Source organism: Vanessa cardui, chromosome 6, assembly GCF_905220365.1.
Source record: "Vanessa cardui chromosome 6, ilVanCard2.1, whole genome shotgun sequence".
Classification (NCBI taxonomy): domain Eukaryota; kingdom Metazoa; phylum Arthropoda; class Insecta; order Lepidoptera; family Nymphalidae; genus Vanessa; species Vanessa cardui.
In genome coordinates this window covers 10,052,231-10,174,126 of record NC_061128.1, presented here as the reverse complement: position 1 = coordinate 10,174,126, position 121,896 = coordinate 10,052,231, and the positions used below count along the sequence as shown (strand labels likewise).

Sequence of the window (121,896 nt, the reverse complement as noted above, 5' to 3'; positions counted from 1 at the left end):
GCGTATTATATTTTTTTGTAGTTATTAATAATTAAATTCAATTTTTTTATGTTAATAATTATAATAAAAAAGAATATTCCGACACGTTTACATTGGATACATAAAATATGATAATTCGGATATTACGAAACATTTTCGAGTTACAACATTAATATAATATAAGTTACGAAAAACTTTATCAAATATATCACTTCGATACTAATTAATCAGATATAAAGCCTTACATGTATAATTATGTGATTGAATGATTATAGTGATGTCCTCCAGACCGATTTCGCCCAAAGCGGCCATTCTCAAGGGCGTCTGACCTACTGCGCAAGACATAACGCACAAGTGTGTGCAAACCAGTGCACTATCAGCTCAATACTCTGCGATAAATCGGAAAATCCATCACCAAGAAGGTAATAAGCGTTATACCAATAGCTTACTGAAGGGCAAAATGTCTCTTCCTTAAAAAAAAAAAAACAATCATTTTTAATGTATCGACTATGAAATCACCGTCCTGTAAAGCTAGCCTCTAGTCTAACATAGCCGAAAACGAATTGCGAATACTCACCCAAGGTCTACCAGTTTAAATTCACAAGGAAACAAAAATGTTTGCCCAATATTTAAAGGTTTCAATCTCAGAATCTAGCATTGATAACATTGTCGTATCGGCAATGATTACGAAACTATAATTACATTTACGATCACTGTACGTGAGAATCACTCGCAATCGAGATCTTTAAGCCTTTATCGCGTGTAGGTTGTTTATTATAGCAGCGCGCGCGCATTGCGGCTCATTTCGTATTGGAGAACGCCGTGCGCGCCTGGCTCGCAGCCACCAACCAGGAACCCCTTTGAATGAGGTTCCAAATTTAAATTTTCGTACGAAAACATTGTACATCAGTGGCTTGATATATTTTCGTTGTGCTAATTTTTTTTAAATTTAATAATTGTGTTTAGTGTAAGAACTTTTTGTGGAATTATTTGAAAATGAATGGTAAGTATTTGCCTTATGAATTATAATGGATTATTATTAGCAATTAAAGATGAAAAGCATTTGAATTTAAAAAAGGCAAAAAGTAAGATAATATTTCTCTAAGCCTTGACTTAATTGTCAAAGGACTAGAAATAGTAATTATTATTTATTTAGAATTTTAAAAGAAATCATCGGTAACTTTTGGTAAAAAAATGACTACCTCTTCCTTATTATTATTAAATTTATCAAATTTCCAAGTTGCCAAAATAAACCCCCAATAAAATAAAATAAATAATTACATTTTTCCCTGAAAATAGAAATATAATGATTATAGTAATAATAACTATTATAAAAAATTGAAAAAATACAAATTGTAAGTGAAGGTAGTTCACGTAGGTACCATTAATTAATATTTGTAAACACGTAACCCATGTGACGCTATCACAAATGGTCAATGAATAGGCAATTGTAGCTGTCACAATATAATATTAAATAAATATGCACCCAATAAGTAATAGATAAACAAAGTGTGACTTCAAAATTGTAAGCATTGCATCTATAAATATAGTTAATTAAAAAAAAGCATTTTAAGGTATTCATTTAAATTGCACTCCAAATTTGACACACTATTAATAATGTATGTTATAATCTTTGATTTTGCGTAATAATAAACAATTATTTTTACAAAGTATCATATGAGAATTATATAAAGTTAATTGATCATTCCAAGAGTTACGGTATTTATAGTAATGATGCATCGTTTATACACATAAAAAATACACTTACAAATAAATATGTTTAAATTTGTATAAATAGCATTTTTTTTAATATTAATAGTATTTAAATTTCGAACCCAATTGTAGCTTTGTTCTCGTAAAAGGACATTTGAAACCGGACTTGACATTTGAGAAATTGCGTACAATATATCTCCTATGAATCGTATATTTATTTATGTTTATTTTCTTATACGAAATCTTGTTATTTTCCTATAACGATCTTAGTGCGGTTGAAAGGATGTAAAGGGCCTTTATTTTCCATAATGCGTCATTATAATTGTGCATGTTATTATGACGCAACATGTAATTATGCTAGAATATCTATTTAATTGTATGTATCGTTAACACATTTATGAAAATGTAAACAAATACGAAAATAATAAAACTTTAATGAGATCGAAGATTAACAACGGAAAAATTATTTAATTGATTTATTTATCTTTTAAATATGAGAGTATATTTTTAATAACATGTGTTTAATATCTCTAAATGTTTGTTTCATTATTTCTATAGATATTTGTATAAACACGCATAAAGTCATCAGTGAGCTAGTAGGGATGACAATGTATTCCAAATTGCATTATGTTCGGAATAAAATCCTTTTTTTTCTATGTGCCTTTATTTTTAATGAATGTTTCATGTTCAAGTATCAAGTATTTCTGAAAGATGAATCATAAAGAAAAAATTTATTCAGGCCTTTTAAGAAAAGAATATCCACAAAACAATAATTACGTAAAATGTATGTATAGTTCATATTTTTTATAATAATATAATTTTATTGATTGTTTTACTATCCGTACATATTTCTTGTATTATGTCACTTTGTCTACCTACGGATGGCCAAATATTAAGTCGTTGTCAGTGACACAGACATTGGTACCGTTTTAAATTTTCACCATTTCTTTCATAAAGAAAACTCGACTAATGGAACTGAGAACTGGGAACTGAGCTCAGTTACGTCCCTTGTACTTACAGTAATTGTCTTGTATTATAACACGTTTTAGAATGGAATATTGGAAAAACACGTAGAACGAGCATTGCGATATTAATTTACGAAGATAATGCAAAAGGCTATAAGTCTGTAATTACTAAAACAAACAATGCAAACTGCGAACTATGAACATGTGTTATAGTAGCCGTGTATGATTGCGGGTTCAAACCCAGGCAAGCACCACCGAATACTCGTATGCTTAATTGGTGTTTATAATTCATCTCGTCCTCGGCGGTGAAGGAAAACATCATGAGAAACCTGCATGTGTCTAATTTCATAGAAATTCTGCCACACGTGTATACCACCAACCGGCAATGGAACAGCATGGTGGAATATGTTCCAAACCTTCTCTTCAAAGGGAGGGTAGGCCTTAGCCCAGCAGTCGGAAATTTACAGGCTGTTGGTGTTGTTCTGTAATGAATGGGGTTTCCGTACACCCATACTATCGGCCTTGTTAAATCAATTTAGTTGCATAAAGTTTCAAATACTATACATAAAAAATACATGTTCTATACAATTAGTACTCGTTAATCGCAGTGGAAGGTTGCGGGTTTAAACCTGACAAAGTACTATTGCATTTTAGCTTTAATTGGTTATAATCGTGATGATGAATATATCGTGATCCAAACCTTTTCCTCAATAAGATAATGAGGACTAATAGCAGCACCGCGTTACCTCAAAATATACTTTATTCAAGTAGGCTTTTACAAGCACATTTAAATTGTCATTTACAAGTATAACTTTATTATATTAAGTGACTATTATATTGCTAAAGCATTCATTCGGTTGTGAATAAAACGACGTAGAGTTGTTCTGCATACGCCTGCGAATATCTCTGGGTCAAAACATAAGACTTTTTCTTCGTATATTTCATTATTAAACATTTATGTACGCTACTATTCTACCCTTACAAAACCGTGTTGGGTAGCTAGTTATAAATAAAATTGTTAAAACATATATTCGCTTAACTTAAACAAAGAAAAAGATATAATTTCTTTAAGAAATTCTGTGTCCAATATAGACTAACCTTCGATTTTTGTTGAGTGGGGACAAAATCTCCGAATATCAATTTATCAACCGGTTTTGAACGGTCAGTGTTATTGGTTGCGGATTACCGAAACCTTTCATAACTTGTTAACGTACAACAATATATTTATAATAAGTCACAATACAACCTTGTGCTTATGCAAAATAAGTTTGTATCGTATCATCGATTAAGACTTAGAGAATCGCAGTCTAGGATATCAGTAACAATATTCCTACGTATCAAAAGATAAAGACCTCCATAATTTCTTTTTTTTTTAAAATGGTAAACATGTAATACCTATGTATTTTTACAAACTTTATTTGATATTTTTTTCATGTAGCATATAGGTAAATATACTGCAATAAATACAGAAGACCAATAACACAATAACCTACAGATATTTGTATAGTGAAAATATATATCAAAATAGGTTTAATTGAATCTATTAAAACACTTTTTAATCAGTCATTATGTATTTAAAATTAACCGTTATTCTGTAGTCTTAATGCGAGACACTATTTTAGTAACAGTAATAATTCTTTAAAACATTTATATACATTAAAAATAACCTAAAAATTTGACTTACCATAGAATTTGGACCCTTTATTATACAAAATGTTATATAATGATAACGTAGGTACTTGGTTCTTCGAACGCTACTTTAACACCTTAGCGCTTTCTTATATAAAATAAATATTTAATCTGCAAAAGTGTTACCTTTTAAAAAAATTGTAAGATTTGTTTCGTAGTATAATATAACAAGTTTATATGAAAATTTTATAGAAAAAGTTCAATAGCAAAATTACAAAAACCTCTCTTTGAAGTGAGTCATTAAACCGTCATCAATTTCTAAACAATTTCGTTTTATTTGTAAGTTTTGTTAACCACATGTGGTGACATTGACATTAATTTTAAGTATCTATCAAAATATTGGAATGCGACCTTGAGCAAAATGAGACCATCGGCCTATGGACTTTCTTAACGACCGAAACGATGATGACACGGAATATATTAACGTTTAATAACAGTAAGAACCCACTTCGAATCTCACTCGTCATATATTGACAACCGACTTACGCCATTTTGATAATTGTCACTACAAATTATCTGTCTGTATGTTCGCATTAAATTCCTGAACTACTAAACGGATTTTCATGCGGTTTTCATTAATAGACAGAGGGATTTATAAGGAAGGTTTAATTTCATAATTTATTAAAGTTGTTGTGTAAATTAGTAGAAATAGAACGACAATTGTTAAACATATCGGGAAAAAGCAACAAAAAATATATAAATAAAAGGTACAAATATTAATAAAAAGTTGGTACCTGGCCACTAGCATCCTATATAGTGCATGATTATTACAAACTCTTGTTCTGCGATGAGATTCGAGGTGAGTTTCTTGTTACAGAATAGCTTAGCATTGTAGTATTATTACGGATAACGACGGTCACTAACTTTTAACAGTAAAACATTGTCTTTAAATTTTATTACATATTTTTTAAATGCCCGTCTTTATTCGAATTTCAAAATTATCATTGTATTTATTTATTCTTTTACCGAGAGTGTTGTAAGACAGATGACGAAACTTATTGGTTTTTTTGAATGGTTGAGCTGGTTGGGTATTAGTCACTCCAAAATTCTTCTATGTGTGTGTAAGTGTAGTAACAGGCATAAGCCACACACAACTTAATACTCATGATTGCATTACATTAATCAACAATCACCATTGCGCTGCCTATGGGCTGCGTATTTACCACTTATTAGACGACCAGCGTTCTTATTTAAAAAAAATATATTTCAGTAGTTTTATAGCCATAAAATTCCTACTGATATGGCTGGCCCAAGTAACAAATTTTAATTTTAATATGACGCATAGATAGACATCGTCATATATAAATACAAAAATATACTAATATTTATTTTATTATTCAGTACCATAACAGCGTAACGATCAACGCAATTGCGTTTAAAATAATTGTTTATTGAAACATTCGACTCGACGGGTTACCTTTACGCAATTTTTATAAATACGTTTGACATTTCGCAAAGAGGTAGTCAAACTTTTTGAGTACCACTCATCCAAATATAGGACTGAATGATTTGGCATTGGACTGTTTTAAAAAAAAAAACCATGGTTACTTACCATTGTAATTTGAAAAGGCTTGAATGCTATTGTGTTATTTAGTTATATCCATATTAATTTCGATTTGTTATCACAAATATACTCGTACATCACAATATTATTAAACCAAATTTTACTGTTATAGCCTAAGTTACTCCTTATTAGATCAGCTATCCAGAAGTTCCATAGATTAGCCAAAACAATCAGGCAGACAGACTAAAATTGAAAAAAGTATAATTTGGTATATTTACCGTGTACACATGCATATGCATTTTGTATAAAGCGGTTATTTTAATATTATAAACAAATAGTCCGATTACATTATGTATAGAAAAACCCTGCAGCCGCTTCTGCCTGTATGTCTATCAATATCACTCAAAAACTGCTAGAAGGTTTTCGTAAATAAATAGAGTAATTTATGAAGTTGGTTTAGGTGTATATTTCATAGTTAATTAGTGTAAAATAGCTGAAATGTAACTGACTATGATCGTTGGGCGTTCATCATGCCGATTGGAAGCTTCCCTGTTGACTTGCAATTATTATATCAAAGTTATTTACCGATGTAAACGTTCTATATAGACCCGTATTATCCCCAAAACCTCGTAACCTCGGTAGAAAATCTAAAGCTTATAATATTGATTAACAAGGGCAATTCTTTTTTTAATAGCGGTATGCGTTATTCTAATCGATTGAGGGAGGTATTTACGGGAAAATTTCACCAAAATATTATGATCGATTTTATAAAATGTCTGAATCAAAGGTATGAAATCTTTCAATGAATCATATGACGCAATGAGGTTATATAATGTATGTGCATGCACTTTGCTGTTTTTGTCATACCATCCAAATCAAACACTTATCTTAAAAGCGTACAGAACAAATAGTATGTCTATTATCGTTAATTAATTATGTCTCTCAACTACGCTGTAATTTCTGCGTTTAATAATATATATAAAACATGCTTATTTAAATATTCATATCAAATTACAAGTCAGTGGATTTAAAAGTAAGAATCGTTAGTAATAGGCTCTTATAAATCGGCGTAAGCTTTTATAACAGGGCTCTTGAAATTTTTCATATCTTATATTTTAAACGCTTTGTTAGAATTTTGAATAATGACAATATTTAAATTTTATTCTCGGTTTGATAGCTTATGCGTATCTATAAGGACAGCGTTTTTGACTGGGAGCCGATTACACCAGCCTATTTATGGCACTTCTGGGAAACCATTAATTTGTGCAAATCATTACATAGTATAAAACAAAGTCGCTTTCTCTGTACCTATATCCCTATGTATCGTTAAATCTTTAAAACTACGCAACGGATTTTGATGCGGCCTTTTTAATAAATAGGGTAATTAGAGATGAAGATTTTTGTATATAATACATGGACCATATAGTAAAGTAACACTGATAATTTTAGAAGTTAATAATGTAATGTTGTGTCGTAAATAAACAAATTCTGTAGTATATTTAGTATAAGTTTTGCACCCGGGAGAAGCCGGGGCGGGTCGTTATCCAATAAATAAAACAAAATCGTTTCGCAAAATATTAAACAGATTTTATTAAAAAAATACAGATATATGACAGACGCGCTCGCAAAACTTAGCCTAAAAATAAACCAGAACTCGTTTATTAATTTTAAATGTTATTGGAATGTATGAGCAGCTTAAACTATGATACGATATGTTAATAAGTTCTTTGGAAGGATTTCGATTTTAATCACATAACATGATTTAACCCCGCGATAACAGCACTATTAATAATATAATAACAAAAATGGGGTCAACGTTCTCTGCGATTTAATATAAACGTTTTACATAACAATAAAACGATTATTATGTGCCGAAAGAAAACACAGCATCGCATTATGAAGAAGCAGTGCCTACTCACCTTTATATTTTACTTACGCTTGTGTGTTTTAAGCCGAATAATATTCGTCCTTTGCCTTATTTGTTTGCTCTGTCACCGCAAGGCGGGAACCGGTCTGTCAAAGTCATTGGAGTATTCACCAGGAAGAACCTTCCTGCGATGCTGTGTTTTCTTTCGGCACATAATAATCGTTTTATTGTTATGTAAAACGTTTATATTATGTGCCTTGTGGAAAACACAGCATCGCATTATGAAGACGACGTGTTTGATATCTGCTGGTGACAAACAAACACACGCAATGTTGAATTAGACCTAGAATAATAAATGCCTTAAAGGTTATATGTTTCGAACATAAGAGCAAAAAATAACTAATGAAACCTTAAATCAGTCTTAGTATTTTTATTACTTAAGAAAATTAACTCTTACAAATTAGCATTTGCTATCCTCATGCAAATAATTTAACTTATTCAACTTTAATACCTTCTGCATACATCATTAGGAACAAAAAACCAAATTCAGTCAATTTCTATTAACCTGCATCTGCAAGATTACTTAAAACAAACAAATAGAATTAGAATAGTCTAATATTAATAAATTATATAAATCAATTAAAAATAAGAAACAAACAATAAAATTTGACATACTGGCCCCTGGGGCAGAGTTCAACTATATATATTATAGCACAAGGCTTAATAAACCTACTTGAGATCATATTAATCACAATAGAGTCATCACACTAAATAGCTTTAAAATTATCAAATAAATTATAATCACGCTCGCGTCCCTGTGTATCAATCTCTCGGCAATAATGATTTCTTAGAGTATTCATAGATTTCCAGTTACCTCTTTCTAGAATTTCTTCTACAGGTCTATTCTCTAGCCAAGCCAAAGAGGCTACTGCTGATCGACATGAACCAGGTGCGGCATCAATTCCTGCATCCTTTAATACAGACCGCACCCATCCTCCTATTAAAGTCTTAGAAGCTGGCTTTGGTGTACCTCTGATTGTTATGAAAAGATGCTTTATATCTTCTGTCCGCCTACTTTCAGACACTTGGATCAAAAGACGAATCCATCGAACTGGACATACATTACTGTCTTCATTTGGTAGAAGCCTCCAACCAGATTGGCGCCTAGATCCGTTATCAGTCTTAGATCCAAATACTGGCCAAAAACAAATGTCTTGACCGTCATCAGCAAAATGTTCTTTTGATATTCTTAATAAGGTTAAATCGTGTAGCCTACGTCCTGATGTTAAAAGTAAAATTGTTGCAGTCCTTCTTGCTATTTCGAATAACGAGCTATCCTTGGGGTTTTCTCTTAGCCACTCTATTACTCGTCTAGCATCCCAAATCGGTGGTTTAAATGATGGTGGTTTAGAATTGTTGATAGCTCTTAAAACCTGCTTTACCATAAAATTAGAGGATATCTCACTATTTTGTCCACAGAATGTGGCCACTGCCGATTTATGAACCAACATCGTGCCATAAGATAAGCCTTCTTTTAGGAAAGTGTCAGCAAGAAATTGAGCTACCTCTTCTGGCCTGGGCGATTTCGGATCTGACCCTCTAACGCTACACCAAGTTATCCATCGCTTAATGGCTGGTTCATATGTCTCAAGAGTGGAACGTCGCCAACTCTTCTTGAGAAGGTCTTTTTCGGCCTGCGACCATGTGGCTATCTTGTCCGACCACCCCCAATTTTCCAAACCTTTAGAGTTAGCTGGTCTATCTGCGGAGGTGGACGTCCTGTTGTCAGGTCCACTAGCACTCTGTGCAAGTTGGGCACTATCATGGGCTCGTCCAGGGCTCGAAGCTGGAGATCTGCTTTCCAAAAGGGTTGACTCCAATCTGGAGCCACGAGTAGGTATGTGCCTCTCGCCCTGTTCAGATGACAAAGAACTTTTGGTATTAGATTTGGTGGAGGAAATATCCACCCCAACCGGTAATTCCAGTCTCTTGAAAACGCGTCTACGAATATTGCGGAACAGTCTCGTGAATCGAGGGTTACGTAGTCTGGTACAACTGCCGATCTTCTTGATGCAAAAATGTCTATGTCTGGCCTGCCCCAACGCCTGAAGATCTCCTGGGTAGCTAGAGGTAGTAGGTGCCACTCGGGTACTGGGCGTTTCCTTGACAGCCTGTCTGCTATGCTGTTGTACCTGCCTGGGAGATACTGTGCCGACAGAATAATGTTCCATTTGTCTAGAAGTGTCAAGAGCTGAAATGTCAGAGACAGTAGTCCTATCGAGTGAGTGCCTCCCTCTTTGCGAATGTACGCAATTATTGTTCTGTTGTCCGTCTGTAGCAACACGTGAGAGTTTCTGAGACTCCTCGTCTGAGCTCTTACTGCAGACAATACTGCGAACATCTCTTTTTTGTTGCAATGCCATAATTTCTGCTGAGGTGCCCAAGATCCTGACATTGTTATCTTGTCCAACACTGCACCCCAACCGATGTCTGAAGCGTCGGTGGTCAGAAAATGAGATACTCCTATCGGGTGGATAGGGGTTGTTAGGCTCACGGCTCCGTGCCACCAGCGTAGATCTAACAATACCCTCCGCGGGATGATCATCTTTACTTTTGGCAGATTGCGAGGAAACTGTCGTAAGAAAATCTGGAGGTACCGACAGTGGAGTCGGCCTCTTGGTATCACGAAACATGCAAAATTCAACTGCCCTAGGAGGCACTGTAGTTCTCGAAGATTGCAACATTGCTTGGTTAACATACTTGTTATGGCAGTAGAAATTGACATCTTTTTCTTGGCTGGAAGTGACATGATATTTTGTTCTGTATCCCAATTGATCCCTAGAAAGTCTAGCGACCTCACTGGAGTTAGAGCTGATTTTGAGTAATTGATTTTCCATCCTAGGGACTCCAAAAGCTCCACAGCCTCCGCGGCCTGTGATGCCAATTTGGAGGGATTCTGGTGTACCACGAGAAAATCGTCGAGGTAAACCAGAATCCGCATCCCTCTCTTGCGTAGAGTCTCCGCGACCCAGCAAGTGACTGCTGAAAAAAGCCTTGGAGCTGATGAGAGACCGAAAGGCAGCGAGGTCATCTGAAGGATTTCCTGCTTGTAAAATAGGCGCAGAAATGGTCTGTGGGAGGCAGTTATAGGTAGATGGAAGTAAGCCTGGGATATGTCTGCTTTTATCAACCAGTCGCCTGGTTGAAGAAATTCTGGTACGGTTGCGTGGCTGATAAGTTGAAAATGTTTTGTTTTCACAAACTTGTTCAGCTCGCGAAGGTCGAAAATGGGTCTGAAGCCACCATCGCTCTTCTTTACTAGAAATATCCGGGAGAAGAAACCGGGAGTCAAAGAAGCTGGTTTTTCTAATATTCCCAGGCTCTTCAACTCCTCGATTTGCAAGGTCATCTGCGCAGATGGTCTTGTAGCATAATTCCTTGCTACTGCTGGTGAGGGGAACAACAGTGGGGGTCTTTGAACAAAGGGTATCCGAGACCCTGATATAACTTTCAGGATAAAAGGTGTTGCTCCGAGCTCCTCCCACCTTTCCCTGAAATTTTTTAACTGGCCCCCTCTGAACCCCTGTTTGGCGTCACTGTCTTGACTGGTCAAAGGTACGAAAGGAAGATTTTTTACCTCTCCCTTTACCCTTGCCTCTGGCTTTAAAGTCACTACCTTGAAAATTTGAGTTCCTCCGAGGAGCCTCATATTTGGGTTTCTTTGGGGCTGAGCTAGGAAATGTGTTTGGGGCTGAGTTAGAAGGAAATTTCCTTTTATATGTGGTTACTGAATTTTTTTCTGTTAATGTAAGTGAACTTAACCAATGCTGTGGACCACCAAAATTTTGAATTAAAGTATTTAATTTAATTTGATCAAATAAATAGGATTCTGAAGGGGGAATATTTCTAAGTGCCAACTGTATGCACTTGTTAGGAATTTCCTTAATTAATCTCTCCCTTCTAGTCTCAATAGACTCAGCCCGCTTACCACAAACAACTTGTAAAATGTTTTCTGAATTCTTAAAAAATGAGGTGCCTTGACCTACTGCTGAGGTAATCTTTTCAAGGAGGGTTGACGCTTTTAACTCCTCCGGAGAGCTAAAAGCCCAGTCAACTACAGACTGTAAACCACTCCGAAGTAACTCATTACTTTCAAAAATCGCATTTGACAATGCAGCCATAACATTCTCCGTACCGGCTAGGTAGTCTTTTGATTTACTGAGGTGGCACAACTCGTCGTTTATTGCTAGGTCAGTGAAGCCCGGAGTGGCAGCAAATGATTGCAACGTTTTAGAGTACCTAACGTTACGCCAGGTAGGTAAACCAAAATGTTGGAGCGACTTTATTTTAACAACCCTCTCCGGAAGAGCTGGCTTTACTAATTTAGATGCATCTATATCAACTGCAATCTGGCCTAAATTAAGGAGTGTCTCCTTCTCTTGAGGAAGAACTAAAAAGGGATCGTTTACAATCTGATTATCTAAACTCTTTGAAATAACAGGTTGATTATTTTGCGAGCCGCCGAGACTTTGCATATAAATATTGGATAAGAATCCTACCTGGTTAATGAGAGCCTCTAAGCGAGGGTCTTCTTTTGCACTTCTCCTTTTAAATGACGGTCTTTCACTCTCCGTTACAGAAGATTCTGATGATGAATCAGAGTCAGAAGCGTCTTCGTTAGATATTAATACGTCCGGATTGTTTTCCTTATCGTTTGGAACGAAATTCTCGTTAGTATTCATTTTAATTCTTATTAAAACTATTATAATTAAAAAACACAAACAATTAGGCGGCGAGTAACACACGCAATGACTTTGACAGACCGGTTCCCGCCTTGCGGTGACAGAGCAAACAAATAAGGCAAAGGACGAATATTATTCGGCTTAAAACACACAAGCGTAAGTAAAATATAAAGGTGAGTAGGCACTGCTTCTTCATAATGCGATGCTGTGTTTTCCACAAGGCACATAATAAGTAATATTGTCTTCAAATAAATAAAAATAAAGCTCCCTCTTAATAGATGCTTTACCCAGCTTTAGTAAATTCATAGACTATTAATTACCCATTGACCATAAAATTATAAACCTTTTTTGTTCCGGATTTACAGAAATAATTTTATGTATTGTATATAAAAAATATATGAGTTAATGTAAGTTTTATTTTATATATTATTTGATAATGATTTAAAAATTATAATAATTATAAATGTACAATTTAAATAATGTGTAACAATCATCAATTATTTTATTAAGTTGAAAATATTATTTCCTGTTTTATTAGGTCAAGTTACGATGGATTGTTGAATTAAAGATTCTAAAAGGTCGGGAACAACAATCATTACAAAAAAAATAATTATCGTATAAGTATGTAAATCTCCATATATAAAATAACAAGTCCTGACTGACTAATTTATCATCGCCAAGCGTTACCTATTAAAGTTAGGGCCTTGAAATTGCACCCTCATCATCTCGGCTCTCAAAAAAAGTCCGTTAAGTTATTTATAACCATATTTCATGCGAGCAATATCGCGGGCAACAGCTAGTAATATCATCATTCATAAGTTATAAAACCTTTACAAACATTGTTGAATAATTAATCTAAGTATTAATTTTTTTACGAGCTACTCTCTACTAGTATATACTTAGTACTGTTGTATTAAGATTTGAAGGGTGATTGTCCAACGAAAAAAAGTGATTGGCAATGCTGACCGTCAATTAGTTAGTGTGTGTAAACACATTCATCGCACATTCAAAATACCCTAATTATGGAACCCATTAGGTTGTTATGAAAGGATAAATAAACCCAGATATGCATATTTATTTTATTTTACTTCAATTACCCAATTACACAGACTTGGTAAATCTTTTGTGGGACAATGTATATGCTTTTACAATAGGATCCCTAACGACGTTCAAAAATGTCCAATTATATAATTTAAACGAATCGTTAAAAAGTGATTGTGTGCTAAAAAATGTTACAAAACTAATGAGCTCCTAGTTGATTGCACTCTAGATTATATCTGCCGAGCAATCTTTAACAAGAGATTGTAAAGTATGACATTAAAAAAATACAGTTTCTTTCGGTAGTTCTTCTCAGATTCTATGTAATTTCCGAACTGATAGTAGACCTTTTTAACTATCAAGAAGCAAGCGCAAAGCTTCTATCTATAATATAATAAAATTGGAGTGTCTGTTTGTAATATTAAAATAGCCCTTATTATACAATGCAAATGTATGTATACACGGTACACAAACCAAAATAACATTTTTGTCTGTCTGTTTGTTCCCGCTCATCTCTGGAAAGGCTGGACCGATTTTGATGGGACTTTCACTGGCAGATAACTGATATAATAAGGAGTAACTTAGACTATAATGTTTTTTGTTAAATTCAACCGCTTACAAGGTCGGGTCACAACTAATATTGAATAAAGATTATTGATTTTGATTTCGATTCACATAAACTTCCGGGTGCGAACTTAGATTAAATGAGGTTACCGTATTTGATATATAACTAACTAAATATTATATTGCGATTTTTTTAAGCGATAATTTATGTTCTAAATTTGAATTCATGATTTCGGCAATCCAAGATTATCGGTTTCAAAAGACTACATTAAATATGTCGGCGACATTGCTCTTAATATTTTAAAGACAACTTTTTTATACCTAATGATCCTGATTTTTAAATGAGATTCGAAACGTATTCCACCGCTTCGCTGAATCGGAAGTCGGAACATATTTAGAATACCTTTATGAAGAATATTCGAAGGTGAATCGAAATAGAATCGTTAACATATCTTAATCTTAATATCGTAGAACTGGCTTTCTGATCTTTTCTGAAAGTAAAATTCTTTCAATTTTATATAAGTTAGGATATAAGTTTTTAAGTGCAATAGTTTTATATTATAAATAATGATATATTAATCGAGAACTGTTAGTAGAGCATAAAATAGCCAAGCTATTAGAAAATACAGTGGCTTACTTAAATCTAAGGCCTGTTTTACGTATTCATACTAAGTTTAACTACGTTATGCTATTCTAGAAATTGTTCTACTGGAGAGCTATACAGCGTCGAATAACATAGAATAATAAAGTGGATATTGGTTTCATCATAAACGGTCAAGGTTAAAATTGACTAATCTCAAACAAATAAAAATAGCGACGTTTATTTTCACATATAAGATATACAGACCGTTCACGATTAATTATACGCGTTGTTAAATAAAAGTCATTTTTAAAAACATAAATCTTCCCCCGTTGAAATCGTCCACGATAACCTTCCACTTATAAATTTAATATTTAAAATTATTCGCATATTTATTTTATTAATTAATAACTTTCGTAACCGACCTTAGTTTTTTTTTACACGCAATTTCGATGATAAAATACAGACCAGTCGACCCTGGACGATGAGGAACTTGGAGAAAGTTAAGAGTTAAATGTCAAACTGTATCAATTCTGTTTCCTGAACCTTTGAAGGGCGAGGCCACTTTTTAATTGTTCACCTAATATGGTATATATCGCACAACTTGAAGTTAAAATGTTCCCACTTCAAATACAAATCTTGCAATTCCATAAATTTACTCGGGCATCGTGCAAGCCCGTCTGGGTAGGTACCACCCACTCATCAGTTACTCTACCGCCAAATAACAGTACTCAGTATTGTTGTGTTCCGGTTTGAAGGGTAAGTGAGCCAGTGTAACTACAGGCACAAGGGATGTCCCTTGTGCTCTTAGTTCCCAATCATCATATACAATCATAGTACAAAATCATCTTAGTTCCCTAGGTTGGTGGCACATTGACGATGTAAGGAATAGTTAATATTTCTTTCAGCCTCATTGTCTATGGGTGATGGTGACCACTTACCATCATGTGGCCCATATGCTCGTCCGCCAACCTATACCATAAAAAATGCAAGTTATTCCCTTAAAGTTTCAAAATATCCTGACTTACCGAAAACATTTATAATGAATTCTTTATGTTTAGAATCTAGTGTTGACTGAACAGGATTACAGCAGCAAAGAATCTGACAGAGGATGAAGTTGTCGTAACAGATTAAAAATCTACTACAAGTAATTAATGTAACAGAGGTACTTTGAATAGGGATTCTTTATTTAAAACTTTAAAATTAGAATAAATTTTACTCCAACACAAGCCAACGCAACAATGAAAATTTAATTAAAGAAATATAATATATATATATATTTTTATTTACATGTTAACGCATACTATAATTGTTGAAGAGCAGCTAAAATTACTCCGTAAATGTATTAAATAAATATACTGTAGAATTTTATAACAATACGTTATTACAATATTTTTAAAACTGCGTATTAATTCTTAAAATAGAAAATAATTATAAAATAAAACTGTGTTTTTTTTTTTCAATATTATACATATTATACAGATAAACTAGTTACCCGTCCCGGTGTTACACGGGTACACAGTTAAAGACAACAATTAAATTTAAGAACAAACATGAATTATTTTTTCTTTTTTTTTCGTATTGTGTTAAAATATTTGAGTGCAACAACAACAACAACAGCCAATTCCCACTGCTGGGCTAAAGGCCTCCTCTCCCTTTGAGGAGAAGGTTTGGAACATATTCCACCACGCTGTTCAAATGCGGGTTGGTGGAATACACATGTGGCAGAATTTCTATAAAATTTGTCACACGCAGGTTTCCTCACGATGTTTTCCTTCACCACTGAGCACGAGATGAATTATAAATACAAATTAAGCCCATGAATCAGCGGTGCTTGCCTGGGTTTGAACCCGCAATCATCGGTTAACATCACTGGGCCATCTCGACTCTATTCGAGTGCATTTTATGTTTTATCAATCGGTGGAAACTTCGCTGGATAATGTGATATCTAAACTGTATTATGTAATTAGATTATATTTTATATATGTTTGTTTCCCAGATATTCAAGAAATAAATAAATATAAAAATTGTTGTTTTATTGGATAAAGAAAATTGAGTAAATCATATTTTGATTTGAATTCAATTAAAACTACGTAATCAACACAGTTTTATAATTTTTAATTTTTATTTCATAATTAATTCGAAAAACGCTTTAATACCCGTTACCGTTTAAAAGATCGTGTACAGACGTCGGAAGTGACTATATTTTATATTCCGCATAGATCTAATATATATTTTTTAATTATAACAATCAGAGAATGCTGTGGAGTTCCTTGAATACTCAACGTAGTTTTACCATTATCTCTGTAGCTTCAAACCTGATCCTATATTTTATTAAATTGTGTTATTTATTCATTTAATTTTTTTTTCATGAAAATTTAATATATCTTACTAGTCAAACGAGTTTAATCACGTCATTAATTCATAGTTTTAATATTTAAATATTAAAACTTTGAATTAATTAAAGTTTAAACTCTGTTTTATTGTAGTTTATTTCGGGAATATATTCCATTACAACCGGAATTATTTAATTTTCATTTGACTCGAAAAAGACAGTTAAAATTATCTTCAAACATCAATGAGATATTCCGTCAAAGAATTTGTTACTGTAAAAAAATATTCAGAAACCTGCTTTTTCAAAAAGCAAAATGGACGTTAAAACATTTATAATTCTTAAGGCACACATCTCTCAGGTGTCTATTGAATGTCAGTTTTCCAGCAATTTCTATTTTCCCCTCTAACTATACATGGCAAAACCTATCATCACCAAGCTTGTCATTTTCTAAAGCCCATAATATAAAAATCGGTGGTTTTTAAAATTCATAGTATTTTTAAATATGACTAATAAACGATATGCAAATAAGCGGTCAACAGACTTGTTGTCTGTATTTATTTATATACTACTCCTATATTTTATGACGCAGTTATTTTGTTAATAAAACTCTTTTGAAATTTAACCACAAATCCGATTCGAAATAATCGATTAATCGAATTAAGTTTTTTAAAATTCGTGCTTTTTTTAATTTTTATGTTTTTCGTAACATTATATTCTCAGCAGAAATAAAACAAACTTGACCTCATCAAAGCTGTCACCATACGATATCACCTCCGCTAGTGAGAGTTACGACAGCGGTAATGACATTGCTATTATTATGTCAGCTAGCTCCGTGCGATGAGTATAAACTTGACGTAAGACACATCGACATTTCATACTATCAACTGATTTATAAATTATGTGATTTGTAAGGAAATATTAGATTAAGGTCTTTGAATTTTCTTTAGTTATTTGGTTACCGAAATATATAAAACTAGTAGTCGCCCGCGGCGCTCTTGTTTTAGGATATTGGTTGTCATGTGTCAGGCAAAAAAAAGTAGCTTATGTCCTTTCCTGGAGTTGGAGTTTGCTTCATACCAAATTTCAACAAATTTGGTTCAGCAATTGGTCGTGAAAGAGCGACATACACACATAGTTACTTTCACATTTATAATTTTAATATATGTAGATTTGACCTAATATTGTAACTTCTATATTGATGTGATATTTTATATAAACAGGATTGCGGGTTCAAACCAAGCACCACAGAATTATCATGTTCGTCATTTATTTTCATAATCATCTCGTGTCATAATCATCGGCGGTGTAAAGAAACATCGCGAGGAAATCTGCATGGGTCTAATTTTAATAAATAATCTGCCACATGTGTATCAACCAAACCGTCAGGTGGAATAAGCTGGAAACCTCCACTGAGAGAGGCCTTAGCTCAACTGTGAGATATTTATAGCCCGTTCAATAGATAGATTAGTAGAAGTAATTTTATTGTAAACACAGAACAACAAGCTATTATATCTACATATATTTTGGTGACTTTTTACTGTTAAGAAGTTCGTATAGAGCTAATTCAGAGTGTAAAATCTAGGCATTCTTATTATAAAACTAATTTATCAAAAACTTAACCTACTTGTAGGGCTCAACTTCGTACGATAAGAAATAATTGGAATACAATTTCCAAGATTCGGGTAGAACAAATGAATGGTTCAAGTAAAATAAAAGCTTGAAAAAAATAAGTAGATCAGATTGGAAAATAATAAATTCAGTTGAAACACTGAACATTGTTTTGATATAATTTCATACCAAATCTTAAGAAAGAGATGCAAAAGTGCACACATAGAAATAAAAGAGATAGCAATATCTTAGCACCTTATGGATGTATTAGACAATGGCCCTTAGAAACATGTACAAATAATAGTCTAATTTTATTTTTCGTGTCAAGTTACGATATTGTAACTTTTTTATACGCACTAATAAAACAATAGAACAGTAAGAGGTCAATGACCTTAATGTTTATTGTGTTACAATTGTATTTAATTCAAACGCAACTTATGCTCAAAGAACCTAGCCAAGGTCGTTCGACTCGCACGGTACGATGATTGTTTTATTGACTAATCGTATATATATTTTTTAAGCAACCATCGATTAACTGTATTCTTAAAATTTATAACTAAAAAGGTCGAGGACCTTTATATAATTACATGTTTTCGTTTTCAAAAGTTCTTATTTCAAATTATGATTATGGTGCGTATATTTCACTTTATGTTTCTACGTCTACAATATTTTGAATATAAGTAAGCATTATAGATGTACAGTACGTCTAATTTTCCTTATATTATTGATACCTTCAGATAGTTTTGTAGTTATCTTTTATTCAAACATATTCGAATTTTTCATATTCACTACAGAGAAACAATGAACGTCGAAATCACCGACGTCTTTCTATTAGGCATTTTCATAATTTTATAATTTAGTTATAAATAGAAAATACATGTGACTATAATATAGTATGTTTAAATTATGAGCTGTTGACTCTATAAAGAGAAGAGAAGAGTAGACTTAGGAGATAGAACATAAGAAATTGAGAGCAATAATATATATAACAATAATTTATTGTATTTAATTCATACCATGCCCAGCAATAGATGATGGTGAAATTCTGTCATGTCATATATCTGACGAGTCACTAATAATCTCTACTTTAAAATAATTGTGAAATAAACTTCAAACTTCCTTAAAGAAGAATAGGTATTGGCCCAGCGTTAGGGATTTTCTTAGTGAGTTTCGTATCGATCCGTGACGGTCATGAAATGAAATAGAATAGATTAATCAACAGTGTTCGCTTCTTGTTTAAAAAACGAAATTGATGATGAAAAGCAAAAGTGTAAGAGACTCCTTGAATAATGTTTATTCCTATTCGATTTGAACATGATTAATATTAGAAAACCGACATTCAATCTTAGTCATACAAAGATTGAAAGTTCTACGATCCTCGCGTTTTCCACCTTGCAATTTCTCAACTATTTGACAAATAGCAATGTCATCTATATATATAATAAAATTGGAGTGTCTGTTTGTAATATTAAAATAGCCCTTTTTTTACTCAATGCATACGTATGTATACACGGTACATATACCACGGTACCTGCATATATGTACCAAAAAAACATTTTTTACAATTTTTGTCCGTCTGTCTGTTTGTCCCGGCTAATCTCTGGAACGGCTGAACCGATTTTGAAGGGACTTTCACTGGCAGATAACTGATATAATGAGAAGAAATTTAGGCTACAATAATATTTTTTTCCATATTCAAACGCGTACAAGGTCGCAGGCACAACTAGTTATAAATTAATGTACTGTTAGAAATGAGACCAACATCTATTTAAAATTATAGCTGGCTCACTTTGCACATTTTGACATATACAAAATCGATATGGTTGCATGTTCACTCATTTAATATACGAGCTGTTGAATGTTTAATTCGCGTGCAGCTTAACTACCCTTTAAAACTTTTTGTTTATAATTATATATCCCATGTTTAGCAATGAATAAAAACTTACAAAATATCTTGGATGACATATGCCCATTACATGTGTCCATTGAAACAATATGACGGAATGCGTCTCAAAAGTCAGAAGAGGCTTTAGTTAAGCACTCTTCTACTCAAACTTTGACAGCGACGTATCTAACTAAAAGTTATTGTTATAGCTAGCTAAGTGACTCATTACATCAGCTATTTGCCAGTAAAAATCCCGTTAAAATTGGTCCAGCAGTGCCAGAGATTAACCGGAACAAATAGATAAACGGACAGACAATAAGGTTTCTTTAAAGAAGAAGTTAAATGAGAAACGTAATTTCATAATCTATTAAAATGTTATTAAGGATAGACGTTTCAAAATATAAAATTTCCATTGGATTTTCGAGCAAACTATAACACATTTCAAGGAAGACATTTAAATCTCTTTCTTATAGAGGATGAACATTGTTGCGTTCAAAATTTATAGTTTTCGATCTATATCAGACGAGTGATATGTTCAATAAACATGCCCCGTTACTTTTATTTTACTTACATTTGTTATTATTATTACGTAATTTAAAAAATGTACATATGTTATCTACATATCAACGACCAAATCACATTCGTAATAAATAAAATGGAAATGATTGCAAATCCAGTGCTGATCCAAATAAATATATATTTTTTTAATATTACTTTAATAAATATTCATTTATTTGACTTACTTAACCTTTAATTAATTTCAAGTCACCCAAAATCGCGATAGAGTATTTATTTAAAAGGTATATACCTACACGTCTTCAATAATTTATTTTATTTAACTCAAAAGCTTCAATACGGGATTTGTTTAAATTGTATTAAATAAATGTGTGCGGGTCGAATGCATTTTACACAACGATGTTCTAGTAAACAGATATGTCATTAACGCGCAAAAAATGAAGACTAGAAAACGTCCTAATTGGGACGTTTGCCTCGGCGCGGCACACTTTTTCTGTTGTTTAGTATGGGTATAACATATCTGTTAATAAAATATTATTGATTTTATATATCAGATTATACATTTCGAAAGATCAACTATTGAAATATAAAATCATCTTTAAATATACGTAATAAAAAGAGATATATTATGATGCTAATACAAACAAAAACTTGTCTAGGAATTCTTAAGTAGCTTTAATACTAAAGGACAAGATTAAGAGTCATTCACTTAAGAGTCGTTGAAACCGAATAATTTGGTTATTAGAGGCAGTAATAAATCGACCGGACCATTTTTTCTACAATTATCATAACTTTTTACTTGGTGGTAGGGCTTTGTCCAACCCGTCTGGGTAGGTACCACCCACTCATCAGTTATTCTACCGCCAAACAACAGTACTCAGTATTGTTGTGTTCCGGTTTGAAGGATGAGTGAGGCAGTGTAACTACAGGCACGAGGGACATAATATCTTAGTTCTCAAGGTTAGTGGCGCATTGATGATTTAAGGAATAGTTAATATTTTTTACAGCCTCATTGTCTATGGGTAATGGTGACTACTTACCATCAGGTGGTTCATATGCTCGTCCGCCAAGCTTTACCATAAAAAAACTTGTCAAATTATGAAAAGATTCTTCGTAACAATTCGTAAATAGGAATGCATGTCCATTAATTACGTCTTATCAATGTGACAGATATTACATATGAAGTCTTGCGGTTTTATAACTCTTAAAAATAACGGAATGCTGTCTGCAGCCGGTCGACACTGGACTCCCTCGTAAAAGCACGTTGGATGTTTCGAAACACGAACGTCCTTGTGTTCGACTTTTAAAACATTCATGTATACGAAGCTGTGATACACGAAATCTTAGCAGATATATTAATTGGTTGTGCGATTAAAATAATGCATATGGGATTTCATAACGCGCATATTCATATAAATACATCTAGCCATTATTGAGGCTCAGCACATATGAAATATATGAACTGGTGGTTAAGTATTGGGAAAACGTATAATTAAATAAAACCAATCAATTCGTATTCGGTAAAAAAAGAGATTCCTTACAAAATATTTATTGGTTTGTAAATTAGAGTGTCTGTTTTTAATATTAAAATAACCGCTTTTTGATAAATGCATACACGATACATAACTAAAACATGTTTTTTTACAACTTTTGTCCGTCTGTCAGATTCTGGCTAATCTCTGGAACAGTTGGGTCGCTTTTGACGGGACTTTCACGGGCAGATAGCTGATGTAATAAGAAGTAACTTAGGCTACTTTAATTTTAGAATTGTATTTAAAATAATAACAATGTCACGCTGTAAAGTCCGGATACTGTCAAATACCGCGTGCAGCTCTCGCGCTCGCCCCCAACCGGTCACGTGCGTCCCACCACCTTTCTTAAAGGCCGGCAACGCACCTGCAAGCCCCCTGGTGTTGCAGATGTCCATGGGCGGTGGTAGTCACTTTCCACTAGGTGAGCCTCCTGATCATTCGCCACGTATGCCATAAAACAAAATAAAAAAAAAACCAACAATAAGTGATCTAAAATCTGTAAGTGAACTTAAAACGTTTTTGTTAAATTGAAACAATCACGAAGTCAGGGGCTAATCATTACATACATACATCCATATAACAAAGTCGCTAACCACTGTCTGTAGATTTTTCTTTTTTTTCTTTTGATGTAGATTTTTTAATAGATAGACTGATTCGAGAGGAAATATTTAATAAATACACAATATAGTAAAGAAACACTTTTGTATATTTTAAAAAGTTATTTCAAAAAGTCGCGGTGGTTTATATATATTTGTTACACATAACCCACAATAACAATTTTTATCCTTTATTTTTTACGATCAATAATGGCTTATTATATCATCGATTTTAAGCAAAACATTATTAATCCCTATCCAATTAGTTATGTAAAATAAATTGTGCATCTAATGTAGCTGAATAGCGAGTAAAAAGCGTGAAATTTAAATTAATATTTTCGAAGATATTACAGATTTAAAATGCAAGGACACATTTGACGGTTGTCAAAAATAGGTGTGAACGTTATAAGACAATCTACAGTATACTTAGTATCAACATTGACCTGCAAAGTCGGGGCAGGTCTATTAGTATTCTTCTGTTTGTTGTAGGTGTGGCTGTTTGACAAATGTCAGCTCTACCTATGTATGTAGTAGGTTCTAGCTTACTTTAGATAAAGTTTTAGCAAATGGTTTTGTGATTTGGCCGTGAAAGAGTTACTTTCGCATTTTTAATTTAATCATTTTTAATTTAATTAATATATATCGACGGGATATAGTTAACTCGCCATTCAAATACATACAAGGAGTACTAGTGCCGCTGTGGGCATGACGACATAAGGCTGTCATACTATATTACGGGATGCGATTCAGTGCCAAGGTTTATGTTTTTAATTACAAAATAATGAAGTATATTATATTTAAATATTAATATATATTTGTTACAAAATACAACAAAAGGCGCGGATTTAATATCCGTTGATTACCATACCGGACGTTAAAATTTAATTATATAGGTATGTAATTGGCATTATACATTTGTGAAAGAAGTGAATTGTGAATTCTAAATAATCGATTATTTTTTATTTACCTTTTATAATTAGGTAATTATTGCATGAAGATACAATTGGCAACCCAGGCAAACACCTTTGATGTTTTTCTATATAATTGTTTATAACTCATCTCACACTGGGCGGCGAAACATTCTAGTGTACTCCAATTCTGTTCCAATTTTGGAGCAAAGAGGTGGAATAAGCTGGAGCTTATACCTTTGTCCTCAAAAGGGAGAGGAGGCATTAGCGCCGGATTGGAATATTTACAGACGCTAACTTTTTACTTTTTATATGCATGGCAGAATTTTGCATGCCATTATTCAGTAAAAATAAAAATTGTTAATGATATTTCGACATACATATAACAATGTTTACATCTCTATGTATATGATACTGTTGCACATAGAATGATTTACACGTATCTCACCCAAATTATAGTATAGCTTTATATAATTTAAGTTTATAAATTACAAATAACTTCTATAACCCAAACCTGCATTGACTCATACCGATTGTATCAATTGCATCCGAGATCGTGATCGAATATTTCTTCAATATACATATAAAGTTAAAGGGGCAGTAACTTTGCTTATATGTTACGCTTTTACGTACTAACTTACTGAACTGACAAATTAATAAAATTTTGTATATACCTACAATGTCAAGAGGACAGAAAAGACTTGAAAATAATTACGCCATGATGAATTGTCTTTTTTTTAAATTAACTATATCTTTTCAATTAAAAATAATAAAAAAATAAATCAGACAGTTGAAATTTACTTTATAAAAAGGAAAATGTTTCTTGGTTACTTTTTTAGACCTATTTGTTTTAAAACCTTAAGTCCTTTACGATGAACTAATAGATGCTATGTTGTTATTTAATTACGTCGATTAAATTGAACCGAAAACAGAAGCACTTGATTAACTTAGTATATATTATAATACTTTAATTATGTTGTTCAATCATTAACATTCCTGGATTTTTAATTTATTACCTACATCTTTGTCTATTGAATATTCATATGTCTCAAAATTTACACACAGCTTGTTCGTTAAAATATATTTCAATTAATCGATATATTTCTATTGCGGAATTTGAAAAATCGTACATTATTATCAATAAATGTGGTCGTCAAAGCATGCTCGCAAATGTGTTACATTAAAATTAATGATTATTCGAATGATTGATAATAAAATCAAAACATTAAACTAATGGATTTTTCTCATTTTTAATAATATATAGAAATTAATATAAGTGCAGTAATATCGTGTAACGTATGTAACGTTACATGATATGAGGGAGTAGGTAGTAGCTAATAACTAAATACATAAATAAAAACATACACAAATTTGAAAATATAAAACTAGTACAATAATATAAAATATGATTCTTCAAGGAACGGTTTAAAGAAATTGTAATCAATGCATTTTTTTTATTACATTTAAAATGAATTCAATTTGAGATAAAAGATTAGTTATGACATTAGTCCAGTGTAAATAGACACATACCCGCATTATATAATGTGAACACAATGGGAAGCGTACTCTGTTATTTGTCGTACATATGCATGTATGTATTATGTACTAAATGTATAATCTTAGAATAAACGATGGCGTTGCAAGCTACATTGAGAGTAATAAACATTTTCTTAATTCAACTCTGTAGGTCTGTCTGTAACACTTTCACGGCCAAACAATTGAAAGAAATTTGATAAAATGTTGTTAGCTTTTTAACACATAGGAAGAACATTAGCTACTTTTTTATGTAGCTGTGAAAGGCGTCAACTATTTTCATAATAATGTTCATATCACTTACTTTTTTATGGTATAGGTTGGCGGACGAGCATGTGGGCCACCTGATGGTAAGTGGTGACCATCACCCATAGACAAGGACTCTGAAAGAAATATTAACTATTCCTTACATCGTCAATGTGCCACCAACCTTGGGAACTAACTATGTTATGTCCCTTGTGCCTGTAGTTACACTGGCTCACTCACCCTTCAAACTGGAACACGACAATACTGAGTACTGTTATTTGAGGGTAGAATAACTGGTGAGTGGGTGGTACTTACCCAGACGGGCTTGCACAAAGCCCTACCACCAAGAAACTACTACTACTTACTAACAGATTTGTTGTAATAATTATTGCATCCTTAAAGTCCAATCAAGTCCAACAATCCATTTCAGATATCATACTAAAGCTTTATAAAAGAAAAACCTACTGATAAAATTTGTTGAACGCAAAACCCACTAACATTTTACGATCCCGAATTGAAACGAACTTGGTGTTTTAGGGTGTGTAGTTGTAAATGTTAACGGAGGTACTGTTGTAATGTATATGCATAGTAATGTTATTGTAATGATTTAAACCAATAATGTTTAGCGTGAAATATACCAATATGATAGAATGCAGTCTTCTGTCATCTACTTACTTCGTTTTAATTCAGTCATAATCGCCTTCGATTTCAACACGATTATGAATAAGGTTTTTTGTAAATAGTACTAGTTTTAAACGCTTAGATCATATTATTGAAAAAAATCAGATGATCGGAATGTCAAATATCGGGCATATTTTTGACTACTTTCTTATTTAGACCTTGAAAAACGTTAGATATAATTTATCACGTACGAGCTGTTTATATAAATGCAATTATAACTCCTATGCTTATAGCCATAAGGACTAACGTTGTACTAATATCGTAAAGGGAATGTTAAGGTTGCGAATAGAGGCCATTGACCAACTAGGCGTGAAACCCATCAGCTACACTTTAGGCGAAATTAATTAACAATGTGTCTTTGACACGTTTTGTACATAAACACTCCCGGTGTTGACGGCGTCCGAAGCCGACGTTCAGACTTCCAAGAGGCCCTTAGGACTCCCAATACCGTATTATTTTAAAAATACATTTACAAATGCATAATATTTTGCACAACATAAGGTTGGCTATATAATTAATAAAAAAGCGTGGACCTAGTAATTGTTGATATTCAGCCAGGATTTATCTTCTCACCGGCTCTTCTCAGTAGAACCTATATTCCAACTGGTGATAGCTTTAATTTTAAACAGTTCTATAAAATGACGATTCAATAGATTGACGTATGGGTGGCGTTGTCAAGGCTGTTAATAACAATAGTCCATTCGAAAAAACAAAAAAAAATAGGAAAAACTTACTTTTTAACATTGAAAATCGTTCAAATTCAAATACTCCAGCTTATATTGTATGTAGATAGATTCGCACTAAGAATATATTTTTTAAATCAAGTCTACCTTTATCAAATTATTCTTCTCCGAAATATATTTTTAAAAATATCTACCACCGTTCGGAATATTAATAAGAACCGACCAGAGATAATGTCGATTTTTTTTCCCTTACGAGAAAGCAAATCCAATACTCCAAAAAAGGTTTAAGTGCAACACGGCTATGCGTGCCTTCCATGCCACGTGACTGTGACTATTATCGCCATAAACAATCAGCGCATACTTAAAATATTACTTAATTATACGATTTAATTCAAATTAACAATCAAATATTATGTAACACGATTACATATTCAAATGATTTTAACACGGCGGTCAAATTATAGTTTCATTAATTAATTTTTACAAAAACCTTCTTTACTTACTCGTATTATGTTTCATTAAATAAAATCGTCACTAAATACTACATAATGCATACATTAGGTATGTAAATACAACTATTAAATATATCTTGATACTTGATGGATGGCGCACGATTCTGTCATTCATTTAAACCAATACATGACATCAAATGACTACAAATTATTATTATTAAAAAACTAGCTGTGCCCGACCTTGTACGCGTTTGAATTTAACAAAAACTAAATATTACTGTAGCCTAAGTTACTCCTTATTAAACCAGTTGTATGACAGAGAAAGTCCTGTTTAAATCGGTCCAGCCATTCCAGAGATTAGTCAGAACAAACAGACAGACAGAAAAACGGACAAAAATTGTACAAAATGTTATTTTAGTATATGTACCGTGTATACATATGCATAGTGTAATAAAGGGATATTTTAATATTACAAACAGACACTCCAATTTTATTATATGGTTAGTATATATGTATTTACTGCAACCTCTAGTATAATTTAATAAGTTGCAATTTAAGGCGTTAGTTGATCTTTATGTAATTATGTATGTACAAAAGACTTAATATATAAATATACATTTTATTAGAATTGAAAGTAATTGTTATTCAATATACCATTTTCTCTTAAAGTATTTATCTAGGAGTGAAAAATATATATACACTTATGGGTAACATTAACATTCTGATCTCATAATTACAATATTTTGACAACTTATTTTAAGGAAATATATCATCTGCGCGAGACTTATTATCACGACCAAGAGCGCACGCTTTCCATTCGGACGGAAAACGGAAAACACAGGACAAACAGTATTTTGTTATTCTCAATACAATTGGCTACCAATCTGCAGCCTCGTAGGTAGCCACTAGCCAAAAAGGCATATTCAATATTCCACAGTAACGCCGTGGGTGGGGCCTCTTGTTGGCCTTCAAATCTTCCATAATAAGTTATTTACTTTTTAAATAAATGGTCGAAGATACAATAGCGAGATTACATAGAACCTCTTTATTGTGAGTCACGTTTCCAGCTTACACCTCAGGGCAATTTACGTAAGTGTGAATTTCTCGCAACCAAACTTAGGTCAAGATCATTTCAACGACAAATTAATAATTAATTTTATGTTACATTAATTATGGTTTTTTATGTTCATTTTTTAATCGTGTGCGACATAAAGAATGCGTTCTATTTTCAAATTATAATCGACTTTCATATCCATAAGATAATAATAGACTTCTGAATTTTTTAATTTAGAATAATTTTATTTTTTTACACCTCAATGATCAGTGAAATAAAAGCAAGCATATTTAACATCCCAGCCCAGTGGTTGGAACGCGTGCATCTTAATCGATGATTTCGGGTTGAAACCCAGGCAAGCACCACTACATATATGTATGTGCTTAATTATTGTTTATAATAATTCATCTCGTGCTCGGCGGTGAAGGAAAACATCGTAAGGAAACCTGCATGTGTCTAATTTCATCGAAATTCTGCCACATGTGCATTCCACCAACCCGCATTAGAACAACGTGGTGGAATATGTTCCAACCCCTCTCCTTAATGGAAGAGGCCTTAGCCCAGAAGTGGGAAATTTACAAGCTGTTTTTTTACTTTACTTTATATTCAACATCTATAAAAATGTAATTGTACTCATGTTTAGATGATGCTTTGGCTATTTTGTAATAACTAACTTCGTTTCTTTACTTGTGAAATGTTAAAAACCGATTTAGACTGATATCCCGTTTTGGTTTTGCGAATCATTTTGATCTCTCTGATATTTCACGATCTTATTCAACAAGATTCTAAAATTTGTTCTTACAAAATCACATTACCGGTGTTGTTATTGAATTTCGAAAGGTAACATGTGCAATTTGTTGTTGTATCCATTATGTAAATTTTCGTGCAATTACAGTTCAGATCATAAACGTAATTAATGGAAATATTCTGCTATTCATAGTAACTCCTTGAATATTTTTTTGTATTATAAATTTTGACGACCTCCGTGGTCGAGTGGTGTGTACACCGGTTTTCATGGGTACGCTACTCCGAGGTCCCGGGTTCGATTCCCGGCCGTGTCGATGTAGAAAATTCATTAGTTTTCTATGTTGTATTGGGTCTGGGTGTTTGTGGTACCTTTGTTAATTCTGATTTTCCATAACACAAGTGCTTTAGCTACTTACATTGGGATCAGAGTAATGTATGTGATGTTGTCCAAAATTTATTTATATCTATATTATTTATTTATATGAATGTATGAAAAGTGAAACTGCGAAACGCATCTAATTGTATATTAATATCTAAAATAAATATAGTTTAAGTGATTTTTGTAAGAATATACTAAAATTTTCTCATGTTTTATTAGTAGTGACAAATTCCTTAGCACAATACGTCGTTAATATTAACCTACCTACTCGAAAGTTAGAATTATTTTAATAATTAATTAGCTAATTTGTAAATCATTAACACATTCTCATGAAGCGTTTTTTAAGTATATATTTTTTATTTTTTCGAATCACCAAACAAAATAGTATTTTAAAATTTAAATAATATATTATGTATGTTTATACTGAATATATGTATTTGAACTATTTGATACCAAGTTCAATAGTGTCTCAATACCTAATATATTAACGATTTTTTTTTTATTTGATGAAAAATATTGTTATAGATGTAGGAGTTAGACAGTAGTGACGTTTATAGGTAACTTGTTAACTTTCAATTCTTAGTTTAATGGCTTTTAATGCCAAGTTTCCGACTCCGCAAACTCAATAAATCCTTCTTGGGGCAAGGTATCCGTTTCTATAATAAAATTCCGCAGAAATTTTTAACTTTGCCGTTTAGTAAATTCAAATCCTTTGTAAAAAATACATTGGTAGAAAAAGCATATTATTCGATACCAGTTTTATAGATGATAAAAAAGCGTGGAGTTAATACCTGTTGACTTCCAAGCAGGATACATTAATTGAAATAATTGTATTTAATTAACATGACGTTGTATTTTTTAAATGTTAAACAAGAGTAACTACTGAGTTTCTTGCCGGTTCTTCTCGGTAGAATCTACTTTCCGAACCGGTGGTAGCTTCACTTAATTGTAAAATGACGATTCAAAAGTGCTTATAAAAGCCTACTTGAATAAAGTTTATTTTGATTTTGATTTTTGATTTTTAGTTGTGCCAGCAGGGCACAGATTATTTCGCCAATGTCACGTAGGATGGAGAAGACACGAATGAGGTTGATCGGTACTGTTGAGACACTAAACTCAACTGAATTTTTAAAGCCAAGAATAGTAGTATTAATTTCCTTGTTAATCCTTAACCTAGAACAACACAAACATTAAGAGTTAATAATAAAATAGGTTAATTAAAAATAGTTGTTAGTATTATAAACTATATATGTAATAAAATATGAAAAAATGGACTTTTCACAACTTACTTTTATTAAATTTGATATATTTACATAAGATTAAACAAAATGGACTAAAAACAAACGTCAACAAACATTTTATAGGGTGAGGGACTTTAGGAGGGAGGAAGTCATAAATGGGGCGAATAAGTTTAGGACAAAACTTGTTAACTTATTTAATTATTTATTAAGCACATTTAGAAATCATTATGACGCTACGCGGCCATTATGAGCTGACGTGTTTTATTTTATATTTTTGTGTTTGTTTGCATAGTTTTATATACATTTACATATTACAAAATTTATAGTTCTACTTACTTACGTTACAATGTAATAAAACAAGCAATTATACAGTTATTGTTTGTATTTTTACGTCAAATAACAATGGACACATTTTCATACCATGTTACTACATTTCGTCTTTTAACGTGAAATTCACTTGTGTACGAGTACTGTCATTCAAAAATCAACCTTATGTTTTGACACTCATAAATTACTTTTATTTAAATGAATTTACACCTAAGACGTTGTTATTCTTTTGATATGTATATTATCGTGCGAATGAAATTTAGTTATTGTTGTAGCAGTTTATATATATAATTATTACGTTTAAATAGTAGTAGATTAAAGATAGACTTTTTTCTGGCGTAAGAAATTCGTGTAAGTACATATGGGTTCAAACGTCAATACTTTGTTATAGTACGACACAAATTAGATGTAGCATCGGAAAATGCAATGGAATGAAAATAAAACCGATTACTGCCGATTTACACAACCAATAGAAATAGCTCCCTATCGCGCCATTCGACGCTATAATTCGTCTCTATAGATTCACGTGTCAGAGAAAGCAAGTGCATGTAAATCGACGCGTCATATTGACGAATATATTAGGTCATGTGATATTACAAGTTATTACGTTTGTGCAAAGATCATATTTGCATGAGAAACAAATATTGATAATAATTTGGGATCGCGTACCCAACTCGGATGTGATTGGTTTTACGAATTTTGCCGATGCGACATCTAAGTTGTGTCGTACTATACACTGTTGATTTTAATGTTACCATGACCGTGTAACTAATAGGCAAAATGATAGGGCATCTTACTTTCTAAGGTTTTCGTAATGAACTGGTACGGTTTTTTTTTGGAAAGAAATCCAAGTTCGCTTTCGAAGTTTAAATTTCGATTCTAATTTGTCTGTCTGTGAGTTTCACTTTTATGAGTAGACCAACGAACTAAATTTGGTATATGTCCTTGTTAAAGGATTTTTTTATACCTACAACTTACGACCACAAAACCGGAGAAAGATAGTATAATATAATTTTGCGTACCTTACACAGAGTAGCAATACAAATACAAAGTAGCTTTTCAGAGTAATACGTACATACTGTATGAGGCCGTTAAGTATAATGTTGTAATAATAATTATTTGTAATCAATACCTATATATTGAGATAACTTTATTCTTACTTCGTGCACTAAATATCAATTGAATTGTAATATAATATGACTTTAATTATTATCATTAAGTGCTTGGAATTACAATTGTGAAATTTTCAAGTTTTGATTACATAATTCAAAAGCAATGCAATAATAATTATCGGTAATGTGATATTAATTAGATAGAAATATTTGTTAATGAAATAATATTACCGATAAAATTCCATGAAGTATTTCGGAACAAATGATCTTATCCGAAATATTGCACGGAATTTTATCTTAATATTTGTTCTTGACTAGCGACCCGCCCCGGCTTACAATATTTATTACAGAATTTGATTATTTACGACATCACATTACAAACTTCTATAATTATCAGAGTTTTTTACTACATTGTCCATGTATTACCATCCTCTCGAATCATTCTATCTATTAACAAAAACCGCATCAAAATCCATTGCGTTAGTTTTAAAGATTTGACTAGATTAGACATTGGAATATAGGGACAGAGAAAGCGACTTTGTTTTATGCTATATATTGATATTATATAACTTATGAGTAGATGAAACGCACGATCTATCGAACAATACATGAAAAATCTATTTTTTTTAATGAGACTTGAAGGCGACCGGCAAAATAAGCCACCTGAATGTAAGTGGTCACCCACGCTCACAAACTTGGTGTTGTAAGAAGTATTGACCATTCCTTATATCGATAATGCACCACCAACCTTGGTAATGACGTCATGTATTATGCACCTGTAATTACAAAGATTCGCTCACCATTCAAATCGGAATACAATAATACTGTGTATTGTTTTTTGACAGTAGAATACCTAAGATAAATATGTTTATTTAATTTTTCATTCTGACACACAAATCAAAATAGTGTATCAGAAATTTATAAATGGAATAAAGTTAGCAAATGTATGTCGGCAAAACTGCTAGGCAGAGCTAGTATGTAAAAATTTGTTGGTGCTGAAATTAAATATGTTTTATTGTGACGGAATATTTTAATATTAGTCAATTCTGCATACATAATTCTATATCATGTATTTAATTATGTTAAAACGGAAGGTCGTCCCCATCGGTTAATGCTTATAATATACATATTTGCGAAACAACATCTACATATATATTAAAAAGATATGAAATGTCTGTTAGTAATAACACAAAAATATTAAATTAATAAATACCCATACATTTTTACGAGATACTTAAAACATAAATACATTGTTTAATCACTGAAGGCTGAACCGATTTTGATGAGACTTTCAATAATGATAGTTTTATTTAATTCGTAGTCTTATGTGAGTAATTATTAGTCATTAGTAGTTTTAATAGCAGCAGAAGTTGTTTTAAAGGAATTTTACTGTTTTTAGTCCTTTTCTTTGACGAGGAACTATATCCCTGCAGAGATTAAGGTAAAATACAGTAACTAATAATATTTGAAAAAATTTGTTTGTGCTGTGTGTAAATAATATTTCAAATAAGATAACTCATCAGCATACAGTAGTAGCGTTTAAGAAAACACAGTAATAATCTTTTTAATATAATTATTTAGCTCGTTCAAACAATAGCCATCGCGTGGCTTTAGATCGATTTAATTACGAAGGCGCCTCCATATTAAGTTATTAGTGGGGTTTATATGTGTGAGTGACATTCGTACTTACAAAATATGTTAGTTAGTGTAAGGCAACCAAGCCAATTTTATTAAAACGCCGAATCTGTAACTTAGTAAGAAACAATTGTCTTTCGTATATAAATATCTGACCACTATAATGTATTAAAAGTGGAGTATTTATTTTTTTATATTAAATTACAAAAAAGAGCCTTTACACAACAGTGTTAATGTTTTCTTTATTCATAAATACATTATAAAAAACTTCTTTCTATGTAAATTTTAACATTGACATAGTAAAATTTATTATTATATTTCCATACAAACAATACTGTATGTTTATTAAATTCCTTTTATCGTATATTTTTTAATCAAAGGTGTTTCTTTAAAAACTTTTTCTTATAATTTTATATTAATTTATTTTTTTATTTGTTTCAATTATAAAACTTCGAAGAACGATAGAGCCTATTTATCTAATTATGTACAGGCACAACGAATAGTTTAAATTTCTTAAAATATCGTAGTCTACAGTAGGTAAATGTCATTAAATATTCAGCTTATATCTTAAAAAAGTTTTTACTTTGTTTAAGTTTGTACAACTTTTTTCCTCAATTCGAATAAGAAACTTTTATTTGATATTATCTTCTTACAATGTGTACGTTAATGACGTAAGTGAGAAATAAAAGAACTAATTCTCAAGACAATTAAACTCATATTGCACATACTTAAACACAAACTAAATTAACATTTTTATTTGTATCTATGGCAATATGATAATAACTGAGAAATTTGTAATTAGAACGCGCTCATGTCAATATCCGCCAGACTGATTTGGATAAAACTTTTCACGTTATATAGCCCATTAATAGAGACATTATATACTACATAATATCATGTTTAATGCGGATGAAATATATATAAAAAAATAGCATTACTTTTTTGTATATGAATATATCCAAACTTATTTCAATAATTTTAATATCAAAAGCCATTAAAGTGAACCATAGCAGTTAACGCTATTGTAACCGTAAGACTAATGTATTATAACTTGAGTTTATAGATAATTGAGAATTATTCAAATTCTAGGAAACATTATGTAATGCAGTAATATATACTTTTTATGCTTAATCACTGCATATAACTGACAGCTATTTTTCTAGTAATTTCCTTAGCAATCCGATGTATTCTATAAGATTAATGCGTTCAATAGTCTTTAGTAACTACGTGTTATGTTATTAGTAAATCAATGAATAGATTGTTTATAATAAGAAAAGTCATTATGTAGTTATTTCTGAAACGCTTTTCGTTTTGCTCTCTAAGCAAGAAGCACTTCGATGATATAAAAATATACTCAAAAAATTAAAAATAAAAACAAATGCAGGTAAAAAAATAGAACTTACTATGTATAGTCTGATTTTATACGACATATAATTCATATACGAGTAGTAGTAAAGTAAAGTAACAGCCTGAAAATTTCCCACAGCTGAGCTAAGGCCTCCTCTTCCACTCCTCCTTTTCTACGTTTTGGAACATATTCCACCACGCTGTTCAAATGCGGGTTGGTGGAAATATATAAATATGTATATATCATAGCTCTAATTGTTCTTTCGGATAAATACGTGCATATAAACAGCGAATGTATATTTTATTCCAATTAATTGCGTTTCGTAAGATAAACAAGTCTAGCGATCCACAACCGATTTCTGCGTCACACGATCACTCTGACAGCTTTTAGACGCGGTTTTTCCAAACCGATATGACCTGACCTTCAAGAAAGAGCATGTTCAATCCATAAAAGGTCGGCATTGCACTTGCAAGCCCCCTGATGTAATCACTGTCAGTCCACGAGTTGTAGACAGTTTTTATCGCTGAGTTTCTTTCGCCGGTTCTTCTCAGGTCAGGGTGTTCCTTTTTCCGAACCAGTGGTAGAGTCTAATTTGACCATCAATAAGTAAGTGTAATGCTTCTATGTTGAATAAATGAATTTGAGTTTGATTCGTTGACCAACCATTTATTTGGGTAAACTCTATCCCAAAATTGAATTATATTAAATTATTATAATTTGCCATACTTTTTAAACAAGAGCGCCTCGTTCTATAAATAAGCAATTACGGAAATAATTATTTTGCAAATGTGATTAAATGATGGCTATGTGCACAGATATAAAAATATTTAAAAACGACATACACAAAAAACGTACAATATTTTAAAGTTTCCTGATAAAAAAATCATAATAAAAACATTAAAAATACTTAAATAGTTTTTATTTCAATACATAAAAATCACTGAGACGAAAAAATTTATTATTATTTTTACATATAAATAAGTCATATATTACGTTAAAAGTTATATCAAAATATTAAACGTAGTATATTTAGGTATATTATATTGTTTAAGCGTGACCTTGAATTCGTTTGGACGAATATTAACGAAACATGGCGGATGCTACCGAATACGCTATCACAGCTTCCATAAATAGTAAATTAAATATAGGTTTTTTCTTACAAATTTAACAGAATTATTAAAACAAATAAATCTCTACTCTATATGTCTTGTGTATAGACAAAAAAAAAAACATCGTCCTCTACGTTTTTCATCTTATTTACACGCAGATCTAACGTTTGGTTGATACATTTAATGATTAAATATGATGACAATTTAGCACGTGAAACGTGTAAGCGAACCAAAAGTTATGTAACTGTAAACTATAATAATATTCTCAGTGTTACGTCGGATCTGGAGACCCAAAATACAAAAATACAGAAAATGAAATCTTTATAAATTTATCATCGAGAGCTGGGAAATAGAAATGTCATCATATTTTTCCAGTAGATATTATGTTGTGGTGCGACTATTATTTTTTTCTTTGTCGCAAGTGAAATTTACGAAATTCATTGCAAGGGATCATTGGAAGGTAACAGAGTTATGCAGGATTTACCCCCAAATTGTACCTAAAATTGTCCTTAACTGAAATCGGTTTCAAGTCGTCTTGTGTATCTCTTTGTTCAGCTGGTCTTTGTATATATAGTGAAAACGTAAAATATTTTCTTGATCACAACGATGTCGCTTCACCTTAAGAGAATTCGTGTTGTGCTTGCTTTATCTCATCTTGATGCAATGGTGTTTAACCTTTAAATAACCTTGTCATCAATTGGAACATAAATTTTCATTAAACCCATTATGATTATTTTTTTATATTTCAACCATATGGAAATGATGTTCTTTATTTCGTACAACAACAGCTAGTCTCAATTCAAATATGTCTGCTCTCTATTTCGGTGAGCCATAAAAGCCATTATTATTATTTTCCTTCTCTAACTACTTCCAGGGAGACGTTTGTAAGAATGAGCCTCCGAGTACCAAAGTTTCTAGCACAAATTACTGGTCGGTACAAAAAACATAATTCTTTTGCTCAATTAATTCTCCGAAGTTTGAAATTGGTATCGTTTTCCCTGGAGAAACACGTAATGCTTTCGAATATCTGCTCTACTGCCTATATTTGCAGATATTTGTGATTTGTCTATGGTGACTAAGTAACGCAGTTCACTCAGAAGCAGCTTTTCTCCTTAAATAAAAGCCATCTCTGATAAAATCTTTCAAGAAAATATTGTAATCATTATTATTATCTTCGATTTTTTTGAAATACTTATCTTATGAGGATTTCTTGAGCCAAAAATTACAACGTGACCCCTGGGTTTCCAAGCAGATGTAAAATATGGATGTTAATGATTATTGAAACATTTTACGATTATAGCAAAACCAATAAATAAATCTACAGTATTTTTCTTAAAACAAAGATATACTTTAACAAGAATATTTTTAGAGCTGAGATGGACGATTTCGGGTTCAAACCCAGGCAAGCACCACCATATAGTATATGTTCTTAATTTGTGTTTATAATTAATCTCGTGTAAGTTGTGCATTCTCCGCATTGGAACAGCGTGGTTGTTCCAAACCCTCTCCTTAATGGGGGAGGAGGCCTTAGCCCAGCAGTGGGAAATTTACAGACTGTTACTTTTTCTTTTACTTTAGAATATATTTTTCTTTATATCATTCTGATATAGAGTATCCAGAAAATCTGGTGATGAAAGTAGAAGACAAAAGCGAGTTCCATGCTGTTTGTCGCCAATAGTCTCTGCATTCGAGTTTGGTCTTATGATATGCTCCAAGCAGCTAGCTCATACAATAATGTACGTAAAATATTGTATGTTCATAAATACGTAAATGTATTACAGTACGATGTATAAAACATATGAAGTTGAATCTTTAAAGTTTGTTATCTACTATTTTGAGTGGTTTGAAATTGTTGGAAATAATATTCATCTTCTTGACGAAAATTAATTTCCCTCTTGCGTGCAATATATCCGATTAAGTTGATATATCCGATTAAGGTGATAAGTTGTTCTTTGTCGGAGTATGTTTTTATTCCAACAAAGTAAAAAAAGATTGCTTTTCCTACACCATAAACTTTGTAGATATAACCTTTTTCTACCCATGTGAAGCCGAAATGGATAGCTAGATAATTATAAATTATGATATCATAACTCATAATAATTAACATAATTAGTCAAATGGCCGATTCTTATAATTTCATTGCGTAAAATCGAAAGCATTCATTTTATTACGCATCTGAAGGATAATTACTATTTTCATAATCGACTAATTTAATTTCATTTGAGTTGAAATCGTCGTTTTCGATCGGCGGTGAGAGTAGTTGCTGTTTGACCTTGTTCCGCGAACGATCGCTCCAAAAAGTAGGTCTACGTCCTTGAATTGAGCCTCTGATTTCTTCAGACTTGAACTTGTAAGTACGACGATCGCTTTTTATTTTTCCTTCCAATAATATATTTATAATAAAACTTACAAAATTTTAATAAAATAAATAACAATAATTTCGCGTGTACTATTGTATTATTTTTCGTTCTTCAAATATTCATAATAACATAAGATATATTAATAATTTCGTAAAAGTCTACAAAAGACTCGATCGAAATTTTTCCACGATTATAGATCGTTAGAAATCAATTATTTTTTAATAGATAACATATATCCACATAATTAGTTTAATCGAGATATTTCGATAATAAATCCAGAAAATTCAATGACATAACAGTTGAACGGGGGTCCATGTTTGACGTTTACGGGTGCGTTCAGAAATTGTGTTCCAAACAATAATTTTGTGTAGGAAGACGGTAGACTCGATGAAAAATAACAATAAATTATATGAATATTTATGAAAAAGTAAGGAATAAACCGAATTTGATTAGTTTTATTTATTTAAACCGGGCGAAGTCGGGTCGTCTTTCAGTATTTTTTTTTCCTGAGGCAATGTATCGTTGTTGCAATGTATCAATATACAATTTGACATTTGTTTGAGTGTTATATTTATCTCTAAGCAATAAATAATAAAATTTAACTGTCATAATTATATACTTCATAGAGGGGATTACATCAAAATTTCACGATTGTAACTTATACGTTATTGCGTTATAATTGCTATATAAAACGGTTGTAAAATTAAATCGTTTAAAATACTTTGTATTTTAGTAGGTAGCAACATTTGTAACAATAACATCTATTACTAGTACAAGATACGTGACTTTGTTTATGCTTAATTTACGTGCTACATAATTTACTTTATCCTCGATTCTTTTTTTACTAAAATTAGTACATTTGACGTACTTACTATAATTAGGAACTAAAAATATCAATACATTTTTTTCCTATTCAATTAGAACTAATAGCCTTATTTGAAAATATCTTAGTTAAAATCGACGATTTTCTTTTGTTATTATTTTCTTCCTTTCAAAATGATGATTATGAGACGACCATGAGATCAAACTATTATTAGTCGTTGATAAATGTATTCACAACAACCTTTAGTAAATCAATAAAAGCGAATACAAAAAATACATATGCAAATTCGCTTCGGTTGCCTCACCGTTATGGTCCGTGTGCTCTATCTGTATGTGTTAATCCGTTAAATTTTAAAACATACTTGTAATACATCTGTAATACACTATTAATGATTACAATTTGATTTACAAAGCTAAAAATATTCAGAATTTGCCTTTTTTAATTCCATTTTTTTACGTCTTGTTGTACAAACAAGTCATTTTCGGATATTATTAGTACATATGGGAGACTGTTATAAGAGACTTCTTAGTCAATATAAATTCAATTGTTTTTGTTCTCTTACAGGAGCCGCATCAAGCTACAACATGTCTATTGTTGATTCGTACAAACGGTTCATGGAGAGAAACAGTGGTGAGTAAAAATTATATAATATTTTTAACTTGAAATCAATTTCCGAGATCTAAAGTAATATTAAAAAAAAAATTCAAATCAATTGTAGCATTTACAAATATATTAAAACACAATGATAATTACAGTATGTATTCGTCAATCGTGAATTGTAAAGCAGATAGAATCTAAGTCATTTGTATATACGTCGTTACGGAAATGATTTAAAAGGTTTGATTTAATCACTTTGTAAATTTATATATTTCCGCTAATTGTAAAAGAATTATTACATAAACATAGAAAATATGAGTCGAGATGGCCCAGTGGTTAGAACGCGTGCATCTTAACCGATGATTGCGGGTTCAAACCCAGGCAAGCACCGCTGATTCATGTGCTTAATTTGTCTTTATAATTCATCTCGTGCTCAGCGGTGAAGGAAAACATCGTGAGGAAACCTGCATGTGACAAATTTCATAGAAATTCTGCCACATGTGTATTCCACCAACCCGCATTGGAACAGCGTGGTGGAATATGTTCCAAACCTTCTCCTCAAAGGGAGAGGAGGCCTTTAGCCCAGCAGTGGGAATTTACAGGCTGTTACTTTACTTTTTACTTTACATAGAAAATAAATTATTAGCCATCTTTATTTATATCACAACATATTTATAAAACAAATACCATCGGCCACGTCTGACTGTACGAGTACGTTCTCGATAAACTCCAAACTACTGGCGGATTTTCATGCGGCTTTCACTAAAAGACAAACGGATTATTAAGGAAGGTTTAGGTATATAATTGATAAAGGTTTTTGTGTAAATAAGCTGAGATATAATAATTGTTAAAAATGGCAGAAACAGCAACGAAAAGAGAATATGAATGAAAGGTAATATATTAAAAAAAATATCCACCACCACCATCCGTGCGAAATAGGTCAAACCGATTGCTTAAAATAAAAATATTAAAAAAAATTGTAAATAGTTTGAAAATTTGAATGACTAGCAACGATATTGATCGTTCATGCTGTACATAAATATATTTTTCTTTATCCATTTTTTTTTAAATTACAATTCACAAAATATTCACATGATATTCGATTATATTCCATCAATCAAACGTAGAACGCGTGACTAATTGTATATCTATATGTTCTATGTTATATATGGAAATGCCATATATTTTGTATGGGAAATTCCTTATGATTCGATCAAACAGTTTGTTTTGACAATTTAACTATCCCTGCTAAATGTTTGAGATAAGTAATGAAAACTCGTGTAATATGTCATCGTTGTCGACGTTTGACTATATGTTTGGGTATACATAATGTAGAATTTTAAATATAAAATGGTTGAGTAGTACACAACACCAGTAAGAAGTATTGTTGTGTTCCGGTTTGAAGGGTGAGTGAGCCAGTGTAACTACAGGCACAAGGGACATAGCATCTTAGTTCCCAAAAATTCGACTTTTACTGCTTAAGTCCTCATTAAACGTTAACAATTAAAATGACAACTGCTAAGTACGTGTCGATACGTCTCGAATGAGATTGAGAGACGCAGTGCTATGACCAGATTTTCTGAAGATATACTAGACACAAGATATTTACGTAAACGTACACAGATTATATAGAATCGTGATTTTAAAAAAACGAAGAATTGCATTTTTTATTATGGTGAATTTTTCACAAGTAAATATTGGATGAAAATCTTGTTCCTTTTGCTCTAGAAATAACCGCTAATAATTTTAAAAAGTTATCCTATGTTTGAAAATAGAATACAATTTCGGATCGAATATCGTATCGTTCAAATGATTATCTGCCACGCGGTTTTTGTCAAGCATTCAAACCAAATTTTTAACAACATAAAAGACATTGTCTTATATTACAAATCATTTGAACCAAACTATTTCAATTACAAAAAAAAACCATAGTTTTAATAATGATGTAAGAATCACGAAAGTTATTCTAATGCCATGAATATTAATTTAGTTGATGATCGTAACAATCGTTTTGTTGCCCTTGTATTTTTACCACAACGAATTAGCTTGCAACATCGAAAGCAACTTTTACAATTTATCTTGCTCGTGACCTATTTTAATTAAGGGTATTTTTATATTGCTTAATTTAAAAAGTCTTTTAAGCCTTCTGTGTCTATATTATACGTAAGACAAAGTTGATGTTTTAAATATTAAAACATAATAAGTATCAATACAATGTTCGTCAAACTTACATATCTTAACGATATGAAATGTAAGCATAGTACTGAGTACCTACCTAGCACTCGTTCTATCTTCCTTTATAAGCGGGTCAAGCTACGGTCTGTAACTTAATAAATTTTATAAGAAAGTCAAGCTAAATCAATAAGTTTTGTCATCCCTCATTTGAGCAATAAGTTTCGATGCATCAATTCTTTTTTCTAACAATACTGGCTGCCCGAATACCATTAACCTAGAAATCCAAAACATCACGAATGAAATGTTTTTTTTAGTGTAATATATGGTAAAGGTTGCCCTTATCACCTCAACGTTATAACCTGGCCGTCACCTGTGAAGCTGACCCTCTGCTTAAGACTCCATCGAAGGGGCAATAAAACAAGAGCTATTTCATATAAATAACATATGTAGGTACTGCGTGTGTATATTTAGCTGACTTAAAAAAGGGCCAGTGTGGTGTTTTGTTTTTCACTCATATGGAATTAAGAAAAAAATTGTATTGATTTGTATATTCTGAACTAATTGATTTGTAATGTTTTTATTTTATTTTTGTTAAGATAAATCACGAGTTGGTCTCATAATGTTTTCTTCTTGAAAATAGGGAAAGCCAAAAATCATTAGAAACAATGAACTCTTTAATCGGTACTTGTGGTAATAGTTTTTTTTTTTCTCTTCGATTTGATTATATTTTTACATTATTTTTATCGATATCCATACAATCGTTTCTTTATTATAATATTACTATTATTATTCTTAAATTAACGCGCAAATACAACTTGCCACAAAACTTATTTCAAATTTACAAACATATTAGTTTTAAGCACACACAAGTAAAATAACATATCGATGTTAAACATTACTGTAAATACAAATAAACGTTCGCACTTTAAAATGTTGACTAGTATTAATAAGTACTATGTAAATGACTAGAGGAGTACGTTGAAAAGAAATCGCTTTCTTGGAGCGGATATCTGTCTGTGAAAGATCCTTGAAAAGTTGTAACCCTTTTTTAACATATAAACAATATTACATTAAAGAAACGATGGATAGATTATCTGAAAGAAGATATAGTTACAAAGAATGTTACTTATGATATGACGTCACACTGGGAAGTATGGAAGGAGAAGACACGCTGTGCGACCCCATGATAAACAATGTTATACCGCTATTTGATAGTTCTCGTCATTATTATACAATAATATAATCGGTTCTTACTTATATAGCTATAATTACATCCGTTATTATAATCGTATCCTTTATTAATAATCTATTTATTATTAGTGATACGTACAAATACGTAGTAATCTAGTCTACTAATCATCTTGGATTACATATTGTGTTCTAGAAGTATAGCATGTGTTGCCATATGAATTTAAAACGCTCACTCATCGCAATATCATTTATATGAGTAATATTTTTAATTGAAATCTTCTTATAAACATTTATTTACATAACAATTATTGACATTGATCAAATATATACATTTGAATTAAAATGTTACTGTATAAATCTAGACTGCGTGGAATCATGGCAAGCTTTTAACTGTGTTAAACTTAATTGAATAATGCCAATTATGAAAACCGATGAGCCCGACGTAAAGACAATTATTTGAAAAAATCTTATTACTTATTGAAAATTTTATAATTAAATAAAATTTTATTGAATATATTTCAGTTGATGTATTAAAAATGGCTGAATTAAATATAATTTTCATTGCAATAGCGTATGAGCTATATCATTTGTTTGAAATAGCTAATAGCTAGCTTTAATATAAAAGCTATACTAAGATACATATATATAATTCATTTGAAGATTTTCTTGGCCGGTGGTACGATATCATTATGACATTTGTTTATAGTCAATATATAATGATACGATTTGTATTCACAACTACTGCATTGTAGACTATTTGCTAGGAACGTGATAATTTTACGAATTATTCATAATCTTCGTATACTTATAATATATGCAACTATTAAATATATGAGGGTTTGGTATGGAGTGAATGAGCCAATTACATTTGATGTTATAGTGACGATAAGTCGATGGAACGACAAAGGTTCCAACACGATCTTACACTGACGCGTACATACGCTCTCATACTAAACGAAGCAAAATCCGGACTACTGATAATTTATTGTCAGTTCTGCCAATACCTAAAAAACGAGTATGTAGCATTGTAAGCTATACTATACAGGGTTATCATAAGTACAAGTAATTAGCTCATTCAAACAATAATCCAAATTGGGATTGGAGAACGACTTTCAATTATTATTTCTCTAATAACTTTTTGCTAACGTAATCCTTAAGTTTCTGCATCTATAAATTAATTGTATTTCGCATTTATAATATTAGTAGGATATGAAGATTATATAATAGATGTTGATCATATGATGTAGTTTTGCCTAAATTAAACTATTTCTTTGAATATAAAATATTGGGTAAGATATAAATTGTATTCATAAATATCAATTATATTAACTAACCAGTTAAGGTAGCGAGGATAATCTTGAAACTCTCCGCATAAAACGAGAGTAAAATATCAAAATGTAATATGCGGCATAGACTTTATTCATTACACAATTCATAGGATGCACGAATCGAAATGCCAAATCATGCACTCACAATACGTCATTTTGATCCGTATTTCGTAAGAATTCATTTCATATGAGATAGATACTTGAAGAATTGCACTGCTTCAGAATCACAGTCGAAATTATTTGAGTATCCAAACAATATATCAGTATTTGTAAACATGTTTAGTAGTTTATTTACTTTCAATGAGCCGGCACTTCGTAAATGTTACGGTGCTATAATATTGGTGTAAAATATTTTTATGTTTCCTTATTATAACCCAACTAATAAACATTGTTGACATTGACATGAAAACACTGAGGAACAAATGCAATTTTATTTATCATCGTTATTAATGTGACTCACAAGATGAAGTTGATAGCTTTATGATATCGATGTCGGTTTCTTTGAATATATTATACAAATATCACGCCTCGACACGTGTATATAATACAAATTACAATTCGCATTCGAGTTCTTTTAAGTTAGTAAAAAGTCAACTTTCATTGCACAATTGCAAGGCAAAAGCCTGGAGAGATTTTGGGCAAAGATTTGAAACTTATTTCGCCCGTTGATTATAGTCCGTTGGTAAGATGAGATTTGTTTCCCAATGTTACTAGTGTTCCTCCTCGGAAGACCATCAGAGGGAATTAAATAGACCTAAATAATAAACAGACACTCTCAAGATGCGGCAGTTTTTTTGTGTTGTACCTTCAAAATATCAAGACTTATTATAGGTCACGTTGATGTATATGGTGGCCATAATCTACTTCATAAAATCTTGTTCTTTTATTTCAGATCCTCGAACGGAGAACTGGTGGCTGATGTCCGGCCCTGGTCCCCTGATCACACTTCTCGCAACGTACTTATACTTCTGTACCTCAGTTGGCCCTCGATACATGAGGGATCGGAAGCCTTACTCCTTGAAGAATACCATCGTTTTTTACAATATTTCACAGATATTGTTAAGCATATTTTTGGTATATGAGGTAAGTTTTATAGAGCAGTGTAATGTCACCTTTTGATATTTATTCTTACATTTTATGTAATCATTTCAGTTGTTTCTTTGTTATAAGTAAGTAGTAAGTTTTTAATAGCTTGTCTAAGATCTTTACTAAATAGTTTAAAAGTTTTTATTTGAATTATTAATTCTTTATTTAGTTACTAGCTTGTCTTTAAAGATAAATACTTCAAAAATTATATGCCCTGTAGAATAGATATGGCGGTTCTCAAATAAAGATTTACGTTTTAAATACACCCAAGTTCAGTTCTTTATATGTCAGTGTTTGACGTCAAGGGATAGTTATAATGTCTCGACAGAACATGTGAGAAAAAGTTGACTCAGCTAGTCGAGTCATTTGCTAAGCATTCAAATTTTCACTTGCCTTTAAGATTGAACATATCTCTGAAACCAATTTTTCTCGGCAGTATAATTACATGTGTATTTTGTCTTCTTTTTCTAGGGCTTGGCGTCGGGATGGTGGAATGACTACAACTACTCCTGTCAGCCGGTGGATTATTCAGATAGCCCAAAAGCTCAACGAGTATGTATAAATTTTCACAAATTTTTATTTTTGCTCACAGGAATGATAATTCTATAAAACGATCATAATGATAATGTATTTTGACCAATTTCAATGAAGAACAACATTGACCAATCTGAATGAGGACTCTACTACCTGTGTAGGAGATATATTATAAGTAATAATATATATAATGTTCCTCATGTACTAACTCAGGTAAACGTAATGCTAACATAAAACGCCGACGAAAAGTAATATTTTGTACCTGATCCGGGATTTTGTCCTCGGACGTATAGATATACAGCTTTATGAGCTGATTATATCTACAAGACAATTTTGTATTACAAAAGTGTCAATAATTGTTTACTATTCTAATTTTTCTTTTTATAGATGGCTGCAGCTGTATGGTGGTACTTCTTTGCAAAGATAGTTGAATTACTGGACACAATCTTCTTTGTTCTAAGAAAGAAGAATAAACAGATATCATTTTTGCATCTCTATCATCACACAATGATGCCAATTTGCGCTTGGATCGGCGTCAAATTCTTACCAGGTGAGATTAAATATTTAATTAAACGTATTATGGTTGGAACAAGGCTATCCACATTATGTTACATCCTTTATTAAGCCCTTATTAGATCAGATTACATTAAAAGAAGCACGTGTATACTAATGATTTCCATGATTAGTATCTCGTTGCCTTAGTTATATTATTAAAAGGTGAGTTTCAATTATTTTTTTTTTATTTATGTTAAAATATAGCAAGACTTTTAGTACAACGTTTTATATGATAAAATTAGTATAGCAAATGGCTCTTAAAAAATATTACTGCTATTATTTTATTAAATAAAAAAATACTTCAAAACTAAACCAGAATAAGTGCTCTTGTACTTCTTTTCATTGTTGTTTGTTATGTTGCATTCTTTGATATATTTTTTTAAAGAACCGATGTAAATTATATCATCATTAATTCTATCAAGTAATATGTCTGTATTTCAATTAAAGAATTGATGTTTGTTTTTTCAGGTGGCCATGGAACTCTTCTTGGTGTTATCAACTCCTTCATCCATATCATCATGTACACGTACTATCTCATATCGGGTCTTGGTCCCCAATACCAGAAGTACATTTGGTGGAAGAAGCACCTCACCACCATGCAACTGGTAGGTTCATTATATATAACAAATTATTTAAAGATTGTCATCATGCCTTAGAACAAAAAATCAGCTCATATGTTGGTAAAATATATAAAGAAAATCTCTTTTTACACAATTTAAGAAAAAATAGGAATAATATTGACTGAAGTTGTTTTGGGAATTGTCATAAAATACCTTTTTGGTTATAAACCAAAGTTTGACATGTGTTTTGATATTGAATTACGGTAGTATTAATTTTTACGTATCATTTATTTTTATTGAAGTGTGTTTGTAACACATAACATAACATATATGTATATGTTACTATTCTGAACTCCTTATCCATATAATTCAACTTTGTACTTCCAATTTGGTTAAAAGTTTGGTATAAAGTTTTTTCTTCACTCATAGAGAGTACAGAATATATATTCTCTTTTTCTCAATTTTGACTTTGATGAGATCAGAAGACTCATATAACATTTATATTATTTAATCATTCGAGTAGCCGAAGAAAGACCACAGTGGCAAATGCGGTCTTTCTTCGGCTACTCAAGAGCTGGAGAGGCCTTTGTCAGCAGTGGATAAACGTGGGCTGCTGCTGATGTTGATGATGATAAATCATTTGCAAAAGTTGATATTTAATTTACGATCAAAATGTTTACTAGTAAGTTAATTATGATTATTTCTCATTCCAGATTCAATTCATGATTATATTCTACCATAACTTCAGCGTTATGTTCGATGAATGTAATTATCCGAAATTCATCAACTTCCTACTATCTCTCAACGCGGGCTTGTTTCTATACATGTTCGGTAACTTTTACTACAGGAGCTACCTCAAATGCGGTGATCAAGAAAAGTGTATAGATAATTCAAGTACCACCAGGATAGTTGAAAATAAGTCCAAGGATTGTTAGCGAATTAATGTGCTCAAATAATTTAATGTGATTTTATGTTATTATATTTTAAATAGATTTAAGCAATTCAGACGAGGTGACTGATTTTCATATCAAATAGGTAAAGGTTCTTTGCTATTCCAAATGTTTTATTGCATCATCAATTGATTGAAAGTGTTCAGTTTTAAGTGTTATTGATATTTTTAAAGTGTCAACTAGTTTTTAATTTACCATCCAGATGAGTGACACATGCGAACCGTTTTGTCAGCGTAAAAAAAAAACTTCTGAACATTATGTTATAGTATAAATGTTAGTTAAGACAGTTATTAGTTATTAAAATAACGTATGATCCAGGACTCCGATAATCTAAGTTTGCTACAACAATATGATGAATAGTTTTAGTATAAGGTAATCCTGCCATTTTTAGGCACAAACTACACCACTCATCTATATGGTACTTTACAGACTGATACAGTTACAAATATCTTAAAAGACCATTTCATAGTTTGCGCGTGAACATAATCAATTTTAGAATTGTATCACATAAAATATCTAGAATTCCTAAAGATTTCGATTAAAATTGTTACTGTCTACAAAGTGCAATTTTAAACAATATAATATAATTCTAAGGCTTAGATCGTGATTGATAAAATTCTGACTGACAAGTAATCCTGGTTTAGGCCTAGTCATAATTTGATTTATTTCGGATTCGATTAGAATGATGATTACGAATTACCAAATATAAATTAAAATAATGAGAGAAATACTATTTATTTTTATATCAATAATATTTGAAATAAACATGGTTATCATAAAAATGATCAGCGTTTTTACGCGCAAAATTAAATCCGTGGAAACATGTGCACGCTTTAAATCGCGCAAACTTACAGCAGAGAAAAATGAAGTGATGGTTATTTGCACTTAGCCGTGTTTTAAGGCAAATCCAAGAAAATACGCGTTACACGAGACATTGCATGAATCTTTATTTAATTAATGTTGAATCGTCCTACGTCAAATGATTTCTTAAATGTAATTTATATTATTATGTTAAACGTATCGCTGTAATACAGTAAATATTTGTTTTAAGGAACAAAGACAATTAATTATATATAAGCCGTCTGAATCTTCATAGCAATATCATTATAAAGACTTGTTTTATTTTTAAGTAAAAAAATAAATAAAATATTTTGAAAATAAATTTATTTTATTCATTCAGCTTCCTATGTTATAAAGTTCTAAACATATGAATATTTCACGACTGGGCTCATCTAGTGATGATGTTTTTCATTAATTACGTCTACACTAAAGTGGAGAGTCAGTCCTTCCTTTAATTTCTTCTTCGTCAACTAACGTGTCCGCGCTTTTATTTATGTATACTCCATTGTTTTGCTCTTGTTTCATTGATTTATTTTTTGTGTTGAAGATCGTAAATTCCAAGCAAAGTTTCAAAAATTCTGTCAGTGGTGCATCAGCCAATATAAAAAGCAGTATCGCAGCCAAGTAAGATAAAATTATGGAGTTTAGAGATTTGTCTATCTGTGAATTGAAAATTGTAATAAAATTAAGTCCAAATCAAAAATGCTCGAGGATCTCAATTGATTACGAAACGTTATCGTAGCCAGAGCCGTTCGATAAATTATTTTACTTTATTCATAGTCATCACTATTAATAATTGTGTATATCACATATAATTCACCAAATAAACTAACCTAACCATGATTTAAGACAATTGATATTGAATTGTAATAATGAACGACCTGATGACCACCGCCCATCGAAAACACGACACTGGATCACTCAGCTTTAAGCCGAAACAGAACAATACTAAATATTATAATATATTACTGCTTGGTTGTAGACAATATGATAAGTGGGCAGTTCCTACCGTAAAAGTCTTTTATTCAGAAAACGCTTTTATAATTGTGACTATATGCAAAGTGAGCCTCCTTTCATACCATATTACTTCAGCTCATCATCTTAAATCCGGACATATCCGGTCAAGAAGTTTTAGGTTTCTAATGAATAAAAACTTAATGTTGTCTTAAATTTTCGCGATTACACATTGAAATAAAACTTATTCTCCTAACTTTTTTTATGGTATAGATTGGCGGACGAGTATATGGGCTACCTGGTGGTAAGTGGTCACCATCACCCATAGACAATGTCGCTGTAAAAAAAAAACTTCCTTACATTCTCAATGTGCCACCAACCTTGAGAACTAAGATGTTATATCCCTTGTGCCTATATTTACACTGGCTCTTCAAACACCCTTCAAACCGGAACACAACATTACTAAGTACTGTTTTGTCGGTAGAATAGTTATTCTACCAGGTACCACCCACTCATTAATTGATGAGTGGGTGGTACCTCCCCGGACAGCCTTGAACAAAGCCCTACCACCAAGTATAAATGTGATAAGTGTGGAAATTTGAAGACCTACATCACTCGTTGACGGAATGTGACAAGACTCAGAATCAGAGAAATTTACTCTTATCTAGTTTAAAATCATGTTTGTTCGATCTTGGATTTGTTCAGAGTATTCCAGCAATTTGTCAGAATCTGCTAGGATTCTCGTGGAGTTCTATTTAATGACTATTAGTAATAAATAATTATTAAATAAACTGTAACTGTGTATAGTATAGTCATAGTCTTACCATATAAATTTTGTTGATCGGAGTTAATGTTCTACATATCCCAGTCATTATTCTTATTATCATAAAATGTAAAAGGAACACACAGTATGATAATTTTGAAGGAATCTTCCATCCATCCCATTCAAAAATTATTCGATATACATCTAAAATTAGGGAATCGTATTTAACAGATTAATTTAAATGTATTTGCAACATATTTGACGACCTCCGTGGTCGAGTAGTGTGTACACCGGTTTTTATGGGTACGACACTCCGAAGTCCCGGGTTCGATTCCCGGCCGAGTCGATGTAGAAATTTTCATTCATTTTCTATGTTATCTTCGATCTGACTGTTTGTTGTACCGTCGTTACTTCTAATTTTCTATAACACAAGTGTCTTAGCTACTTACACTGGGATCAGAGTGTAAGTAGCTAAGACACTTATTATTATTTATTGTAATTATTATCATTACTCAACGTTATTTGATATAAGTTAGCGTTACAAAACCGAATTTAGGTTTTCTGATGCTAGCAATAACAATTTTTGTAAACTTTTACTTACTTACTTAAACTTACTTTCCAGTATAAATTAAAAATGAATAAAAAATAATTGCACTGACTCTGGGCATTTGGGTGACAAAATGCAGCAATAATATAATTCTAATATTATTCATTCATTAATATCTTGAACATAGATGAAATATCTTATCAAAGTTTGAACTTACTATCAATTTTAAAAACACATCCAAAAATAAATAACACGCAGTTTACTCCAAAAAAAGGCTTGACCAAACCAGCATACATAGCTCTTGTAATAACGGATGGCTCATAATCATCCTTATAAAAAACACTCCCTGCAAATAATAAACCAAAAACTGCTGGTATCGTAAGCAGGAATAAGAATCGGTGTTTCTGAAAAAATAAAAAAGTACCTTTTACTATGTATTATATTATAGATACACTAAAATGTTAAGACTTTAAAAGTGTAACTAACGAATTTGATTAGATGATAAATATATAATTGATATTTGTGGTTATTCTCACGTTGTCAGTGGCATCATTTTTTATTGCGGTACGTGGCTTATAAGACCTCGTATGAAAACTATTATAATATCAGTAAAATGCCTAATTCATGTTAACGAGAACATTGGCAGTGGCATCACTTTTTATTGCGGTACGTGGCTTATAAGACCTCGTATGAAAACTATTATAATATCAGTAAAATGCCTAAATCATGTTAACGAGAACATTGGCAGTGGCATCACTTTTTATTGCGGTACGGGGCTTATAAGTCCTCGTATAAAAACTATCATAATAGGGGTACGGTGATTATTTGACTTAGAAACTTAAGCTCGATGTGATGTGATCGAATTTCTTCAGTGCGATAGGTGACCAAAGAGACCCCGTATTAAAATAGGTATACCATAGCATTTTGTTTTCAATGGGCATCATATAAATATATTTGTCACTTTTACGGCCTCCACACCACAGAGAAATCTATGTTTTTCTTAGCCACGACGCAAGGGAGGCATAAGAGGGGTATGAGACCTTGCACCGCATTGAACGTATTTTACAGTAATAAATAAATACCTTATATTTCGCCATGTCGACCTGATTAACTTGCAATCGGTATATCAAAATACCTGACGCTAGACCCAAAACAAAGTTGACTAGATTCGTGTGACCTCTCCTGTAAACCTTATTGAATGTGACATTGATTTCAAACACACGGACGTTTCTGAAAGTAAGTAACAAACAATTAATTAACATACTAAAAATAATAAACAATTTAAGAAAATTATTTGAAATAGATTTTATTTTTATCCGAAATTGACTATCATATATTGAATACTAAATTATTTAATTGTTTAGTTTTTAAAAGTGTAGATTAATGTAGGAATAGAGGTTACTTTCTGTTTTCATCAGTATCACCACTGATCATGCGGGTAGATCTGTTCTCGACTTCGCTTTGGCTTATGATTTGACACAACTGGTCACCTCGCCAACGCGAATACCGGACGTGGAGGATCATACACCTTCCCTGTTGGACCTTCTGCTGACTTCGCATCCGGACGGCTATAAGATTGTCGTCGATCCCCCTCTGGGCTCGTCGGACCACTGTCTCGTCCGGAGTACAGTGCCAGTTACACGATACTCACGACCTCGTTTCGCGGGCTGTCGTCGCGTGTGGCACTACAAGTCAGCAGATTGGGATGGGATGCGGTCCTTCTTTGCATCTTACCCATGGGGGCGAGTTTGTTTCTCGATGGATGATCCGAGCGTTGTTGCTGACTCTGTCGCCGATGTGGTGCTTCAGGGTATGGAACTATTCATTCCATATTCTGCGGTGCCCATTGGTGGCAAGTCCCAGCCCTGGTTTGGTCGCCTCTGTAAGACGGCTTCACGCCGAAAATGGGAACGCTACCAAGACTGGGCTAACGCATCGGCGTCTCGTGATACAAACACCAGCACATTCAGAAAGGAATATAACTCTGCCTCCAGGTCCTTCAAAAACGTGATAGCTGAGGCGAAGTCGAAGTACATTGGCAGAATTGGCGAGAGACTGGTGCGCTTCCCATCAGGAACACGTGCGTTCTGGTCTCTCGCTAAGGCTGTCCTAGGGAATTTCTGTCAGCCTTCTTTTCCATCTTTGCACAGGGACGGTGAGTCATTGGCCCATACCGCGAAGGAGAAGGCCGATCTTTTAGGGTCTCTCTTCGCGTCGAACTCGACTCTGGATGACCAAGGAAAGTCACCTCCATCAATCTCGCGATGTGATACGACGATGCCGGAGGTTAAATTTCGGCAAAGTGCAGTTCGGAAAGCACTTCTTTCCTTGGACATTCACAAGTCGAGTGGACCCGATGGCATCCCTCCAATCGTGCTACGGACATGTGCTCCCGAGTTGGCACCGGTCTTAACGCGTCTTTTCCGGCAATCCTACGCATTAGGCGTCGTCCCGAACTCCTGGAAGACTGCTTTGGTGCATCCGATCCCTAAAAAAGGCAACCGCTCAGATCCGTCCAATTATAGGCCTATAGCCATCACCTCCTTACTCTCCAAGATAATGGAGTCCCTTATTAACTGCCAGCTCCTGCGGTACCTAGAGGAGAATCAGCTGATTAGTGACCGCCAGTACGGTTTCCGTCGGGGTCGCTCAGCCGGTGATCTTCTAGTTTACCTTACTCACAGGTGGGCTGAAGCAGTTGAGAGCAAGGGGGAGGCATTAGCAGCCAGCTTGGACATAGCGAAGGCCTTCGATCGTGTATGGCACAAAGCGCTTCTTTCGAAGCTTCCTTCTTATGGGCTTCCCGGGAAATTATGCAATTGGATTACCAGCTTTTTGGCAGATCGGAGCATCAAGGTCGTTGTCGACGGTGCATGCTCTGACTTAAAATTCGTCAATGCTGGTGTTCCACAAGGCTGCGTTCTATCACCCACTCTGTTTCTTCTCCATATCAATGATTTGTTGCAAATCGGGAACATTCATTGCTATGCAGACGACAGTACCGTTGACACCTTATACACCGGCCGCGCTAATATTTCTCGGGAAAACGTCGAAGAAAACCGGAACAAACTTGTGTCTGAAATCGAGTCTTCGTTAAACGAAGTCTCGAACTGGGGCCGGCTAAATTTAGTCCATTTCAACCCCAAAAAGACGCAAGTTTGCGCGTTAACCGCTAAAAAAACACCATTTGTCGTATCTCCACGATTTGAGAACATCCCGATAGCCGCTACAGGTAGTATCGGAATACTTGGCGTTGATATTTCGAGCCTCGTTCAGTTCCGCGGTCAATTGGAAGGCAAAGCCAAATTGGCTTCAAAGAAGCTCGGTGTGCTCAGCAAGGCGAGACAGTACTTCACGTCGGCCCATCGCCTAAAACTTTACAAGGCGCAAATTCGGCCTCACATGGAGTACTGCGCTCACCTCTGGGCGGGTGCTCCCCAGTACCAGCTCCTTCCATTTGACCGCATCCAACGTAGAGCGGCTCGAGTTATCGACGATCAAGCCCTTTCCGATCTCCTTGATCCTTTGGCTTTGCGTAGAGATGTTGGATCACTCTGCATCTTCTACCGAATTTTTCACGGGGAATGTTCCGAGGAATTGTTCGGATTAATCCCGGCTGCTGAATTTCACCTTCGGACATCTCGTCAAAATTCTAAGTTTCACCCGCACCATCTTGATGTCCGAAAATCCACAACAGCGCGATTTCTTAGACATTTTCTGCCTCGCACAACCACCCTGTGGAACCAGCTGTCGCCGGCGGTTTTTCCGAACCGATACGACATGGGAACCTTCAAGAAAAGAGCCTACTCCTTTCTCAAAGGCCGGCAACGCACCTGCAAGCCCCCTGGTGTTGCAGATGTCCATGGGCGGTGGTAGTCACTTTCCATCAGGTGGGCCTCCTGCTCGTTTGCCACCTATTCCATAAAAAAAAAAAAAAAAAAAAAAAAAAATCATCAACTATAACACTGCTGTGGTATAACTAAGATGCCGTTAACTGACATCTGATCAATTTCAAACTTCCAACTTTTGATCGCAAATGAATAAAAAAAAATATCTATAGTCATATATTTGCCATTTATTGATCTTGATTTGAGTTTAGGTAGATAACGACGTTATAGATATACCACAGCAGAACTTTTGATGTCACAAGTTAACTCACTGTCAACTTACTGCGGTGTCATTATGTAAATAGCATCTAGGTCTTCAAAATACGTGTGCGCTGCTGGTGTTATAATCCCTACTATAAACAGCAATGTCAATAATGTTATCTTACTTCTGTTACTTCTCGCCAAAATGCACACCATAGATCCAATCACGTACATTTGCATAATGGATCCCAAATACCTTATATAACATGAAACATAAAAAATGGAAATCTTTAAATTTTACATCTTAAATTTTTAAAATGTGTCAATTTTATATTCTTATATTTTTATTACAGTATAAATTGTTTAAGCGCCTGCAAAATTATAAAGGCAAAAACATCTTGCATACTAATTGCAATTTTAATATGGTATTCAGTAAGTGTTGCCAATTTTATTTTTTCAATAAGTATTATTTAAAGAATTCTTTAAGAAAATATTACTTAAACAAACAAACTAATATCGTTTGTTAAGTCATTACTTCATTTATAAAATAAAATAAAACTCCAATATTACGCTACTACTAATGCAACAACTACAACCTAATTATGTCTAGAAGTTTTTTAGTAGTATTACGACTCTACAACTACATATCTAGACTTCTCTAGAGTATCTAAACTTCATTAATTATTTTATTTTTAAACTGCAGTAGTTTTTTATTGCTTTATAAGTGCTGTAGCTAAAAGGTAAGTGAGATTTAATTGTAATATAAGATTGTAAACTGGCTGGCTGTTTTGTTTAAACTACCCACTGTGTATTTGACGATAGACAGCTCTTAAACAATCCTCGATTTTTATATATCACTAGTTGTCGCCCGTTTTAGGGATTTGTTGTCATGTCTTAGGCAAAAAAAGTAGTTTTTGTCCTTTCTTGAAAGTGAAAGATAGACAGACAGACAGAGTTACTTTCACGTTTAAAATATTCGTATAATACGACACAACCTAGATGTAGCATCGGCAAAATTCATAAAACCGATCACACTTATTTCACATGTGACATTTATTTCTTATGTGAATATGACCTTTACACAAACGTAATAACTTGTAATGTCATATGACCAAATATATTCGTCAATTTGACACGTCGATTTAAATGCACTTGCTTTCTCGGATTGAACTGACGCGAGAATCTATAGCGACGAATAGCGTCGAATGACTCAATAGGGTGCTATTTCTATTGGTGATATAAAAATCAGCAGTAATTTATTGAAATTGACGATGCTACATCTAAGTTGTGTCGTACTTCATAGATTAACAGAATTCTTATATTCCAAGACAAGAACGCCGAGCATGTTATTACCAAGTTTGTCCCATACACAGTGTACTGTCTATATAATTATTAACATATAACAAGTTCGCCCATCCATTAGTGCGGCAGTCCTGAACCTCTTTATTGACAGCTATCTAAAATAAACAATATGAAACAACCTTCATTATTATTTTTCACCTCATTGTTCGTTTTTTCAATATCTAAAGTAACAGGTTTAATTTAGAAAGACTACGTGATAATATGGTAGGTTTGATTCCAGTCTCATGTACGATTTTCGTAATCATTCTTAGTTAAGCACTAAGTTGATTATGTCTGAAAGATTCTTATATTTCTGTAAAAAGTTATACAAAACAGTTTTGAATTGTTTCCATAATTCAGTTATTAAATACATTATAAAGAAGAAATAGTCATTATCATAAAATTACATAACAAAAAACATTAAAAACTTACGTCCCAGAGAGGCCCTGAACCGAGGTGTCTTAACCAAGTCGCAGTGAGACCTAGGACAACTATGTAGGAAGGCATAAGTCTGAAACGTGTAAAATAATTATTAACATCGAGAGATTATTAACAAGAGTCGAGATGGCCCAGTAGTTAGGACGCGTGCATCAAAACCGATGATTGCGGGTTCAAACCCAGGCAAGCATCGCTGATTCATGTGCTTAATTTGTCTTTATAATTCATCTCGTGCTCGGCGGTAAAGGAAAACATCGTGAGGAAACCTGCATGTGTCTAATTTCATCGAAATTCTGCCACATGTGCATTCCAGCAAATCGCATCGGAACAGCGTGGTGGAATATGTTCCAAACCTATTTAATGGAAGCGGAGGCTAAATCCCAGCAGTGGGAAATTTACAGGCTGTTACTTTACTTTAATTAGTAACATAACTTTTATTAACGAAAAAGCATAATCACTCTAGTTACAAAAAATATATACTAAATGTATTGACGTATTTAATTAATACTGATGACATAATTGCGTAAGTACTTAACTAAAAAAAATTGAATAGTAAGAATTTGTTATAAGGTTTGACACCGTCTAAACTAAATAACTCGTTTTTTTACTGTCGAGGACGTTTTTTTTGTGAAGTTGTAGATTTTTTTACTAAATATAAATTCGTGTATATTATACGTGATGTATCTTTTAAAATCAGTACGTATGCAAATCTGAGATGGCCCAGTGGTTAGAACAGGCAAGCACCACTATATATATATATGCTTAATTTGTGTTTATAATTCATCAAGTGATCGGCGGTGAAGGAAAACATCGTGAGAAAACCTGCATGTGTCTAATTTCATCGAAATTAGAACATTGTGGTGAAATATGTTCCAAACCCTCCCCTTAATGGAAGAGAAGGCCTTATCCCAGCAGTGGGAAATTCACAGGCTGTTACTTTACTTAAATTTACTATGCAAATCTAGGATGTTGATTTTAATCTTTATTTTTTTTATTGATTTATGGCTTTCGAACTTTTACTGAATAAATAAACACATTAACAACGATCCCTTTGATAGCATCATTGATACCTGACGCCCTCCGTGGTCGAGTAGTGTGTACATCGGTTTTCATGGGCACGCCACTCCGAGGTCCTGGGTTCAATTTCCAGTCGAATTCTGTTTTGGGTCTGGGTGTTTGTGGTACCGTCGTTACTTCCGATTTACATAACATACATTACTGCTTTAGCCATTAACAGTAGCATCAGAGTAATGCATGTGATGTTGTCCAGAAAAAACAAACAAAAAGTGATAATCCTTAATATATGTACATATACACGAGAAGTGTGTGCGCCTTCTTGTGGCAAAGTATTGTTTCTATACTTTTTTTTTTTAATTTATATTATTACAACGCTTTCGCATTCAAATTAATTTGAGTATTTATTAGGATTTGAAATATTTCACCCTTGTGTATTTCAACCTTACTACCTTCCCCCTGTGCTGATACGGCAGTCGAGAAAGCATAAAGAGGAAACAACAAAAAAGAATTTATTACAGAAAATACTAAACCTCCTTTTTTTGTAGTTCTTAAGATTTTTTTTAAATAACAAGACAAAATACTACTTACTTTATCCAAAAACCGATGATCGCTTTTGGGATCAACGTCCATTTCATTTCATGTTTTTCAGCATACACCTCAACTTTATAAGCCAACAAGCAGCCAGACATAACAAAGAAAGATTGAACCAGAAGCGTCCCGTTTATGAAGAATAGATGAAATATATTTTCATATCGCTAATAATTCAAAAAAATATACAAAATACTAAGAAATTATATTCAAATTGATTAGAACAACTCATGCAAGCATTAAAAAGATTATTAATCAACTTCAATGTTATTAATTATATTTATAACTCATGTCCCATAAAATACTTTTTATTTTTCATTGCGATCATAATTTATAAATATATAAGTACCGTAAAAAAAAAATCATATTATAATATTAAAAGTTTGTCTAGATGGTATGGTGTATATGGGTGTATGAAATACACTTTGTAGAATTGTATAGAAGTCCAATTTAAATTTGAGTTTCTGTATAGATACCATATTATATCACATTAATATTGTTGTGTTTCGGTTTGAAAGGTGAGTGAGCCAGTGTAACTACAGACACAAGGAACATAGCATCTTAGTTCCCAAAGTTGGCGGCGCTTTGACGATGTAAGGAATAGTTAATATTCCTTACAGCGTCATTGTCTGTGGGTGATGTTGACCACTTACCATCAGGTAGCCAACATGCACGTCCGCCAACCTATACCATATAAAAAAAACATATTAAAAGTCCTAAAATTTGTAGAAACACTACAAAATGTTCACGTATTTATAATACATCTCTTGCTGGAAGCTGATAGAAAACATCTTGAGAAAACCTACATCCCTCATATAAACTCTGCAAAGTAATGAAAATGCATTCGTGTGTTATTTAAACAACACTTGGAAATTAATAAAAATATATGCGCAAAAACCAAAATTTTCAAATTAATTACCATTTCAAAAGAACGAGGATTTTCGGGTGCAACCGCTATTGGTAGAAACGAATGGCATAAGATAACACAGATTATTGTAATTGTTCTGTAAATAAATAAATGTAAGAAATATAATTACATTCGTATAAAAACCTTTAAATCTTTATATAATCATAATTATTCTATTTACCTCAGACCGTGGAATGATTTTAATCGGTCTTCTCTTGAATCGAAATTTTTGTATGACGACATCAACTTAGAATAATTGTGTGGTATTGAGAAGCACATGAGAAATCTGTTACCTAAAAGAAAAACGTCACAAAGGAAAATATTGATTAAGTGAGATGGAAATTGTATGTAAATTATAAGTGCCAGTATGTACGTAAGTATCACATTATCGATGGAATTTAAAAAAAAGAACGTATATTAAATACGTAAGCATTGTTTTTTTAGGATTAGTAGCGTGCTTACGTTTCATTGAATTAAAGCAATTCCAAATATTACGATTAAAAAAAAAAATTTTTAACGAAATCCTCTATACCCACCTTGGTTGTGCATTATTTTAACAAAAACAATATCATAAATGCTTGATAAACAATTGATCAGAATCAGTGATACCAAAAATGCTGCCATTAAAATATCACCGGTATCTATCTCTATATCATCTCTTTTTGATTCGTTATAGTTACAAATTATAGGTTTCGATATTCTGCATTTTAACTGATAATTTTCCCAGAGACTTTGGTTGAGGCATTCCTCAAGGACGAACTTTTGGTCCTCTGTTTTATTATCACCCATAAAATGTTTACATGTCTGGGTCAAACAAATTCCGTAGTGAACTTGAGTGTAATTAAAATGTTTTCTATCGTAATCTGAATAATTCTGTAATAAAAGAGATAATATGTTTTATGAATTTGATTTTTTCTCTTATAATGAAATGATATTAGCTGTTACCAAATGAAAACACAAAAGTTTTTAATTTATATGTGAGAATTTGAGTACAAAGCAAATGTTTTTATATTTTAAATCAGAACCTTGCGAATTTAAGGAAATAAAATTTGTGCATATCATTGTGTATTTTTTAACTTTATTATTTACGTATAAATTAAAGTAAAATATTCTAATTATATTTACGTTCGTACTCACTCGCATCATGGTCAAAAGTTCATTTGATGGGTCATCAGATACAATGTCAATATCAGCTGTACAATAAATGCCATCGGGATTTATCAAACAATAATCATAGTCATCTAGATGAAAAACTTTTGGCATCCTGGCATACTCTGAATCTGGAATAGATGAAATAATATTTACAAGTGCAGTTTTATACCAAGAATATATGACATATTAATCTTATAATAGTTTTAATTTATCATTAGCGTATATGTGCAGATGTAGTTATTTATAACTTCTGATTATGATTGAAGTTTATGAATACAAAGTTAATAATTTACAGTAAAATCCTTTAATCATGTTTACGAGAACGTTAACTTTGAAACACGTTTTTTGGTCGTGTTATTTGTTTTTTGGCAGCATTACGCAAAACTTTTTATGATTTTATTCAAATAATACTAACTACGGGCACTTTCAGTTATGTATTCTTTGTACTATTATATGTTCAGGGTCTGTGCCAAATATTTGATTAACCTGGGACACTAAAAAGGTACTCTTACCCAACCAGTGAAAATTATCAAGCAGTGAAGAATTAAAAAAATTAAACACTTAAATATGGTCAATATATAATGGGATTTAAATAAAAGTTACATTAACTTACCGTTTAACTTATATATCACAGCATTACAATTATAAGCCATTAGAAGAATAAACATCAGGGTTTTCGTAACCATTTTAATATTTACAAAGAAATTTTTTTTTTTTATCATGAGAATTTTTCACACTGTAATTATTTTTTTTAATACATTAAACATTGTTCATACACGTTATCTCGTTGCTTATATTGTCAACTTAATGCAATAGCTGTTCCACTACTGCATAAAATATAGACAGTTTTTAAACCTATAAAAACATCGTTAAATTATGTTGAGATAGAACAATATGTTTTATGAATGATACGCCACATATTTATCATATTTATAAACAAAAGATAATCATAACTAGTCGATTTAGAAATGCTGATACCATTCTTGTTACCATTTGACGCGGTCATGATTTGTACCGTAAATATTTTTAATTTTAAGTTGTATATGATTATAGAGTCATTGTAATTTTTACTTATACAAATATTTTTTACTTTTCTTATATACATATATTCTGTATGGGTTTTTAACTTTGTAAATGATTTTGTGACTTGATTGCTCCTTTTAGACTCGTTTCCTTATTAAGGAACTCTTTAGCGGTTACCAGAATAGACGAAGAATTTTTAAATACGACCTTTTTTTGCGACCTCCGTGGTCGAGTGGTGTTTACGCCGGTTTTCATGGGTACTCTACTCCGAGGTCCCGTGTTCGATTCCCGGCCGAGTCGATGTAGATTATCATTAGTTTCTATGTTGTCTTGGGTCTGGGTGTTTGTGGTACCGCCGTTACTTCTGATTTTCCATAACACAAGTGTTTTAGCTACTTACATTGGAATAAAAAAAAATACGAATTCAATTGAGGTAGTGTGTTCTCAATGGATTGATGGGCATAACTAAGACTGGTCCATGTTATACAGTCCAATGTCAATGCCAAGTCCAATTAATGTAGGACGACCTCCGACCCGCTGGTCCGACGACATTCGCAGGTTCGTCGGTGGGGCCTGGATGAGGGAGGCAGAGGACCGAGCACCGACGTGGCGCGCTCTGGGGTAGGGCTATCTTCAACAGTGAATAGCAAAAGGCTGATGAGGATACAGTCCAAAGTGCTCTTAAGTGCAACAATTACATAAATATTAATTTCAAGCAACAGCCAAGAGCTATACTATATTTTCGGTGCTGACCAAGTTTATATTATGTAACTAAGAAAATTTACAAAAAATGATTATAAAAAAGCTTTGTCATGATATTTTTATATTTAAAAGATATTTAAATTTATACTTAGATTCATAAACTTACATTACATAAATATCGGGACAAGTATTCTTATAAAATTGTATATTTTTGTTTTTATGTTTAATGTAATAAATATGTCATTTTTTTGTATTAATTTGAAGTGGAAAGTTGATTGATTTACGTTTTTCTTATATTTGCTTTTACTATTAGGTGTAATTATATTTTCTAAACTAGCTACCCGCTTCGCTGGGCATTAGTCACAGAAAAAACAAATTTAATTTTTCATTTTGTAATTAATTACTGATCATCAACAATGTACAAATAATAAAGAAACAAATAAAGAAACACTCGAGATCTAATGAAATTCTTAAAAAAAAAATTATTTAATATTCGTCATCTATTTCATCTTCTTCAATGATGTTCTCGATATATCGAGTCGATAGGCTGCAGATTGGTCATAACACCCATAAACTTATACGATATTATGTAGGTATGATAAAAATTTTAATTAAATTTCTATAGTCTGTAAAAGTTTGCATCTAACCGACACGTCCTCTTTTATCCGCTTCTATCGAATATCGATGTTATTACATTTACAACCTTGTCAATACTTGCAAACGTACGTCAAAGCATCCTGAGAATATTCGTGCATATGTCTTGGACTTCCACTGTACGAAGATCTTTGTCCAACATCAGCAGATACTATACTATATCATTCGATATTGTATCTCGTAAATAAATGTACTCTTTGGCTCAGAGTTTTGATTAGTCGTATCGAATGTAGTTTAATCGTTCGTTCTTGACCATAGCGTACATGTCAACAATGAATTGTTAAAACAGTTGACGACACTTCAGAATATGGTTAGATCTGTAATCATTATGCGATACGCAAAAAAAATCCATACAACTAACTCTTCGATGTCACAGAGCCTGTCGTTGATAATATTTTGATACAGTCCGAGATGATATCCATCTATAATTGGATAATCATAATTATTGTCATACGATTGATGTGTTTCAACGACACCTTGATTGTTTTTGTGTCACTTAGCGATAACAATACCTCGTTTTGTAATTTTTGTACCGACAACTACAGCTGTGATTTCAGGAGATACGGCAACATTAAAATGCCTTTCATGCTCTGCATTCAATGGCGTTCTATCTGCATGGAGCAGTTTTAAAATCTTTAACTAAACATTTATTTTCATAAACCATACCTAATCCTAAATTTAGCGATGATTTCTCGATTAGTAGTAGTACTGAGCATGCATTGAAGATCAATCTTTTTCTACGATGTCCATGGAATAAATGTCCAGAAACTGGAGATTTTACTTAGGTACTGGAAGAAGTGAACCAATCATATGATACACTTTATGCTTAAGGAAATATTCAGACTTCTCAGTAGTTCCCGTAATGTAGATAAGAAGAGGTTCTGGTGGTTCAACCAGTTGTGGTAAATACATTTTGCTAGTGGAGTAGCACTATACCAGGAGTTTATTTTAAACAGCATAGCGTGACAATATGCCCATATTGTATACTATATTCATTGAACCAATGATCACATCGGAATTTATTGAGATTGGTTCTAGTTCTTGACTTAGTCTATTTTAATCGTTGATCATCCAGTCGTTGGGCTCGCTCGTTAGGTGTTTCAGTATCTCTTGATGAAGATGCTTGTTCGAAGATCTGTAACTTGATCATTACGTTGACTTACGGTTTTGGCAACTCTCAAAATACAAATTCGGATTCTATTTGTTTCTAAACGTATTTGTTGTTGGTATGTTGTTTCCGTGGCTCTTTTGGATGACGCTGCGCATATATTGTTGATGTTCCGATCTTTTGTTTCTTCAAAGGCATGGTGGTTTCTATTTATATAAATTATTTGATTCAATGATGATCAATTAATTTCATATTTTATACTTATCGGTTGATCGGCATGAGAATGAATCAGAAATGCTTCGTGATACTCGTAAGGCCCATCTGTTGGTTATTTTTAATGATACGGCAGAAATAATCAATTACTAAACTTCATCATCACTCACTGAAAAAATACTTACGTACTCATTTTCGTGACAATCGGTTGAACGGTGTAGATATATTTATATCGCAGCGCTACCTGGTGGCGAGTTACATCAATGGGGATGGCATAATCTCTTTATTCATTTAATCTTAATGATCGATCAAATAGTTTCTGAGTTTATCGATGACACACATACAATCACATCCACTTTTGTATATAGATATCCTATCATTTGCACAAGCACACGTTTTTCCTGTTTACCAATTTTTATAAAGGTGCACGGTGCATCTGTTCTCGAGTTGTAGCAGAACATACAGATAGATAAAAATGTCTAAAATGGTAAAAATTATGTCAGTCAATCATAAAAAGAATACTTATGACGAATTGCGACAAAAATAAGTATACAGTTAAACTCTAGAGATTTATATAGTAGATTTAGTATTCACGTGCGATAGCTTAATTATTAGCGTATATCATGTATAACTTTGGTGTTTCTATACTGATTTCTATGCTTCTTTTTTATAGAATAGTTAATACTGTTAACTTTTTTAATTTGGAATGATTGAGAGTATAAACGCAATAAATAAACGCAGGAATAGACAAATATAATCAGAAAGTTTCGAACTACTAAGCTATTGGGAGTGACACGTATTATTGTGAGTCAACCATAACAGATAGACAAAAGCTGTCATGGGATATTTTTTACATAATTTTAAAAAGAATATTTCCGTAATACACAATTTCCATGTAGCTTTAACCATTAAGGTTGTACACCCGACGGAAGCTTAAAATATGACTTAACTTCTCCCGTTTTCCCGACATTTCCCTTCACTGCTCTGCTCCTATTGACTGTAGCGTGATGAAAAGTATACTATAACCAGCTCAGAAGTATGAAAAATAATTGTACCGAGTTTCGTTAAAATCCGTCGAGTAGTTTTTGTTTCTATAACGGTTATACGGACAGACAGACAGACAGACAGACAAAAATTTTACTGATTGCATTTTTGGCATCAGTATCGACCCCTTTTCAACCTCTGATAGTTATTTTGGAAAAATATTTCATGTACAGAATTGACCTTCCTACAGATTTATTATAAGTATAGATAAGCTTTAATTGTATTTTCTTGACTATAAATTTATTATGACCGAAAAATTAAGTCTTTATAACTATTTATAAGTGTTAATTGAGGCCTTACAAATCGTTTAAAAAATGCAGACCATTTCATTCAAATTAAAGGTGATCATTGCTAATAGCATTTAATTCTGTTTCGAAAGCCGATGATGAAAATGTTCGTCATTTATTTCAAATTGTTTGAAAAGTCAAAAAAGGCCTGCATTTTAACTCTCTTAAAGTAAAAAGCTACATAATTACACAAAATTTTGTTCCTTTTTTGCAAGTCTCAATCACAGAATAGTGGAATAAATATTTGATAGAATCAAACTTACGACCTTAATGTACCCAAGTTATGATACAATTGATTTTAATAAACAGGAAGGAAGTCATGTGTCTCAATCACGAAGCATATTTCACATTTCGACACACGAGAATATTTTATATGGTAATATATAACAGCCGATCGTTTTCTATTCTCGAAATAAGGGTTGGTATATAAAATATGTCTATGACTATACATATACAAAGTTTCCCCCAAAACTGTTGAAAAATTAGTTTATAGAGCTTTTATTATACTATAGGAAATCATACTTTTTATTTATTATTGTAATGTTATTCAAGACTAAAATTCAAAATATTCTTACAAAGCATTTTATTTAAGAATACAATTAGTTTTTTTATTTGTAATTATTTAAAATAAACAGATTAGCTAAGTTAACTGATTCCGTATATTTGACAGATTTTTGATGATTAATTATCTATTAAGTAGTTTAAATTATTACAGTTTTTATTGAAGATATTTTTTTCTAAATAATCTTTACAGTTAATATTTTATTTATTCATCGTACAGGAAAAAATATTTCGTGTAATTTTAATAAATATTGTAATAATTTGATTATATTACAGTATCTGCGATAAGTTGAATGTCATTAAGAAATTAAAAGAAGATTATGAACTCACTTAGTCACTCCCACTAGATTTCACTTTTTACACAGTCACTTTGGATTTTTCTATTGCCTGCGGATTCCTAGTAAAAAATATATATCTACGAAAACGTTCAGTTTACATATTCAAATGAATTCCCGTCGAAGTCATGGATTGATTCAATTGTTATAAAATAACAGGTTGTTAAAATCAACTTTCAAAATTTATACGCTACAAAATGGCGACCACAGATGTGTCTTTGTACGAAAAATTATATCATTATGTGGAAAACCCAGTCGGTAAGTACCTTAACAATTTCTTTTATTTTTTTTCACCAAATCTATTCATATATCTAATCTATTTTATATTATACATAACATAGTGAGTTCTGCAACACATATTAAACACTATATAGAAGCGTGAGTCCCAACCATAAATATGCTATGTAGACTATGGTAAAGAATAAGCTTTTGGTTTTGATTTTTATACCAATTTTATCTATTATAATATTTTGAGTGCTTAAAAATTAAGAACCCATTGAAATTAGTAAAGTGACGTTAATTTTGTCTAAAGTTGAAATATCCTACCTTAAATCCTTATATCTGTATGACGTGAATTAATTTTTGTTAAGTATAATTAACCCTTATCTTTATTTTGTATAGTATACTATACATATAACTTCACAAAAATATACAATTATAACAAATATATTTTAACATAGTTTTATTGAACAATTGACATTTCTAGACGTTTCTTTACACTTAAAAAATAAAAATATTACGTTATCTGTAATAATGTTAAATCAAATTTGAAAAATAACTGTCAAGATGAACCGTTATTTTTTATCCAAGGTAAGTTTTATTTTATTTTTATTATTAAGCGCCTTAATGTGTATGTATTTTATAAAATAAACATTCTCTAATGTCTGTACTTATATATTTTTATAAAATTGCTGTTGTCGCTATACGAATTAGTATGATTTTGTCGTATTTTTTACCAACGTATATTATACTATACAATGCCACAATAGGAGTAATTTACCTTTAATTCGATGTGTATAGAATAATATACATTGCTAACACACGGGATCAATATTATTTTAATCTAAACTAAATAAACTTTTAAATAAATTTAAGATACTTGAAATCTTCTTTTCTATTTGAACTACTGAATCAATTTTATTATAATTTAAAAAGAACCTACCCAGGTGTTTTTAGAAATCGTCTACTGAGACACTCACGAGGTTTTGGGCTCGATTCCCATAAAAATACTATAATTATTATTATTATTTTGTGTTACCTATTATTTATTAATACTGCATGAATAATTTTCTTCATTATGAGACCAATAATAAAGTATTTACCTATCTATAACACTATTGCTTTACTAACATGATGGTTGGGATGGTTGTTTTGCATGTTTCTTTTGCTTTGGTTTTAGACTGCTATGAGTGAAAGAGCTAGGCGGATTTTATCCATAGTGCCTGAAAAGAATGCAGACTCTGACTCTAGTGATGGGGCAAGTAGCGGTGATGAAGCTGGAATGATTGGATAAGGGAGAAAGTTCCGAAGCAGCCTCGATAAATTCCAGCTACGAAAGGTTAAAAACTCTACAAAGTTTTGATGATGACGGAACGCATACAGATGACATTTATGCTGAAACAACTGAAGTTCCATTCTTAAACAGGTGTTTCCTAATCCATCAGAGAGTAATTATGACGCAGTACCTTCAATTTCATCCTTACCCTCTTTACAGTACTAGAAAAATCAATTTAGCTTTCGTTGGCAAAAAGCGCATTTCAATAACAAGGCAGAAATAGCAAAACCAAAAACAAAAATATATTTTTGGAAAAAGTACCATCTAATTGGTCTCCTTTAGTTAAATTTTATAGATTTTTTACAGAAAACTTAGTAGATATCCATATAAATCACACTAATTTAAATAGACATACAAAGTACTGGAAGATCCATAAAAGTTACAAGAGAAGAAATACTAGATTTTTTTCGATAAATGTCATCATGGCCAAGTGTAGGGGCGTGTAAGGTTCAATTTTGTATAATAAACTTTGAAAAATCTAAATTGTTTTTTAGAGTATCACCACAAGCACCACAACACTCTATGTGTATGTTTTTATAATAAAATATTTTTTAGGGTTTTAATTAGGTATGGTTTTTATTCAAGAAATATATTTTTTTTAAATTAAATACTTTTATTACCAGTAATATATGTATTTTTATTTAATATTATGCCGTTTATTTTTTGGTGAATGTTAAAAGCAGTTGAATTCAAACTCAGCCAAAATAAAGCAATGTATAGTATAATATACAGACCCAAAAATGCGCTTATCACAGTAAGTGTAGCAATGTATATTATAGTATACATATTGTTTTTCCAAAATTTCCACATCATGATTTTTTTATTTATTTTTTTGATGTTTTTTATAGCCCAAAGAAACCACCGAAACAATTTGTTTTTGCTTTTCTTTAAAAAAAATTTTTTGCCGCGATAAGGGTTAAGAGTATTATAATAATAATAATAATAAGCCTTTTATTTCATTCCCTTAGTTAATAATACATTTCATTTAACAATATAATATAATTCAATTGATTATAGCACTATTATTGTATCAATTAGTGTAATATAATATTCAAATATTCAAACATGCATTACACAGTTGTAAATTATAAAATGATTAATTTAAAAAAATACATTTAATTGTTTATATTATTATTCTATTAAATTTATTTAGTTTATTCCAACATGCACTACACAATTTTAAGTTAATAAAATGTTTCATGTTTATTTATATATTAAGTTAACTTATAATAAAATTACACTAAATTACACTCATTTAAAGGGAACTCCCGTGCGGGTAAAGGCCTCCTCCAGACTAGACCATTTTTCTCTTTCTTGAGCTACCTTCATCCAGCTCTCTCCAGCGACAGCTCGTATGTCATCCGCCCAGCGCTTGAGCGGGCGGCCCACACGTCGCTTGCCCGTACTGGGACCTCTCCACTTGGTTATTCTCTTTGTCCATCTGCCATCCTCATAACGAGACAGGTGGCCCGCCCATTTCCATTTCAGCTTTCTAACATGGGTTATTGCGTCTGAGACCTGTGTTCGTTTGCGAATTTCAGTGTTCTTTACCTTATCCGAAAGCTTAAGGTTCAGTATACTTCTTTCCATCGCTCTTTGACAGACTGAAATTTTGCTAGCCGTTTTTTCTGTTAGACACCATGTTTGGCAGCCATATGTGAGGCAGGGTAGTACACAAGAATCTAGTACTTTCTTTTTGAGTTTGGTGGACAACTTAGATTTCAGAATGTGTTTCAAGGACCAGTAACGTTTCCATGCTGATGCAATCCTTCTCTCCACCTCTTCCTTGTCTGTCTCTCTAAAGGACAGTTGCTTGCCCAGGTATATGTAGTCATTGACATAATCTACATTTTTGCCGTTAATTTTAATAGGTGTTAAGGTATTGTTAGTCATTATTTTTGTTTTGTCAAAATTTATTTCCAGTCCGACTTTAATGCTTTGTAAATGTAGGGTTGTTAGCATGTCATTTAGTTCTTCAGCGGTGCTAGCTAGTAATGCAATATCGTCCGCAAATCGCAGATGGCTCAAGTATTTGTCGTCTATTTTTATACCTTTGTTGCTCCAACTTGAATCTTTAAGAATGAGTTCTAAAACAGCTATGAAAATTTTCGGTGACAAAGGATCTCCCTGGCGGACGCCGCGTTCTATTTTGAAAGTTGGTCCGGTTCTCTCCAGTCTGACTTTACTTTTGCAGTTCTCGTATATGTTGCTAATGATGTCTATGTACGTTGTCTCTACTTCGTGGTATTCTAGAGCTTCTTTGATGGACGCATGTGAGATAGAGTCAAAGGCTTTTCGGTAGTCCACGAAGGCTATGTAGAGTGGGGAATTAAATTCTTTAAATTTTTCTATCACTTGGCTGAGAACGTGAATGTGGTCTATTGTAGAGTATTTAGTCCTAAAACCGGCTTGCTCTATGGGTTGTTTCGCATCTATATTTGTTCCAATTCTTTTCAGCAGACATTGGGAGAACAATTTATACAAACTAGCCATGAGACTAATCGGTCTGTAATTGGAGACTTCTGATGGATCTCCTTTCTTGTAAATAAGTATGATTTCAGATACCGTCCATTGCTCTGGCACTTTCCGTTCTTTCAGGATTCTGTTGAATAGTATGGTAATTAAGGCGGAAATAATTTTTTCGCCTATTTTCAGTGCTTCATTAATAATAGAATCCGGGCCTGGGCTTTTTCGATTATTTAGGTTTCTGATACCCCATACAATTTCCGTTAAGGAGAAGTCTTTCACTTCGGCTTCAACATTCAGTTCTTTAGAAATTCTGTTTATTGATACATCTTTAGAGGGTCTCTTTCTATAGAGTTCTCTGTAAAAATTTGTGGCCAACAAAACTAAGTCCTTTCTGTTCTCCGAACTGCCTTCCGAGGTATTAATCTTTGGTATCCACATTTTACACTGACGTAGTGACTTATTCGCCGATTTTATACTACCTGTTCTATGTAACCAACTTTCATAGATATCTAGCTTGTAATTTTCGTATTCTTTATAAATAACCTTAGTGATAGTTTTGTACAGACTTTTTAGCTCAATTTTTTCTTCTTTGCTTTTATTATTTTTTAGTTGTAATGTATGCCTTTTCTTAATTAAATCTCTAGTTTCCTTTGATAAATTAAAGCACTTTTTTAATTTCTCATTAGATCTTGCTTGTTTCAGGCTCTCTATGATGCTTATTTCTAAGTAGTCATACAAACACTGAGTAGACATATTTTTGTAGGATTTGCCTTCAAGGGCTTTTTTCAAGGTATCCAAAAATCTTAGTTGTTCTTTTTCTGTTCTCAGCAAAGAGTTATGTTGTGAGAACTTTTTGCGACATTTTTTGTAGTTTTTTATCCTTAATGTACCTCTTATTAATCTGTGGTCTGAAGGAAATGAAATTTTTCTTAGCACCTCGAAATTAATAAAATAATCTCTTGAGTTTGTTAACAGATAGTCGATCTCGTTTTTAGTTGTATTATTAGGTGACATCCATGTCCATCTTTGGCTAAGTTTTTTCTTGTATAAAGTGTTCAGTATGACCATTTCCTCTTCTAAACAGAATTCAGTTAGTCTTTCTCCTCGTTCGTTGCCGGTACCTAGGCCATAGGGTCCGATTATAGGTTCTATAGGTACTTTAGGGATACCTATTTTGGCGTTGAAGTCGCCTATAATGATTATGTTCTGTCCTGAATTTTCCATTGCTTTTTTTACATCAGAATAGAAAAGTTCTAGGTTTTCTTCAGACGAACTTTCAGTAGGGGCGTATACTTGTATTACTGATAGTTCTGTTTTATGAATGCTAATATTGAGCAAAGCTACTCTGTCCGAAAATCCACTGAATTTCTGTATATTTCTTTTATGTGCTTTTTTTACTAAAAATCCAACTCCTCTATGCCCTTTTGTCTGACCAAAATAGTAAAAGATACACCAGTCTCTCTCTTCAATTCCATATCCTTCCTTTCTTATTTCTGATATACCAATTACGTCCCATTTTACTTTTTTAAGAGCAGACTCTAGTTCAATCATACGCGACTCATCTCTGAGAGATCTCACGTTGTATGAGCAAATATAAATATCTTGACAGCGTTTTTCATATGAGTTGATTTTTAATTGCTTAGTTATATCTGGAGGGTTGCGGTCATTTTCTCCCACGGTGACCAACCGGCTTGGGAGAATCAGAGGGGACCTTTTTGATTGCTATTCCTTGTTGTTGTTGTTGTTGCGATTTACAAAGCTTCTTATGTCATGTTTATTTTTCTTAGGAGGGTGTTTGGGGGTTTTGTTTAAAATTTCGTCTTCGTTTTTAGACCCAACAGCTATGTACTCAGGTGATTGTGATTGGTTTCTCTTGTTATTCGAGTTGGAGCGGTCTTTATTCTCTTTCTGTTTCGGATAAATGATTCTATCGAAGCGCAGTACAGCATTGATTCCTTTTTTTCTCTCTATGTTGACTATTTCTTGCAGTTCTTTCCTTTTTTGTACTAATTTTGGTGGAAAGTCTTCCTTGATATAGTATCCACAGTTGAGCTCTTTTAGATATTTTTTACTCTTCAGAACTTGAATTTTTTTCCCGAGCGTGCTAAACGTAACTATGACTGGCCGGGGGTTATGTCCTTTCTTTCCTATGCGTGTTACGCTTTCGATTTCCCATCTTTTACAAGAAGTTGTTAAAAGGTTGTTTGTAACATCTAAAATAGCGTCTTCCAACTCTTGATATGATTTTTCTTTTTCTTCGAGACCAAAAAATATTAAATTTTTCTTCCTTAGTTTGTTGTCTATTATATCTATGTACTTCTCTTGTTCTTCAACTTTTTTTTCTAGATTCTCAAATCTTTTATCTAATTTTTGGAACTGTAAATTGATGTTTTCATTTATTGATGTTGTGATAGTTTCCTGCATATTCTTCATGTCAGTTTTCTGCTGTTGTAAGTCTTTTTGAATGCTTTGTAATATTTTTGTAATATTTTCCATTGTATATATTCGATGGTTGATAAAAAGTTTTAATGTTTAATGCACAATTTTAATATAGCTCCACCTGTCGTGTAGTAGTGGAAACACGATGACCTCGAGGTCCCGAATGCGCTTGCGACTTGGACCTTGTTGTGAAGTCGTTATTCACCAATAGATGGCGCTTTTCCTGCTTTTAGTAAATAGTACCGCAGAATGAGTGATGATTTGCAAATTTACATGTTATGTAAGAATACAAAAACTTGTCTTCATGGTTTTCTTGCCTTGGAAATTGCTTATTTATTCACTTTGGCTACTTTCATCAACGTCCAAGTCTTTTGTCTTCACGGGCGGTATCAATTTCATGAAAATAAACACAATTTAGATCACGATTGTTTCACACTTTTTTTTTTTTTTTTTTTTTTTTTTTTTTTTGCACTTTTACGTCTCGAATAAGTTAGTTCTTCATTTCACTCGCAGGTACTATGCATTTGTCTTGCTAGATTATTAATCCTCACTTGCATTTGGTGGTTAAAACTATTTATCACAACAAAAATTGACGGAGCTACTCTTAACGTTCGCACTGGTGGCGCCCTCCGTTAAGAGTATTAATTTATAGAATTAAACATGAAATATTTAAGTATAGTACCCGATGATTGCGGGTTCAAAACCAGGCATGCACAACTGAATATTCCTGTGCTTAATTTGTGTTTATAATTCATCTCATGCTCGGCGGTGAAGAAAAACATTTTGAAGAAACCTGCATGTGTAATGTAATAGAAATTCTGCCACATATGTATTCCACCAACCCTCATTGGAGCAGCGGGATGGAAGATGCTCCTATTCATGTCGTCACAGGAGTAGGAAATTTACGTTGTCCGTAATGAATTAAAAAAAAATTTCGAAAAAAAACTTCGCATGGCAAAAACCATTTTAGCGGTGGGTATGGCGTGTACGGTTTTTCAAAAATGTTAAAAAATAAAATAACTTCGGGGATTCAGATATACTACGTATGCCCCAAGTGCCTCCGATATCAACGGTATACTAATCTGCCGGTTTATGTGGTGGAGGTAAGGCATATAAAGTAGTCAAAAATGCAAAAAAATAATTTACTCGAGCGCGTCAGATTTTCGGAACGGGTGTTAAGTAGGCCCCAAGGAAGCTCCCGTTAAAAAACTGACGATTTCGGCATGACGATTAGTTACGATGAATTTTTGAAAATGAAAAAAAATAAAAGATTTTTTGACATACTCAAATACTCGAGCGCGTCAGATTTACATTGGGGAGGTTTATCTCGGTATTCTGAAAACATATTTTTTTTAATCTGACAAAAATGTTGATGGGTTCTTTTTTTCCTTTCTCTTTCCTTGATAAAACGGGGAATTTCATGACAATAAAGCGATAGATGCAACCAACGTAAATGTAGATGAAACGTACATGAAACTATACATGTTAATAATACTTTTGTATATAGATACGCATAACTTTTAGTCCACGAAAATTGTCGAGAAGCTTTAGAAAAAAAAATGAGATATAATAAAAATCACATAATTTAATCATCGTTATTTCATTTAATTTTTTTTAACACCCTCATTTTTCGAGATATACTCAAAAAACCGGGAGTTTGAGTTTTTATGATGCTTCAAGTCAAAAAGTTTTAACTTTGGATAAAAAAGTAAAGAGACATTTTTTGTGTAAAATAAAATTTTTAAAAATTTTTCTTTAATTAAACTTTTTTTTTTGTAAAATGTATCCTTCGCGACTTATATGCCACAACGCGTTCTTAGGAAAACGAAATGGCTCCTCCACCCTTCCGGTCACGCAAAAACCGACAGATTTTGTATTTTTACTAACTACTTTTTTTGTCAAGGACTTATCGTCAAATTAGTTGAATTTAGTCTTTAAACACTAAAATCAACCCCCAATTTCTTAATCTGACGCGCTCGAGTTTTTCAGGCTATCGATTTTTTTTTGCTAATCTGATCGTCTATCTTGGCGCGCGTCACTCATCACGTCACATCACGTCACATATAGCCCTAATTACTAATTACTTTACAAGGTTGTTCTATTAGGTCTAAGGTATCTCTGATATCTTGAACTCCAACGCTCGAGTATTGCCGAAAATTCCCCTATTCGCCTCCCAACTATAGCACTTATCCTAAGTAATAAAGTTACGCAACGTAACGTTTCATTTCTACGACTTTGTTATTTATCTTTTTTAGGAATCGTTTCTTCAGGAACACACGGCTATTTGTTAAGTTTTCGTTAATTTTTAAGTCGTTGTATCTTATTAACCTTTTAACAACCTTATTAATTTGCATTCGTGTAGTCTTTTATTGAAAACCTAGAATATATTATGTATCGTACACGCCGGTAAATTAGGTCTGAATAATACTGAGATTTTGTCATTGCTTCGCATGTAGCGCATCGACAATAATTGGTAAACTTTCAATTTCATTATATTGGATCATTATATTAGAAATTATTCTGAATTTCTCACAGTCATATACTTTCGACCTATGTTAAAGAGGTTAAGAATAGATTTTATGAAGGTTTTAAGGCTTCAATTTCCATACAATAAAATTATATTATTACAAGCGACCCACAAGGGCTTCGCAGGGGTGCAATACCTGTACTAAATATACTACAGAATTTCTTTATTTACGACATCACATTCCAAACTTCTAAAATTATTAGTGTTTCTTTCCTATCCATGTATTATATACAAAAACCTCTCTATAGAATCACTCAATCTTTTAAAAAAACCGCATCAAAATCCGTTGCGTTATTTTAAAGATTTAAGCTTGCAAAGGGACATAGGGACAAAGTCAAAGTCAAAGTCAAAAACCTTTATTCAAGATAGAAGTGTTTACACTTTCTTATTGATTGTCGATAATCTACCACCGGTTCGGAATATAATACCTCAGACCTGAGAAGAACCGGCGAAAGAAACTCAGCGGGATTTTTTTTTTTTTTATAATGTCAATTTATAATTTACAACAATAAACATATTCTTGTTATTTGAAACAGCCTGGAGGCGATCATCTCATTCCCAAGGTGTGCAGTCAACTAGAAAGTCATTAGTGCTGTAATATCCTTTAGCACACAAACGCTCTTTAACGATTCTTTTGAATTTTATAATTGAATATTGTTGAACGTTTTCTGGGATCCTGTTGTAAAAACGTATACATTGCCCCAAAAAAGAGTGATGTAAAACACATACATATATTTTAAAGTATTCTCGTATTTATTTTTGATAGATATACTGTAGGGTTTTCTTGGCTGACACCAACTCCAAATATAATAATACAAATGTAACTATAACTACATTATATAATCGTAAATCGACTTTTAAGTAGTCTAATATTTTTCATTTCATTTTACTTAGGAGGACTCTAAAAAATATGTTGAATACACAATTATTTTTATAACTTTTTAGTGCATATTAATTTGTTTTAAAATATTGTTTTGTTTGAAGTCGGTTTTTCGTTTTGTTAAAATTTTTATTTATATACTATGTAGTGATACTATTGGTAAAAGCATTTTTAACTTATAATTCAACTAATAATAAACAAACACTTTTGCGTTTATTATTATGAGTGTCAGCTATTCCTCCCTCTCTTGTACGTATCCCTAAATAGTGCGTATATTTGACCGCTATGCATCAATATATAGTATAAACCCAATTTGCCAACCGCTCTTTGTCCCTATGTATGCTTAGATCTTTAAAATTACGCAACTGATATTGATCCTGAGTTTTTTTTAATAGATAGAGTGATGCGGAGGAAGGTTTTGTATGTAATACATAGACAGCATATCAAAGAAATACTGAGAATTTTAGAAGTTTCTCATGTGATGTCGTAAATGAACAAATTCTGTTAATCATAATTTATTTAAATATTCTATAAATTAATAATGTTTTTGTAGAAAACAAAAACATTAATAATTTATATTAAATTTATATTTGATCTACTTTCAACATTGTATTACGTAATCGATACTACTACATAATGAAATTAATTTTTTTTTTTTATTTTCAGTTCCAGAAATCAAAGATTATTTAATGACTGGTAACCCGCAGAAGCTAATCGTATTACTAGCATGCTATCTGTTCTTCTGCTTACGTCTGGGCCCCTGGTACATGAAAGATAGAAAGCCATATCAATTAAAGACCGTTATCAACGTATACAACGTATTCCAAATCTTCATAAGTCTCTATTTATTTTACGAGGTAAGGATTTACTTACTTATAATATAACAATTTAAGGTCAGTGGCAAATAAGATACTGTAACTTTAATTACTATAGAAAACATTGTAATCTTATAGCCTTTGCAATAACTGTCTAATATATTATATAATAATAAAGACTTAATTTTCTTTTTCTTGGCAAAATTTTATATTCTTATATGCGATATTTTAAAGTTACTTTGCTTTGAGTTACATGTAACAGTAGTTGTATACCTCCATTAATATATACATATTTTATTGTTACAGGGAACGATTTACTTATTTTTCACAGATTTCAACTTTTGCTGCCAAGGTTTAGATGACGTAAAATCACCGTCCTCAGCAAGGGTAAATATTTAACAGATTTTTAGTTGATAATAATATATTAATTAATATTGTACCTGAATATAAGTCAATAATTTGACTTTACATTTTAAGTCAAGAGACGAGTTAATACCAGGAGATTAAATGGACAAAAAAAAGAAAACAAAGTCATATATAAACACTTGGCTTAAGATGGATTTTCTTAATCCAAGTTTTTTCTTAGAAGTGGAACTGTGGAAAATTTAATATAAGATATAAGATAACAAGGTGTAATTAAAGTGTCACAAAAAAGCAGTTACTAAATTTTTGGTAGTTATCCATACAATCTGTTTATACAGTAGGTAACTTTAAATTTACATTTTGTCAAATCATAATTTAAAAACATAGCATGAATCCTGATTCATCATCTCATCAAAATCTAAATACGTATACACTTCTTCAAAATCAATTATAATACAGGCAATGGGCATATAGACCACAATTTAATTCAAATTTTGTCGATATATTGATTAATTATTTTTTTTCGTAAAATTATATTAAAAATATTAATTACCCTTGATATTATTTCAGATAGCAAAAGCGGTGTGGTTGTATTACTTCGTGAAATTAATCGATCTCATGGACACGGTATTTTTCGTGCTTCGAAAATCAAACCGACAGATTACTGCACTTCACGTCCATCATCACACAATCATGCCCATTATAACTTGGGTCGGTGTGACATTTGTCCCAGGTATAAAAATGTTAAATTATTATATACTACTACTCTAATTATTGTATAGCTTCATGTTTAATACATTGAGCTCTATGGCTTTACCTAGAGAAGATATTAATTTAAGGGAAAAATAGTCAATTAATTTTTACTAAAAAATAAGTGTTCCACAAGGATCAATTTTAAGTCCCTTTTATATTAAATTACATATTAATGACCTACATATTTACGTTTAAGGTATTTGTGATGTTGTGTTTTATATTAAAAGAAGAGAACACTTGTAATTCTAACCCTTTTTGTAAAAGGTAATAAAATTCCTTAAATAGGTTTAGCTTTTTGAAAAACAAAAAAACATTCTGGATCAGTACCAGTGCCATGTATTTTTAAATTAAGATCAATGAAAACGAAAATTCAGAATAGCTTAACTTTAAAAATTATATTTTTCTTTTTGATTGAATCATTATCATTATAAATATGTTATACCTACTTCGTAAAGGTTAAAAATCTACAGCCTGTGTAAGCTTGCCAACATTCTAACAACATTCTAAAAATTTATTTAATTGATTTATATCCTGTTTTGTAGAATAAAACTGTAACACACAAAAAGCGCTTTTCAAACATTTGTGTATCAATAAATTGAGTGAGTGTAACGCAATTCTCAAATTTAAATATCGTCAAGAAAATCATCAGTTACTTGTTTTCTGCTTGTGCTCAACATTTTGAGCTTATGTTACACGTATTTTTGGTATATTTTTCGTTAAGCTCAGGAATCAACTCAATTTAATTAGTAAATTTATTTCCCAATTTTTAATATCCCCAATTACTTATTCTTTTTTTTAACATTACAGGAGGACAGGGTGTCATCATAGGATACATCAATTCTCTGGTGCATGCTGTTATGTATACCTACTATCTACTAGCTGGCCTAGGAGATGAGTACAAGAAATACCTCTGGTGGAAGAAATATTTGACTATGATGCAATTGGTAAATCAAGTGCCATATTAAAATTTGAGTACATTATAGTACTGTTATATTTATAATCAATTAATTAAATATATTATTTAACAATAATTTATCAAATCGAATTGGATTAATTTTCTATCTTTGGAGAATAATGGAGAGATTTCGTTAACTGAATGAGATATTTAATTGATTTTTCCAATTCAACTACTAAAATTATTTTCAAGAAAAAATCGTAATATTCATCTTTTTTTTATTTATTTCAGGTACAGTTCGCAATCGTTTTAATTCACAGTGTTAACAGTTTATTCTACTCGTGTTCCTACCCCGTTATTTTCAAATTATTTACTATATTCTATGCAATTCTGTTCCTTAATATGTTTGGAAACTTTTACTATAACAGCTATATTAAGGCCAAGAACGATAAAAACATAAGAAATGTATCAAGCGGAATAAACAAGGCAGCTAATAATAAAACGCATTAATAAGAAATTATATGATCTTAATTAAAATAATCTATATTTCGAAGGATTTTTATTTTAAATTAGCATGATGTTCCAATATTATTCCTGTAACATTTGCCTGCATTTTGTAAAGCTATAATCGCAGCCAGATCAACTAATTCGACATTAATTTTATTTTTATCGTAGTAAGCAAACGATGATTGTTTGTGGTTTTTTTCTGAATGAATACCAGTTTTCAAATTGCACCTTAATTTGTCATGATCGATTTTTTCTCCTATTCCCTTGCCAATTCGGGGACATTTTAAAAATAATATGATTTAAGCAGCATTTTTTAATTACTTCGTAAATGAATCGATTTATTTTAATTACCTCAATTTAAGAGTTCATTAATCTCCCTGAAAGGATGAAGAATATATATGTAATCTTTGTCATGGCGCTGAAAACGATATGAGACTACCGTACAATATTGTGAACTCCGGGTCGGTGGAGGATCAAGACAGAGCTCTATCACACCTAGCCTCGATGATGAAGGAGGTGGGAGGATTTGAGATATATTTTAGCAGACATGGTGATAGTGGAGGTGATCCACTCCAACTTGGTCGCTGGGTTGAGAGGAATCGCGGTACGCTGAGTTAGTGCTGCCGCAGGGACGGAACAGCTGTGTCCAGTGAATCCAACAGTTTGTAACAGCTTTTAAAGGCAAGGGTCGCCTCTATTCAGATTTACTCCACTTAGCATCATTATATAATTATGTCAAAATTTATGTGAGTAAATTATTAGCTAAAAGTATTTTTTGATATTTTGCGTTTTAGGATAGATAATGCATGAACATACAGCACAAAGCCCAAAATTTTGATTTTAGAAATACACACACTATGTTTCGAGTATACATTAATACTTAACTATTCCACTCGATGGAACATTCCATCATTCGACAAACTGGGGATCCATACTTTTTATTTATTATTTAATATTTCCATGCAATCATTCATTTTACAATTGAAATGTATTAAGACCTTGCCCACACTCGTGTGTACTCTGACGAAATACAATGACATTTTTTTCGATGATTTTAAATGAATACAAATATATAAGGTTATAGATTCCGTACATAAAAATAAAAAACAATATATTTATTAATTTAATATATTCGTATTAAGATTATATGCAAAATAGGTATAAGAATATTTTTAATCAATGAAATTTAAACATTGACCTGATTGATGATTTTTTATACCTTGATCTAAATTTATTTGTGTACATCCAAAGCATGCTACTACTTTATATCCTATATCCGTGTTGAAAGTATATATATAAATGAAAGTTGCTAATCAATAGAACGTTCAGATTTTGAATTAAACCGATATAAAAAAATCAACCTTATTATATAAGTGTGTAAAATGTACAACAATGAATATTTAAAGATTGCAACGACTTTCTAGCATTATAGCTATTGCATTGTATCAGCGCACGTGTTCCTCAGCTGGTGTTTTATCAATTAACGGGTAATTGTTACTTTGCAATTCGTGCATGTGAGATTAAAAGAATTTCAATGATCATTGTGCTTTTTCAATACGGAAAGTTCGTCAACGATGACCCTGGCATTGGTTGATTGTAACTACAACATGCTTCCACAAAAATGATGTCCTCATTACCCATGAAGTCGATTTGTAAAACTATATGTAGTTCGCCTGGTATTGGCCGCAATGAGATTACTTTGTAACTCATTTGTATTTTCATTTAAATTTAAATTGTTGACCATTTGCCGTCGTATTGTAAATTATTTCTGCTTCTCTGAACGAACACATTTCGCAGAATGAATAGCATAAGTGGGGTTTCAATTTCTTTTAGTTGCACTTATCTTAATAACACATCCAGTCTGACGCATGACTTTCAGATAAACGGAATATTAAATATCTGTCTCATATTCGAATGTGGTAAACTTGTTACCGTTTTCTGCCATTGGCCGTGTTTGTTAACTAAGAACAGTAACAATTATCGTCATTAATTTCGTTCAGCTTGTGTCACTTGAAACTGAGATGCATGCAATTGTGAAACACTCACACGTACATTTTTATTATCTTGTAAGAGGTTATTTGATGTTGTCTATTCTGTCTTCTTTACTACTTCGCTTTTTTTATTGCTCTATTTATATTTCATATAAATTAAAATAAATCGTGAATATTTTGCGGGCACTGCTTTGTGATACAAAAGCAGAATTAAATATAAAAATGACTCGACGTTTCTTGTGAATGACTTGCGTATGAGTCGATGAAAGTTCGATGAAGCGGACGTAGCGCCATCTGTCAATCAACGACATAAATAATTTAGTTCTGTTTGAAATGAACGACGGTTAAATTATTTAAATATTATGCACACAATATACAAAAATACTAAAACAATAATTATAAAATGAAAGGGTGGTGTAGTAGGGTGAAAATTTGTGATGTTTCGATGCCAAATATTTATGGTATTGTAGTTTCGGGATTACGTAAATAAAATGTTTCGGATTTTACATCTATCGACGGATTCCTAATAGTAAAATGTATATCAACGATAACGTCCAGTATTCGTATTCAAACTAAATTCCGTTGACTATCAAGCATGGATTAATTTAATTGCTATAACGGTGTGTAAAAATTAATATCTTATACACGACAAAATGGCGAGCGCGGCAATGTCTTTGTTCGACAATATATATTATTATATTGAGAACCCAATCGGTAAGTAGGTTCATTTTTTTTTTATTTAAAGAAAATCTATTTATTAGTTATATATTATATGTTAATTTTAGTTTCCATTTAAAAGCGCTTGAAACAATTGCTCGAGAATTAAGAATAAAATCAAAATCAATACATAATAAAATCTTTTTTTAATTAGCTTTTGAATTTTTTGTCAATTATTGGAAAAGTTCTTAATAGTTAGTATATGTAAGTATAGCTTTCATGGTATTATTTTAATTTTGTTAAGTCTTATTTTTTCACAACATCACATTAGAAACTTTTGAAATTATCAGTGTATCTTTACTATATTGTTCATGTATTATACACAAAAACCTTCCTCTCGAATCACTTTATCTATGAAAAACAAACAGCATCAAAATCCGTTGCGTAATTTTAAAGCTCTAACTGTATATAGGGACTGACATCGGTAAGCGATTTTGTTTTATACTATGTAATGATGATGATAATAATCTGTTGGGTCTTGGTTATAGCTTTTACAGTGGCTTCCTTCTGCTAAACAAAAATCATAAATAAATAAATATAAGACAACATCACATACATTACTCTGATCCCAATGTAAGTAGCTAAAGCACTTGTGTTATGGAAAATCAGAAGTAACGAAGGTACCACAAACACCCAGACCCAGGACAATATAGAAAACTAATGATAATCTACATTGACTCGGCCGGGAATCGAACCCGGGACCTCGGAGTGGCGTACCCATGAAAACTGGAGTACATACCACTCGACCATGGAGGTCGTCATATTATTATTGTCAGCTACTTTACCCAAAAGTTTATTTTAGAATACAAAGCCTTGACCAAAACATATCGTATTTAAAATTATTACGCTCGTGACGTCAATGATGGCTATAATTGGAATATCCAACGTCAATTGACGGATTATAAGTTACATTGTACTTAAGGTCATATCAAGTTTATGATATCCTACCCTAGCAACAAGAATTGGGAATTACTTATCTTTTTCTTTGAGTTTATTTTGGAAGTCACTTGGTGTCTGGGCTTTGTGCAAACTAGTCTGGGTAGATACCACCCACTCACCAGATATTCTTCCGCCAAAACAGTACTCAGTAATGTTGTGTTCCGGTTTGAAGGGTGTGTGAGCCAGTGTAACTACAGGACATAACATCTTAGTTCCCAAGGTTGGTGGCGCATAAGGAATGGTTATAATTTCTAATAGCGCCAATGTCAATGGGCGGTGGTGACCACTTACCTTCAGGTGGCTCTTATGTTCATCCGCAATATTATAGATACACGATAAAAGTAATACTGTAAGAAAATTTAAAAAAGTAATATAATAAGAAAATTTACAATAGCTAAATCAGCGAAGGTTATAAGTGTATAAACATACATACATACATACCTTAATTAGCTTATAAGTGAAGGTAAAAATAATAAAATTAAAGTACTCTGCAGTTTAATATGTAGAACAATTACGACACACATAATCTTCAAAAATAATAAACGAGCGGTGATACCTCATATGATATTCATTTAGGACGAAATTATTTGCGGTGTTCGTACAACAACAACAGCCTGTAAAATTCTCACTGCTGGGCTAAGGCCTTCTCTCCCTTTGAGGAGAAGGCTTGAAGCATATTCCACCACTCTGCTCCAATGCGGGTTGGTGGAGTACACATGTTGCAGAATTTCTATTAAAATACACATGGAGGTTTCTTCACCGCCGTGTTCGAGATGAATTGTAAACACATGTATATTCAGTGGTGCTTGAATCAGCAATCATCGGTTAAGATGTACGCGTTCTAACCACTGGGACATCTCGCATCTCGTTGTTCGTATAACATGTATTTAATACTAGAATTTATTATACAAATATGAACAATTTATGAGTCGAGATAGCCCAGTGGTTAGAACGCGTGCATCTTAACCGATGATTGCGGGTTCAAACCCCCAGGCAAGCACCGCTGATTCATGTGCTTAATTTGTCTTTATAATTCGTCTCGTGCTCAGCGGTGAAGGAAAACATCGTGAGGAAACCTGCATGTGACAAATTTCCTAGAAATTCTGCCACATGTGTATTCCACCAACCCGCATTGGAACAACGTGGTGAAATATGTTCCAAACCCTTTCCTCAAAGGGAGAGGAGGCCTTTAGCCCAGCAGTGTGAATTTACAGGCTGTTGTTGTTGTTGTTGAACAATTTATGAAATTACGCTTGCAAACATTATAGCAATAATTGTTGCAATAGTCGAACTCATACGTTAATTTCGGCCAAGCTTTTAATCTAAAACACATGGTCCGATATGCAACTTTAAAGATAATGATTCTGATAGATAATGTATAAAAACATATAATGTATATGAGTGTTTATACAAAAAATTATACACTTTGCCAATTGCCTCTTTCAAATAAACATGTGCCGATTTCTATATTTCTAAAATTAAAATATGGTAAACCTTTATACATATAGTAAACAAACTTTTAAAGGCAATTTATTCCTCCCAAGGGATGCATTTTTACAAACACGATTATTTTATTTTTGTTTTTATTTAATTGTGGTATTTTGCACGATTAAAAGACACTTTATGTAAACAGATACTTAAAGCCGATGTATACATTTCAAACATTGATAAAAGGCAAACTTTTATATAAAAAAATCATCCCCAATTTCACTATCTAAACTGATAGAAACTTCAAAAAGATTTCAATTGTTCTTTCTTTAAAAAATAACGATTATTCAAACTTTAATCCTAAGTTTCATCCCCTCTGGTGTTTAAGCCTAAATTGGATTTTCATATTTCTAACCCTACTTAACCTTAAACCCTAAATAGGCCTAATATATACATATATATTATATCACTAGCGGTTTATATATACTAACTTACTGACTATATTTGTACAAAAAAAATATTGAGCCAAGTTTCAACCCTATAGAACTACAGACTCAGACTGGTAGTGCGTTGTATCAGTCAGTCATTTCAAAATTTTCCTAAATAAATAACTATAAATTTTATTTCAATGAATATGCTGTTTGATTATAGTATACATTCTGATATTTGTTATTAAGGGTCATTTTATTAACAAATTTATACAAAACAGTCAAGGTAAGGAACAAAGTGAATAAATAATTATTAGTTTTTAATTTATGATAATAACAATCCGACGTGCAGATTGTAAACTATTCGGTCCTTATGTAATTGCCAATTTACATAATAGTTTTCGATCGCAATCCGAAATTCAAATTAATTTTATACTTTTTCAAATAGCTAAAATTTCTTCAATAAAATCGGCCAAGTGCGAGTCGGACTCACGCACGAAGGGTTCCGTACCATTGACTACGTATACAACAGTATGTACAAACATTTCAAACTGTAACCTGGTCTCTTTGTAACCATGGAGTCTAGCTGTAACTACATCTTGCATGGAAAATTTGACTTATTTCTTGGTGCTCGCCATGAAAAATTATATATGCCCCCTTATATATTTATTTTATTTTATTTTTAGTACTCTTTGATATAGCGCCAACAGAAATACATAATTTGGTAAAAATTCAACTGTCTAGCTATCGAAGTCATTGAGATACAGCCTTGTGACAGATAGATGGATAGACAGCCGGATAGACAGCGAGGTCTTTGTAATAAGATTCTGTTTTTAGCCCTTGCATAAAGAACCCTAAAAAAGCAATTACTTTTGTTTGTGTCTCTTGAAAAATAAAATTGCTTGCTTGCTTATTTGTTCATAACAGAACTCTTCGTTGATACATATCGTAGTAGAGAAATGCTATAAATTATTTATGGCAAACACCAAAGGCTTTCTTTCTAAAACTTTTAATCAACAAAAACGATCTCTTTGCTGCCAACGACTTAAGGAACATTGATTTATTAGGGTTTTATCTCGATTTGCGCGTAACAATTAGTTAAAATATTGTGAAAAATATAAAGGGGATACCCTGTTAAAATAGGTCGAAGGTTACCTAACATTTTAATGTAAATAATAATAACTAATTCAGCGGGTAAATTGAATATTTATTTCAATGATTATTTATCATTGTTTCAATTTTTTTGGACAAGAATCGGAAATGCTTTTGATGCATAAATTAAAGATTATTTTGTTTTTATTATTATTATATAAATACATATTTGAAGTGTCTATTTTTGACATTAAAATGACCGCTTTTTACTAAATACATATGTAGATATGTATGTATACACGGTACATAAACCAAAATAGTCTTCTTTTTGTCTGTTGGTATGTGTGTTCCGGCTAATTTCTGGAACGGAGTTTTCACTGGCAGATAGCTGATGTACATATTACATAACTTAGGCTACAACAATAACTTTTTTGTTAAATTCGAGCGCGCAGGAAGTCGCTGGCACTGCTAGTTCTTGCATGTATTCCGACAGTAATTAACGAGAAAAAAATAATCAATATAACTTAATTACAGCCATTTTTCATATATACGTCTCCACCGGCTGGACTAGGGAACGAGTGTAGCAAAGATATCGCGCAACGAGATGTACAGGCCACAGGCAGTTGCGATCACGATTTATTATTTTAGGTTGACAGTGAAAGATTATAATATATTAACCCTATCTATACGTAATGTATATATTACATTTTTATTTCCTCTTACTATCAAACAACAACAACAGCCTGTAAATTCCCACTGCTGGGCTAAAGGCCTCCTCTCCCTTTGAGGAGAAGGTTTGGAACATATTCCACTGTGAAATTTGTCACATGTAGGTTTCCTCAGGGTTTGCCTGCAAGCTGCAATCATCGGTTAAGATGCATGCGTTCGAACCACTGGGCCATCTCGACTAATTTACTTTTTTCTTACTACTACTTTTTCTTTTCTTACTATCATTTCACTACATAATTTGTATATTGATTGCGCATGACTGACCGTGCTAACATTTCAATAAATAATTACCACTTAGTATATTTTATCTTTAAAGTAAAATATAATAAAATATTAATATAAAAGAATATCAAACATAATATTAAAATACAAAAAATTCTTTAATTACACTTTACAAATAATTTAATTTTTTCGTCATGAAGTCATATTTCCTTGCGAATCGCACAACATGATTTGCAGTGCGCCCTGCGTGCTTGGTACCTTTGTTGTGGTCGCAAGATCCACTGTCTTTCCCAAGCTAATTTTCCATGGCCAGGTGTTCTAAATATGTTCAATTGTGATGAATAGTTGATCATGTACGACAGTCGAAAACATCCTTCATCTACGATTACGTGGAAGAATCAATCAAATACGTATCATTAAAAAAAATTGATACACTTTAGTGATAAAGTTTCACCCCAATCATAAAACAAAAATGACAAAATGAACATATACTTTTTTGGCTTAGAAAAATGGTTTACAATATCTTTTAAACTTAGTTTAATTATATACAATGACGATTTAAAACTACTCATAAAAACCTACTTCGATAAAGTATACTTTAATTTAATTTAAAATAAATTTTATTTTCAGTTCCAGAAACCAAAGATTGGTTGATGACTGGTAACCCGCTGAAACTTTTCACATTACTAGCATGTTATCTGATATTCTGCTTACGCCTGGGCCCCTGGTATATGAAAGATAGAAAACCATTTCAATTAAGGAACGTTATCAAAATATACAACATATTTCAAATTGTCATCAGTCTTTATTTATTTTATGAGGTAAGGTAGAACTTACATGCTTTATATTAAAATAACGTTAATAGCAATTTAGTATTAATAAAGAATGTAACAGCCCGTAAATTTCCTACTTCTGGGATAAGGCCTCCTTTCCTATTGAGAATAGGGTTTGGAACATCCACGCTGTTCCAATGAGAGTTATTGGAATGCACATGTGGCAGAATTTCGATGAAATTAGACACATGCAGGTTTCCTCACGATGTTTTCCTTTACCTCCGAGCACGAGATGAATTATAAACACAATTAAGCACATATATATAGTGGTGCTTACTTGGATTTGAACCCGAAATTATCGGATATAATGCACGCGTTCTTACCACTGGACCATGTCAGCTCTATATACTAGTAACAAGAATATTTATTACTAGTCGTCTACTAGAATATGGCATACATGCCTTTGGAAACAGTATTCATACTATATATACTATAATATAGTAGACCCCAGTTTTTCTATAGTATTAGAAATTTTTGGTGATCATAACATTTTAGCTCTCAAAGTTGGTCGCGGTTGGCTATATAAATATTTAATAGTTAATATTTCTTATGGCTGATTACTATAAAATAAAAAGGATACGTCGAAGTGTAATAATACAATAATTATAATGCAATATATACAATAATACGCTGTCACAAACATGCATTTTTAAATGTATATTATTTTCTTTGTTACAGGGAACAGTTTACATATTTTTCACAGATTTCAACTTTTACTGTAAAGGTGTTGATGATGTGGGTTCACCGTCAAGAATAAGGGTGATTTTTTGACCTTTTATTCAATTAATGACGTAATAAATAAGGATGTCTTTGTCGAAAGGAAACAGTAATCTTATTCCGTTACATCTGTATAATATGTGGTAATAGAAAATTAGAAATATGACGAAAAATACTTGAATGATATTTAATTACATTCCATTGAATATTTGTGAGCAAACATACCGAGAGTATAATAGGAATTAACTTAAATATAAAATAATTTTTCAAATATTCTTGTAATGGCAAATCAATTTATACTTTATAAATATTCAAGTAGGCTTTCACAAGCACTTTTGAATCGTCATTGTGCAACTATATTTAGTGAAGCTACCACCGGTTCGAAAAGTAGACTCTACAGAGAAGAATCGACAAGAAACTCAGTAGTTACTTTTTTCAATATTTAAAAATGCAGTCATGTTATTTAAATACATTAATATATGTATGTAATCTAAAAGCCTAATTTAATTAAGTATATTGTGATTTGTTGTCTTATGCTTGACTTATTATCGCCCGCGTCTTCGCTCGAGATTCAGAGATTGATTGTCATGTATAAGCCATCATGTATAATGTAAAAGTAGCATATGTCCTTTTTAGTAGTTCAAGTTCGCTGCATACCAAATTGTGAAAGAGCTACAGACAGACAGAGTTACTTTCAGATATATTATTCTTGGTGGTAGGGCTTTGTGCAAGCCCGCCTGAGTAGGTACCACACACTCATCAGATATTCTACCGCTAAACAATAATACGCAGTATTGTTGTGTTCCGGTTTGAAGGGTGAGTGAGCCAGTGTAACTACAGGCACAAGGGACATAGCATCTTAGTTCCCAAGGTTGGTGGCGCATTGACGATGTAAGGAATAGTTAATATTTCTTACAGCGTCATTGTCTATGGGTGATGATGACCACTTACCATCAGGTGGCTTATATGCTCGTCCGCCAACCTATACTATAAAATAAAAAAATAAAATAAATAAAAAATATATAATAAAATTAGATTTCGATTGAGCAATATCCATGTTGATGGAATTGTTTTGTTTTTGTATTATAATATATTATTTATATTGTATATTGACGCAGTTTAATTTCAGATAGCGAAAGCAGTATGGTTATATTACATTGTGAAAATAATCGATCTCATGGACACTGTATTCTTCGTCCTTCGAAAATCAGACAGACAAATAACGTCACTTCACGTGCATCACCACACGCTGATGCCGATTGCTACATGGGTTGCTGTAACATTCTTCCCAGGTAAAACGTTACAGTATTAATATTATATCATTTTGGTGTATATCAATGTCTATACGTTCTCGACGATTAAGTCGGTTTTAGCAAAATATTCTATCCTAATACCCAGGAAAGACGTTTCATTTTTAACATTTGAATGAAATTGAGTAATAACAAAGAAATAGTAATTAGATTTAAAAATATTTGCTGCTTTTATTATATTGTTGTAGAATTATATTTTTTAATAATTATTATATTTTGTATATCAATTAATAATAAATTATCGAAGAAGCTCTTTAATATTTGTCAAAATTGAAGAATTAGGACATATTTTGAAGATGTCTATTAGATATTTTATCCACACTTTGTCTGACAGTTTACATCCTCTCTTTACAACGTAACATTTAATATTTAACAAAACACTATTTCACCCAAGACCGTTAACACTCATATTTATAACATCTTATCTATAAAACTAAACTTAAATTTTCATTCTGTGATAAAACACAACAATCTTTATAAACCCACATTTTTTATCATAATAAAATTGGTATCTGTTTGTTGTATTAAAATAGTCGCTTTAAGTTTAAACGAAATAACATATTTTGCAATTTTTATCTGTTTGTTTGTCCGCGTCCCACCAATGACTTAATATCCCAAAAGCTTAATACAAAATTAATAAGTCTATAGTAAAATTTGAGAACTGAACAATAAATTTGTTGTGGAATTCAAACGCGATTGAAGTCGCGTACACAGATAGTTGAAGATAAGATACATTTTTTTATACTTTTTATGCTTTAAAGAAACGGATATAATTTGTGTGGGGATGTAAAAATACAAAACTTTAACATTTTTCTTGAAGTACGTAATAATAGTTATGGAAATTACCATGTGAGTTAAAACCAAAAATGTTAACCTTTTTTTTTGTCTTTTCAGGTGGTCAAGGAGTACTTATAGGATATATTAATGCTTTGGTGCATGCTATTATGTACACATACTATCTACTCTCCGGTCTGGGAGAGGAGTACAAGAAATATCTCTGGTGGAAGAAATATTTAACTATGATGCAATTGGTAATTAAATATTTTTTATGTTCAATAGACAAAATGAAATTGCGGCGCGTTACTTGTTTAAAAATATTATATACTAAAACCAATCGCGGTATAAGTTTTATGCATCGATATCGGGATGTAAGCCAAGGTGTTGCCTCACGTGATGACACTGTTCTTATGATTTGCGGGTACTTTATTTAGTTTAGTCGATTTTCAGAATGAGTCACACATTATTGCAAAATTATTTTAAACGCCAAATCATTTTGATGTCAAAAACGAACAATCACTATCAATATGAAAATCAATAAATCATATAGATTTTTAATTTAATTATTTAACATTCTAATGTCAGAATGTTAAATGGCCAAAAATATACATTTAAATTGATTAAAAATCTATATGATTTATTGATTTTCATATTGATAGTGATTGTTCGTTTTTGACATCAAAATGATTTAGCGTTTAAAATAATTTTGCAATAATGTGTGACTCATTCTGAAAATCGACTAAACTAAATAAAGTACCCGCAAATCATAAGAACAGTGTCATCACGTGAGGCAACACCTTGGCTTACATCCCGATATCGATGCATAAAACTTATACCGCGATTGGTTTTAGTATATAGTGATGCGTTATGACGTAATATACTGAATTTTTATCTATAGAAAATTTATCATTGCTATATTCAATTACACATTTCTTAAGATCGTTAGTTATTTTCTATAGTTTTCATTGTCATTCACAACATAAATTACTTTTCATTTAATTATTATTTAATGAACTATCGACCTGGCTCCACACGGGTGCAATACTGATACTAAATATACTACAGAATTGATTTATTTACGACATTACATAACAAAATTCTTAAATTGTCAGTGTATATTTACTATATTTCCTATGTATTATATATAAAAAAACTCGTGAACAAGACATTCGTAGATAATGTCGAAATATCGAGCTCCACCGAACAAAAATAAAAAACATGGTAAATATCCCGAAATTAATACCTTTAGTAATAAAAATGGCCATGTTAATTTAAAATCTTATACAAAAACCTTCCTCTCGATTCACTCTATCTATTAAAAAAACCGCATCAAAATCCGTTGCGTAGTTTTAAAGATTTAAGTATACAAAGAGACATAGGGACAGAGAAAGCGACTTTGTTTTATACTATGTAGTGATGATGATTATATGTAAACTCTAATGTTTGACTAAAGCAAAAACTTCTTCCAATATCGCCCTTAATTATGTTATATGTGTGAGTGTAGTCTACGAAAGATAGAAACCTCCATTAATATATTCTTGTAACACAAGACGTTTTTTGTTTGTGTTCTTTTTTATTCTTTTTAATGTGTGTAGTTCATATTTGTTCTTTGTAGTAATTATTTTGGCGGAAAAAGATTTGCAATACCTTGACTTAAATAGGCAATAATGGTATATCTCTTAGATTTCTATACTTCATACATTTATCTTAATAACAGTGGAACATATACTTCTTATTGTCAATAATGCCCTGACAGACCTTGGTTTGTAATTCTTTGTTAAGGTTGAAATATGAGCACCAAGTAGTTTCGTAGAATTTCGCAAATTTCATAAGCAATCAAGGTTTTAAGGATTAGACCCTAATGAGTGGCGATTAAAATGATGTTTTTTATTTTTGTTTGATGGAGTTCGATATTTCGACATCATTCATATTGTCGTGAACAAGACATTTGTACATAATGTAGTATACCGTTATAAATAACTGTAATAATAAAAATATTTCTTTCCTCATAAATATGTTAATATGATAATCATGTTAATTTGAAATCTTTCTTCTTATTTCAGATTCAGTTCGCGATCATTGTAGTGCACAGTGTCAACAGTTTGTTCTACCCATGTTCCTTCCCTGTTATGTTAAAAGTACTTTGTATATTCTACGGAGTATTTTTCCTAAATATGTTCGGTAAATTTTACTATTATAACTATGTTAAGACAAGTGACAAGGATGTAAAAAATGGACCGAGTAAAATTAAAAAGAAGGTTATAAATAAAACGCATTGATATTAAATTAAGCTATTGATAGCACCTAATTAAATGTTTGATTTTTATTAAAATAATTATCAACACTAGATGTTTTTTTTTATTTTGACGTTTTGACATAATTTCTCTCTCTCTCTCTCTCTCTCTCTCTCTGACATAATCCAATGTCAATTTTCTCTAGCTTCTGTAACGCCGATCAAAGTATGATTAACTAATATAATTCAATTTTTAATCCTAATCTTCATTGGATACAACCAGTTGATGACGTAAAAGATGGCCAAGGTTCAATTATAGTATAATATAATATTGACAGCCTGAAAATTGCCCACTGCTAGACCTCCTGTCCTTTTGAAGAGAAGGTTAGGAGCATATTCCACGCTGCTCCAATGCGGGTTGATGGATTCACGTGTGGCAGGATTTCGTTGAATTGAAATTAGACTCATACAGGTTTCCAGGTGTGATTAATTAAAAACACATATTAAGCACATAAAAACTCAGTGGTGCTTGCCTGGGTTTAAACCGGCAACCATCGATTAAGATGTACGCGCTCGAACCCCTGGGCTAACTCTACTCTACCACTGACCCATCTCAACTCTTCCACTGTGCTACCTTGGTTCTTAAGTTATGGTAACTGGAGCATTCAATATCGCAACCATATTATTTCTACCGTACTTACCTCAAACTTTCTGAAACGATTATTAATGTCACATTAAGTAATTAAGTGAAAGGTAGCCAATGAACTTTTTGTTTCAAGTAATCCGGATAAGTATGGATTTTACGGAGTATCTTACTCGAGAGATTAAATACTTTGCTTTTCGCTTAAATTTTATTTATGGAGGAATGTTTAACATCTTCAGGGTAAATGCATATCATGTTTTTTCACATAAGTGTTATAGAGATTCCTTTTTAGGGAGTATGTTTTAATATTATCGTACAGTAAGTCATAATTTTAGTATATTACCGTTTGTGAACGGGATATTCTTTTTATTTTGACTAGTAAATTAAGGTTATAATCAAAGTCGCACAACCAACCATTCGTTTGGCTGGGTATGAACAATAAACATGTGCGGACAAAGAAATACCTATATTATAAAAGTAGTAAGTGTTTTTAATTATATTTAAAATCCTTACGTCGAAAAGTAACGTGTACTAGTGAAAAACAAAGTATTGTGCAGTTTGATTTATTAAAATAATAAGGCCGTAACATTAGTGACAATTATTAAATCATAATAGCACTAAACCTTATATCATATAATTACAACTTTTTAACTACTTAATTAGAACTTATTTTTCGTTTCGCAGTTCAGCGTAATTACTTAAAAGCTTTTTGTAATTGGATTATTATTAACAATTTTTAATTTTTTCAACCTTTATCTATTAAAAATGTATATTTAAAAAAAATAAAACAAAATTTTCATTTAAAAACAAAAATCGTCTTAAAATCGATCAATGTGTTTAAAAGTAAACAAGACGGACAGACATAGCAACTTTGCTTCATACTGTATAAATACTCATATACATAAATCTCCAATTTTGTATTAACAGATCAATAACACAATTCAACAATTCCGATTGAAGTATCAAGATACTACTGATCATTATTAAAAAAATTGAACATTTAGGAATTACGTATATAATGGTTCTTTATTGATTGAGTCTGATCCTGAAAATCGTTCACAATTAGTTAATATACGTGGTTTCAATCAGGAGTAGCAGTCAACAGAAAATTAGGTAATTTCAGGAGTACCTCAAGGATCACACTTAGGCCCTTTACTTTTTAACTTTTGTAAATGTAAATGATTTAGTCTTTAACATAAAATGAAATTTTTAATTTGTTGTTGAAGACTTAAAAAAATATCGTGTAATAAAAGTGATTTATATAATATAAGTTAACGATAGTTCAACTATATAAGTAATAATGAGCATACGTGATCTTGGCGTTATACTTGATATCCCATTAAGTTATAGACTACTATAGTACATAAGTACATATAGTTATAGGTCTGTTGATCATATAATAAAAAAAGCTTCCAAACTACCTCGATTTATCATGGGGCAGTTAAAATATTTGTAGTGTGCTATCAGGTTCACATTAATAGACTTGAATGTTTTCAAAAAATCTTTTTATATAATCTTTCTTACACTGATAATATATGTTACTAACTTAAATCATTCGCACAGATGCAGAGGCATTTATTTATATCATATAATAATATTATATTCTTTATTGCACTAAAATATGTGTATACAATGATTGTACAGTAAAATAAGTACAGGCAAAGGTGGACTTATCTCTAAAAGAGATTTCTTCCAGTCAACCTATGGAGGTGAGTGACGGAGTGATGTAGCGGGCAAGATAGTGCAGACTAGTATAGAAATTATATAGAAAAATATGAAAATATTATTATAATACAAACATCAATAAAAATATAATAGATAAACATACATAAAAATACAATGCAAAAAATACATATACTACGTATATTATTTATATATACTATATAAATACATTTACATACACATTTACAGATCGATGTTAATTTAGTATATAAAATAAAACAGATAAGACATGGGGAGAAGTAAGGTTAAGATAAAGGGTTAGCTTGTGAGAGAAAATAATGATTCAAGCGACTTCTAAATAACTCAATAATACCACCGTTTTGGATGGATATTGGCAGGTTATTCCACAGTATCGTACTGTAAACGATTGCAGTCGAAATTTTGTGTTACTCCTAGGCACATCAAGCATCGTAGTGATGCAAGAACGCCTGGAGCGTATGGGAGTGGGTAGGAGGTTGATCCGGGAGCTAAGGTACGAAGGAGTATGCGGGTTATTGAGTATGTTGAAAAGGACAGAAAATATGTGCATATCTCGGCGAAATCGGATAGGGAGCCATTTAAGTTGAGAGCGGAGATGAGAAACATGGTCATACTTACGTAGCCCGAAAATAAAACGAATAGCGAGGTTTTGTAGGCGCTCTAACTTATTAAGTTGCTCCTCCGTCACATCTAGAAAGCAGGCATCGGCGTAGTCAATAATTGGGAGAAGAAGTGATTGAGTGAGCATAATTTTGGTATTAAAGGGGAGAAAATATTGGAGACGTTTGAGAGAGTGAAAAGTGTAATGAAAACGCTTACTGATATCGTTTAGGTGAGCAGTCCAAGACATGTTGCAGTCTATGATCAGGCCCAAATTTTTTACTTTGTCATGGTATGCAATTGGAACCCCAGCATACATGACACAGGGAACAGACGACCAATCTATTTTACATCTTAATCTACTGCTACCAACAATCAAATTTGTCGGGGTTAACCAATAAACCAAAGGATTTAGCCCAGGACTGAACAGCCGAAAGATCTTCATTAAGGCAGTTAACAGTGTCAGACAGCTCACTCAACTCAAAATGACGATACAATTGTAAATGCTCTGCATACAGATGATAGGGAGAAGAAATAACATATATTATTAATAAAAATAGAGAAGAGCAGAGGTGAGAGAACGCTACCTTGAGGAACACCGGCAGTAAGGTTTGTCCAATCAGAGGATGAATCCTTTGTTTTTACACATTGCCGGCGCCCGAAGAGATAGGAGTGGAACCAATCAATGATAGTTGAAGAGATGTTAACTGATCGGAGGGCACCGAGAAGAATGTCAAAATCAACACAGTTGAAGGCACTGCTGAAGTCCAACAAGGCAATTACAGTAAGCTTGGTATTATCCATAGCATACTGTATGTCCTCAGTTATATTCAGCAGTGCTCCAACAGTGCTGTGGGAAGGTCGAAAGCTGGATTGGTAAGGACACAAGAGGTTGTTGATGGTGAAATAGGAATAGAGTTGCTTGTGAACCACAGACTCTAGGACTTTAGAAAGGATAGGCAGTATAGATATGGGTCGGAATTGCGAAGGGGAGGAGGGATTGGAGGTTTTTGGTAACGGAATGACAAAGGCATTCTTCCAAAGTGATGGAAAGACATTGCAAGATAGTGAGAAATTAATAATGTGTCTAATCACAGGTGCAATATCCTCCAGCACAGGAATAATCATGTCTAGGCTGAGATTGTCACTGCCGATGGCTTTCGTGGATATAGACCTGACATTCCTCTTTACGGTATCCTCCGAAACTGGTTCAAAAGTGAAAGGGGGTAGGTCTGGTGGGACAAGACGAGACAAATATGATAGGGTAGCTGTTTTAGTGTTATTATCTAGTGTTATAGGCGGAGTGTTAAAGTGATGATTTAAAGCATTTAGATCCACGCGAGTTTGACAACTATCCATGGTTTTGCCCACACCTAAAGACCGTAAGAATCCCCAAACTTGCGCTTGAGAAAGATTCTGAAGCGTTAAGTGAATATAGCGGCGTTTAGCATCCCTACACATTCTGTTGCAGATGTTACGAAGTTTTTTGTATGCGTCAAGGTTTTCCTGCGATGGATTTTTTTTGTGTCGGGCTTTTGCTCTATCGCGTTTAGCCATGATTCTTCTGATCACCGGCGTTAACCAGGGAGCAGGCGCGTGTTTCATTCGCACTGGGCGAACAGGTGCATGGACATCATATAAACGTATCAGTTCAGCAGTCAGTGATTCAACCATGTCATCAATATTATTAGTTGACAATAGAGGCGCCCAGTCAATATTTTTTACATCCTCTCTCAAGCGTTCCAGGTCCATATACTTAAAGTCGCGTAGAAGAAAAACCTTGCCTCTAACCTTGGGAGGTCGCACTTTGTAAGTGATGAAAATTAGGTCGTGATACGAGAATGGAGAAGTCAAGTCATCAAATAATTTTATTTTGTAGACCTTTAAACATAATATATAAATAAAATTTTAACAAAAAGAAAAACCGACTTCAAACAAAACACTATTTTAAAACAAATAAAAATGCACTAAAAAGTAATAAAAATAATTGCATATTTAACATATTTTTGAGAGTCCTCCTAGGTAAAATGAAATGAAAAATATTAGACTACTTAAAAGTCGATTTACGATTATATAACGTAGTTATAGTTATTGTTATATTTGGAGCCGGTGTCAGCCACGGGTACCCGCTTCAACAATCAAAAGAAAGAAGCGATACGAGCCTCTTGATTGACCCAGTATAATATCGTATAAAAGGTAATTTGTAAGAAACATATTTCTTAAAGTATTCTCGTATTGTTTTTTGATAGATATAGTATAGGTTGGCTGACACCGACTCCAAATATAGCAATAATTATAATGAATGAATGAATGAAATATACTTTATTGTACACCAAGCAAAGTACATAAAATTTTAAAACAGAAAAAAAAAACAATGTTATAGAGTATACAATCGGCGGCCTTATCGCTAGAAGAGCGATCTCTTCCAGGCAACCGGTTGGCATAGGACATTATAATAAATAAATAAATTTAGGGTGGAGGTGTACTATAATACAAACATAATAAAGTAGTAAAAATAATACATACATATATAATGAGAAAATACACACATAACTAGTAAGAAAAACATACACACAATTTTAAAATAAATGAGGATTGGAGGAGGAGAAAGGTAAGGGATGAAAATACGATTTCAAGTATCAATATAATATTCGAAAATGCGATGTTTAAATATTTCAAGGGATTTAGCTCGACGTACCGCTAAGGGCGTTCCATAAGCGTGCTGCGTTAATTGTAAAAGATTTTGAGTAACAAGTTGAAGAGTGAAAAGGGATACTCAAAATTAAATTATCCTCGGAGCGCAGAGAGCGACAATGAGAAGCGCCAAGGAACTTAAATCTCTCTTTTAAATAAAGAGGAACTTTTGGATTGAATAGGATACAGTAAAGAAATGATAGAATACGAGTATTCCTGCGAAGGCGGACTGGAAGCCACTTGAGCTTTTTGCGAAATATTATATAATTACATTATATAATCGTAAATCGACTTTTAAGTAGTCTAATATTTTTCATTTCATTTTACCTAGGAGGACTCTCAAAAATATGTTAAATATGCAATTATTTTTATTACTTTTTAGTGCATTTTTATTTGTTTTAAAATAGTGTTTTGTTTGAAGTCGGTTTTTCTTTTTGTTAAAATTTTATTTATTTTTTGATTTTAAGTGAAGCTGATGTAGACTAACATTTTATTCTTAATATGGATAGATTAAGAGTGCCGTTTATATGAATCAGAAACTACTTCGGGGACAATTTCAAAAGAAACTTTCGAATAAAGCAAAAATAGATTTTCGAAAATGCGGCTTTAATGCGTCATGCGGCATAAACTACAAGGTACCACCCTCGAATGAGCTGTAATCGACCTCAGTAAAAAAACTTTGCAAAAGAGCTATTCGTATGCTATGTCGTACATCATATGACATCACATCATATACACAAAATTTGATTAAAGACAGTAAGAAATTCTGTCCCAAATCGCACCCTAACTGTAAGCCGTTTAGGAGTTCCGTCAATACATAGTATAAAACAAAGTCGCTTTCTCTGTCCCTATATCTTTAAAACTACGCAACGGATTTTGATGCGGTTTTTTTTAATAGATAGTGTGATTCAAGGGGAAGGTTTGTGTATATAATAAATGAACAATATAGTAAAGAAACACTGACAATTTTAGAAGTTTGCAATGTGATGTCGTAAATAAACAAATTCTTTAGTATATTTAGTATCAGTTTTGCACCCGTGAGAAGTCGGGGCGGATCGCTAGTTAATTATAATATCCGATTATGACATTTACATGAACATAACCACGTTCCGGAAGGTGATTTAAATATCCAAGTAACCCATAAATAAAAGATTCGACCGAGTATTGCTAACGTGCTCCTCAGAATTGTTCCGTTCCCTCCCGTTCCCTTAATTTGTCATGGATCCTATACTCAGAACCTTACCAAACTTTCACCAAACTACCCTTAAAGTATGTCCTTTATAATTTTAAAAGATTCATCAAAATTGTGCCAACCAATTTTGAGTTATTCACCTATTTATCGCGCACATACATAATGCAAATTTAAGACTTACGTCGTTTTCATACGGATACCATCATCGGAAAAAAATAAAAAAAAAATGGGACCCCACGGGAAGCACTACCTTTCAAACATTTTTATTTATCAAAATCGGTCCACCCAATAAAAAGTTATGAGGTAACAAACATAGAAAAAAAAAAAAATACAGACGAATTGATAACCTCCTCCTTTTTGAAGTCGGTTGAAAAATAAAAAAATAAATTTGTAATTCACCACTAGATGGCGCTACCGGACATCTACTCCAATAAATTACTAACACTGTTGTTAAAAATGTTTTTGCCTCTAGTCTTAATAACTCATCGGCGATATTTCAAGTATAAAGACCGTTTGCATTTTTAATCTATTTTAATATTAATTAGGGTTATTATTAGGTGTTTCATATGTAAAACGTAACTATATTTAATGTATGGTTCATAAAATTATTATATATGTTTAATATTTGTAAGAAAACTGCAACTAAATATGTAACTTTGTAACATATACATATACATAAATATTGCTGAACCGTAAGTGAGAATGGTAATAATACAGTTCGAAAGAACAATATAGCTAAAAAATTCGCAAAACATGATTGGCTTCATTTACTAAATTAAATTACTTTTATTGGTCTCATATTCCCTCACATTCCACTCTATTTACATGGATGAGAAGGGGTGAAGATCGGGCTCAATGGCGCACCTATGGGGAGCCCTTCGTCCAGGAGTGGAATAATACAGGCTGATAATGATTCCACTCTATTCCAAGGATTACCTGCAAAGGGTGATGAACATCACGAATTAGAAGAAATTAAATTTTATTAAATTTTTATATAAATCAATATCATTCTATCTAATTTGATATTATTTATTTTGATAGAAACAGTAACAAACATTACGTGAACAAAAAAAGTAAAAATAGAATTGTAATACCAAGTTCTAACTCCGCAAACTAATATAATAACCTTCAAAAAACATTGGAGTTTATAATAAGTTCTTAGATACTTTTACCTTATTGTTCCAAACAAGGAATTGAAAACTTATGTTTTCAATTTCGTATTTGAAACAACGCATGAGAAAGAACAGAAACATTTCAGGTAATGCAAACCCAAGAAACAAGGGTAAAAGATTTTTGGTTAAAGGTAAAGTTTTCTGGGTCTACAAAAATGACCAGATGGACTGTTCATATTAGGAATACTTAAGGTAGCATCACAGTATATTATACAACAAGATCAAGTACACCCATAACAATATTTATTATTATGAAATAAATAGTGACAGAAATTGTATAAACACTAAAAATACACTAAAAATCTTGTGACTCCCAGATTTCGACTTTAAGAAGGATATTCGATTTTATAAAAAAAAATCTACAAAAATTTTACATTTACATATAGCTAAGTTTATAATTTAATTGGATTGGATACTTGGAATAAATATTTTCGATGTTCATACATACATACATATATTTATATTTTCATTCAAATTATTTTCGATTGAAAAAATTGTACCGTGTTTCTTGTCTATCGACGATCCAAAAGTGCTTGTAATAGCCTATTTGAATAAATTATATTGATTGATGGATTATTTGATTCCAAATAAAAGTTGTTCACTTTTAAAAATATACTCTATAACTATAATAATTATAGAAAAAATAAACGACAAAATTAACCCTTAGACAATATCAGAAAATATGAAGTTTTTAAAATAAAAAGTTAAAATAACAAATTACAAAAGTTATTTTTTTAATTGATGTCTTCTTATTCAACGATTTACGATGGAGATTCCCGTTTTAAAACAAATTGGACGAAAACATAATCAGCTGTTTAATATATTACGTATGGATTGGAATTAGCTCGGAGTATAATTATCTACTTGCCAATAATTATATGATACGCGAAACCAAATAAACATTTAAAAACGAACAATACCAATACAATACACTACATACATATTCATGCATGCATATTGCTTTAAAATTTGTTATCGTATAAATAAAATGTATGTAATTCTGAAATTTGCATGTTTCAGTGTTATTGATCTTTTGTCTATGTAAATTCTTTGTATAAGTAGAAACAGTAGCACGCTCTACGCAGGGGTCTAGAACATGATTTAACACTTGTGACTGTAGTGACACTGGCTCACTGATTTTTGAACCAAAAGTAAGCATATATTGATCAAACAATTTTATTATATTTCAGTGCGAAGTTACTTAGGACTTGTTTATTATTAATATTGATATTCAGACTATTAAGAGAATCACCTGATAAGGGGCCGTTATGGCAATTATAAATAGGCATTGTCAATGCGCCACCTTCCTTGAGAACGTGACGCTTGTATGTGTGGGTGCGTTGGCTAAATCACTTTTGAAAGCAGAACAGAATAGCGTGGTTTTGTTGTTAGCGGTGTAATATAATATCTTGAGCATGATTGAAGAAATGAAGAATGAAGACCATGTTGTATGGAAGATCTTGAGCATGGACGTGGATGGGTAGATGAAGGGGACAACCAAAGGAACCAATGGATGGATTGTGTGACGATATGACAGGAATGACTGTTTATGGAAGAAGAAGACGTGCTGCGCTGACCCTAAATAAAATTGGGGTAAATGCAGGAGGTGATAATGAGGTATTTGTATTATATAAGTACCAATCAGGACTATCTTTTATAAATCAAACATCATCGATAGGAGTTAATTTTGTTTCATAAAATCCCATTTAAATTGGTAGTTTTACAAAAACCTATATATCAGGTTCTAGAGACGTAAAAATACAGTAAAAATTGGTTTGTGCCTATTATATTTTTAACGTCATTACTTTTTAACTAATTATAATATTTTTAAAGACAATTAGTACTTACTAAATACATTGTTATTTTACATTATATTGAAAAATGTGGTAAACAGTTAGAGCTTCAAACAATGTACATATGTATGTTATATTTAAATTTCTGAGTCAATAATGTATTAATATTTAATTAATCTTTAAAAAAAGACATACATATTTATACATACCTATCATTGCTGTGGAATGTCTAGTAAGTCAAACTTTAAGCAAGTATTATGTGATGCTCTTTGTCTTTTTATCTTTTTCCTTTGTTTTATAAATAGTTTAATTGCTATTCAGAAATCATTTAATTTGGCTACACGATTAATTCAGCAATCTTGTAATAAAAATAATTCCTCTGTTTGTTTAATCTGTCATTATATAGAAGGATCCATATTTTTTAAGTAATTAACAAGACAGTTAACTTTAGTGACCTACATATACCGAAGATAAAGTCGGTTGAAATATGAAGGGAATATATATAAAATAATAGCAATAGTGTTCCATTTCACATTACAGATTTGTATTGAAATCTATATTAATATTATAAATGTGAAAGTCTGTCTGTCTGTCTTAAACAACCAAACCGCTGAACCGAATTTGTTGAAATTTGGTATGAAGCAAACTTGAACTCCAAGAAAGGTTGCCTGACAGCTAACCTTAAACGCGAGATAGCCGCGGGCGACTAGTAGTCATACGATAAACACTATATACATATAACATGGATATTATTTCGTTTTACAACAAGACGCATTGACCTTACCCGTAACCCCATAAATGAAATTAAACACTTGTATAATTATGTGCATAAAAATTACATAACACGTTTTAAATATTTCGATAAAATGATTCAGCATATTGCATACTATTATGTAAATGAAATTACTAATAGACACATATTTCCTGAAAGTGTTTTTTAAAGATGGCGCAGACTAAAATTCTATCAGGTAGACTGACATAGTTTTTATGTGTCTGAATGGCATTGCGATCTAAAGATCTCATATAGTGGATACTGTAGTCCGGTCAAAATAGTGGTACACTTACAAAAACGAAGATCAACCTAAAAATGTTTATCGCTCTAAAATATATATAAATAATATACTATAAATAAAATATCAAAAACTTCTACCGAACCTGCCTCTAAGACATGCAAGGTCAAAGTGTTATCAATTTTTTTCATTTTAATTGTAAACAGTGAATCTTATAATAAATAAATATATATTGGGAGAGAAAAAGTCCTAGCTGAAAATAAATTTTGTAACTCACATTTTAAAGCGTTGCTAATAAAGCAAATTGATTTCTAGAATGCAAACGGATTATCACGGTCATTTTCTGGGCTTAGTATACTTCTTATAATTTTTAAAGAAAATTCTATGCAAAAAAAGTTCCCAGTTTTTTTTATGACCTAGGTGGCCAACGAGCAGGAGGCTCACCTGATAGAATGTGACTACCACCGCCCATGGTCATCTGCAGCTCCAGGTGGCTAGCAGGTGCTTTGCCGGCCTTTGAGAAAAAAGTACGCTCTTTTCTTAAAGGTTCCCATATCGTATCGGTTCGGAAAAACCACCGGCGAAAGGTTCCACAAAGTGGTTGTGCGAGGAAGAAAATGTCTTACGCGATGTTATGGATTTTCGGATATCGAGGTGGCCCTGGTGAAACTTCGACGCTGCTCTGCTTTCGGGCTCGAATTTTGACGAGATGTCCGAAGGTGAAATTCAGCAGCTGGGATTAATCCGAACAATTCCTCGGAACATTCGGAAAAATTCGGTAGAAGACGCAGAGTGATCCAACGTCTCTACGCAAAGCCAAAGGATCAAGGAGATCGGAAAGGGCTTGATCGTCGATAACTCGAGCCGCTCTACGTTGGATGCATTCAAATGGAAGGAGCTAGTACTGGGTAGCAACCGCCCAGAGGTGAGAGCAGTACTCCATGTGAGGCCGAATCTGCGCCTTCTAAAGTTTTATGCGATGGGACTACGTGAAATACTGTCTCGCCTTGCTGAGCACACCGAGCTTTTTTGAGCCAATTTGGCTTTGCCTTTCAATTGACCGGAGAACTAAACGAGGCTCGAAATATCAACGCGAAGTATTTCTTGTTGACGTTCTCAAATCGTGGAGATACGACGATTGTTGTTTTTTTAGCGATTAACGCGCAAACTTGCGTCTTTTTGGGGTTGAAATGGACTAAATTTAGCCGGCCCCAGTTTGAGACTTCACAAGTTTCAAGGTAGTTAGTACACAAGTTTTTTCCGGTTTTCTTCAAAGTTTTCCCGAGATATATTAACGCGGTCGGTGTATAAGGTGTCAACGGTGTCGTCTGCATAGCAATGAATGTTCCCGATTTGCAACAAATCATTGATATACAGACGAAACAGAGTGGGTGATAGAACGCAGCCTTGTGGAACACCAGCATTGACAAATTTTAAGTCAGAGCATGCACCGTCGACAACGACCTTGATGCTCCGATCTGCCAGAAAGCTGGTAATCCAATTGCATAATTTCCCGGGAAGCCCATAGGAAGGAAGCTTCGAAAGAACCGCTTTGGTCCACACACGACCGAAGGCCTTCGCTATGTCCAAGCTGGCTGCTAATACCTCACCCTTGCTCTCAACTGCTTCCGCCCATCTATGAGTAAGGTAAACTAGAAGAGCACCGGCTGACCGGCCCCGACAGTAACCGTACTGGCGGTTGCTAATCAGCTGGTTCTCCTCTAGAGCCGCAGGAGCTGGCAGTTATTAAATGACTCTATTTTCTTGGAGAGCAAGGAGGTGATGGCTATAGGCCTATAATTGGACGGATCTGAGCGGTTGCCTTTTTTTAGAGATCGGATGCAGCAAAACAGTCTTCCAGGAGTTGGGGACGACGCCTAATGCGTAGGATAGCCGGAAAAGACGCGTTAAGACCGGTGCCAACTCGGGAGCATATGTCCGTAGCACGATTGGAGGGATGCCATCGGGTCCACTCGACTTATGAATATCCAAAGAAAGAAGTACTTTGCGAACTGCACTTTGCCGGAATTGAACCTCCGGAATCGTGGTATCACACCGCGGAATTTTCGGTGGAGACTTTCCTTGACCATCCAAAGTCGAGTTCGACTCGAAGAGAAAGCCTAAAAGATCGGCCTTCTCCTTCGCGGTATGGACCAATGACTCACCGACCCACCCTATGCAGAGATGGAAAGGAAGGCTGACAGAAGTTACCTAGGACAGCCTTAGCGAGAGACCAGAACGTGTTCCTGAAGGGCAGCGCACCAGTCACTCGCCAATTCTGCCAATATGCTTCGACTTCACCTCAGCAATCACATTTTTGAAGAGGCAGAGTTTTATTCCTTAATGAAATAAAAAGTGACATCTATACACTTACTCTCTTAATATGTGTTATTTTTGTTACGTAATGCAAGCTCTGAACTTATAATAGAATAAGAATATTATATTCTGGCTGGTCCAAAATGCCTAGTCATCAGAATATTTGATGCGACCTTCTACAAAATATCTGTTAAGGCAACGAAGCATCATGGACAAAAATAAAGCATGCGTGTATATTATAATATGATCAAACGAACTCGCAAAGTGAAGTTCGATCGATATTATATGAGTACGCTTCATTCGAAGATATAAATATATGTATACTGTAGTCCTTTTATTTTGCTGGCAACTTCGCACGGTTTTAGGGATAGAAGTAACTAATTTGACTTTTTCCCTTTCTACCACATAGTATGCTGCGCTCGAATTTCTCATTCTTTTTAGAGATAACCATATATTTACTCAAAATTTTATTTTTTGGGCTTCGGGCGGGAGGGTTATAAAGTATATCTTCGAATGAAGCGTACTCATATAATATCGATCGAACTTCACTTTGCGAGTTCGTTTGATCATATATTATATTTCGTACGCTTCATCCTTTGATATAAATATATGTATACTGTAGATGTTTAGAGTTTAAAATTTTGTGTAAAAATAAAACAAATGTTTTTTTAATAATCGACATATTTAATAACTATATCGTATCTTACATTAATATCAAATCATACATTAATTTGGTAAGAAGACAGACTTGGCAAAGTCGTTATCGGGTATTATTAGGCGGTTATAAAACTGTGCAAATGACTGTGATCGTTCAGTCCAACCGGCTGTCTTACTTATTAGGTCCAGTGACACTCCGCGGGTCCTTGCCGTGGATGTAGCGGCATGTCGCGTACTATGCGCGCTAAACGTCTTTATGTCTATGCCACTCGCGTCGAGTACTTGTTTAATCCATCTGCTGATGGTTTGAGATGTTGCTGGTTTGTGAGGTCGTTTGTATGTCAGTATAAGTATGTCAGTTGATCTAGGCCTAATAGCTGTGGTCGCTGTTATGTAATCTTCTAATATTGTCGCAGGACAAATAGCATTATTTTCTTTAAAGTAGGGTAAATACAATACAGGCTGTTGGCGGGTTGCTGCAGAAGTTTTTATTACGTCCGTAATACCAATTGGAATACCAGAAGGGCTTATTTTAATGTTACTAATTTTGATGAGAGAAAATGTTTGAGCTCTGTGTGCAGTAGATAAGGCAAGTAATATCACTAACTTTTTTGTGATTCTTTCAAGCGAAAGTTCGTTATGGGGTAACCAGGTTGCAATAAAATCAAGAACGATTTGTGGGTCCCACGTGTGAGAATACTCAGGTAACGTGGGTTTAAGTTTATTGGCTCCTCTGAGCAACCGTTTTACTTGATCGTTAGAAGTGATCTCTTTTCCTAATAATAGCGATAAAGCAGAACGATGATTGTTTAAGGAACCGTAAGCAGCTCCATTATTGAATTGTTCATTTAAAAAGAGTAAAATTGATGGAATTGAACCTTGGTATGGGTTAAGTAAATGAGAATTACAATATCCCCACCATAACCTGTAGCTACCGTTGTATTGACTTAGGGTATTTTTAGAAATAGAAGCTATTATCAAGTCTAACGCTTGGATCGGGGTTCCTCTAGCGATGAATGCCGCCCTGAGAGCCTCGCAGCAGCCAGGGTAAACTGTTTCTGATGTTGTTGGTGTTTGCTGGAAAATGAGGACGAAAACATTGCATTAGTAGCGAAAAATATGATTTTAGAGGTAATTAGGCTATTAAGCAAAGGAAACCAGGGTTGAGAGGGCCAATAAGGAAATACTAAAATTCGATCTGCTTTGTCATGTTCGATTTTTTGCAAACATTTTAATATAATAGGGAATGGTGGGAAGGCATAAAAGTATAAATGTGTCCAGCTCAAGGTAAAAGCGTCAACGGCTAGAGCGTCAGGGTCTGGACGCCAGGAAATGTAAGTCTGACACTTGGCATTAGTGCGAGAGGCAAAAAGGTCGATTTCTGGTTCACCAAAGTTTTTTACGACTTGCTGAAAATCAATATCACATAATTGCCATTCAATATCAGGGTTTATTCTTCTAGATTCTTTATCGGCCTCCAAATTATCTTTAGTATTTATATATGATGCGTATATCCAGATATTCCGCTTTTCGCACCATTGCCAAAAGGTTCGAGATAAACTATTTAGATAGGGGTACTGGATACCACCCATTCTATTTATGTAGCTGATGGCAGTTGTGTTATCCACGCGTAAAAGTAAATTTAATATTGTGCATTTCACGAGCAAAACATTTTAGGCCAAGAAAAGCTGCAAGCAATTCCAAATAATTTATATGAAAATCGCGTTCTCCCACTTTCCAACCTCCACCCATACGGTTATTGTTACAATAAGCACCCCAACCTGTTTTAGATGCGTCTGTAAAAATTTCTAATTCAAAATTTTTTAATGCAAGTGGTTTTGATACGGACATTATATTTTTTGTCCACCATTTTAAATCTAGTAATATATCTTCAGTGAGCTTAATTTTTGTATCGTAATCTTTATTGGTTTTTAGCGCTAAATACTTATGTCTTTCAAGTATTTTTGTATACACCCATCCGTATTTTACCGCCGGGCATGCGGAGGTTAAGACTCCAATGAGATGCGCGAAATTTCGAACTGTACAGACCTTTAAACGAGTAAATTTTTGTGCTAGGTACAGTATTTTATTACGCTTATCTAAAGGAAGTGATATTGTCAAACTGATGGAATTGAAAGTGAACCCGAGAAATTTACAACATTGTTGAGGAATTAAGCAGCTTTTATCAAAATTAATAACAAAGCCTAGGCATTCATTCTTCTATATTAAAAATACATTCACTGTACGTTTTTCCAAGGCAAAGAATGTCGTCTAGGTATATGATAGATTGGAAACCGCGATACCTTAATTGACTAACGACTGTTTTCATTATTTTAGTGAATGTCCGTGGGGCAGAAGACAGACCATATGGCATGGCGGTAAATTCATAAGTCAATGTTCGCGAATTAATATCTTCGAATTGAAACCTTAAAAATTTTCGATGTTTTGAAGCTATCGGGACAAGTAAATATGGCCATGAAATCATTTATTGAAATTAATTTACACGCAGTTCTATAGTCTTCCATTTTAAAATGGTACCTAGTAACGAATTTATTTAATGACTTAAGATTAAGAATAAATCTAAAACCGCCATTAGACTTTTTGGCAAGAAATATTTTTGAAATAAACTGATCGGGTTGTGATTTACATTTAACTATGGCTCCCAGTTCTAACCAATTTTTTTATAGCTAGGCTCATATCCTGGTTTTCTTTTATAGAAAAACTATTTTTAGGGATTGTATACTGAACTACTTTTGATGAAAAGGGTATACAGTAGCCGTTACGAATCCATTCAAGTATTAGTAACTTGTGACCAGCAATGGTAATAATGGTGCAATCTATCAGCATGTACCTGTGTTAATGACGCAGTAGGGCACGTCTGTTGCTCGTTGTCGAAATCGGCGGCCGCGTGGATTGTAATGGCGCGGTTGGAGGTGCCGATTGCGGAATACGACGAAATTGGTTCCGGAACTGTAAAGTCTGCCTCCCCCTGGTCACTGACTGCAAGCGAGGGAGGCCTGACCAGTTTCCCTGGTAGCGATTACGAAGCCCTGCCGACTGAATAGGAGCGCTTGACATTGATGACTTCGTGGTTGGGGCTTTTTTAATCTGAAGCCCCTGTCTTTCGATTGCTTTAGAAGCTTTTATTTTCTCAGGTAAGTCCTTCCAAATAAAGTCTCGTCTCGATTTTGATCTTGTATAACAGCGAGAAAGGATTTGTCGAGACCTCGAGTAATAAGTTTTGTTTTTACTGTTTGGACCTTTTCGTCATGAGACAAAAGTAATGTCATCGCCCGGTTCACCGCGGATATACCCAGACCTAGTTGATCTTGTTCGGTTTGAATCTTCTTGTCTCGATTCTTTACAATTCCTGTAACCGCCGCTGTAAGCTCTGGGTTCATAATCGGTGCTTTCAACAGCCTACAGTTATCAGGAATGGTAAATTATTTTAAAAGTTTTTCTTTTGCTTCAAAAGGTAAACCTTTTTTAAGTATAGGGAGCCAACGTTGTGCTAACTTACAATGTATATTGGGGCCATATGCTGGGGTCTCTTCAGAAGCATCACCCAAGGCCTCTAATAGCTCAGAGTCGAGTTCGGGTTCAGGCGGTTCGGAATCTATGTCGAGTGCCGGTGGTACAAGTGGCGGTTACGGCGAATGCTGGGTATGTGAAGTCTGCATAGGCAGCGACGGTTTCGGTGTAGGTGAACGAGGTTCGAGTTCACATAATGGAGTCGTACCATTGCCCTCGGTTCCGTTTTCTATAAGACAAAGGCAAAAAAAATATATATAAATGTTGAAACTATTTATAGGGTAGATGGAAAAAAAAATAACTATTTTTAATGATTTAACATTTTTAACGTTTTATCTTCAAATTTACACCTTCGTGTTGATTCGCAGTCAAACCCCAGACTTATGCTTTTTGAGCGTCTGCTTAACCGTCGTGTTAACTCGCAGTTAACCCCCAGGAAAGCTTACTGACACTGATTTAATAAAAATGTTTTAAAATCTTTCACTTCACTAATAACTTAATAATAATTAAACTTACCTCGATTTGTTTCTGAATCCGACGAAGAATATGTTATCACACGATGATATTTTTTACCCGTTCGCTTAGCTTTCAACTTTTTGATTTTTGCATTATAGTAATTAATTTTTTCTTTAGTACTTCGTTTAGGCATTTTACTATTATTAAATTTAAAGAGTATTCAGGTAACCGTGTTTGCGTTGCCGCGCACGATAAAAGAATGAGAAATTCTAGCGCAGCATACTATGTGGTAGAAAGGGAAAAAGTCAAATTAGTTACTTTTATCCCTAAAACCGTGCGAAGTTGCCAGCACAATAAAAGGACTACAGTATACATATATTTATATCTTCGAATGAAGAGTACTCATATAATCATCATCTAATTTATTAATAATATATCTCACACTATTGAGGTTTCTTATAATGCTTTAATAACTATGATATGTGGAAGTGAACAGAAAAATACATTTAGATAGAAAATTTAAGTAGGAAAAATTATAATTTAACATTTCTATACAATTAGTCAGCTACGAAAAGTATTATTAGAAATAATTTAAATAACTTTCTGCATACAATGTCTTATTGCAACTGTGAAACAATAATAGTATACAACAATTGTATGGAAATTAGTGCATAAATGAAATAATTACAGAAACAGAAATGATATTTCAATATGCACTAGTAAACTCTTTACTACTAAACCAAATATTTGTAGACCATACATACATATGTCTATGAAAATTAATCAATCTTCTGATTGATTAATTTTGAAGCTTTAGTTTTAATTTATACTACGACTATTATAAACTTTATTATTATTATAGTATAGGTATAAAAATAGTCAGCAAAAAATAGTCATAGTAGGTACTACGACTATTTTTTGAAGCATGTTATTATTAAGACATGAATACCAAGTTGAACTGTTAACTATTTGCCCTTTCTTTGGTTTATATTAAAAGCTATTTAGATTAAAAGTCAAACAAATTGTGCAAAGCTACAAAGAACAAAGCTAACTCGGGTAAAATTAAATTTTCATAATGAAGTTGTCAAAAAAGTTTAGGGGCGTAAAATAAGTGTTAATTGTCACATTCTTGCCTTTTCAGGTGATCAAGAATTTAGTTTTTATTCTTGTTTTCTGTATTCTGAAAGCTCGAAGGTAAATAATTTCATTATTTTCGGCATTTTCTTCCGTCCAGGATCAGGGCCGGGTTATTCATCTGGGCCTGCATATTGCTCCCCGTCCCCTGGGCGGTGATACTTACCCCTCGAGGAAATCCCTTGGTGGACTGTGGAAAAGGAGAACCTCTGTTTTCGAAAGGGAGACCCTCAGCGTGGGCCGGCACGACTGGGGAAATATATCTTGGTCATTAAAAGCCGGCATAATTTAGTATCTGCTGCATTTAGTCCGGTATGTGAGAGCCCTGGAGGTCCGATAATCGCCAAGCATTGGCTTGATTTCTTTTGCAAGATATTATCACGCCAAAAGCTGGAATGCTACGAATATAGGATTAACGTATCGGTGTCTTGTAATATAAATACCGCGCATTCAAAAAGTAATGTAACACTGCTTCTAGGTCCTTCAAAAAGTTAATGGTTAGAGACAAGACGGAACACAATGGCAGAATTGGTGATACTGTTCACGTGCATCACACGTGCGTTCTGGCGTCTTGTCTGGCTGACTTAGGGAGTCGGAGATTTGTAACAAATTAGCAATTTATTATATTCTTTATTGCACTAAAATATGTGTATACAATGATTGTACAGTAAAATAAGTACAGGCAAAGGTGGACTTATCTCTAAAAGAGATTTCTTCCAGTCAACCTATGGAGGTGAGTGACGGAGTGTTGTAGCGGGCAAGATAGTGCAGACTAGTATAGAAAATATATAGAAAAATATGAAAATATAAATACATACATAAATAAAAATATAATACATAAACATAAAACAACAAACAAAAATACAGTGCACAAAATACATATACTACGTATATTATTTATATATACTATATAAATACATATACATACACATTTACAGATCGATGTTAATTTAGTATATAAAATAAAACAGATAAGATATGGGGAGAAGTAAGGTTAAGATGAAGGGTTAGCTTGTGAGAAAAAATAATGTTTCAAGCGGCTTCTAAATAACTCAATACTACCACTGTTTTGGATGGATTTCGGCAGGTTATTCCACAGTATCGGAGCTCGTACTGTAAACGATTGCAGTCGAAATTTTGTGTTACTCCTAGGCACATCAAGCATCGAAGTGATGCAAGAACGCCTAGAGCGTATGGGAGTGGGTAGGAGGTTGATCCGGGAGCTAAGGTACGAAGGAGTATGCGGGTTATTGAGTATGTTGAAAAGGACAGAAAGGATGTGCATATCTCGGCGAAATCGGATAGGGAGCCATTTAAGTTGAGAGCGGAGATGAGAAACATGGTCATACTTACGTAGCCCGAAAATGAAACGAATAGCGAGGTTTTGTAGGCGCTCTAACTTATTAAGTTGCTCCTCCGTCACATCTAGAAAGCAGGCATCGGCGTAGTCAATAATTGGGAGAAGAAGTGATTGAGCGAGCATAATTTTGGTATTAAAGGGCAGAAAATATTGGAGACGTTTGAGAGAGTGAAAAGTGTAATGAAAACGCTTACTAATATCGTTGAGGTGAGCAGTCCAAGACATGTTGCAGTCTATGATCAGGCCCAAATTTTTTACTTTGTCATGGTATGCTATTGGAACCCCAGCATACATGACACAGGGTACAGACGACCAGTCTATTTTACATCTTAATCTACTGCTACCAACAATCATGGCCTGAAATTTGTCGGGGTTAACCAATACACCAAAGGATTTAGCCCAGGACTGAACAGCCGAAAGATCTTCATTAAGGCAGTTAACAGTGTCAGACAGCTCACTCAACTCAAAATGACGATACAATTGTAAATCATCTGCATACAGATGATAGGGAGAAGAAATAACACGCGATATATTATAAATAAAAATAGAGAAGAGCAGAGGTGAGAGAACGCCACCTTGAGGAACACCGGCAGTTAGGTTTGTCCAATCAGAGGATGAATCCTTTGTTTTTACACATTGCCGGCGCCCGAAGAGATAGGAGTGGAACCAATCAATGGTAGTTGAAGAGATGTTAACTGCTCGGAGGGCACCGAGAAGAATGTCAAAATCAACACAGTTGAAGGCACTGCTGAAGTCCAACAAGGCAATTACAGTAAGCTTGGTATTATCCATAGCATACCGTATGTCCTCAGTTATATTCAGCAGTGCTCCAACAGTGCTGTGGGAAGGTCGAAAGCCGGATTGGTAAGGACACAAGAGGTTGTTGATGGTGAAATAGGAATAGAGTTGCTTGTGAACCACAGACTCTAGGACTTTAGAAAGGATAGGCAGTATAGATATGGGTCGGAATTGCGAAGGGGAGGAGGGATTAGGTTTTTGGTAACGGAATGACATAGGCATTCTTCCAAAGTGATGGAAAGACATTGCACGATATTGAGAAATTAATAATGTGTGTAATCACAGGTGCAATATCCTCCAGCACAGGAAGAATCATGTCAAGGCTGAGATTGTCACTGCCAATGGCTTTCGTGGATATAGACCTGACATTCCTCTTTACGGTATCCTCCGAAACTGGTTCAAAAGTGAAAGGGGATAAGTCTGGTGGGACAAGACGAGACAAATATGATAGGGTAGCTGTTTTAGTGTTATTACCTAATGTTATAGGCGGAGTGGTAAAGTGATGATTTAAAGCATTGAGATCCACGACAGTTTGACAACTATCGGTGGTTTTGCCCACACCGTAAGAATCCCCAAACTTGCGCTTGAGAAAGATTCTGAAGCGTTAAGTGAATATAGCGGCGTTTAGCATCCCTACACATTCTGTTGCAGATGTTACGAAGTTTTTTGTATGCGTCAAGGTTTTCCTGCGATGGATTTTTTTTTTGTGATGGGCTTTTGCTCTATCGCGTTTAGCCATGGTTCTTCTGATCACCGGCGTTAACCAGGGAGCAGGCGCGTGTTTCATTCGCACTGGGCGAACAGGTGCATGGACATCATATAAACGTATCAGTTCAGCAGTCAGTGATTCAACCATGTCATCAATATTATTAGTTGACAATAGATTTACACTGATATGTAGACGACGTTACCGTAAAAAAACTAGACGAAGTTGAACAAGCTTGTGTTTGAAATCGAGCCCTTGTTAGACATTTCAACAGATCAGTCGCTCTTCTTTTTTTTCTGTAACATCTATGTTTACCAAATTCATTCATTTCAGCCGTGATACGTCCACTGCTGAACATAGGCCTCCCCCAATGACCGGTCTTGTGCAGCCCGCAACCAGCGTCTTCCCGCGACCTTCACCAGGTTGTCGGACCACCTCGTGGGGGGGCTACCTACCATCTCGCAGAGAAACTCCAAACATAGCCCTCTCCACAGCCCTTTGGGTGACTTTGAGCCTTCTTATTGATTATTATGATTCTTATTGATTATTCTTATCCCATTGTAAAGGACCACGTTTCAGAGCCGTGAGTACCGTTCGACCAGCAAACAGTGTAGACGTGTGTTACATTTTTATTTAAATTTTTAATTTTCCGATATTCAATAGTAACTCATAAGCCCAGTGAATAAATCTCAATTTTAATTAAAAGTGCCTTTCGACTAAAGACTGTTTAATCCTGAGTTTTGTGCTCTTAAACAAAAGCATCGCAAGCGCAGCACCCCGCACACCTCGGGTAAAAGAGAGCGTTGCATTTTTCATCTCACCTAATTAGCCAAGTGTGAGTTCCTATTCGGCTTATCTACTGTACCGATGATGCATACAGACAAAGGAGCGAGTACGTCACGAATATCGTCATGTCTACTAACTGGAGGTGGCTCCCAACCAGACTTAGCGAAACTCAATGTTGATGCATTCGATCCTAATAATATCACACAGCGTAAGCGTAAACAACCGGATTGCGAATGTAAATATGAGATGCACGAGCTACGCAAGGAAATGTCAAGTATTAGTGCACTTTTGCAAAAATTTATTGACTGTCATGAACAAAATATATCAGATATAAAAAGTCAAATTGAAGAAATTAAAACTTCAACTACTAATATATCATTTGAACAAAATCAGATTAACCATAAACTTTCGGAACTTGAAAGTAAGATACTTAGTAATGAAGCAACTATGAAAGCTCAAGAATCCGAAATTTCTCATCTTAAAAATATGACGTCAATAACGGCTTCCTCTTCAGCGAATTTATATAATAATGAAAAAATTATTCGAGAATTACAAGAACGCAATTTGAGAGAAAAAAATATCATTTTAGTAGGTTTACCGGAACAGACTTCTGGTGACTGGAGTAAACGACAGTCCTTGGACGAATCAGCCGTCAACAATCTTCTTACAAATATAAATAGTGATTATCCAAAATTGATTACTAAAATTTTTCGTATTGGAAAATATATTCCAAATAAAAATCGGAGATTGAAGGTTTGTTTTAACAGTCGTGATACAGCTATAGAAATCTTGAAGAATAAAAATAAAATACCTAACAAAGAAATTAAAGTATTCTCCGATCAAACACCCGCTCAACAAAAATTTTTGAGTGAATTAACAGAAGAACTCGAGCGTCGAAAACAGAAAGGTGAAGAAAATCTAATTATAAAATATTACAAAGGTATGCCTAAAATAATTTCTACATCAAAAAACCCACAGTAACTCAAATCTCATCCATATTTAAGGGATCTATTGAAAATGTCACATATCAAATACCTAACAATTATCGAAGCCTACACACAGATAAATCAAGATTAAATCTATTTTACGTAAATATTAGAAGCTTATGCAAACCTGGTAAAATGGATGAGTTAAGATGTATAATTCAGTCTATACCCTCTAAGGTACACATCATTCTACTTACGGAGACATGGATTAAATCCGAGGAACAAGCCATACTATTAAAACTTCCCAATTACACGCACTATTACAACTATAGATCTGACAAAATTGGGGGTGGTGTATCAGCCTATGTACACAATGACTTAAATCATAGACAAACGGAATCATCATACATAAACGGCAATAATTATTTGTGGATTTTACTTGAAAAATACTCTCTGGAAATAGGAGTTATTTACAATCCTGGTGACACAAATTTTAACTCCTTTTTGGATGATTATTATTTTCAATTACAACAACGAAAAAGAGCAATAGTAATTGGTGATTTCAATATTGACCTTCTTAATATAAACAGAAAAGCTAAATCGTACAAAAAACTTTTACAAGAGTGTGACCATCAAATACTTAATGATATAGATGAACGTTTCTGTACTAGGGAAACGGCAAACACAAAATCGATAATAGACCATGTATCAACAAATCTTAGAACAAATAATTTTCATATGGCTTTACTGGATTCAGATATATCAGATCATAAGCAAATCTATCTTGAAATAAAAAAATACAATCCACCACCCAAAAAACGTATTAATTATGAAGCTGTAGACTACGATAAATTGGAAAATTCTCTAAAAAAAGACATAAATATCCCCACTGAAAGTTTTAGTATATTTTACCAACTAGTAACTTCACATGTCATCGCAAGCAAGATAACTAAAACTAAAACTCTTAACCTCCCAAAGGAAGATTGGATAAATAATGAAATTATGCATGATATATACAATAAAAATGAACTATGGATGAAACTCAAAAACAACACAAAAGATGATGCTTTAAAAACTAATTTTATAATGGCAAGAGATAAAACCGCAAGCAATATAAAAGCAGCTAAGGAAATGTATTACAGTAAGGAATTTGAAAAGTGTCAAAGGAAGCCTAAAAAAATGTGGACATTAATTAACGACTTAGCAAGTAATAAAACAAAAGAACAAAGTTCTGCTCCCCCAAAACTTATAGTTAACACAGTAAGTATAACAGATCCAACAGAAGTTTGTGACACATTTAATGACTTTTTTTCTACTATAGGGTCAACTCTTGCGAATGATATTCCTCTAAAACTACAAAACAATAAAACACAGACTTTACCTCGTATAAACCATACTAATAAACTATCTTTTTTAGAACCTTGTAGTGTAGATGAAATCAACAAAATTATACAAAATCTCGATTCAAATTCTAGCGTTGGTATTGATGAAATTAACACGAAAACTATTAAACGAATTAAGAACTTAATTATTTCTAGTTTAAATTCATGCTTTAACATATTACTGTTGGAGGGTAACTTTCCCGATATTCTTAAAATCGCTAAAGTTAGCCCAATTTATAAGTCAGGTATAAAGACTGACCCAAGTAATTATCGTCCAATCTCGGTATTGCCAGTGATGTCCAAGATCCTTGAAAAAATTTTATATACAAGGTTATTAAATTATTTAGATTCAATTGATTTTTTGTACAATAAACAATACGGATTTAGACCCAGATCGAATACACTTTCGGCCACAATTGACTTAACGACTAAAATAAGATGTAGTATAGATAACAAAAATATAGTTCTTGGAATATTTATCGACCTAAAAAAAGCCTTTGACACCGTTAGTCATTCAATTCTCTTAGAAAAACTCGAATGTATTGGTGTCACTGGCAATGCCTTGAATATGTTTCGATCTTACCTCACTAATCGACATCAAATTGTTAAAATTAATAAGTACCAAAGTAAACCTGCAATTATTAACTATGGAGTGCCCCAAGGCTCAATTTTAGGACCTTTGCTCTTTTTAATATACATTAATAATATTCATCAATTGGACTTGCATGGTGAACTCACTCTTTATGCTGATGACACATGCTTGTTTTATTTCGGATCCTCAATTAATGATATTATACGTCAAGCGCAAGCAGATCTCAATAATCTTTATATGTGGTTCCAATCAAATCTGCTCACTATTAATATTAATAAAACATGCTATATGATCTTCAAAGCGAAAAATAAAAAAATACAGCTTCATACACCTCTTACAATAAATAATATACCTTTGCAAGAGAAAAAGCAAGAAAAATATCTAGGATTAAGACTTGATACATATTTAACATGGAATACACATATAGAACATATTACAAACAAACTCTCTAGCCTAATCGGTTCATTGAGATCAACGGTTCGATGTTTACCTCGTCGAGTTCGCTTAATGATTTATAATAATTTAGTGAAACCACATCTTTTGTATCTCATCGAAATATGGGGTGTGGCATCAAAAAGCAATATAGCCCAGCTTCAAATTGCTCAAAATAAAATAATTAAATTACTTTTTCATTACCCTTATTTAACACCTTCAGATAAAGTTTATAAAGAAACCAAATTAATGAATATTAAGCAATTATACAACTACACTACTTGTGTTCTTATACGTAAAATCTTAGACAAAAAAATACACACAGAAATATCTTTCGAAAGCAAAGGTCAATTACACAAATATGCAACTAGACGTGCTAGCCATCTAATACTGCCTAAAACTAGAACTAAGAGTGGAAAAAAGATGATTATTTTTGAGGGAGCAAAACTTTATAACAATTTACCTAAACAAGTAAAAACTCTAACAAATTTTTCTATTTTTAAATCTCGACTTTATAACCATATTCTGTATAACGATTCTCTGTTAAAATAATTAATTGAAACTGTTATCTCATCTGTTTTGCTGATCCGAACGAATTGTTATATTTATAAGTTAGAAATAAGTTCTCATGTAAATGACGTTGTCGTAATGAGAATAAAGTTCTTTAAACTGAAGTAATCACTGGCAACACACACCAAAGACAAAGTCAAAGACTGGTCAAAGACTTTCGTCTTGAGACACTGCGGTATATGGGACGAGAAGATTTTTCGTAGCTTCCCGAACACTGCCCAGCCGAGTTGGATTCGACAGTTGACCTCTTTTTCGAAGTTGGACTTACCTAATTGGATTGTTTGTCCCAGGTATTGTAGTCGTCGACACTTCGACATCGAGTGTAGATTCATCGATTTTTATAGGAGTGGGCACAACATGGATGTTCGATATAATCTTCGTCTTATCCATGTTCATTTTAAGACCCACTCGTTCGGAAGCTTTACCGAGGTCATCGAGCATTGTGGTTAAGTCTTCCATGGTTTCAGCCATGACTACTATGTCAGCAAACCGAAGGTGAGTGGTGTACTCGCCGTTAATATTGATGCCAAATCCCTTCCAGTCCAGAAGCTTGAAAACATCTTCCAAAGCAGCGGTGAACAGTTTCGGAAAAATAACGTATTCCTGTATCCTGCAGTATTCCTGCACTCCTCGCTGCAGCTGGATAGGTTTCGAGTTAATCGGACTGACATAGTGGCGTTTTCGTACAAACATTTCAGCACTTCGATGTTTTAATAGTCAATTTGGCACCTCTGAAAAGAATGTAGCACAGCTCAAGTCTCGAAAAAGCTTTCTCATAGTCCACAAACGCTAAGCATAATGGCATGTTATACTCTTCGGTCTTCTGTATAACTTGCCGCAGCGTATGTATGTGGTCTATGGTGCTGAAGCCTTTACGGAAACCGGCTTGTTCGGGATGCTGGAATTCGTTAAGTCTACGTGCGAGACGATTCGTAATGACTCTCGAAAACAACTTATAAACGTGGCTCAGAAGTGAGATGGGTCTGTAATTCTTCATATCATATCATATTATATCGCGTCTGTCCGCAATCAGCTTAAGAGTAAGGTCCGAGAGCTTTTTGGTTCTGGTTGTACGACGGGTCTTAAAACACTTAGATCCGACCGTATGGACAGTTTCCACGAATTTGTTATTGAGTGCATCCACGTCGACGCAGTTTTCCAGGCATTCGAAGCGATTGTGGAATTCCAACTGAAAACTATCGAGGTTTTGGATGTAGGTGGGTGCAGGACGGAGCGTTGACTTTATCAGTCGGAACCTCTCGAGCTTGATATTAAGATTTAATGTGCCTCTTACCATCCGGTGATCACTTCCAGTTTTGACGGCGTTGATCACAGAAATATCATTGAATATCTACTTCCTCGTCGACATGATGAAGTCAATCTCATTTTTGGTTACACCATCATTCAAATTAAAATCGCATGTCATGTCTGAAAATGGTCCAGTCGAAATACTTAGAGGTACTTTTTGGAAAACAGTACCTCTAAGTATTTCAACTTGCTTGTTTACAAGAAAAACGTCCATTGACAACTAGGAATA

The 121,896-nt window shown here is 32.9% G+C and overlaps 4 protein-coding genes across 4 annotated transcripts; 3 read left to right on the top strand and 1 right to left on the bottom strand.

The window, feature by feature from the left end:
* Positions 1-721: 721 nt before the first annotated feature.
* On the top strand, positions 722-49,288 carry LOC124530158 (elongation of very long chain fatty acids protein AAEL008004-like). Its single transcript, XM_047104148.1, has 7 exons — positions 722-982; positions 40,316-40,381; positions 45,935-46,125; positions 46,600-46,680; positions 47,050-47,212; positions 47,686-47,822; positions 48,491-49,288. Exons 1-7 carry the CDS (start codon positions 976-978, stop codon positions 48,710-48,712), a joined length of 867 nt encoding a protein of 288 aa, XP_046960104.1. The 5' UTR covers positions 722-975; the 3' UTR covers positions 48,713-49,288.
* Positions 49,289-49,993: 705 nt separating this feature from the next.
* On the bottom strand, positions 49,994-62,015 carry LOC124530488 (nose resistant to fluoxetine protein 6-like). The gene is made up of 13 exons (XM_047104672.1): positions 61,976-62,015; positions 61,348-61,490; positions 60,747-61,083; positions 60,392-60,503; positions 60,223-60,307; positions 59,304-59,470; positions 57,693-57,771; positions 57,273-57,376; positions 56,002-56,175; positions 52,914-53,061; positions 52,049-52,235; positions 51,346-51,488; positions 49,994-50,227 (listed from the first exon to the last, which is right to left on the bottom strand). Exons 1-13 carry the CDS (start codon positions 62,013-62,015, stop codon positions 49,994-49,996), a joined length of 1,953 nt encoding a protein of 650 aa, XP_046960628.1.
* Positions 62,016-67,407: 5,392 nt separating this feature from the next.
* On the top strand, positions 67,408-80,534 carry LOC124530714 (elongation of very long chain fatty acids protein 7-like). Its single transcript, XM_047104968.1, has 6 exons — positions 67,408-67,547; positions 77,826-78,016; positions 78,281-78,361; positions 78,908-79,070; positions 79,898-80,034; positions 80,277-80,534. The coding sequence occupies exons 1-6, from the start codon at positions 67,487-67,489 to the stop codon at positions 80,493-80,495; spliced, it is 852 nt and encodes a 283-aa protein (XP_046960924.1). The 5' UTR covers positions 67,408-67,486; the 3' UTR covers positions 80,496-80,534.
* A 2,536-nt stretch (positions 80,535-83,070) lies between these two features.
* Positions 83,071-94,019, top strand: LOC124530715 (elongation of very long chain fatty acids protein AAEL008004-like). The gene is made up of 6 exons (XM_047104970.1): positions 83,071-83,197; positions 88,669-88,859; positions 89,550-89,630; positions 90,718-90,880; positions 91,793-91,929; positions 93,739-94,019. Exons 1-6 carry the CDS (start codon positions 83,137-83,139, stop codon positions 93,952-93,954), a joined length of 849 nt encoding a protein of 282 aa, XP_046960926.1. The 5' UTR covers positions 83,071-83,136; the 3' UTR covers positions 93,955-94,019.
* The last annotated feature ends 27,877 nt before the right edge of the window (positions 94,020-121,896 follow it).

Bases quoted from the DNA above. Each gene is read 5' to 3' on its own strand.
- LOC124530158 (XM_047104148.1), top strand. The intron at 46,681-47,049 runs GTATGTATAAAT...TTCTTTTTATAG, and splicing joins ATAGCCCAAAAGCTCAACGA to ATGGCTGCAGCTGTATGGTG. The intron at 47,213-47,685 runs GTGAGATTAAAT...TTGTTTTTTCAG, and splicing joins CGGCGTCAAATTCTTACCAG to GTGGCCATGGAACTCTTCTT.
- LOC124530488 (XM_047104672.1), bottom strand. From the start codon at position 62,015: ATGGCTTATAATTGTAATGCTGTGATATATAAGTTAAACG. The intron at 61,084-61,347 runs GTGAGTACGAAC...CTTTTATTACAG, and splicing joins AACTTTTGACCATGATGCGA to AATTATTCAGATTACGATAG. The intron at 57,772-59,303 runs GTAAGTAGTATT...TACACGTTTCAG, and splicing joins ATCATCGGTTTTTGGATAAA to ACTTATGCCTTCCTACATAG.
- LOC124530714 (XM_047104968.1), top strand. From the start codon at position 67,487: ATGGCGACCACAGATGTGTCTTTGTACGAAAAATTATATCATTATGTG. The intron at 67,548-77,825 runs GTAAGTACCTTA...TTTTATTTTCAG, and splicing joins TTATGTGGAAAACCCAGTCG to TTCCAGAAATCAAAGATTAT. The intron at 79,071-79,897 runs GTATAAAAATGT...TTAACATTACAG, and splicing joins CGGTGTGACATTTGTCCCAG to GAGGACAGGGTGTCATCATA.
- LOC124530715 (XM_047104970.1), top strand. From the start codon at position 83,137: ATGGCGAGCGCGGCAATGTCTTTGTTCGACAATATATATTATTATATT. The intron at 83,198-88,668 runs GTAAGTAGGTTC...TTTTATTTTCAG, and splicing joins TTATATTGAGAACCCAATCG to TTCCAGAAACCAAAGATTGG. The intron at 88,860-89,549 runs GTAAGGTAGAAC...TCTTTGTTACAG, and splicing joins GTCTTTATTTATTTTATGAG to GGAACAGTTTACATATTTTT.